General features: G+C 42.6%; 22 protein-coding genes across 32 annotated transcripts in view; 9 read left to right on the top strand and 13 right to left on the bottom strand.

Annotated features, from left to right (window-relative positions):
- The window catches only part of LOC128305125 (transcription factor Ken 2), a 17672-nt gene extending 16208 nt beyond the window's left edge, over nt 1-1464 (top strand). The window contains exons 4-6 of the mRNA XM_053042432.1: nt 1-223; nt 296-557; nt 640-1464. The exon at nt 1-223 is cut by the window's left edge and continues 499 nt beyond it. Coding sequence (XP_052898392.1) covers nt 1-223; nt 296-557; nt 640-1409 — 1255 coding nt within the window. The 3' untranslated portion in view covers nt 1410-1464. The remainder of the gene's footprint in view (nt 224-295; nt 558-639) is intronic.
- A 13180-nt stretch (nt 1465-14644) lies between these two features.
- LOC128305652 (endophilin-A) lies at nt 14645-23033 on the bottom strand. Of its 6 annotated transcripts, XM_053043216.1 has the most exons (12): nt 22843-23033; nt 21982-22050; nt 21802-21904; nt 21688-21750; nt 20196-20329; nt 20052-20118; nt 19288-19388; nt 18972-19075; nt 18802-18899; nt 16124-16216; nt 15190-15314; nt 14645-15116 (listed from the first exon to the last, which is right to left on the bottom strand). In XM_053043216.1, the coding sequence occupies exons 1-12, from the start codon at nt 22885-22887 to the stop codon at nt 14991-14993; spliced, it is 1128 nt and encodes a 375-aa protein (XP_052899176.1). In that variant the 5' UTR covers nt 22888-23033; the 3' UTR covers nt 14645-14990. The 6 variants fall into 6 exon arrangements, with proteins under 6 accessions (XP_052899176.1, XP_052899175.1, XP_052899174.1 ...); XM_053043215.1 differs by having other exon boundaries at nt 19288-19373; nt 21688-21904; XM_053043214.1 differs by having other exon boundaries at nt 21688-21904.
- Nucleotides 23034-29067: 6034 nt separating this feature from the next.
- LOC128301597 (GSK3-beta interaction protein) lies at nt 29068-29478 on the top strand. Its single transcript, XM_053038165.1, has one exon. It carries the CDS (start codon nt 29068-29070, stop codon nt 29470-29472), a length of 405 nt encoding a protein of 134 aa, XP_052894125.1. The 3' UTR covers nt 29473-29478.
- Nucleotides 29465-31928, bottom strand: LOC128301596 (ATP-dependent RNA helicase Ddx1). Its single transcript, XM_053038164.1, has 2 exons — nt 31787-31928; nt 29465-31720 (listed from the first exon to the last, which is right to left on the bottom strand). Exons 1-2 carry the CDS (start codon nt 31800-31802, stop codon nt 29550-29552), a joined length of 2187 nt encoding a protein of 728 aa, XP_052894124.1. The 5' UTR covers nt 31803-31928; the 3' UTR covers nt 29465-29549.
- Nucleotides 31929-32083: 155 nt separating this feature from the next.
- On the top strand, nt 32084-38382 carry LOC128301915 (zinc finger protein 287-like). Its single transcript, XM_053038585.1, has 3 exons — nt 32084-33746; nt 38117-38227; nt 38300-38382. The coding sequence occupies exon 1, from the start codon at nt 32084-32086 to the stop codon at nt 33608-33610; it is 1527 nt and encodes a 508-aa protein (XP_052894545.1). The 3' UTR covers nt 33611-33746; nt 38117-38227; nt 38300-38382.
- LOC128301917 (alpha-tocopherol transfer protein-like) lies at nt 33856-34971 on the bottom strand. Its single transcript, XM_053038589.1, has 3 exons — nt 34670-34971; nt 34215-34590; nt 33856-34122 (listed from the first exon to the last, which is right to left on the bottom strand). Exons 1-3 carry the CDS (start codon nt 34969-34971, stop codon nt 33856-33858), a joined length of 945 nt encoding a protein of 314 aa, XP_052894549.1.
- On the bottom strand, nt 35379-37371 carry LOC128301916 (alpha-tocopherol transfer protein-like). Of its 2 annotated transcripts, none has more exons than XM_053038588.1 (4): nt 37286-37371; nt 36315-36659; nt 35999-36238; nt 35379-35924 (listed from the first exon to the last, which is right to left on the bottom strand). In XM_053038588.1, the coding sequence occupies exons 2-4, from the start codon at nt 36614-36616 to the stop codon at nt 35540-35542; spliced, it is 927 nt and encodes a 308-aa protein (XP_052894548.1). In that variant the 5' UTR covers nt 36617-36659; nt 37286-37371; the 3' UTR covers nt 35379-35539. The 2 variants fall into 2 exon arrangements, with proteins under 2 accessions (XP_052894548.1, XP_052894547.1); XM_053038587.1 differs by lacking the exon at nt 37286-37371 and adding an exon at nt 37095-37228.
- Nucleotides 38383-39280: 898 nt separating the features above from the next.
- LOC128301870 (uncharacterized) lies at nt 39281-71057 on the bottom strand. The gene is made up of 7 exons (XM_053038528.1): nt 70453-71057; nt 68884-69099; nt 43505-43625; nt 43234-43427; nt 43011-43124; nt 41960-42142; nt 39281-41890 (listed from the first exon to the last, which is right to left on the bottom strand). Exons 1-7 carry the CDS (start codon nt 70731-70733, stop codon nt 39856-39858), a joined length of 3144 nt encoding a protein of 1047 aa, XP_052894488.1. The 5' UTR covers nt 70734-71057; the 3' UTR covers nt 39281-39855.
- Nucleotides 71058-77533: 6476 nt separating this feature from the next.
- On the top strand, nt 77534-78948 carry LOC128303020 (uncharacterized). Its single transcript, XM_053039873.1, has 4 exons — nt 77534-77633; nt 77697-77846; nt 77908-78180; nt 78263-78948. The coding sequence occupies exons 1-4, from the start codon at nt 77534-77536 to the stop codon at nt 78946-78948; spliced, it is 1209 nt and encodes a 402-aa protein (XP_052895833.1).
- A 718-nt stretch (nt 78949-79666) lies between these two features.
- LOC128304265 (oligoribonuclease, mitochondrial) lies at nt 79667-80646 on the bottom strand. Of its 2 annotated transcripts, XM_053041426.1 has the most exons (3): nt 80549-80645; nt 79858-80468; nt 79667-79786 (listed from the first exon to the last, which is right to left on the bottom strand). In XM_053041426.1, the coding sequence occupies exon 2, from the start codon at nt 80449-80451 to the stop codon at nt 79873-79875; it is 579 nt and encodes a 192-aa protein (XP_052897386.1). In that variant the 5' UTR covers nt 80452-80468; nt 80549-80645; the 3' UTR covers nt 79667-79786; nt 79858-79872. The 2 variants fall into 2 exon arrangements, with proteins under 2 accessions (XP_052897386.1, XP_052897384.1); XM_053041424.1 differs by having other exon boundaries at nt 79858-80646.
- A 2408-nt stretch (nt 80647-83054) lies between these two features.
- LOC128305074 (uncharacterized) lies at nt 83055-84095 on the top strand. Its single transcript, XM_053042363.1, has 3 exons — nt 83055-83157; nt 83239-83987; nt 84057-84095. The coding sequence occupies exons 1-3, from the start codon at nt 83055-83057 to the stop codon at nt 84093-84095; spliced, it is 891 nt and encodes a 296-aa protein (XP_052898323.1).
- Nucleotides 84096-84471: 376 nt separating this feature from the next.
- On the top strand, nt 84472-86495 carry LOC128303449 (proteasomal ubiquitin receptor ADRM1 homolog). Of its 3 annotated transcripts, none has more exons than XM_053040402.1 (3): nt 84472-84610; nt 84858-85409; nt 85496-86495. In XM_053040402.1, the coding sequence occupies exons 2-3, from the start codon at nt 84862-84864 to the stop codon at nt 86310-86312; spliced, it is 1365 nt and encodes a 454-aa protein (XP_052896362.1). In that variant the 5' UTR covers nt 84472-84610; nt 84858-84861; the 3' UTR covers nt 86313-86495. The 3 variants fall into 3 exon arrangements, with proteins under 3 accessions (XP_052896362.1, XP_052896360.1, XP_052896359.1); XM_053040400.1 differs by having other exon boundaries at nt 84538-84704; nt 84830-85409; XM_053040399.1 differs by having other exon boundaries at nt 84538-84704.
- A 135-nt stretch (nt 86496-86630) lies between these two features.
- On the bottom strand, nt 86631-87980 carry LOC128303450 (uncharacterized). Its single transcript, XM_053040403.1, has 2 exons — nt 87104-87980; nt 86631-87041 (listed from the first exon to the last, which is right to left on the bottom strand). The coding sequence occupies exons 1-2, from the start codon at nt 87833-87835 to the stop codon at nt 86697-86699; spliced, it is 1077 nt and encodes a 358-aa protein (XP_052896363.1). The 5' UTR covers nt 87836-87980; the 3' UTR covers nt 86631-86696.
- LOC128303451 (vacuolar ATPase assembly integral membrane protein VMA21 homolog) lies at nt 87911-88551 on the bottom strand. The gene is made up of 2 exons (XM_053040404.1): nt 88288-88551; nt 87911-88195 (listed from the first exon to the last, which is right to left on the bottom strand). The coding sequence occupies exons 1-2, from the start codon at nt 88327-88329 to the stop codon at nt 87911-87913; spliced, it is 327 nt and encodes a 108-aa protein (XP_052896364.1). The 5' UTR covers nt 88330-88551.
- Nucleotides 88552-88740: 189 nt separating this feature from the next.
- Nucleotides 88741-90141, top strand: LOC128301344 (F-box/WD repeat-containing protein 4). Its single transcript, XM_053037772.1, has 2 exons — nt 88741-89630; nt 89724-90141. The coding sequence occupies exons 1-2, from the start codon at nt 88807-88809 to the stop codon at nt 90139-90141; spliced, it is 1242 nt and encodes a 413-aa protein (XP_052893732.1). The 5' UTR covers nt 88741-88806.
- A 20-nt stretch (nt 90142-90161) lies between these two features.
- On the bottom strand, nt 90162-91464 carry LOC128301345 (vacuolar protein-sorting-associated protein 36). Its single transcript, XM_053037773.1, has 2 exons — nt 91326-91464; nt 90162-91262 (listed from the first exon to the last, which is right to left on the bottom strand). Exons 1-2 carry the CDS (start codon nt 91419-91421, stop codon nt 90162-90164), a joined length of 1197 nt encoding a protein of 398 aa, XP_052893733.1. The 5' UTR covers nt 91422-91464.
- Nucleotides 91465-91748: 284 nt separating this feature from the next.
- On the bottom strand, nt 91749-93591 carry LOC128303328 (caspase Dronc-like). The gene is made up of 4 exons (XM_053040253.1): nt 93356-93591; nt 92755-93288; nt 92476-92696; nt 91749-92399 (listed from the first exon to the last, which is right to left on the bottom strand). Exons 1-4 carry the CDS (start codon nt 93485-93487, stop codon nt 92033-92035), a joined length of 1254 nt encoding a protein of 417 aa, XP_052896213.1. The 5' UTR covers nt 93488-93591; the 3' UTR covers nt 91749-92032.
- A 395-nt stretch (nt 93592-93986) lies between these two features.
- Nucleotides 93987-95835, bottom strand: LOC128304144 (caspase Dronc-like). Its single transcript, XM_053041287.1, has 4 exons — nt 95656-95835; nt 95022-95582; nt 94730-94953; nt 93987-94651 (listed from the first exon to the last, which is right to left on the bottom strand). The coding sequence occupies exons 1-4, from the start codon at nt 95785-95787 to the stop codon at nt 94276-94278; spliced, it is 1293 nt and encodes a 430-aa protein (XP_052897247.1). The 5' UTR covers nt 95788-95835; the 3' UTR covers nt 93987-94275.
- A 411-nt stretch (nt 95836-96246) lies between these two features.
- LOC128304452 (putative autophagy-related protein 11) lies at nt 96247-97943 on the top strand. Its single transcript, XM_053041643.1, has 6 exons — nt 96247-96422; nt 96505-96634; nt 96697-96875; nt 96956-97329; nt 97428-97619; nt 97703-97943. Exons 1-6 carry the CDS (start codon nt 96270-96272, stop codon nt 97854-97856), a joined length of 1182 nt encoding a protein of 393 aa, XP_052897603.1. The 5' UTR covers nt 96247-96269; the 3' UTR covers nt 97857-97943.
- Nucleotides 97944-98154: 211 nt separating this feature from the next.
- Nucleotides 98155-99242, bottom strand: LOC128304117 (tRNA (guanine-N(7)-)-methyltransferase). 2 transcript variants are annotated; one of them, XM_053041251.1, is made up of 2 exons: nt 99199-99242; nt 98155-99100 (listed from the first exon to the last, which is right to left on the bottom strand). In XM_053041251.1, exon 2 carries the CDS (start codon nt 99064-99066, stop codon nt 98350-98352), a length of 717 nt encoding a protein of 238 aa, XP_052897211.1. In that variant the 5' UTR covers nt 99067-99100; nt 99199-99242; the 3' UTR covers nt 98155-98349. The 2 variants fall into 2 exon arrangements, with proteins under 2 accessions (XP_052897211.1, XP_052897212.1); XM_053041252.1 differs by having other exon boundaries at nt 98155-99092; nt 99199-99228.
- A 429-nt stretch (nt 99243-99671) lies between these two features.
- On the bottom strand, nt 99672-104246 carry LOC128303360 (condensin-2 complex subunit D3). The gene is made up of 7 exons (XM_053040291.1): nt 102139-104246; nt 101899-102049; nt 101416-101827; nt 101131-101317; nt 100774-101062; nt 100300-100713; nt 99672-100218 (listed from the first exon to the last, which is right to left on the bottom strand). Exons 1-7 carry the CDS (start codon nt 104244-104246, stop codon nt 99880-99882), a joined length of 3900 nt encoding a protein of 1299 aa, XP_052896251.1. The 3' UTR covers nt 99672-99879.
- Nucleotides 104247-104607: 361 nt separating this feature from the next.
- LOC128304142 (protein MIX23) lies at nt 104608-106027 on the top strand. Its single transcript, XM_053041286.1, has 3 exons — nt 104608-104773; nt 104896-105168; nt 105241-106027. The coding sequence occupies exons 1-3, from the start codon at nt 104732-104734 to the stop codon at nt 105346-105348; spliced, it is 423 nt and encodes a 140-aa protein (XP_052897246.1). The 5' UTR covers nt 104608-104731; the 3' UTR covers nt 105349-106027.
- Nucleotides 106028-136993: the final 30966 nt, after the last annotated feature.

Genomic DNA, 136993 nt, shown 5'->3' on the forward strand with positions numbered 1-136993 from the left:
GCTGGACGTGGAGGATCGCGACATGCTGGACGAGGAGGCGCGTGCCGAGGCAACCAGCCGAACGCCCAACAGTGCCGGTGGCAGTGAGACGCGACGCAGCCGGAGGCGTAGCTCGTCCGATCCCGTCAATCTGTCCATCGTGAAGCAACAGCAGCAACATCAGGATGGTGATTCGGACGATGCCAATATCGACGTCGAAACGATAGGCAACGCACCGACGAAGGTAAGGGTCGAAGAGTCTGCCATTGCCATACCCTCAGTACCGAAGCTAACGTTTCCTTTGCTCCACATCTAGAATTTGCTACCCACACGATATTTGGACCCGTTTCGCACCAAGCGGAAAGCGTACTACATACAGTCCGATGCCGAATCATTGAAACCGCTCGAGCACGAGCTGCTTCACGGTTCGCCGGACAACTATGTCGTGACACCGCACCGGAAGCGACGGCCCGGATTTCACAACTCGCCGGCACAGAATCCACCGTTCGTGCCAAGCTATTTGGAGGACCTGCGGACACGCAAGTGCTTCCTCTCTGCACCACCGACGTACCTGCCAGGTAAGGGCATGGCCACCGCTCAATATCGTTGGGCTATGGCCGAAACAACCTCTGTTTCAACTTGATGTTTGCCTTCCACTAGATGCGAGACCTGGGTCACCTGGTACACCCCGTCCCACCGACATTGCGGCGCTCGGTACTAACCATTCGTCCAGCAATAACAACAACAACAACAACACCAGCAGTAACAACAACAACCGGATACGTCCGCCCAGCGCGGACAACAAGCTTGCGGTCGCACCGTTCGTGTATCCCTGGCCGTCAGCTGCCCTTGCTGCATTGCCCGGTGGTCCGGCGGATCTGCTGGCGGTGCCGTATCTGCATGCGGCCAGTGCCAACACCGATACCAGCCCCGCCGAACTGATACAGCAGATGAAGAACTTCGAAAACAGCCAGGCGGAAGCGGTGCTGAGTGCACGCTCGGGCGGCAGTGGAGCATGTGGTGGCAGCGGGGGCAGTGCTGCCAGCAGTTTAGCTGGGTCCGGGTCTGGCTCTACTGCGAGCGGAGGTGGTGGAGGAGGTTTAGGCAGTGGTAACACACCGGTGCGCGAATATCGGTGCGAGTACTGCGGCAAGCAGTTCGGCATGTCCTGGAACCTGAAGACCCACCTGCGTGTCCATACCGGTGAAAAGCCGTTCGCCTGCCGGTTGTGTGTGGCAATGTTTAAGCAGAAAGCACACCTGCTAAAGCATCTCTGCTCGGTGCATCGGAACATCATCAACTCACCGGAGGCGGGCGGCCGGTACACCTGCTGCTTCTGTACGCTTTACTTCGAAACGCTGCAGGAGCTGGTGCGCCATCTGTCGGGGCATCACAACAACTTGCTGCTCAGCAAAAACCTTCACGAATGATACGCGATGCCACCGGTGGTGATGGCACTGTCCGGTGCTGATCGTCCCAACGTTCGTCATACGATCGACCGGGCTCCGATCGGGTACGAGCAGAGCTATCTGAGGCGTTACTTTCAACGTCACCATCGGTTCGAGCTGTACGCGTCACTGTAATAACCCGGTCGTTGATCGTTTTTTTTTATTGGTTACGTTGAGCCTGCAATCTTCGCCGGGTAAAGGTAATCGTATCGAAGCAATAGCTTTAGACAAGCACAGGAGGCGAAGTATCAAAACAGGGAGAAGATAGCAACACAACCATGCATCTCTTTCTAATATTTAAAACAAACACTAGGATCGACACTAGGATCGACACTAGGCTGACTTACTGGAGATAGAAACCAACACAACAAATACTCCGTCAATTCATTCCACTAAAGATAGCAATAGTGTTAGTGAAGCGAGGTAGTAGTAGTACTAGTAGTAGTAGCGGAAGTGATCTTATTACGCACGCACGGATGGATGCGGACACCGTCATAAATGTGTTTACGAATTTTGCCTTGATTTTCCTCAGGAAGATTGAACACTTCAAAACTCGCAAACCGTTTGTTAGCCCCGCCGTACTGTGAAGAGTCGACGGGTGTTAGGAGTCCGCAAATTCGGAGCGATGTCGTAAAGGTATACTCCTCTTCCAGATTAATACCCATTTTCGTCCGTATTTTCGACCGTCGTTATCATCGTTTTGTGATCGCAGAGACAAACAAACAAAGCAGCTATACTTAAGCGTAAGAAGACCCCACCATATGGGATAATGTGAGGGCGCACCGTTGGTAACTTGGTGGCTTGGTTGCTCCGTGGGAAATATTCTTACCGTTTTGCTGTTACTGGGATACTAGTGTATACGCTTGTGGAGTGTGCTTGATTGAAAAAGGGCAGTCAACGCAATGAAGTAGTTAGTAGAACCAGTTCCGAGAACTACGATCGTTGGAACGTAAAACATATGCAAAACTGTACATCTCATGTGCTACGTGCCAACTGTTTCTTCCATCGCCTATTGTCGCATCAACAAATATCGCAACTACCCTATGCTACATTCTCGTCCGTAACGTGTTTTTGCTGCAACTGTCCCGCCGAAACGGAGGCCAGGTAACTCTCTCCTCTGCTTCGATACTATCTGCTTCCCTTTGTGTTGTTTTATCCGCAGATTGATAGGGTTTTGCTTCACTCATTGCAATCAGAGTGAACCTTGGGTTATTTATTTTGCTTGCAGCGTTACTCAAGTTTGTCGAAGTAAACAAATAGCTTTGCATGTTGCTCCACAAAGGAAGCTAGCCAAATTTAGGGCGATAAGCTTAAAACTGCTTGCAGAAACATAGCTGTTTCTGTGGAAGTTCTTACAGCAGTTTTTATACGGTAACACACTGTTGGCGGCATATAAAGCAAGTACACACACACCTTAACGGCCACTAGTTCTCTGCGAGCCAGAGCAGTTTACTTATCCAAAACGTACATTAAAAACAAAATACTTAACCATAGTTCTTATATGGAAGGACTTCTTATAGGAAGCATTTCTAGGGTTTGAATGTGCTTCCGTGCTAAAAGAGAATGAGAAAGAGAGAGAGAGAGCAGGTCTCATAGAAAAACTTTACATATTGGCACAGTTCACTTCAGCAATACTCATCCAACTTGTATTGTGCGCTTTTTATCGGTTGCGCTTGTTTCAGGGGTTTAGTACACTCTAGCGATCTGATTATCTCTAGCGATTATGATTTGCCGGAATGATTTTGCTGTTTTTCAGCAACCAAAACTGATTGTTTGACCTCTAATTGACAACATAATCGACCACTACTCCTGGTGGTGTTTGACATATCTGACGGCAAATCGCAGATCGGTGAATGGGCACAAACAATTCACTATTCAAATTAATTGCCACCTACTTTGATGAATCCAGTTAAAAAAGAAACCGTTCGGCTAGGGATCTACCGCAACTAATCGCTACTTCACTGACGTTCAGGAGTGTCAAACTTCTTTGACAGTATAGAGGCGTTTTTAAGAAAACGGTTTTTAGACACAAACAAAATTACATAACAATCTTCTCCTATAACAAGTTTTGCGTTAACGAACTTTAGAAACGTGTAGAGTGTACTATGCCCTTAATTTAATGGTAGTTTTCCACCCTTTTGAAATTGCAACCTCTCTAATCGGTCGGAACGTTCGAATGATGCCATTTTGTATCGAATGTGAAATGGAATCCCCCTGTGTCTCATACTTTGCTAATACTCCTAATACATTACACGAACGGTGATTAGTGAAAAAAAAAACAAATAACTGCAAAAGAAAAAAAAACACAATTTCAACAATTTTAAAGTAAAAATGAAAACACACACACACACACGAGAACTGGAACTCAAAGTTTCCGGTAAAACTGTGAAAAGTATATTAGTAGTACGGACTAGTAGCACCATTATGCTGTTTAAAATTGACATAAAATGACAAAGAAGAAAAAAAAAAGAAAACAAACAAACGCGACAACAAAAAAACATACTTAAGTGTACGCATATTTTATAAATATACTAACAAACCACAACACCATGTGTGTGTGTGTTTGGTATCGTATGCGTGTGTGTGTGTGTGTGTGTGATCTGCGATGGGCCGACTATTCGATGGATGGAGAGGGATTTGTTATTTAGTAAACAGATGGTACAAATTATAAGTATAGGGCAAAGTAGTGGCGCTAAATGGCTAGCAAATCTGGCAAATGAAAGGCAAAACAAAAACATGGCAGCATCATGGTGGCGTCGCTAAAGGCGAAACGATATGATATTTAGCATTAAACATAATTCACCATTTGGCGTTCGTTTTGCGTTTTTTGTTGCAGATAATGCGCAAAAAAAACATATGCAAACGCGCCGCAATCGTTTTCGGGCCAATGTGCCGTTTTAGACATTTCAGACACCTTCTTTCATTCCGTAAATGATGTTACAACGTAAATAACAGCAAAGAGCGGCGCGAAAAAAAAAAGACGAACGAAAAGACATGTTTATTGCTAGATTGGTACAAAGGCAAAACAAACCAACCGGCACAGATTATTACATACAAGCTCGTTCTCGTTATTGTTTTATTATTTTTTTTCCTGTTCTGTTAGCACATTGTTAGAAAAAAAAACTAAAACGCACGCAATATAAGATCAAAAACATCGGTGTCGAGAAGCGTCTCCTCAAGAACACGGGAGATGGGAGATTAAAAAAAAGGACCCTGACCTGTATTAGCGTCAGTCAGTCTCAAGATGGCCCTATTTTAGCCGCTTCAAAGAGAAGGACGAGGAAGGATGTTTTCCACAAATGTGCTCCAAGTGCTGTACACAGTACACAGGTGTAATATAGTAGTATATAGTTGATAGTTCACCCATTAGGTCTCTTTTTCCTCATCCATTTTTCTTCCCCCAACCGCACTCTTCGGCCGAGTTCGTGGTAAATGTAAATAGGCAATAAAAACTTGTCGAATAATCATGCATTCAGCAATGGTTCAAGCCGTTCCCTTTACACCCTTTTCTTAACGTTACGTTCGCACAACAGCACAGCAACGCACTGTAGGGCTCTATCGTAAGGACAATAATTTATAAACAAAAAAGTTAAATAACAAAGCAAAAAACGGAGAAGAAACCGCGTACGATGATCCGGCAGGCCCCTGGACGTGGCGGACGCTTAGACGGTGGTAATGGAGGAGAAACTAAGCTTAAATGCCAAAAATATCATGCAAATATAATGTTTACAAACCCCGATTCACAGGATGTGTATTTATAACGTTTAGTTTTGCAAACTACCGCGGCCCCTCCCAGAACAGGATACACACGGGTGCCACATTGATAAAAGCGTTGTAGCATTGCGGAATTCCAACCGTGTCACAAGCAACATACACACATACACTCCTGTTTTCTTGGCGCTTCCAAGACATATTGCGCGGAGCTTAGGTTGATTTTGTGCTAAAAATGGGTGGGAAGCTGCAAAGGATGATAAGTATTAGTAGGCTCCGCTCATCATTCCGTAAGCGCGCACACAGAGAGTGGTGGTGTGTGCACGTGTTGTTGCAGGCACAGCAACCGAAGAAACCGACACGTTACCGCTAGATAGAAACACCGTGTTCGCATGGAAACCATGGAAACCATGGAAACGTAAAGACATCTCCTTAGCCAGAAGCAAAAAGACACTTCGAAAGCGGTGTAGCGTTTAACTCTAGGTGTTAATAATCCTTCCCCCTATAGAGCACTCTCGTCGTCGTCGCTCGCAATCGAGCCTCGTGTTAAAATGCAAAACAAAAAAAAAAACAAACAAACCATACCCGATTATACTCGTAAAGAGTCGTGTTCAGTTTTTTTAGCGTTTTAGTGGAATGTAAAAAAAAATCGGCAGTAATAAGGCTTCCGGCCGCGTTTAGCGTAATAATGGTATAAGTAGAGCCATTCTGTTTTATATATATAGTAATGCCCTGCACCCCCCTGTTAGCCTGTAAGCGTAGCACAGATCGTTCAAACGTTGTCCGGCAGCATACCCCCGCTTCTTTGCCTTTTCGTCCATTCGTGTTTCTTCTTCCCGCCTTCCGCACTCTCCCCCGAAACCCCACAACACACCCAATTCCTCTGCCGGCAGCACTAATGATTTACCGTAAGATCCTTGTAATACAGCGGCATACACACCATTTTGTTCATAGTAGACGTAGTAGTAAACTCCGGTGTACATATAGCAAATCGTTTTGTTGAACATACAAGAGAATGCGCCGTGAATGTGTAGAAATGTATTATTTAATAAATGCTTTATGAAACAGTAAAAAAAAAATATACAGAAAATGGCCACGTTAAACACGGTTTGTTGTTTTGTTGTTTTTTTTTTGTGAAAATGTCACCGGACGACCCACCCCGCGTAAAGTCCTTTGAGGTCGCCCACATGGACTGAGGAGGGTCCATGGAGGCGTTGGAAGAACCAAATTGAAATGGAGTGATAACGTTGATGCGTTCGCCAGCAAGGCAGCCATATTGGACTGGCTTCTTTTTCGTCTTGATCGCCACGACAACCTCAACAGGACCTGGTCTGTTGATAACGCTGTTTTTAAGCAGTCACTAACCAAAGGATTGTAGCGTTACATGAAATGAGCGTTACATGATCCAAGTGTGTGTCAAGCGCACAACTCAGAAGGATCAACGGAGCTAGCGAAAACGTAATTCGTTTCGTCCTAACAGGCGTCGGAAATTTGTTCCCGAACAAACGTTCTCTACCATCTGAACCATCAAGCGAGTAAGACGAACATTTCATTTCCGCAGCAATCTGAAATTCGCATCATCGTTCCTGCGTACGAATTGCGCCCCTGAATTGTTCCCACAACTGCTGACTTCAAGTGTTTACTATTTTTAAGTGTTTATCATTTGAAAGTGTTTATTATTTTTTCATGAAAAAATGAAATGAAAAAATGAAAGATGAAAAGAACACAGATGCTTCTTCCGATCGGTATCAAACCATGCAAAGTGCGGTGCTCGATTATTTCCGTCCAACCTCGTCCTCCTCGGCGACAGAAAACCAAGTGGATTATTGACGGAAATGCGTCGTATGGGCGGAGAGCAATGGTTACATATGGTTACGTGCATTACCTAGCACGGTACGATCAATAATCACGGCTATGTCTTCTGCATCAGCTGATGATCAGGCAAAAGAAGAAGATAAAATCATGGAGACACCGCAGATTGAATTATCAGTAGTGCCGCTACGAGAGAAAAGCACGTCAGCGCTAGAAAAGCGAATAGACGAATTATCACAGCGGCTGGATGAACTTCTTTATCCTCCAGATCGAGTGAGAGAGAGATGGGGCTGGCGATCTTATAGCTTACCACGCGGTCGCCGCTGAGGTATGTCCACGGCGCGTGGATGGATATGTTTTTTTCACTCACGTTTGGGAAATAAGACCGAAAAATGCGAGAGAATACATCCAAATAATAGCAACGCCACGTGCATTTTTTTCTCGAAAAGCACTTGCCGACACACTCTCGAACAAAATAGTGTGTTTTTCTCTCCCCACTAGTAGCTCTCTCGGGCTCCAACGCCATCACTAACCGTTCCACCGTACAGCAGCACACCTCCCCCGTTACGATCTGTCCAACGACCGGCTGAACCAACGCACAAACACAATCGATCGTGTACATGTCACGGATAATATTACATGCGCCTGATTTCTGATTGATACCGGCACTGGCTAATTTCCGTGTGTCCTCCTAATCCAAAAGAAAGGATTCGCAGAAAGCTATTCGCAGCAAACACCGCTCAAATCGCAACCTACGGCAGTAAAAACCTTAAAGTCGATGTCGGCCTTGGGCTACCTTTTCTTTGGCCATTCAGCACACCAATCTTGGGTGGCAGAATCTTCTGAAGCACTATGATTTGCTTGTTGATGTGAAAGGGAGTAAGTTGATCGACAGCGCAAAACGCAAAATGTACTTACATTTGAACGACAACACTACGGCATCAGCACCAACTATTACGCCACTTCAGGACCATTCGCAGTTCATTCAACTTATGAATGAAGACAGAGATATCACCACTAATAAGCACTTAACACAGAACAACGAATGCATCGGATAAGAATCAAATCACCACACGATTTGCAGCTGATTGAAGCTGTTGGATCTTGTGTGTTTATAAAACTATATTCACTACACAACTATTTAGAAGAACAATTTAACAAGAACGATGCACACGACCTGACGGCTAGGCTGCTAGGCGAGAACAACGCACTCTCCCTAAAGCAGGCACGCATCCCTAGGAGACCGATCATTGATCGTGTCCCGTAGGAGCGGCACTCGCTGCTTCGGGTCCAGAGGCAGGCAACCTCGATTGTCGTATGTCGTACAGAAGCGAAAGCAGAATTCATTCACCTTATGAAACTTGGTGTATGTCAACCGTCAAAAAGCTGTTAGGCTAGCCCATTGCGTATGGTAAAGAAACCACACGGTAAGTGCAGGCCATGTGTCTCTTTTATCGATCTTCAGCGCGCGTCCCATCAAACCCCCGTGGCTCAGGAGGACATACCAAAAACAGCCATCATAACCCTAATTCGAGTTTAAGTTCCTGATTTTCGGACTCAGAACAGCCGCTCAAACATTGCAGAGACACTTGCGCATGCCACCGTAGGCGATTTGGATTTTGTGTTCCCATACGTAGACGATTTATGCAAAGCATCGGAAAATGTGGCACAACACAATCAATACCTTCGCATGATGTTTGAACGATTAAGAGGCAATAAACTAGCTAGCTAACCCAGGTAAATGCCAAATCGGACAGAAAAGTGTAGTTTCACGGGCATCGTATCACTCCAGAAGACATTCGACCCAAGCCGGATAAAGTAGAAGCAGTCATGAATTTTCCAAAACCCCACCTCGCAAAAGAACTGAAACGATTTCTCGGCACGATCAATTTTTAAAGGCGATTTATTCCTCATGCGATCGTCAATGCGAGTAAACGTTACGGACAATGATCATCGGTAATATAAAAAACCGATTGCACGATCGGTAATACGATCGGTAATATAAAAAAAAACGATTGCACACCTCTGACATGGAGCGCGGCTACAATACTGGCATTCGAAAGGTGCAAAGAAAGCCGCCTTTCTTGCGCATCACCATCACCGAACGCGCAAATAGAACTGGAGGTCGTTGCAACCAATCTCCCAATCAGTTTTAACATTTAATCAAACCACCGTCAAGGGACCACAGCCCTTTGCCTTCTTCTCAAAAAAAGCATTCCGCAAATCTCACTCAAGTTAGTACATACGATCGAGAATTATGACGCGATTTATGAGGCAATCCGACCCTTTAAAGACATATTGGAAGCACGTGAATTCACAGTATTATACACAGATCACTAACCTTTAACTACAGCATTCTTGCCGAAACCAGAACGATCAACGCAGCAGCGACGCCTAACCTTCATAAGTGAATACACCACCGACATACGCCACATTGCCGGAGAAAGTAATAAAATGGCCGACATGCTCAGCAGAATAGAAGCAGTCGAAGCTAATATCGATTTTGAAAAACTGGCAAACGAACCACAACTAGATGACGATGTTAAGACGAATATCTACTTAGTTCGCGTACTGATAGTTCACTGAAATTAAAAGCACTTAACATACCGCACTACGCGACTGAACTGTACTGCGTTGTATCCACTAGCAGAGAGTTAGGCATTTCGTTCCAGAATCGTTTCGATAACAGATTATTATAGCCAAAACACATAACACATCGTATCCTGATATACACGAGCCACTAAATACATGGTATTCGCAACGTTTTGTTTCGTTTTTTGTCCCGCAATAAGAAAGGATTGGAAGCAGCGCGGAACAACCTACTTAGCCCGCCAAAAACCAAAAGTAAACTGACATAAGCGCACTCCGGTGCAGCCTATAGACACGCCAGAACGCAGATTCCGACACAAACACAGGGATATTATAAGCAGGTGAAAGAACGCAACAACAGGTGACAGATCCCATTATGATGAGATCCATGCTCACTCATATCACCCGAAGACAATCCCCCACATACGAATGCCATCAAAGTAGTTCAATGTTTCAAGAACCGTTTATTGAGTAGCTTCAATCTTCAATACATTCATCTCTTGCTCTCGCTCTCGCTCTCTCCATCGACGATTCTCCTGCACATTCCGTGTTGTGTAATCTACATGTAATATTCGCACACACACACACCTCTCTTCCAAACGCTCCATTTTGTGTGATCTTTCTGCCGCACGGTAAAACACAACACTGAAGTAAAGGTAATATTTATACTTCAATTTGATGAATCTTTTCGTATATGCACACCCACAAACACGACCCATTTGTGTGTGTCCTTTTTTTTGCATGCCTGCAGCTCATTGGCCGCTGCTTTATATATTTTTACGATTCAAATATAATGTAATGTAATTATTTACGAGTGTTATAACCATCCGTTTTTTGTGTTTCTTTTTTGTCCCGCCCCATCCGACCTTTCCTAACATTCTATCTGCGTCCTCCCATATATTTGCGCTATCTGCCAGCTAAAAGTAGTACCACCCTATCTTTTCTGCTTCCCTTTTTTTCTGTTGCTTCTAATTCTACCGTTTAATTCCACTTAAAGTTGTAAACCTTAAAGATTGTAGTTGTTTTTCGACACATCACGCCATAATTATCTTCATTCACATGTTTCTCCATTTATATTTTACTTTAACAACTATGTATTGTCCTTTAAGATGATATTTCAAAGTATTTTAGTATTGTTTGTTGACTTTCATTCGTTTCGATCGAGCTCGTGCGATCGATCGGAATTTTGAAAACTGCTCCAACCGTGTGCTCAATCTTTGCCCTCCTAATGGGAAAAAGATGGATTGGAGCAAACCGAATCGGTTCGTGAAGGTTGAGAAAACAGTTCGTAAAAGCAATGCAAACCAATTCTATGTTAAATAAACAATAGTAAAAACAAAATATTACATGGAAAGGATTGGAATAATTCAACATCGCTATACTGGAAGGCATATAAAACAAAAGGGGAATTGTAGAGATACTTTTTTCCCTTGCGCACTACACGTGTACGCATGTTCCTAGCGTAACGAAGCACCTATGCAGGGTTTCTCCGCTAAAGTAGAAGCATTCACAAACTTTAACCGAAAGCTTTAATGTGAAACTAACACACTGATACACCCTGTGTTGCAGTGAAGCCATTACTAATGTGTTTAGTCGCTATTGTTTCGATAGTGGGTTGATTCATTTGTAATTTGAAGGTGCTTGATTTGTGTCCTACGGAAACGGTTACCATTGCGCTTCTACATTTACTTCTGTACCGATCAGTTCAACGTAATTGCACTGCATAATTCCGCATCGTTATTTTTCTACCGTACTTTCACATTCGTTGGCTACGCGTAACGAAATATTTGCATTAGTGTGAAATGTTGTTTTGTGCATGAATTGTGTATTATGTTGGTTATTTTTTTTTTTGGGTCTGTTTTGCGCGATCCTATTCACATCCGCTATACGGTGTAAGTGGGGTTTTAATAATGTACTTATGCAAAGTGTCGGACGCACAAGACATAAGGGGCGGTATGCATCTCTTCGGTGCGTGTGAGTGTGCTGTTATTCATGAATCCATATTAAATGTGATTCCACATTTGAAATTCCCAGTGCTATTATGTACACAATTTTATCGTGTCTTTTTTGTTTGCTGCTTTTGCTGGTCTTTGCACATTTAGTGTGAGTAAAGAAGATCAGATTAACATGTCTTGGATTGCGGGAAACGAGTGTAATAATGGATAGTTTTATCATCACCATCATCATCATCATCTTGTGCAGTGTTCGTCTTCCTAAGGAACATCCAAAGTAAAGGGTGGAAAGTTCACACAAGAACCACGATTAACAACGATTACGAAGCTTATAAAGCTAGAAGGATATGAGAAAAGAGTCTTAGTTTTAGGTTGTCCCTTTGAAACACGCACAGTAACAGTAGTGTGTCGCGAATAAGAATTGATAACCCTACCTATATCTGCACCACGTTGCCCATTCAGCAAGATAACATTTGACTTCATTCTGATCTTCGTAAGCGTTTGGACATGTAGAGTTTTTGTTGTTTTGTAAATACATATATGTATATATATATATATAGTTCTGCTATAGTTCCCATCACATCGTCCACCATCACGCCGCAACAATATAGCCGATGGGCACTTGCAATTTTCCGTCGAATCGACGCACGTACCTTTGCATGATGCGGGGAGCCATCATGTCATTACAACTGGTGGTTATCGTTAATAGACTCTATTTCGCGCTTTCGAAGGGTAAATATCTTTGGTTGTATATACTTTAATGTCAATATCATTGCACTAATATTAGTTCAAGAGGATTCATAGGCTTTGATAGTTCGGTGTACGTTAGTAAATAAATGTCTAAGAACTTTCGGGCACTAGTCACTTCTTTATGCTTGTTCTGTTTTTCTTCACACTTCGTTCCTGTTTCTTTCTTCATTTCCCTACATTTGCTGTTCAGTTAGCAATAACAGCTTTACCAGTGTTTCCAATCAGAGATTTAATTTTCGAATGAAATTATAAAATAAACAAGAATAAACGAGTATGGAAAAACATTTGAATTAAATGATATTTTAAGCAAACGAGAAGAAATAACGTGCAACCAAATTTAATTAAAAGAAAAAAAATAGATAATGTGATAATTCTCTGCTCCTTCAATTTAATGTTGAAGGAGCAGAGAATTATCACATTATCAAATTTGATAATTCTGTTGAATAGCAGTTGAAGAGTGAACCCCTGCCCAACTCGGGAATATTATTTCGGACGGTTCATCTTTTGCATTAATTATCGAAAAATGAAAGTAATGAATGAATTAATTATCGAGAAGAAAAAAAAAACAAACTTAAAACAACATAAATGCAGATTGTTTAAACATTGTTCACTTTATCGTAACTAATGACTCTGAGTTATTATGCTAAAGTAGGACTCTAAAAGTAACATACAAATCGCTTCTCGCTCTGTACAAATAATACTCTAAGCCGGTATCACGTTAACTTATGCATTTCTTATTGTTATAACACTAGAGCAACGTATTGGCATCAGTGAAAACGGAGTACGGCTTCAGTGGCACACAACAACGAAAATATGTTAAAACCGATATATTCGTGTGCCAAAATTGCAAAAATAATACAGACACGCAACGTTCGTTCTGCACCAGCATGTAAGCGAAGCTCGTGCACACGTCCATAAAACTGTGAGGAGGGCGGAATTCAGAAAGTAACGTTAGTGGTTTTAACGGAAAAGCATGAAACCACGCCATACAATGAGTTTCCCCATGCTAAAATTGTTGGACATTGAGCAATGGTATTTTGTAGTACCAACCACAAAGCCACTTACTGCCAAAAGGCTCTAATTGAACTGAACGGATGTAAAAAATCCTAACCAAGCACATAAACTAACTAGATATGTGTATATACTTCTTACATACTTGCTTCATATCAACAGAACAATATTGATGCAATCGTGGTTGCACCCGCCGTTCTATTAGCCGTTCAATAGCATAATTAAAGTTAGCATTGGATATAAACTAAAACAGTAACATTCAACCAAACAAACAACCAAATGTTTGCATTGACTTCTATTGCTTACTCATCAGATATCGGTATAGAATGCTTGCCTTCCATCTGTTCTTCCTGTATCTAACGGCCGAACAGTAAGCTTTCTACCGTGCTGTTTTCATTTTCTCACGACTTGCTAATAAGAGAGCTCTCATAACCGTAGTGTCTGTAGCGGTAAAACAATGTAACATATTACTTCACTCGAAATACTTAAAACTCAGCAAAACATATACTCAACATGATGGATGCTTCTAACGCGGTGCTGGTGATGTTTAAAATATCAACGATGCGCTCTTTGAACGATTCCTCGAACGGCAATACTAAAGCAATTATAACACGGCAACATGCTAATACGGCAGAAACCATGTAACAAACATAACTTTGTCTTAATAATCTCATAACATTCCCATTCCTTTCTCTCTTTCTATATGGCAAACATGGATGTTTCTACTATAATTACAGCAACATCCTACCAACCTGAACCTCAATCACGTCCTAACCCATTGGCTTTAATTCGATGAACGTACATAGGTTAATCTTTTTTGCTGAACTACCTTTTGCCAATGTGATACCGAACACGTCTTCTACTGCACTAAAACGGTGAATTCGGTAATGAAATTAAAATTCTGTGTACTCGTACGACAACAGTTGCGTGTTCGTTTGCATTTAAAATTTATGGTTTGCTAAATAAAACGTTCGCCTCAATATAAAACTTTACTACGAACTTCGTAATTGAGTGGGTATAACGTTTCCTTGGTGAGACAAGTAAAATGCGCACTTATTTGCCCAACACATAATGACCGTAACGTTCAATCATCGCTGACTTACGTTACGTTAAATGTTATGTGAATGTTTCAAGATATAATGGTTAGACAAACCAAACATCGATTTTTCGCTGTTCCTTACTGTTAATCTCATGTGATTCGATTTAGACGGGCCGGCGGAAGTGAGGAACGGTTTTGTTTTGTGTTGTTTTGTTTCTTTTCTTCGTCCTATCAGTGATGCCATTGCAAGTAAACTAGTTTCATAGGTTGAAGACTAAAATTGCTGGAGGAGACTTAAGGTTAATATAGATTATAATGAATGTTTTAGTTTTCCACTAGCCGATTTGGACGATTTGGCGCTAGCTATTCAGATGAGTTTGTGTATGTGGTTCAACAATCCCAGGTTGTTCGATGGATTGAAAAACAGTGCTTTGATTTTGTCCTTTTTTACCTTTCTGCTATTCCTGCTAACGCAGCACACATTTAACTGCTGAGTAAATATACTGCTACCAGTTCACATGCGAGCCAACTTTCCCAACATTGTCTCGGTCGATTTTGTTCCATCGCCGGCGCGAGTGCGCCCGGCACCGTGTTTTGCTTCTTTTAATTAATATTTGTTTGCGATTTTTCTGTTGTCGTAAATTTAACATACTATTGTTTGAGTAATAACCTTATGTATGCTTCGCTTGGTTTGTTGACTTAATTGCTGGGCAGTGGTACGGTCACCTGTACGTACGACTGAGGGAAATAGCCGTTTCTTCCATTCAAACTGCCCTCAAACCAATTCTCATCGACGCGCTGAATGAGAGTAATGACATCATTTTCCTACAAAGTATAACAAATACAAATCATGATCAGTTTATTCACAGACAAGAGGGTAAGAAATGGAAAGGCTTACCTTGAAACCCAACTCTCCAGGGTTTTCTGGCTCAAAATCATACAGTGCTGTGCAGCACGGTTGTGTAGGTTTCGTTGGCATTGGCGTTCTTGCAGGAGAGCGCATCGGAGATGGCAATGGGGATGCTAATAAACGTAACAATATACATGAAAACGATGGATTAAGTATTGGTTCGTTATGGAAACTGGATCTGCTTTGTACAAACTACTATTAGCCTAGGTTATATATATCGTAGCGGCATGTACTGGTGCATAATCCTTCTAGGATTTTGGTTTGGCTATTTATGCAACTGATTTGCATTTTCTTGGTTTTTAGTACGTTAATTTCATTAAGCTTCGACTGGTAGTATACTAAACCAAACAGATGCGATAAGCTAACAGAGCATTTGTCCGTATTCTAATTTTCTGATATACACATATACTTAGACAATGAAGGTATGAAACGTATGAAACAACGAAAACTACGAAACAAATGGTTTCAAATTTCAATAATTAACAAACCTAAAACAAACTAAAAATGGACGATTCATGCAGTCTTAAAGCGAATATTGCTAACAATATTTTAACCGAATTTTAAATTCATCACATGAACAGCGAACTAAAGTTTATTGTAGAACACAATACAAAAGCACAATAATTGCTAACTAACTAATGATTGAACAAAACATACTAAAAGAACAACAACAAGCAGGCGTTCCATACAGATTAAATAAACAATAAATGCATTGATTCACACTTGTAAACACAGGCTACAAAACCATATCTTTCACGACAAAACAGTGGGACTTTGAGAAAGAGATTCTTGATTGTTCTGATTGTTTGTTTGGTTTTTTTTTCATTCCACATGTACAGGATACGTGGTGTTATTTTGATTAAAGTATGCCAAATTATAATGTTACTTATGAGTTCCAAAAGAGATGATTCATTCTTTTTACCATTAGTAGAACGCGCCTGTGCTTGCCCATTGCCCAACAGTTCCAGATGTGTCGGTTTATTGACCGGCGAACTGAGATGTGATGATGAACCGCCTAGCGATAAGTAAGTCGTACAAATAGCAAAAACACATTTAAGAAGAAAAAACAAAACAATGACGACAGTGATTGTGATTGTTTCCAAATCAGAGAGAAAGAGAAAGAGAGAGAGAGAACGGGAGAGAAGAGAAAGAGAGAAATGTAGAAAGAGAAAGAGATATATAGGAAGATATATAAACAATCATTCAGAAAGACACACATGTTCATACCATTGCTCGACAAATAGTAGACAAAGAGTACTTCGTATCGACAGTAAGTATATCATGTATAAAAGGAAATCTGCGGGTGAAAACTCGGGACAGAATAAAAAGGGGGGAAATGACAAAATTGAAACAAGCAAAAGTTGAAACAAACGATAAACTTTAAATGTTTGCATCAAAGATTCGTTGTCACGAAACGTCATAGTATGAACGAGAATATTGCAATCTCCGACTTGCACTCGGGACACAATTCAATCTGTTAGGATTTAAGGACAAAAGCCAGCCAAAATCCATACGTACATTGTATTACCATCAGTAGCAAATTTCGTAAATTTGTTTTTCTTTTTTTTTAATTTTATGACAACTTCCCGGTTAGGACACATCGGTGTACAGAAAAAGAACATTAATTTAACGTGATGGTTTTCAACATAAACGCCCATTGTAGGCCATATGTAAGTCAAATCATTAATTACCAATTATTGAAGTGCCGAATAAAAGGATGAGATACAATGCTACGAGAAGTATTATGCAATCAAAATTGAACATACACAAACTACACCACATAACTGGTACCTCCTTGAAAACGGAACTGATTAGCTAGCCAAAACAGCTAGAAAATTATTCAAAAAAAAAAAAAAAACAATTCGTAGCCCTTATTATAACCGTGACAAAAGTTTGCAAACTGCCAATGTACCAATAAAAAATGATAAGTGTGAAGTTGGTGATGAAACATGTGAAGCAGAGGATTGCGCAAAGACCTCGAAGATCCTCGTCAGAGTCGATAATGACAAGAGTAGCTAGCTTACAGTACTATAAATGCATTTTACTATAAATGTGAAGCAAATTCCCATCACCAGCATGAACGTCAACAGATAGGTGGCACGGTTCAGGACAGGAAGAGTCCACTATCGCTTACTAATATGTTCACTTTCCGTAACATTGGGCGCGTTTTCACACACATTTGCATCCGTACGAATTAGATGTAGATATTACTTTGTACAAATTCGTTCCTACTTCATGCCCTCTAGTAGTTACACTAAGTACATCGCACGTGCAATGCATATTAACAAAGGTCTGTAATATTTTCTTATCTAGTGAGTACGTTTGTGCATGTGATTCTTTTTTATGGATGTAACCGTCCGCCTGTGTTCTTGTACACTACAAAGATGAAAGATGGATATTAAATAAATTGTACTAATATCACCATTAAACCATACATAATTGCACCAAAGCACTTATAAAAAGACTTTTATAGTACATAATTTAAGATAATAGTAAATAACCAGTGAATAATGCAAGTCTGTTAACAAATCATGGTTTCATAGATTTTAAGATCTATGTTGTAGATATACGGCCTATCCATTCTCTTGGAAATCAAAATTTTATCCTCTGTTATAAAAATCTTACAATATAAGAAATAATATAAACTATAAGCTTCAGTCATGTTATCGTATAGTGTTGAGAAATGTTTCATTAATATTAATTGCTTGTTGTTGTATAATTTGATTGTATTTTCTTATTTGATTTATTTGAATGTATCTATTGCTGATATATCATAAAAAATAGGGCAAACACAACGAGTTAACTCACATAGATTGACAATTTTAGTGAAATACTCATTACTAAAGAGAATGTTAACCAACTATGACCGACTAGTCACTCGATATATAGTATACTAAATCAATCAGTAGTATACTATAATTTTAATAAATCAAATAAATAAAAAAACACTTGTTTAAGTAAAAGAAGAGAAAACTGCATTATTCACTGGCAAAAATCGAATAGTAAATAAAACCTTAATCATAAAATATAAAACAAAAACATTAATAAATGAAATATAACAAAACAAATCACCTGACCAAGGTACACTGAAGTTGTTGTTGTTAGCAAACATGGCGGTGCTATTGGTAGTAGCGGTACTGTACATCGTACTGTTACTGCTCTTATTATTATACCAACTGTTGGTCCCGCTGTTGGTGGCTGCAGTAATCTTGCCCGGTTTAGACCCTGCACCAAAACCACTGTTACCGTTTCCGGCAAATTCCCCACTATTCGGTTGATCCCATGCGTTCAACCAGCTGTCTACGGACGTTCCACCGTAAGACGGCGGGCGCATGTCAGACCCATCGGCACTACTAATACTACCAATGCCGCTCGTGTCGCCTGTTCTGCCACCTACACCGCTAAATGCACTCGAGGTGCCACCGCTCCGTGACGACGCAAGGCTCTGCTGGGAGCCGTACAATCGGTTGCGGTTAAAGTGGCTACTATTGTTGTTGTGGTTGGAAGAGTGGTTTTTGTTATTGGACAGATTTTGCTGGGAGCTGTACATGTGGTGATGGGAATTGTTCAACCTATTGGGATTAAGGAAATGGGGCCCACCGTTCATTCCATCCTGCGAACCGAGCATTTCGATGTTCAGATCGGCAAGCGTCTTGGGGACGAATTCGGACTTTGGCCTTGCTGCGGCTTCTTCACGTCTGTGGAAAACAGAACACAAATTTTCAATTGCTATAGCTGTTTACGGATTATTAACACGATGGTGAACTTACTTTTCATTTAGTGTTTCCACCAATACCTTCAGTATTTCAGAACATTGAGAATGATAATCGAGCATTCCCTCAGCGAATGTTACCAGCTGCGAGACTTGCTCAACCTAGCAAATAGGCGTCGGATGTTGAATAAACCGAAAAAAACCAGTACCACACGTCCAAAAATCCACCACAAGAAAGGAATGCAGCATGCGACAAAAAACCCAACGGTAAATAATGATTTCATTACTATAACATTGCACGTTTTGTAAAAATTTAATATAAACACACCACCATTGAAACATTCCACTCCTTGCTTCAAATTTAATCAACTTACATCATTCTCCAACAGATTGTACATTCCAACCTGTGCGAGCTGTAGCGATTCGGCAAATTTCTCCTCAGCGCTCCTAATTTCATCATCTGTAATTTGAGATCCTTTTATTAGCAACACAGAATTCATCGTTTTAAGTTGAACCACACGGTTATAAAGTGTAAGGCAGAAACAAAAACAACAAACAAGTACAGCATCGAGGACAATTACAAACCATAACGGGTTGTTAAGCATTGGAATTTGAAACATAACACGTATTTAAGGATCAATTTGTATGCGAGGGAGGATAAAGATGATAGTACGTGTGTGCATTTGCCAGGAATCGATACAGTATCATTTGCATTACATCAGACGACATGAAAATAAAGAGAAAACAATAAAAGAAAATCAAAATAACTAATTTTAAACAAAAATAAATAATATAACATTACAAATTCGCCCAAACCTCAAACATAAACCATTATCAATAAAACTTCATTTTGAGAAAATTCCCACCCTATTCAATCGTTTTTTTTTAAATGACTTTGTGCTTGTAATTACCGCAAGCTTCAAAATAATGACTACGAAAATTTAAAAACAAACAAACTTGCTAAGGTTTCGTCGACAATTTGGGTAGGCTTAATAAGGAAAATGGAATAACAACGTATAGAGGAAACTACTTATTTTTCGAATCAATTTAAAAATGAGTTTTTTGAGTTCAGTTCGGAAATTCGGATAAAATGCTATTACAGTCGAATAACACGCAGCACATTGATGGTTTTACATACCTTTGGCTTGTCGCCTTTTCTTGCAATCGAAATCAAGACGTCTGCCTTGGAGTTTTTTACGATGGTGCTGAAGAAGGGTATGGCAGAACGTTAGATTAGTGTTGATTGTAGAATTTATCGTCGCAACGGCAAACACACACTTACCATCACTTCCTTCAGATCCTTCGTCTGTAGCTGATGGAGCGGTTCGAGGAAGTTTTGTTTGATGTTATCATCAAGCGAGTATTTCACGTCAGCCATCTGCTTGAGCGAATCGCCCATTTCAACCAACGCCGACGCTGCATAGGTTGGAAAACAGGCGAGAAGATCACGTAGCCATTTCGTTGCAAGTGTTTTGCCATGGCATCAAGGAACAAGATCGCATTAATCAATTGCACCGGATATGCACATGGGCGGTCGTGTGTGATTGTTGTGAGATGAGCAGAAGAACCGCACGCCGTGTATCGACAATCGATCAATTGAAGAGTTGTACAGGAATGAAGAAACAAACAAATAGAAGAAATATTAGTTTATCAGAACGCAACACATGTGCCACAACTACATTCAATGGGATAGAAGTGTATGCTAATGTTTTTTTTACTATCTATTTATATTTATATTCAGTGACATCACGTTTGCAATAAGTTTTTTGTTATTATTAAAATTACAGTATATATACAAAAATCAAAGCTCAATAAGGAAATTGTGCTAGGCAGCATTGGCATACATCATATACGGAAGGAAGTCAGCGTTATTTGCTAATGTGTTGCTTAAAGGGTCATAAGTTTAGAGTAAATTCACCGTCTCGTTTTCCTTTTTATAACAAACAAATTATTTCAAATGTGTGGGCGTTTACTGTAGTTTGTACAATTAGCCATAGAGATTTATTCATTTAAGATTTAATACTAGCCGTGAAGTATACGCTAAAATGGTTTAATAAACAATTCCATACAACATTGATTGGGTGTGCATTAAGTACGGTTTGCAAAAGAATAAATAGAGAGATAGAGATAGATAGAGATAGAGGACACATATCTAACTTTGCTTTTGTTTTTGTAATAAATTTTAGACTTTATTAAATTTAAATACGTTTGAACATACTTAAATTTTCTTAAGCAAACAACAAAATCAAATACAGAGATTAAAAAAGTAAATTGAAATTCAATTGTATTGGAGGAAACATACATAAATCTACTCTAATCTCCCTTAAGTCTTGTTTTAAAGAGTTTTGAAGAATAGCAAGCAAAGACAGGAGTAAATAAAATGAAATTGGCATACTCCTTTTCACTTCAGACGGACTAAACGTGTATGGAAGTGTGCATCAGTGTGGCACTTCCCGTAGCTTTTACAAACTGTAAACTTTAATTGTTATATAGTCCAGTCTTGAACCTCAATCAATGATACTTGTACGAGAAAATAATGAATTTGTGTGTAGATATGTGAATGTCTGTGTGTTTAAATTAATATCGTAAAGCACATATTTGCCATTGAATGAACGACTTTTAATGGGTCTGTGATGTATGAATGCAAACAAATGCAACCAAAATTAAAACAAAAACACATTCAACAACAATCTTTGCTTTTTTTCTTATACATTAAGATGTGCAATGTAAAAGATAAACAAATGTAAAACACGCACCGTATGCGGTCCACTTACCGAAAATACTGTCCTCACCCAGCTTTTTACCATACGTCAGCATACAGTCAGCCAGTATACCTTCTGGTTGTGGATAAGTATTACTTTTAGCCTGACCTGATAATTTAGAAATACCTTTGACCGCTGCCATCTTCGCTCTAGCTGTCGGGTTCGGTTGCAAGTACTCTTTGGTCTTGGCTTGCAACTCTTCGACTAGCTCGACCGTGACGTCCGTTTTCTGTATCCAAAAATATTACAAGATATTGCATTAAAATGCGTTTTTGCTAAGCTCCTTCGAAGCGATGATCAACTTACGCGCTCCATCTCCATGAAATCCAGATCCAGTTTGGTGCCTTCAGCACCTCCCATCTTTTCAGTGACATACTGAAATACGGTAAAAGAATTAGCGTGCAAATAATTGGAAGCAAATATCTGTATCGTTTGTTTGTTTGATTAGTTTGTTTGATTAATTAGCATTGAATAAACTAAGGAGAAAAAAAAATCTAACACGCCTCAGGAGTAAAACACCAGGCGTCTCCTTTTTTTGCGCGATGCAGAGCATCGTTAATTTGTGTATCTGTAATGTTTTATATTTTTATATCTTTTAAGTTTTTGCTTAACTATATTTAGAAAACATAAATAATTCGAACACGGTAAACGAATATTTAAGTTATTTTTTTTTGTTATTTGAACCTAACCCTTGTACATGCAAATATTATTTTTAAACGTTTTACATGTAAATTCCACTTCAACATTCCCATGTAAAACGACTAATGGGAAGGCGTTACATTGCTCTGAACAGGTACGTATATGCACCATCTTCAAAACTTGGTCGTGACCTACATTTTACTTTGAACTTGTCCTAGTACATAACACACAATGTAAATTGAAGTACTGTTCAACCATTCTATTCCGCACATCTCGAACATTAAGTTAAACTGAATAGGAGACAAAACTTCAGCAGTGTATTACACACCTTTTTTACACAACAAGTTTGCACTTTTACGTGCGATAAAATGTGCACTTAGAAAACATGACCAATAATTATGCTGTAAGGCATATTCGTTTGACGAACAATTCCATATAACGCTTAATGTTTTTAGCACGCTTTAGTTACAAGTGTATGATGTTAAATATCCTTAATCTATAATGCTGCTCAACCCCAAAACACGTTACCTGATTTGCTTTATTAATTTGCTTTTTTAGGCCCGCAAATGCCATGTTTTCGCCTTTGGAGAAAATGGTGGAAGATTTTTATTTTCCCGTTAGTGTCTCAAAATGTATCTCTTTCTCTCCCCTGCTAGCACAGCAGCAACTTCTCAGCAACGAATATGTGCACACTCACGCGCGCACACACACACACACACACACACACAGATAGACACTGGCCTTTCCTTTTTATGCCCCCTTTTGCGTATGTCAAGATGAAACTCAACAATACTTCAGGATTTAGAACGTGATTGTTACACTGGGAACTATTTTCTTACTACACGGTTAATTATTATACAACACACTTCACTATGCACTGGAATTATTCACGGACACATTCACCTAAATATCACTTAAATTGGGGCTTTTTCAGTGCACTCGGGCATTAACGATGATTTTGTTAACCTTTTCGTGTTCTATCGAAAAATGGCCAATTTTGCAGGTAAATTTTCCATTTTCCAATAAGGTCGCCCGCACCACCACAAGTTGATAATCCGAGAACGACCCAGAGCAATTACCAGTCCCCGTCCAGACGATGACGGGTAGCGTGCACATTTGTTGGGCGATGAGTAGAGCATGAGCATGAAAAGAGAAAGAAAAGAGGAAAACAATGTATTAAATACGATTCTGGTAAATCGAACTGTGAAAAACACTCCAAAAGGTATGATTTCCACTATATTCCTACAGCACTAATTGCGCACTTCCAACCAAAAAGTACCATGTGACGGACATTGGGGAGCCATGCCCCGAATTGAAAAAAAAAACTCTGAAGCTTGCACCTAAATTTGGGACTTTTTCCTTACTTTGAAACACCACTATCGGGAGGGATGCAACGGCAACAAATCGACCGTATTAGGCTCGACCCTCCAGAAGATTCTCGATTCTTTGAACTGCGTTAAGACAGAGCAGTGCCTATAGCTGGGACAGAGCTGTTAATCGCTTAAGAAATGATATCACACACGCGGTTGCTGAAGCGAGTTCAAGCAAAAGTTCACACGAGACGTGACCGAGACGCGTTCGAAAGGACTGCGTGTGTCAAGAAACTTCACCAGACCACTACCATACCAGTAAGTTTTGCAGCAGGCAGTTAACGCCACCTTCGATTGAGGTTACTCGGCAGAGCTTTCCGACGACTCGGGGAAAAACTGAGAACACTGCTCGTGTACAGTAAAGCTCAACATTCTCTCCCAGCAAGAGCGCCTGTCACCGCGGTTTACTACAGTACGCTGTTGGTGTTGGAAGCGAACGACTCACTGTAGAAGTGTGCGTGGTATGCGCTCATTATGCTCGTTTGGTTGTGTTCAATAGTTAGCAGGATTTGCAGCATGAATCAAACAGGCGTTGGAAAGCGTGAAAAGCTTTTGCTTCGCCATACACATTTGCCAAACGTCAAGTCAAAACTTGCCTGCTGGGTGGGGTGGTGGGTGATGGAATAACAATTTAATTTATTTGTGTTTATAAAAGGTTGCATGCGGATTCGTATTGCGTCCAAAAGTAACTTTTTAAGCGACAAAGTCAGTGAAAAAAGAAATGAACTACTCAAACTCTCATTGGACCGTGGGAAGAAGGATAAAGGAATAATAAATATAAATGTTACATGTATTATTCACCACGAAAAAAACACATTCCTTGAAGAAGCTTTCCTACTTGTTTGTTTGGGGAAAGCAGATATCAAAGATTGCCAAGCATTATTGTTGTATTACACTAAATAAACAACACGCATTGTAACCTACACCATAAAATCACGTGATGATGGATCAAGCTCTTTTCTACGCGTATTGTATGAATCGGAAAATTCATTCATTCACGTCTATTCAAATCATTTTTGGGAGCGTACGCATACCTTCGTATATTCTCTCTGCTGGTGCACCTTAAAAACCAACCTCCAACGAGACCAACTCCTGAGAGAAAGCAGCTTACGGGCACATAAAGAGCCAGTTACTTTTCCTAGAGCTAGAGCTACCGCTTACATGTTTTATGGGTAACGCTACTAATAGATGGACAGTCCAAACAGTCAATTTACTATCACACCCACAGCAATGGGTTCCAATTCGCACAGTACGGGCAAAGCTTTGAAACACGCGGTTTCGTCACCAGTTTCGTCATTCACTGGAGGAGAACCTTCCTATCGTACGCTTGCGCTCTTTCACGTCATAGAGCAATACCGTGGCCGTATTATAGTCTGCCAGTGTAGAATTGCATCGCCACACCAGCTCGCTCATATGTTGTTTTCGAATCTTATCTGTTAGAAACAGAGATCAGCAGAATTCCGTTTTATCTATGTGTAATGGAAAAAGATATTAATACAATAAACAAATCATGTATAAAACACATATCAAACCAACGAAAAATATGTTCAGCTCAGTAAATTCAGTTGAGGAAAATAAGGTAATCGATTCAAGAAGTCGTGGGTTTCATGCTTTTCAAAGGCCCGCCTTCAATGCGTAAGAATTGGTCGCTTGGCCGTTTATGGTCGTTCTAGACACTGAAATGTAGACTTTGCGTCGCCCACAGTATTTTTTATCGCTGCTCTAGACACAAACTGCAGACTATTGGCGTACTACTGCTTCTGGTCGGTACCAAAAAACCTTCTTCAACCTTCGGTCGCCATCGGCGGAAAGGGATGTGTTTGTGCGCTGCTGATAATCGTCATGCAAGAAGTTTAATTCATATTTACCCAGAAAGCGAAACATCTGCGTAACTATGGGGGCATAAGGGGTAGATATTTGTTTGGTCCAAATTTCCCTTATCAAAAATGAGCGAAACTTTGCTTGAATTGTCAGAACAGTACGCACAGCAACGTACACACAACAGCCTTGCGGTTCGATGAACCATGAAATCACAAGCGCCGAAAAGGTTACTATCATTGTTCATGTGGAACATTCATTACATTTTAGAATGTGGTACAGCTCGGCAGAACCCTCTTATACGTAGCTATTGAATTGGTTTGCCAGACACAGTCGAATCCGTGCATGCGGCTCCAATAATGATGATGATGGCTGGAGTTCAAGAGCACGGCAGGCATTTATGTTGTTGTTTGTTCTATAGTGGAATCCACTGCTTGATTTTTTGCGTACAGTGCCACACTTTGTTGTTGTACGAATGTTTTGGAAGGTTTATTTCCAAATCTATCAGAATCGATAATCGTCTAATCCCATCCGGATATTTTCTCCCGGATGCAGGACAACTCTCAAGGAAAGTATAACGGCAGGCCGAAACCACCGATATTATGGTGTCTCAAAGAAGATGTCTTTATATCCTTCCATCTTTGGACTGTAATTTGAAAAAAAAATATGTAGAACAAATTCAGTAGAAAAAAATCCTACAACCTCGGAAAATGCTGACTTACGGGAAGATATCACCCCATAAGATCCTTAATGGGATAAATCCCGAACGACGCAACGATCAATTCTTTTTGGGTGGCTTCACTCACTTTAATTACTTTAACTTTGTACCCTTTGTAGGAAAGTAATTCTGAATAATAATTACATGCAACTACGTTATAGATTCAATAAAATTTTTTTTCATAATTCATTGTTTGATTCAAGTTCATGAGTCAAGCTCGACGAAAGTGTATTAAACATACCTTAACTCCTGGAAGTGCAGATTAAATAATGAAAAGGTAAAATCCACAGAATATTCTTTTTCGGTAATTTTAAACACATACGGACGATTATAGTAACAAACAATATTTAACTAAAACCAACAAATGTACATCCTGTAGTAAAAATATTACAAGCAATACCAACTGGAAGACTGGATGTTGTGTGAGAGAAAATAACACTTGGACAATAAAATTACTAAGTTGCTGAGAATTGAAATTCACTGCTGTCGCTAATAGATACTTCCCTGGCCAAGGTTAAAAAGGCGACACATTGGAGGAAATCATGAAAGAAAAAAATGTATTCGATCGCAATACAAATAAACAAAACTCAATTTTTTTTTAAAGTCTATGTTATTAACAATGTTATCCTTTTCGTCCAAACAACGAACGAAGATAAATATCGTGGATCTATTTTCGAGTCGAAATAACGCCGCAAAACAACAACAAAATAGGAATTATACTGCTTTCCTTTCTTTTGCTGGACCATTACAAGTCAAATTTCATGATATTGTGTGTTTCGCCTTCGCGTATTTTCACTTATCTTATCTACGGCTGTGGCCATTCTTGACTGTCTTACTTATGCGCGTTTAAACACTGAATGCGTTTGGCTTTAGATACTACATCTATTACAAGCTAAAGCCTTCTTGTAATGATTTTTAAAAAGTTAACTATCGGCATCGGCACAGGGAGATATGTCTTATCGCCGTGTTTTAGAACGGTGCCACACAAAAACGACAGCGCTAGTTAAACCGTCCTACAAAGCGCCATAAAGTGTGTAAAACGCTCGAAACTACTCAATGATCCAGCATCGTGTCCGTGTGTACGCGTACGCGAAATCGGCCTCATTCCCACCGACAGGCATTAGCATTGACCTTGGGAAGTATGTGCGCAGAGACGGTTCACGGTTCGTGCGAGGTGCCAAACCGTACAAGAGAATGTGTTGTGTTGTGCAGTTCTCTCGTCTTTGCTATGCGTGTGCAGCAGCAACATCTCCCGAGCACAGCGCCGCATCATGGCCAATCGATGCACATTATAGTCGCCCCCAAACCTGTCTATTACCGCAGCGCACAGCTTCCGTCATTCGCGCGCCGCAAATTTCACCTAACCGTTTCCCCACATCCATTCCCTTTCGGTGGGGCCCATCCATAGCGGCCGTGTGTTTGAACAAACGATAAAAATAGTGTCATCCGCTTCCTTGCGTTGTCGCACGCCTACTCCACCCAGTACGGCGTTGGTTCGCTCCCCGCAGTTCACATCATTGCCAATTTTCCATCACCATCTACTTGGAGGTTATCATTCGTTTGCATTGGCCGGGACCACAGAACCTGTGTCGAAATCTCGTTCGCTTTTATTTATGTTCGAGAGATTGATAGACACCGCATCGGACGCCGCTCATTGAAAACCACTCGACATAAATTCGCGTCCGTTTTGCGCTTCTCTCCCACGTTTAACCTTCTTCACCCATCCAATTTTGGAAAATAAATGGGAAACAAAAAAAAACGCACGGAAACGATCGATATTTTCTCCATTACTCGATGTTCCGACTATGTTATGTTTGCTGCGAACAGCACACAAATAGTATCGACTGGGAGGAAGCATCCCAGGGCAAGATAAATACAATCCTTATCAATGGTAAAGCTGGAGGCTTCCTTATCACTGTTGGTTAATGTTTTGCAGAGCCGATGTACATTTTTGCCTCGCTTCGTTTGCTTACTAGATCAAAAAGCGCTTCTTCTGCAAATAATCGATACGTCAGCCGCTCAGAAAACAAGCCAAGCAAACCAAGCTTAGCATGCAATCCTTCTTGTACAGACATTAAAACTACAAACTTACACTTTGTCGCGTATCGCGCTGTTGGTCCTTGGCAGGAGGTCTGCTTACAAACTGGCAATTGAAGTGCTGTCTTCCACAAAAGGACGATTCTTGCTCACAACGGCAAACGGACCATTAACCAGACTGGATTAAAGCATTTGCTTTCATATGTACGCCACTAGTGAAACAGACAACGCAGTGAAAAATACGCACGGCTCGCGAACTTTCGCACAGCACAACAAATAACACCACACTGGAGGTCGCTCGCCTTTTAACGGCTACGCGTATAATATGCACACGGCAACACTCGGGACCGACGATCCAAACCAAATTGGTACCACTTTTAATGCTTTGGAAGCTAACCTTGTTGCGAAAATGCAGAATTCGGTATATTCGCGAACGTTAGCTGAAATCGACGTTGATGCCCTTCTTCTTCCGTAGGCGTATGGATTATTATATCCTCCTATGATGGATAGGCTGTTCCGTGTGTGGTTGTGGTTGTGTGCTCTGGCGTGTCATCTGTTTGACAACTGTCACCGCAAATGCCAACAAGGCAACTGGTTTATCATGTAAAGTTCCATACTTGGCTGCATAATTTTTCGCTCTCTTTCCCGGTCGCAGGGTCTGTTGTCTTTCAGCTGTGGTAAATGAACTGTGGTAAATTTTATCAAAACAAACAAACTGTGGAGAACGCAGAGGGTACGGCAAATTCATCATTTTCTTTTCATCGCTTGAAGTGCAGAACAGACTTAAAAGAACACATTTTCCTTCTAGCAATGGACAACTCGGTAACTAAATATTACAAATACTGTGATGATAATATTATCGACTGGACACAGGAAGCCGAAGCAGTGATAAAGGACATTGCACAGCACGTTGAAGACATATCGCTTTCCAACAAACTACCGCCAGCACGCACCGAATCGTACATTAACATTACGACGTTGGATGGCAATCCGATGTGTGTGAAGCTTAATGCCGAAGGGTTACAAATTGTGGGCAATGTCCATGATGATAAAACTCAGGAAAGTTCTTCAAACACCCGCTACGAAACACCCTACGCTCTACTATCGGATGTTTGTCCGGCATATGTTCATTCCTTCGGGAGTTCGCTCGTAAATGCTTTAAGTAAACTTGAGCAACAACTTGACCAAGAACACAACATGTCGGATGTTGAATAAATTGTAATTTACGATGTATTACTTATGCATAGCTCGCTAACATACATGAATGATCGTTAAAATGTATACGGTACAACCTAAACGGCTAATCGCTTAAGATACAGCGTTTGAGCCTCTCGCTCCAAACGGGCTAACTCACGTACGACCGGGCCAAGCTGCTCCACATGATCCTTGTAACCGGTTCCAGTGTTCTTGCGTTTTTCACCATACACCACCTTACCGTCGAACTCGTTCAGCGGAACCTTCATGTCTTTTTCAATCTGAGGAATGGTCACCGTCAGATGGTCCTCGATTTCGGCCAGATACATTTTCTCATCGTACCACATGCAACAACCCTTCACGTCGGTTAGCGCAGTGTTCCAACAGTTTTTGCCACGCGACGAACACCAATTCCCGTGGTACCAAACCTTTTCCGGCACAGAAGCAACGAGCGAAAAAGCCAATCCCATACGATCAGCGCGACCAACGCGGCCGATACGGTGCACATAGTTAGATTTTTCATCTGGCAGCGTCACGTTTATAATAAACGGCAACCCGGTGATATCCAGACCTCGGGCCGCCACATCCGTGCAGATGAGGAATTTCACCTCCTTGTTCTTAAACTTCTCCAAATTGGACTTTCGTTCCTTTGGATTTCGGTCACCATGTAGGCATACGCAAGAGTACTTCTGGCCACCCATTTGCCGTAGATAGCGTTCCATATTATCGCAGTCCAGTTTTGTACGGCAAAAAATGATGGCGCGATCCATGTTATGCTCGTCGATCGCTTTCAGTGTGTAATCTCCCTTTAGCATTTTCACTGCTTCCGAAAGTGTTTCTGCGGTATTCGATCCTGGGCGCACATTGTCCCGCGCATGCACACTATCGGTTTGGATGTGCGTACGCATCGACTGCCAGCTTGTGTCTTTCTGGGGATCGACCATGCACACCACGTGATGTACGGTATCCGGAACTGCGTCTTCACCCTTCAGATCGACCCAGGTCGGGAAATGCATCAATCTTTCGGCCATCTTTTTCACCTCGAACGAGTGCAGCGTGGCACTGCAAACGACCATCTGTAGCCGACGCCCGTCGGACGTTATCTTCGGGATCTGTTTGTGCAAGCGATCGATCATTTCGGTGTAGCCTTGCTTTAGCAATCCATCCGCTTCATCTAGGACGAAAAATCTGCATGCATTCAACAGGACGTAGCCACCTCCAATAAGATCCTCCAGTCTGCCGGGTGTTGCTACAATGATGTCCACGCCACGCTGCAGCACCTCCATCTGCTCGCGCACATTTACACCACCAATAAGCAACAGTTCGCGTACTTCCGGATCTTTCAGATGCTTCTTAAATTTACGAATCTGGTTAAACGTTTGCTCGGCCAACTCGCGCGAAGGTTCGATAACGATCGCTTGCGGTGCGTTCGGTTTTGGTTTGGCGGCTTCCCCTTCGGCACTGCCCGAGGGGCCAGTGTTGGGATTTTCAGACATATTCTCTTTCACTACGTTGCAAACTGGTGTGTACCCGGCCGGCAAAGGGTATTTGAAATCGGTTTGCCCAAAGTTGAATGCTATTTCCGCGTTCTTCAGCACAACGGCCGGGAAATAAGAGTTATTCCTCGCGTCTGTCTCGTTCAGCGTGAACGCTGTACCAAGACTTACGCCGTTTTTTGAAAAACCTATTTCTCTACCGTCCAGATCGAGCATACATCCTATGACATCTTGCTTGCCGAAGGCTTCTCCGTACACGTCGAACTGCTTGCAGTTCGATTTTCTACCCGTTCCGCCAAACCCGTACCCGAAACGATCGGTGCCCAGATCGAGGCTGGCCAGCTCCGTCGACCACCCGACACGACACAGACCTTCATCCGTCACGGTCGCTTCGTAATAGTATTTACCACGGCCGTGTACACCGGTAGTACAACGCGATCCGTGCCATTCCTTCATCTCACGCGACTGGCAGCGCAAACCATCCGGTGTGATGGCCATTGCCTGACCACGGTCGGTGTATGAAAATGTCCACGGTTGTCCCTTGTGGGATGTTGCTCTTCCTGTCTTACCCTCCTTAATGTCACGCAACGTTTCCCACACGATTTGCAGAATAGGCAAACAAAAGGCGCCGGTTTTGCCGCTACCCGTTTCAGCAGCCATCAGTACGTCGCCTCCGCCTAGAATCAGCGGTATTGCTTCGGCCTGCACGTCGGTCGGCAGCATCCATTCCATTTCGTCGATAGCTTGAGCTATCTCCGGCATTACACCAAACTCTGTGTGATAAAACGAGATTTTAGGAGAAATCGAAACCAATGCACAAACTTCCAAACTGTACCAACCTTCGAACGCCGTCATGGTACCAAGCGTAGCACTTTACAAAACTTATTCAATATTCCGAAATGATTCACGTACAAAACACCGGATGGCAATGCAAATTGTAGTTTTTCTTCGCATTAAAATTTCCCAAAAAGAGGTTGTTCAAATGTGTTCTGTGCCGTATTTGAGAAGAACGCTTCAACAAGCTCAACTGTCAAAGTTGCCAATTGTCGTGATTTCGACAGAACCATGCAGTACATTGTTTTGGTTTCGTGTTTTCATTCGTATTCGACGCTCGCAAGTTACCGCCGTTTAGCAAGATGGTAGAAATAACGCTAGAAAATCTAGAAATAAGGTTTGATTTTGTTTGTCGGTTCTGCCTTTCGGACGCTGATTGTTTCCCGGTGTTTCTTCCCGATGGAAATATCAACAACCAGTTGCAAAAAGCATTCGAAATCATTGCATCGAAAGTGGACGAGAACGATGGACTGCCCAACAACATCTGTGGTGTGTGCTTGCAGAGTATAGAAGATTTTGTGGAGTTCGAAGCTAATTGCAGCAAGTCATATGAAATTCTGATGAAAATTCTTCATGACACACCGGAATTTGTATCTGGCAAGACAGCGAGTTTGGATTGTGAGTCGGAAAGTCAGATCAAGAGTGAACACGACGATCAAATTGTGATAGAAGACTTTGAATCATCGGAGTACATCTACAATGATGGTGGAGAAATTCCGGCTTTGCTAATCCCAGGCGATGATCCTGCTGTTGCACGGGAGGTTGATGACCAGGAGCACCTCGATAAAGATGGTGATGGGTATGAAAACTTAACCACTCCTACAGGTGAAAGCACTATCATACAGGTGGAAAATACTGCTGATAAAACCGAAAATGAAGAATCGCACACCGACTTTATGGATCTGTCGCCGCCCGCAAATGACATGTACATCAAAGCCTGCAACGCTCCAGTGATGGATTATTGCTACCGTAAAAATCGAAAGATACCGATAGTCCAGTGCATGTTCTGTGATAAAACATACCGTGGCCGTAATACGCTGCGAAAGCATCTAAAGATACATTTCCATATCAAAAACTATTCCTGTTCGTTCTGCGAACGGACCTACTCCGATCGTACCTCACTGCGCATACACGAGTCGCGCCATTCGAACACAAAATCATTCAAATGTGATCATTGCGATCGGTGCTACTACAGCAAAGCAGAACTGCAACAGCATTGCATGGTGAAGCACGCAACCCGGAAGCATATTTGTGAGGTTTGCAACAAACCATTTCCCTCCCGGACCATTCTGCAAGACCACGCACGAGTACATGTATCGGAACGGCCATTTGTTTGCAGCACATGTGGTAAAAGCTTCAAGCGGAACCGTAATCTTGTTCGACATTACCAAAACCACGAGAGAGGCAAAAACATCACAGCGGAGAAAGAACCGATAGATGCAGGAAAAATAGTTACCACTTGCCAGTACTGTAACGATGAATTCGGAAAACCATCCACGCTGCTAGAACATCTCACGCAGAAACACCCGGATGAGTATGAACAGAGTCGGGGAGAGGCACGGAGTTGTTCGATTTGTAGGACCACATTTAACGATATGGAAAAGTTCCTACTGCATCAGGAAAAATATGTCTTGTTGATGGTCACTGCAGAAGGCTACCAATGCGGCAAATGTGGCAAACAGTTGCGGTATCGATCGTTTGCAGAAAAGCATATTCAGTCGCATATTACGGAACGTAACTTTCAGTGTGATGTTGCTGATTGTTTGAAAAGGTACAAGCTTAAGGTACATTTAACACGCCACAAGCGGTTAGCACACTCCGGAGAATAGGCCGAACAGGGTTGGCACTAATGATAGCAATCCAAATGGATTCGGTGGATTAGGACATGAAAATACCGTGGGGGAAAAAATCTGGACTAAACACTGGTCTAGTCTAGGCATGCTTGTATACAGCTTCGGAAAGAAGGTAAGTAGAACTACAACACACATTTACTTTATCATAAATTGTTAATTGTTTACCTTTGTAAAAATTGGTCGTTCTCGTTTCGTAATCTGTCGGTTTTCATGTCCACGATCTAGTCGAAATCAAGCTTCCGAAAGCTGCCTTCAACTCCGAAAGCATTACTGGTAGTTCCATTTTTTCCCCCTGCCCTTGGTGACGTACAAGGTTGTGCGTTCATTAGCGCCATATCGATCAGGTAGCTGCGGTTATCTAGGAGTTTATTTTCCCATTGTTTAGCTATGGTATCAATCGATTCCAAGTCTCCGCCATACTCCTTGGGAAGTACACTGGGTGGGAAATGATCATGCAGAGACTTCAGATCACGTCCATGTGTGTAAATCTACAGTAAAATGGAATGGAACGAACGCAACATTAGTATAGGTTTTTGAGTAAAATCAATTTTTCAAATCGTCTTTAATTGGCATCACTTACCCTCTTATGCTGATTCTTTTCCGACAACAATCCGTTGAAGATGTTCAATGCGGTTTGTGCCCCGGGGGGCGGATTAAGTATGTGTATCCCTTGCATTCGCAGCGGCGAAGCGTCCTGATTCAGTATGGCCACCTTCTTCAGAAGCTCCACCTCGAAGTGCATTAAATGGCTGGCAGTTACTCCCTTGAGATCGATTATGATCACCATTCCGCAGATCACCATTTGGTCGTCCTCGCGCATCACTATATCGTTGATCATTGTGCCCACCTTCATGATGTCCGCAAACGTGCAGCTGCTCACCTGGAAGCACCCTACACGTATAAGAAATAGTTTGGGATCCGTCGGCTTCTCCGTTTTGGGCAGCGGTATTCCCACGCTGAAAACGTGATAATAATATGTTAGTAGAGGGCAACTCAACTCTTCCACCAAAGCTGACTCTTTTTTGAACCGCTTACCCCATGCGTATGATTTTGAGCACATCGGCATCGTGTGGGTCACGGTTTTGGATCACCTCCGGAAGGTCGGAACGAATTTGATAAAAAAGTAAAACCTTCTTTTTCACCTTTTCCAAACTAAATTTGCAACCACGCAGGAAAGCAATCAAAAACTGATCGTCGATAAGAGCCGTGTGAAGGTCCAGTTCGGCAAGCCACGATCGGATCACCTTCAAATGGCTTTCCACCTGGGTTGCATCTTCGTTGAGCTGGTGCTTCGCAACCTCTGCTAGTGGTGGAGAAATCGGACGTATGTGTGCCATCGCTTGGGTTGGATGTTTAGACGTCTGGAGTACTACACAATCTCAGTAACAGTGCCGTAGGTCAGTCAGACTCGAAGTAGCAACTGTCCTAACTCTCCTCCAATGATGAGCCGTTTACTGAAGAATGTCCTAATCTATTGATAAACCATGGCTACCGAGCCAGATAGTAGTTATCAGTGACATTATCCGATTGATCCTGCAGAATTGATCAATCTAAATAGACCATTGTGTGTTTTTTATACGATGATAGGCATTAGTAGGCATTAATTCTTTTGGTATTGCCTTTAGCCCCACCACAACCGGATTCATTCTATGTTTGGGAACTTTCGATTCGATTGGAACGTACCGCAGTGATATGAATCAGGTCCTACTCTGTATGTACTTACAGCTTTGTTTTTATTCGTCAATTCATTGGACAGTTTAAGTGGTATTCAATTTATCGCACACTAACCATTGCATTCATCGTCTCTCCCAAGTGTATATGAATTCAGTCGACCCCCTCCTCCTGGCTTATTAGAGCTGGCTATACTCTATGCTATCCCAGTAATGCTTTAGCTTTCCGCTTATTCTAATCAAACTCGAGCGTACGGAACGATCCATCCACACCGAACAGTGTGCTGGCATTTTTCGGTTTGCCTGGCCGTTTTCGCTCATCGTTCCGATATTTGGCATCTTCGGCGAAAAACGTACGATGGGCAACCAAAGTCTTCCGCCAATCCTCAATTATATCATTTAACCGCCCACCGCTACCACCGTACTCCTCTGGCAAATACTTCTTGGGCACCACCTTGTGAAGGGCTTCGAATGACTCGTGCACCTGTATGCGCTCTTGAATCTTTTTGCTTAAAAATCCATGAAACAGCTTGAAGAGAGCGTCAAACCCGGAGGACGGGTTGATGAAGTGGATGCCTTTGGTGCGTATCGGGAAGGCTTCAATGACGGAGGTCATTTTCCTGTAGCAAGATAAAAAAATATTATTTTAAGTTATCATCATCAATCGATTGCTGTTTGATCGGCAATTGCTTACTTGATGAACGTGGGATTGAATTGTGATAGTGTGGCGAACGTGAGGCCCCTTAAATCGACCAGCACCATATGTCCGGCGATGATGGAGGAGTCGTCATCTACCAGCAACAGATCGGTGATCATATAGCACACCTTCATGACGTCCACGATCGAATACTTGCTGGCATCGTACGCACCCATGCGCACCAGCATGAACCGAGGCCCGTCACTCTCGAGCGTATGGGGAAGGGGAAGATTGACACTAAAAACGAAAAAAAAGAGTCTTATCATCAACTGCTATCGAACGCTGTCCGCTTTGGGCTCGGTTCGATTGCTACCCGAACGACATGTAGTTCTGCAGCGACTCATTGGCGGGATCACGATTGTCGAAAAACTCCGGTATCGCTGTCTTCACCGTGTAGTAGTTGTCCAGCTTTTCTTTCGTCTTTTCCAAGCTGTACTTGCAACCACGCAGGAAGTTCACCAAAAATTGATCGTCCGTGCGCGAGTTTAGGTGCGGTTGCTTGAGTAACCATGCTTTCAGCGTCGCCAAGTCCTCGGGGATGCGGTTGGGCACTTCGTTCAGCTCATCGCGCGCCTTTTCAGCCAGTTCCGGTACCAGCGATCTTAAGTTAGCCATCGTTCGTACAGCACGCACGCGGTGTCCTTGTTGCGTCAAATGACTGTTGGGGAAAAAAAGGTTGACTTTATTTTTTGTTTTTCCGTGAAAATGCTGTTGTAAATCGGTCGAGCGCTGGTAAGACTAATCCTCTATCACCGGCAATGATGGCTACGTCGATGTGTGATAGTTTATCGGTGTTGGCAGTGGGTAATTTTTGCCATGTCCATGTGGTGCTTGGCAGGTGCATGCGATAAGAGCCGGTGACGCGATAAATAGCACCAAAGCAAGATATCACTTATCATTTATCAGGCACCACCTTTGCTTCATTTTCTAGGGCACCATGGAAGCGCGTACGCTGATCCGTGTTACCGCTCGAATAATGTACACACTGCTGATTTATTCAAGTTTCGCCTGGCCGCTGTTTGCTGGACAAGACATTTGTCATCCCTTTTCGAAGCGGAACTATTACTTCATCTCACTGTGACGAAATACTTACACTTGTTGCAGGTATAACTACGGTTAATTGATGTAACTCGAACCGATCAGCTAAATGTGTGTTTTACGGTTCAATTTTTCTCCCGATGATAACACGTTCGGCTACTGCTGTGGTTTGTGCGGAACTGATTACGGTACGGTACGCGTGTGTTACCCAAGCGCAACCCCAAATCATCCGCTGGATGCACTCACCCATCGATGGCAAGAGCGGTTGGTTGCCGAAGTTATCTATCGTCTTGTCACACGGCCGCCGTGACGCTGCACACACAAACCCTTTCTCACAACGGTGCGACGGTGAGTTTGTGGTACGCATTAAATGGGGGCTGATTTGTTGAAGTTTGAACACCACGCCGGCCAACAGCTGGCAAGGCATCGCGCGCCGGGTGTGCGTAGAGGAAAAACAAAACCCCGCACAATCGCGGGAACCCTCGGTAGCAGACCATACAATGCTCGATAAGAAAACATGTCGTCATACACTACACACGTACGCTAAACACTATGTTCCAGATGAGTGATTTTTCCCATGTTCTGATCAGAATGGTCATTTAATGTTTTTAGCTGTGTATTACATTTTGGGTTCTTTGAAGCTAATGTGTACACCACTGTTCGATGTTGATAGTGATTTTACAAACATATCACCACAAATAGTAATGGGTCTCTATCTTTCCGGGTTTCTATCGGTGTCCCTTCCTTTCCGATGGGTCTACCTCTATCTACCCGAGCTTCTATCAGAATCGAATTTGATTGTGTTGTTACCATTACTTAATTGTTAGTTCTCAGTCCTAGGGTTAATTAATGGAGGTGCTGTTATTCGTAAACTACTTATTAGGCATTTGTTTGCAAACTGTTTTGTTAATTTTAAATATCAACACAGATCATTTGAAGGTATCATTAGACGTTTCTAAACTTCTACGATCTTTCAGCATTCATACAATTATCTAGACGTCCGCTTTTGGCAACACAAAATTGGGAAGGTTTAGATAATTAATTTACATGCTTTTTTTTAATTCAATTCTTCCGTAGCTGGATAGTCACACACCGACGCTGCTTTAGGACTACACCGCGATGGACTGGTTGGGCGACGATTGAAGATCAAGTGATCAATTATAAGAACTGCCCAGGTCCGAAAAAATGGTTGGTAATTATCTTGAAGAGGACATTCAAAACGGAAAATCCACTCATGATACAATTTTCCACATCCGACAGATTCTGGAGAAAGCAACGGAGCGGCAGTATCACTTATCACCATCATATCATCAAGGATTTCAAAGCCGTATATGATAATCAAGGTAATACATTTACTTAGCACTAGTTTGAAATTCTGCTGAAGCTTAACAAGCTCGTAAAACGAACAAATATCAATTTCTCAAAGTCCTTTGTCCATATCGAAGATAGACTATGTATGAGATATAGACTAATTTAAGCTTCTTTTTACTCGACCGCTAGAGAGCATCATCCGGGTTAATTGGAGCTCGTCTACCAGGAAGGTAATCATCAGCGAACTGCTCGGCAGAAGGCATAGAGGCGCACAGCGTACTCGTTGACTGGATCAAGTGAAACTAATGCAGCCAGGAGAGGACGTGTACATGCTTTTTGATCGAGTTTACTGGATTCGGATTCTGATCAGCACGACATAATGTGAGCGAATCAAGTAGAAGGAATAATATAAGAATGTTAATAACCATTTTTTCAATCCCTTTTGCTATTGCCAAGATAGAATATGCTTAGCTCCTAAGATAGTATAAGTCTGCACCGTCCTTTCTCTCTTCTTGGAGGTTGCTCCCCTTCAACTGCGCCTCCAACGCATATTTCTCCCTAAGTAACGATCCACAAGGTGACCATCGTATGTCACTTCGTGAGTGGCATATTAGCCGGTTAAGCACAGGCTCCTAACACATTCAACTCTGTGTGCTTATTGGACCTAATGCCGGGTTATTCTGTAGCGTCGGAATGTTTACCAAGATGAACTAGCAAAAAGGCGATACGCACAATAATCGTGGTTGTTCAGAAATTAATTTAAAGTACAATTAAGTGATATAGTTGCGACCGCTAGAGGTGATCGTGAAACGATCAGCACTGCAAAACTCCGAGTTCAGAAGTAGCTAGAACCAGAAGTAGCTTTGCCCTCGCTAACTCTCTTGTGACATTGAGATCATTTACAGATAACAAAATTATAGCTAGTTAGGTTAAGTTAAGTTACCATAATTGTATATCTTACTTAAGATTTTATAGACTTTTATTGAAAACATATTAATTACAATCTTGTTCTAGAGTAATCTTGTTTTGAGAAAACCATAAAAACAAAATACTTATGCTACCTTTCTGTTCCGGTATATCAAATTGAGTTCTTGTTTTTATTACTTTTGCATACCCAAATCCTTAATGTAAAGAAAATAGCGCATTTGTTTTGCGAAAGAACTAACCCCATATCGTGGAAGTGAAATTGTTCATATGTTGTCAAACGTAGAAAGCCCAGGCCTGTAACAATTGCCGGGTTCACGTTCATTTCATTTCATCGTTCAAGCACAAAACGACGATTGCATGCTTGTAACGCATTCATTAAGCTTCTTATGAGTAATCAAAAAAGTCAGTTGCTTGCGGCGGCTATCACTAGTGGGACATAAAAACGATTTTTAAAAGAATAAATAGTATATTGCACGACAGTGTCTATTAAAACGAACCAAAAAATATTGAGCAGCATAGTTTGAGTACGATTCATCAAACCGGCAAGAGCGTTACCTTGCCCGGTTCGTAATCCTTTGCTAATACAATCCAGACGGTAAGTCTGTTACTTTGGAGCCACCGATGTTCGTTTGGCTGCGGCTTGCTTCGCGCACCATTCCAGTGCCAATGGCGAAGGTCGGCTGGTGGTGTGTGGTGCCGGTGTTTGGCCGCAGCTTGAAATTGTTGTTCCCGGTCAGCTTGCTCGGGATGGCACCGTTGGCCGGATTAGGCGGCCCGGTGGCAGCGGCCATACGTGATTTAGCGTACGCGTTCGCTTTATTTAGTCGCTGTTCATTCGTCATGACGATGTCGATCATGGAATCGACCCCGTACGCGCCCATTCGATCTAAATTCTTGGTCACCTTCTTCGCCTCGAGGGCGGCAGTTATGTCCGGCTTTGGATACTTGCCGGCACTGTTCATGTCGGTCATGAAGAACACACCGTTAAACTGCTGTGGCGTTGCAGCCTGCGCAATATGTTGCTCGCGCTCGAGCGACTGTGCTCTGAGCAGGCGCGATTCTTTGTCGCGCGCGTCCATTATGACGTTCAGTATGGCTCGGTTCGAATCTTTCGCCGAAGGATGTCGGCCGCGCGATTGATGCAGGGCCGTTACCGACGCAGTGACTGCTTCCGCCGTTGAGTGGATCACATCCGGCCCTGGAATAATGCCCGCATGCACTTCCGGCGGAACTTCCATGGCCGAGGGCGTAGCGGTGATATCGAAGTACCGGCTCGTACCATTCTCCTCACCGAAAGGATGCTTCCCCTTGCCGACACCCGTGTCCTCATCGTCATCAAAAAAGTCCACCTTCGTTTCGTTATTGACCACCATCAAATCGTATCCCGAACCTTCGCCGTCGGACGGGTTCGAGATCAAATGGGCCAACGATCGCGATTTGCGGGGCGGTTGGGGCAACAGGTTTACCGGTACTATTTCATGCTCATTCGAGATTTCCAAACTGTAAAGCGCCTGCTCGGGTATGCCATCCACCTGCTGGAACAGGATCTCGTTCTGGTCGGAAATTTCGCGCTCCGCATCGTTGACAATATTCTGCAGCTCCTCGATCACATCCTCGATCGTTGCGTTCGTATCATCCTCACCGTTGCCGTTTAGCTCATGCATTGGGACGGTACTTTCCTGCGTTAGCGATATGCTAAACTTGTGCGAACCCGCACTGGAACCACCGTTCTTCGCTGGGTACAGACGTGGCGGTTCCGGCGTCGACGATTGTCCGGTCTCCGAGCTGCTAATACCCTCATCGTCATTCTCCGACGTGTTGTTTCGTTTGGCCTGTGGCGGTACCTGGCGCGGCAAAGCCACCGGTCGCTTTTCCAGACTGGAAGTGTTCGAGCTTTCGTGAGCTTTCGAACCACCGCTACCATTACTGCCGGTGCCCTTCAGACGCAGCACCTCCCGCTGCAGCTCCGCACAGCGTTCCTGCAGCCGTCGCTCCATCGTCGTCAAGACGGTTTTTTCCTCGTGCAGTATTTGTACTCGACGCTCCAGGATGACCAAACGGCTGCGCACCTGTTCGGCGGAACGGGCCTGCAGTTGCAACTGCTCGATATCGATCCGTATCGCATCCCAGCGTTTCACCTCGAGCCGAAGCCGCTCCAGCCATGGCGAGGTCGACGAGATGGTTTTACACATCTGGGACGGATCCAGCCCGGCCTGGTACAGTTCCGCCTGCAGGTACAACCGTGTCTGCACGTTTTCCGAACTCTCGAGAAACGTGTTGATGAAGCGCATCCCGATCGCTTGCAGCTCACCGGAACCACCGCCACTGTTCAGCATCCCGACCAGCAGCCGAAATCGTACCGGTTCGGCACAGCGCAGGCGAAGCGTCGACAGTGCCTCCGACACGGCCGTATGTCCGTGCAGCTGCAAGCGCTGCGTTCCGTCGCCCAGCGCTGACTTGTCGCAGGCAATGGTGAGCAGCTGCAGGGCGACGATGCGGGAGCGTATCCCCGTACCGGTTGCTGCGGCGGCCAGCGGAAGCAATCCGATCGGCGTTGTGCCGAGCCGCGTACCAGCCTCGGGACTTCTCGTGCAGCAGATGCTTAAACATTGTCTGGAATAGGGACGGAAAGTTCGAATTACAACTTTGATTTGGACACCGCCTTAGCAATCCACCACTCACAAGCACGCCAACTCATCCAGCAGAGCACGCCGCTGATACGATTGATTATTTCGTGCCATGCCGCCGGGTGGCATCGTGGTGGTGCCGCTCATCGGTGCACTTTGGCTGAGCTGAACCGCTCGTAAAACTTCCAACAGCAGGCTGACACCATCCAGCGGGCTCGATACAAACTCCTGCACAAAGCTGTGAAATATTGTAAAAGAGTGTGGAGAAATTAGTTACAATCGGAATCGAACGATTGTAGGGGGGTTTGGGATACGGAGGCAGCCACAGGAAGTGGTGTTAAACCGCTCGTTAAAGTGTAAAGTGACCACTTCGTAGACATTTTGCGTCACCCTTAGGCCAGTGAGAAAAGCTGTGACACCGCGCACTTATTGCGATAACTTATCGGTTCGACAATAAACCTCAACATGCTGCAATTTTAAGCCTCCCCATTGCCGGGAAAAAGCGGTTTCCTCACGCAGCACAGAGAGCACAATATACCACCTTTAGTTGGGGCTTTTCGGCGCCCGACACACCGCCGATGAAACCGATGGATTATTTTTTGTGAGCAATTGAGGTCAACATTAGGCGAGATTGCTAAACTTTTTTCGAAACCCACCGTCGTATTGCAACGATGACGGAAGCTCATCACTAACCCGGGGACCCATCGCGGAAACAGCGGCTTTGAGAATCTTTTCTCTTTCATTCCGGATCGCGATGGAAAATTGGTGGTATGTGCTCTGTCTGTATGCGCCCTCGACTTTCTGCCTCTTTGTATACCCTCTTTTAAGGGTGTCTGTCGGGTGCGTGTGTGTTTGACTTAAGTATGGAAGCACTTCGATTTTACCGGGTGCAAGAAATTAGGGTTAATGCGCTCTTCGGTTAGTACCTTCCCTTCGATGAAGCTGCTAGATATGTTTTAGAGTATTGCGAACGCTTTCAAAACGGCATAATGGTTGGTCGTTTTTGTGCGAGGGGAGGGAGGGAATTGGGCATCGTGGGGGGGTTGAGAAACATTGGAGATCTTGGACGGTGGGGCGAGAAACCCCAAATGTCTACCGGAACATACCTTGGAAACGATGCCCGTAGATCTGCGCGCAGTTTGGTGAGCAGATCCGTCACGGAACCAAACTGACGCAGAGACATTTCTGCATCCATTTCTGGCGGTGCCGGTATTGGGGAACTGAAGAAAGAGAAGCAAACGGAAGAAAGTGTGGGGGCGCACAAAAGGTTAATGCCAATCTGATTGATCATCTTCCGGGTACCTACACAACTGGTGTGTTTTCCCTTACCGGTAGTCCGAGTTTTTGTGTGGTAAGGTTTGCGACCGTACATTATCGTTCGATTTGTCCTGTTTCGCCGCATCCTCATTGACGGTGGTGTCGTAGATGGACTTGAAGTTCCCATTCGAACCCCGGCGACCGTACTTCTTGAGCGAAATTACATAGTCCTCTGGGTTGAACACTGGCGGTCGCTGGTTTTCCTGCTAATGGTTTTGAGATAGTTCCGTATGAGAAGCCCCAGTGCAAGAACGAATTGACGATCCACACCGCACCAACGTACCTTGACATTTGCATTCCATCCCAGCGATGCGTCGTTCGTATCCGGTGGTCCGATCTGCGTCCCGCCCGGTGGACTTTTCCCAGCGCTTGGCGCCATCTGGTACAAGCAGTAGGATAGGTCACTATTTATAAAGAGACACCAAGTAAGCAGAGAAAAAAAAAACCGTCAAATATTAGAGATAAATAGAAATAAATACATACATGGCTACATAAATTGCTACCCGAGAAGCGTAAGAGAAAGTGAAAATTTGACCAATTTTCGTGTGGTGTCTTTGTCGTGCTTTTGCATTATGGTTCGATTTCAAAACCATTATAACTTCAGATTCAAATTGATAGGTTATGCTCGGTGTGACACTGATCTGCAAAAATTATCCTTTATTTCGGATGTTTGAATTGTTGGCTTCTTTTTAGATATCCAGCACATAAGATGAATGTCTTCTCGACGTATATTAACAACTACAGACAGTCACCGACTTGCACTATTATAGCACGGACCGCTATAATGCGGGAAAGATTCGCGTTTTCAGCGTGTGTCAAATGTTAGTGTAACATCATTTATACTTCAGAGTTGCAGAGTCGACATCATGTTCTGTCCTTTTTATTCTGCAGTTCAGGTGACTTATTGAAAGAAAACGTTAGCAAGAGTTAGACACAAATGTTTTATATAATAAATTAAGGCATTTTCAGCCAATTACACCTGAACTTTTTTGCTATAAACTAACTCAGTGGTCAAATTTCCTGAACCCGTGAATCTCAGGGACTCACTTAGGTCGAGTGTGTAGGTCTATAAGCGCATTAATCAGACGAACGAATGAGGTTCCAATTAATCCAACACAACCAATCAAGCGACCACCACCGTGTGATCCCTCCATTTAACATCCGACATAATATTTGCTACCGCGCTCCCGGAAGAAACGTTCACCTGACGGGCGATTGCTTCCGTGCTGCTGTGTGTGACATCCTCGTTCTACCACTGTGTTCGCGCTCGTTAGTGGAATTACAAACAGAAGCCCATATCTGCGCCGCCAAATGATGTAAGTAGGTTTGTTAACACGACCATAAACAAAACCGAAAGCATTAACCATAAATCATCGCCGCACACTGTTTGTTTGTGGCGGTTGTGCGGTCGTAGTTAAAACAAACCCGAAAAAAAACCGAATCATTCATTGTGTATGTGCGCCGTCAATGTGAACCGATCAAGATTTCCTTTTGCGCGCACTCCATTCCAACCAACCATCATAAACTTAATTTGTCAAGATGCAATTGAAAGTTTCGTTTTATTTGTAATAATGTAATGAAGCTACTGTGCTGCTGTAGTTTGCTGGTTACAACAAAAAAAAATAAAACTTTGGTATCTGAGAAAACGGGAAGAAAGATGTGGCGCAGGTTCTTTTATGATCGGCTAAAGAAATCATTCCTACCGGTACGTTAATCGTACTTAGGTCGGCTTTAGTGGCTCGTTTTCCGTATTGCAGTGCGTTTTATGAGCTCCGTTCATTTAAACTTCACTTTCACGTCCAAACCATTCTCGAAACATTTGACGCACAATGTTGACTAATGACGTTATGAAACGAGCGTTTTTCAGGGATACTCCATAAATGGAACCTTTGTTTGAACGATCCATTCAACGAACAAATGTCAACAAACACAAAATATTCGGTTTGAAATAAGTTTCAAATATTTCCCTAAAACCTTATAATATTCATTTGTTTTGTACATGTTTTTCAGCTTATTCCCGAAAGTAAGTAATGTTTTATAGCAACTGTTAGGATTTTATAGCTGCTTTACTTAGCACAGACTTCCGAGATGGTGCATTGTCGTTTATACTTTAATGTTACAGAGTCGAGGAATCCTTTGATTACTCTTTTAACGTTTCAACTCACTCACTCTCTGTGTCGACTAACGACTCATTCTTTAGCGTTTGAACTCACTCACTCTTCAAGGGGTTCGAATCACTTAATAAGAGAGTGAGTAAAACTCCCAAAAAAGTTAATTTAAAGCACTTAGCTGAAGTAATTAGTTATGGTACATTTGGATTCCGAGTCCAAGTGTTTATTTTATTTTATTTAATACGCATTATTTGATTCTAAAGCAATTAGAATGCCATCAACTAATTTAGCGAAATTATATGGCAGCCAAAAAAAAGCAATGGCACCAATAAAAGCGTGAGCTTTTACTGAGTACAACATTAGAAGTAATTTATTGTTAATATTATATGTACAACAAAACACACACTTCTTTTAACCATTTAAAGGTAAGTTCGCAAAACTGCAAAACTAAAATCCTATCCCATATTTTAAGCGATCAAATTCTACCTATTTCTTTCGCCCAGTTAATGGCAAATTTATTGTAATTTTGTGTGAGTTCACACATAACACAATTGTTGTGCTGTCTGCCGTACACCCCGTGCAAACTATCGGCAAACAGCGACACCGACAAACATGCGGCCACCAGCTTCTTAAGTCATGTAGTTGTGGCAAAGTAATCTTCCTCCGGCTGCTCTTCCTTGTTTGTTTGGCAGAGAATCTTTCTGTTTTTCTCCGCGCTACACAAAGTACACCTGCAACGGCACCAGGCATGATGCCAATACGGGAGATGCATTGTGGATTTGGTTGGGGGGGCTAGAGTGTTACCGATGCTAGAAAAGCAAACACATTTTTTCCACACTATTGTTTTACCACACCGAACGATTTGCGGTATGTCTGAATTGGCAGTTATAAATGCGCTACGAAACTATGTGCGGCCCCGTTTGTTTTCCTGCTTGTGTGCGGTGTTTTTTTTCTGCCAGGAAGAATGACAAACAATAGGGTAGGCAGTAATGTTCGATAGCATTTCACTATTTGCCTCACCGAAGGTGCAAAGGTCCGTATAACGTTTTCCGAACCGAACCGGCGGGTTAAGCAAATGGAGATGTTTCTCGCTTTAATGTAAATCTTTTTTTTTAATATTGATGTAAATTTTCATGAACATTTATGTTGTTTATCTTTCAGCTTTTCCTTCCAAATCCGCGCTGTGAGGCTTTAAAAATGCTTAGAATGCGCTGGAAAAGCGCACCGAAGCGAGGGAGAAATGTGCTTCCTTTAAATTATAACAATCAGTTGTAGGTCAGAAGAAACCCATAAATATACATGATTTTATTTCATTTTTCAAAACTAAAACTCATCTTTCACCGAGCAAAGAGGAAAAACGAAAAGTTCTTGCTCATCCACCAATCTATGCTAACCCCCCCCCGAAAGAGAGAGAGGGACGTGGTGATGGTGGTATCGTAAATCATGATGCTATCGGTTTGCCCGGCCAGTTCCAATACCATCGCCAAGAATGCTTCAAACCCGCCAGAAGAAGCCACGAGTTTTCCCCCGCGTTCTTTCGCCCCGAATGCAACCGCGAATGGGAAGGGAAGCGCGATTCGTTCATTATGCGAGTCTCAGTGTGCCGTTCAACTCTCATTTCCGCTGGCTGACGCCGACCCGTGTGGAAGCGCTCTGGAACGAATGGCCAAGCAGCAGCCGCTGTGTAGCGGCCATAAATTTCCTCTCGAAAACCGAACGGGACTTTGGGTGCCCGAATCCGATACGCGCGCGGGCCGTTGTGCGCTATTCGCGGAGCGATGCCACCGCGTGCGTATAGATAGAAGAACCGTCGATCGCGGTCACGTGATTTGGATGGAACCGGGCAGGGGTTTTTGGTTTTTAGTTCAACCGTTTTAATTAGACAGGGAAAGGCACCGGGTTCCAGGTGCGCGGGAAGAGTAAATGGTTCGTCCATATTCTTCACCCGTTCGGTGTGCTGTTTTGCGTACACTCGCATGGTCGGAGATATAAACTTCACCGTACCAAGATGTATCGCTCGGGAGACAACTGATCGATTCGGTGCGAATCGTTGCTGTGGCCAGGTTGGGAGCTCCAGAGCCACAACCACCAGCGTTGATTACAATGCGTCCCCCTTCCTCCGGCCAGTAACCACAAATCAAACCCATTGCAATCGTCACTGTCTCGAGGAGCTTTCATTGAGTGAGACAATAACCATTACCATCGCAACTGCTACTATTAACCGCTTTATGCCACCAACAAACAATCTCACCGAAAGGTGTTTCAAAATTAGTTCTAATATCTGCGTGCACCTGCGAACCAAATGCACACCCACCGGAGGGGTGGGGTTACCTCGCTATTGCGCGCTCGTTGTGCCCAATTATGGCAGCTTAAATTGAAGTAATGGTTCCAAAATACTATGGGAACTCGCTCGAACGAATGTTTCAGCATGGTCGGGCAATTACTGCTGCTAGTCATTGTTTAAGGTTTCGTTCTACACACAACAACCATCAAACAAAGGTAGATGATCTCCGGTAGAAGTTGAATTCTGGCGCGTTAACAAACAGTAACTGACGGTGCTATAATTTTAGTTGCTCTTGCACGGCCACCGTTTTGTGGTCTGATCTTCAATCTTGATGCGTATCTTGATGAATGATTGTTTTGAACAAATTTGAATCACTTTATTAGACTTTCTCCTCTGCCTGCTTATGTAACATTCTTTTTTTTACGAATTCCCTTTTGTACCCAACGGTATTGATGGCGGATGTCATTTGCTATAAACACTTGCTTTTTATAGTAAACTGTGCACTCACACTTTGCGGATAGCAGCACGGGAAACGGAAATGAATTCACCACACATTTTGCGATAGTAATCAACATTCTGTCCACTTTGCATGCCATAATACGGTGGCCCATGGCGATGAGTCTGCGACATGTTGGACAGCACCGACCGACCGAAATCTGCACTTGCAGATCAAAAGAGACCACCCACCGTGCCGATCACCAAGGAACTAAACACAAACACATATGGGCCACGTTGTGCGCGGTTTTTTTGGCGCATAAATCATCTTATTGCGGGAGGGAGTGACCACACATCACTCCCAAACATCATTATCGATCCGTTCATAGCACGATCATTATCTTAACGCATCTCTCAGCCTCAGTGCATGCAGACTTTACACCCCCAACAACATATTGCGCGATTATACAAGCGCTTTTTCTTTGGTTACCCCTTTTTGGATTCACTTTATTCTCGAGGATATGGCCAGCAAGGCAAGTAGAAATCGAACAGAGACCCCTCCTCGGTGGTGTGGGTAACCATTACAACGAACATTATGCCGCACCAATGCTACGACCATACGAACAGTGAACATTCAACCGAAAGACGCCGTGAACTAGTTTTCACGTAAACGGTGCAATATAATTGATCGTCGATCAATTTGAATGACGACGATTTCCATCGTTGAAGGTTGTCGTGGAAAATGCGTCCAAAACACCCCGCTATTTTGGGGGTTAGGGACGGACGGTAGCGGTGTGCGTTTGTGCAACGATGCGACGCAAAGAGCTGTATTGAGAAATTGTGCTGGCCTTACAAAAGAAAAGCTAGAAAATGTACAATAGAAGTTCTGAGCCCGGCTTGCGGCACGCAACTAATTTTTAATGGGCGATGAAAGAAGGCTGAACCCAGGCGAGCTGGCAAGGTTTTTTCCATCGTTTTCTGTCGCTTGTCCACGTTCTGCTGCAGGGTTTTTAGGTCGTTACAGGGTTTTCGGGGATTGAATTGACAAGTTCAGCGAGATGTTGTTTTATTCGGGCATAAAATTGACTTGTTCAGCAAGTTATTGAATTCTACAGAAGATGGCGTTGACATGGACGGTAGAAGTATAGAGCAATCGTCGAATGATGTTGCTGGCAACACTGCTCCTGACAAAGTGCCCAGCGAATAGCAACGCAGCTACTGTCAAATCCATAGCAATCGCGTTGCCAGCAACATTCTACCGTCACTCAATAGTTCTGCCGAACTTGTCAACGCCATCTTCGGTGCATTTTAATAACTTGCTGAAAAAAATAACATCTCACTGAACTTGTCAATAATAATCCCCGAAAACCTTGTAACAGTTAAAAGGGGATTTCGATGTAGAATTTAGTTTAGCTATAATTTTAGCAAAATTCAAGGGATGCGCATAAACACAACACCTCAGTAATTTGGGGGGCTTAGTTTTCTCTCTCTCTCAACACGCACGCATGCCAAAAAATAGATTTACGCAATCGGTACATTTTCAAATATCAAACGTGTAAGGCGTAATATGTGCAATCGTGCAGGGGGAGAAAATTGAACCGGGCCAAATTAATTGATAACCGCAAGGAATGTGTTTGATAATCCGAAAAAATAATTAATTTTTGCCTTTCTCTTTGCTGGGAGATGATAATGTTTTTGTTGAAAACTACGCCCATCCCACCGACGGGGGACCGGTGGGTAGGAAAGATACGGCAAACGGGAGACAGACGACGCTGGCACGCTGAGGAGGATGAAAAAGCAGGAGTCGAGGTAGAAAAAAACAAAATCAACTCTCGATCGCTTCATGATCCAAACGCGCACCACACGCTGGCTAATTCCCCCATTCGATTAGCTTTGGAATTGCATTAGTGAGGTGAAATTTTCGCTTCGATTTCGGCCGTAATTGCGATTATGAATATTGGATTGGCCGTGCGTACGTTTATGGCAACCAATCATCACCACCAGCACCACCGTTGCACGTGGAAGCGTAATCTGTGCTCGAATGATTTCGGAGCGCTACTGGCAACACGGCCGATGATCCTGCTATCAAATCGCATCGAAATGGCGGGCACTGGTAATTGGGGGAATTTGATTGTAATCGACAGTACACTACACGAGTGCGAAACGTTACGCGGCGCACACTTTAATTGGATTACTATATTTAAACAAAGCGCACAGCAGCAGCAGCACAAGTAAGGAAATGCATTTTTCGTAATGCACTTCCGAGATCACACGTCGCTATGGTGATGTAATTTTTCACCTGAATTACAGACTCTGTTGTATCTTCATACACCCTTGATGCATAATATTTTAGATTTAAGATTCGTTCTATACAATGTGGTGATACTGAAGGTCCTTTAAGATCTCTAAGTTTACTTTAGTTTAAATTTGGTTGGTTGGTTCAACTATTAAAGCTATAGGAATTTGACGATTTTTAGAGCTCAAGTTGAGTTGGGATTTCTTGAGATGCAGAGGTTTTGTTTTAAAGCAGGGTTCTCCAAACAGCTTCTGTGTAAATGGCCTCCAACTTCGGCAGTTTCAACCAAAGCAGTCCGTAGACTGACAAGTTTGAAGACCGCTGTTCTAAACGAATTGAGGCCGCTGTTCTAAAGCATTGAGGGATTTTTTTTCTACAGAAAAATCTTGAAGATAAGTTGTCTACCTCAACGATATTGCAACCGAATTTCCACATATCTGTAATATTTGTTTAGGAGCTTGGAAACCTTGGATCAGAATCCATTTAATCTTCCCCAAAACTGGGTTCTTAAACATAAAATGCAACATTTGAATATGTTCGCCAAAAATTCTACATTTGGACCACTAATTTGAAAGGAAAAAGTAAAACAGAAATCAAAAACGACAAACAATCATTCTCCCGTTGACCTTTTGACCTATGCTATAATTTAAGCACACACGTAAGCACCAGTTTAACTTCCGTTTTGCATAAAACAATAGCTAATATTCTCCTCATCATATGTGGCACGAATTTCCGCACACGAAAACGAAGCTGGTTTGAAATCGCTCTCTCGGGGTAAAACACTCCCTCCCCAGTGATCTTAATGAAGCTCTTGACGCAAGGGACGCTTATAATGAGCACCTTACTGTGCGCGCACCCCTCTTTTTTAACATGCTAACACACCGGCAGACTTAACGAATGTGCAACGGCAGCAGCAGCACCAGCACACCATGCAGCAACGCCATTGTCCGCTAGAACCGTTACCGTTGATTATGAATCTAATAATTACACCAAGGGGTACGGGGTTTCCATGGGTGACTCTGGTGGACTTTTAAGAGTATGCAGGGGATTCTCCTCAATCTGAGCCCCGGTTTAGCATAACTAAAAGCTCTCTTTCTCTTTCCCTAGAGCGATGCTATCTTGTCATCAGAGTACCAACAACAATAGAGGCATCGTGATCAAGCGATCAAGCGAATGATGAAGTTAACACGTTTTTTATGAGCGAAATGGAATTTATGTATGCCTGCTGCACGTGTAATTGAGATCGTAAACTGGTGGTGACGTTAATTTGGTTATTAAAATTAAAGTTATAATCCTGTCATTTGAGCCGGCATTGCTGTAAAGGAACCAGATTTAAAGTTGGTTTAACAATTAACACAGTTCAATTGTACGTTAGTTTTGTAAATAGTTCATTCCTCAAACAGAAAGCTAAAATAGAAAGACGAAAATTTCGCATGGTGCAATTAAGTCTTTTTACACTTGCGCATCAATGTCCTTAGTTGTAGGGGTCTATTCTCTTAAAAAAAACCCACCCGGACAATTATTGGTGGAGAAAGTTCCAACGTGTCTATTTTACTTTAACGACACTAATGGAACCTCTCTCCCCATTGCTTGCTTTTATTTGTGCTGCCAAACACCCATCCTCTAATTGCACGCATTGGGCCACGTTTCGGAGCAATTGCTCTGAAGCTTTGCTGCACCGAGATAGATCTCACGTACAGCATCGTGTACTCGCACCAAATAATTTAGCATAAACGTTAGCGATTATCTTGACAGCAAAACCAACTGTTCCGCCGAATGATGCACCGAGCCGGGGACCTCGGGTAGGCTCGCAAATGTACCGAGCCAAACGTGAAAATAAGCGCGCGATGCTAGCGAAAACATAAACCGAAGAACCGAAAGCTAATTGATCGGCGGTGATGGGGAACGTTCGCGGCCAAGTTCATGGGAGAGCGTTTTGTTTTTTTCGCTGTCGCATCTGTCAATGTAAATCTGTATAAAAAAACGAGACAAACCCGGATGGTTGACATCAGAACAACGTAACAATACACGTGCATGTATGTGCGTCTAGCGCTAGGCGACCGACACAACGATCGCGAGAAAATTAATCGAACCCAGCGCGCAAAAGGAACTTGTTTTTGGGTTGCTCTCCTCAGCAAAGCATTATGTTTGGATGGCCTCGTTCGGGCAGACGTACCTACCCGGTTTTCTTGTTTTATTTTCCGTCGGATGATGGCCGAGAATGCTTTGCCGATTGGCATTTGCCTTCAGATCGAGCCTACTTGGCCCGCCCGTCCGTTCAGTTGGGTGCACACGCTGTGTGTGCCCGAGAGCATAAGTGGAGCAAATTCCCCGGCCTGTCCGGACACCAGCGATACCGGTTGTGCGGAGAAGCAGCAGGTTCTTTGGAGTGGAAGGTGATTGTTTCGGTTTTATTTTTAATCCCAACGCACGCGCGCATGCTTCGATCATGCAGTTGTGGTTGGGCCAGATCTAGCCCAATCGTCTCGATCTTCCCGATCCGCGCATCAATAACTGGGAGGGAAATTAAAAGCTGTAAACGAACTTTTCGTCCTTCGGTGAACGGCATCGCTTGTAAAGCAATAAAAACACACACACATACAATACGCCAACCAGCATTCAGACGGGGCGACCATTTTTGCCTAATGCTTGTTCACGGCGCAACATAACATACGACGCGACATACTTCCGTGTAAGCGCGAACGCAACAAAACACAACATCTCCACCAACGGCAGCATTAAGAACCGTTAGGTCTTCAGCGAAACCAGCGCGCTCTTGTCCGGGTGCTGGGCCTGGTGACCGGTTCGGAATTGTTAGGAATTTCTTTCGCTCTCGTACTCCACAGCAGGGAAAGGTGACGGGATACACATGGTCCACATGGCTAGGCATCGACGGCAAAAGAAAAAAAAGCAGAACGTTCAAGACTCAAGATCGCACAAGACAGTGAACTTTTTCGCTCACAGCTTCCTCGAATGTCCCGTTGTGCCGATCGTTAATTGGTCGCCAATTTCATTCTGCGCGCGCGAGCACACACACAGCGAAATGCTGCAAATTATACAATACAGCATGCCTGCATTGAGGTCCATTTCATAAAGTAATGTTGCAACATTGAAATAGAATTAACATAATACTTATTCCATAGACTCGATCTTCGATTGTCTATGGGATTTCACTGTGCCTTTTGATAAATTAAAGAATTAAAGTAAAAATTAAAGTAAATATAACATAATATGTATAAAGGACAGAGTTGTCCATTCTCACTACTACAGGGGCATCCAAAATTGTAGAACTAGTTAAGGTTCGGATTGATAGGATTTTTTTCTAAATATCATTAGATATTAAATCCTTCCTTAATATTGTACAAAATTGTTGAAAGAAATTTTATAGAATTAGCACTCAAAAATGTCAAACTGACAGGACACCACTTCGAAAGAATAATGGCGAAGAAGAAGTGTTAGATTTTTTATAATTTGTTGTCTCGTTTTTATTTGCAATGTCCTCTTCCTGCAGCTATTCTGTTATACTAATCACTAGCGGAAGTGTCTACGAATTGCTATAAAGGATATTCTGAATATAATCCACTGTAGCGGTGTTGACTACCCGGGTTAAACAACTGTGACATGGCTTTGACGAAGGAGATTCGAGTTTGACTGATATTCGAGAAAATTGAAGAGAATTAAAATCGAAGTAGGTGTAAAGTCCTGCAGAGCACTGTACCTTCATCATTATTCCAGAGCAAAGATCTTTAAATGACCGGATGACGTTATATGAGTCATCGCCTTCCAAAGAAATAACAGAAAGCTCGACAGCTAGCTCAAGAACGAGACAGATATAAATTATCACGAAACGTCAATCAACGATGGGGGCCCGCTGCAGCAGCCAAAGCAGGAAACCGGAAACCATAACTGCAGCAACATGCATAAATTAATACACACACACGCGCGCGTCAACCGTTAGATCGACCGTCCCAAGAATAACTGATCGTCGGACGACGATCATGCGTTACGACGTGAGGTACATTTAAATTGCTTCTCACTGCTGTCTCCCGGGTGCTGACAAAAGCGTGTCGAGAAAGACAAAGCGATTCGGAGGGCATGGGGGGGTTGGGTCAGTGCATACGGTTACTTTAATAACGCACATTACAATTTCCCGCACTGTAGGTATAACATTGTGTGCCGTAACCGTTAGAACACATGCTGCTGAACTGAAAGTTGCCCGACGTGGCAATCAGGCCTCCTCTCTATTATATGTGGCAGCTCCGAGATAAGTGTATCGTCGTTTGGAAGATGCTGTTGGGTGTGAATTTTGTAATATATTTGTTTGCACTCAGCATTAAAACACACTAATCATCCACCATTGCACGAAGTCGTGTATTACCTGCCCATTAAGAAATCTCTATACATTGGAGAATTTACATTTAGCTCCAAATCGGTAGCGGTGGTAAGATTTTTCTGTCGCTGTTTCTTCATGTTGCGATACGATGGCAAATTTTCATACCCGCGACGGATTTCACTTTGCGAAGCTCCCTTTCATATTACCACTGCACAGTTCCGCTTCGTTTAGTGCGTATCGATGCGCGCATTAGTGAAACTTTTCCACACGATTGTTTCTATCGATTTCGTGTTCCGTTCCAAAATTAACACGCATCAACAAATGCTCGACCAGCTTGTTTTGCCGTACGCACAAGCAATCATTCACCCACGAACAACGCACAAGGGGAAACGCGGGCGTACTCCTTCGTTGCGCACAACCTCCACTCTACGCCCTTGAATGATCGATCGCTGTAAATGCACTAATCACTAATCGACATTCTAGTAGCCGATGCCAGCGAACACGTGTCACCACAACGGTAGCCTGGGGGATTTAAAAAAAACGGTGCCGCTAAATCCTGCGCAAGGTACGAGCACCACATGTTATCCTATTCGAAACCAAGAGTGAACTGAACTCTTCACATCAGCTGCCGTGGCATCGAACGCGCAGAGACGGAACAACGGAATGCATCCGACAGATCAGTTAACACACGCTGGCGGAACCTGCGCGCCGCGTATCGATCTTCGCCGCGCTGTGCAGCTACCAATTTCTCTAATCAACTCACCTTTTCAACGCACACTGTGAGGCGGCAAACACCACCGTGGGGCTTCTCAATATCTGATAAACATACCGCACACCCCGGGTATGGCACCTGGGAATGGACGAAAAATTGTGGAAAATCGATGCCGGATGAGCGGGTGGAACGGCTCGGAACGGAAGCGAGCCTCAATCGTGGAATATTGTTTTTTGAAAGTCTGAATACACACCGCAGGATCATTGACCACGTGCTTAGACAGTTAATGAGGTGCAGCGCGCAACAGCAACAGTTTGGGTGGTAATTTTCACTAGTTTCGTTAAATAATATGCGAGTAAAGCGAGTGTGATGTTCATCAAACACATAATCTTTAATGTAGCATTACCGATTAACTTCGCTTACTTTTACTATTTATTAAAACCCGCATCATATCCTTTCTTCGATGTGGATTTTAGTTCGTCTAAACACTTCAACATATAGACCTCACGTATTCGCGGACGTATATTTTATTGAGTTTAGGAAATTTTACAGCAACGATCTCGTTTAAAAGTACACTCCAATTGAGCAGCGAGCATCCTCCATGAGTGGCATGCTCCAAATAAGAAACCACAAAATATAATAACAGGATCTTTCGCTCGACTGTAGTAACCCCACGAGTGCCGCCATTATGCATATGCAAAACAATAAAATATGATGCCACTCCCGTTGCAACATTCATTGAACCCTCTCATTATCATGCATTAATAGCCTTGCACAAACACGCGTACACAAAAAAAAAAGTAAAACGATAAATTGCGTCCAATGTTAATGAACGCACCACCAGCCTGCCCGAGGGCACATGCATCCACCCCCACCATGCCGATGAAGACATCCACCCCCATCGACAACTCCAAAATGAACAGAGTCAGTGACGCACACATCTCCGTTGCCATGCACTTCATGAGATGAGCTTCTTTTTTGTGTATCAAAATCATCCCCCCCCCGTCAGCCTTTTCGTCTGCCAAACGTACCAACGAAGAGAGGGAAACAAAAGCCAAACGCGTTAAGCCGAAACACATTATCGCCGCTTTTCTCGCCTGGAAGCTGGCGGTGGCCCACCTACGATCGGCGGGGTTCATCATGCCGCTGGGTGTACAATTGTAATAAAATTGCAAGGAAAAAAAACCCCGAAACAGAAAAAGGAAAAACTATTCGCAATTCGCTTCTAATAAGGTCTTTTCGATGGAACAGCCCCCATTAGCGAACGATCAACGGTCGAACGGAGAGAGAGGAGGGAGCGAGATTATCGGGAAAACGAAACCTTTTTTTTTCGGACTGTTTCGGATAGCTCGCTTTCGGATTTATGAGTGAGCTTTTTATCATTTTTTGGTGTGCGTGACCTTCATGCATTAGCGACGAAACGGCGCACAGTTTGAGCCATATTAAATAATGCATCTCTGTGGATGGGTTTTTTTTTTGTTGCAGAAATGCTTTCATCACGCCACTTTCCCGGGTTATGATCGTTTCAGGCGGCATGTGCACGAGGAGGCAAGGTAATGAAACTACATTCTGTTGCGATGGTTATATTCCTGGATTGGTTGCCAGTGACGCAAGCAACAACAAAAAAAAATAGTAGATTGCACTAACAAGCATACAATGTGGCAAGTTGCGCGAAGATTAGATAGGGAAACGGTTAAGTGGAATTTAACCATTAAGATTTAATAATTAAGCCTCCCGATTGCTAAAATTTCGACTGTGATGTGTGATTTGTTTTAGTAATTATAGAACTATGTTCAGCCAGTAATGGTCAGTACGATCTAGCGCTATTTATTCTAGCTTTGTGAGATAAATACTTCCTTTTTAGAGAGATATTTTTTGATCCTTCAAAACATACACGAGAGATGCCATACTAGCAGAAAAGGTAGGACAAAGTGAAGAGTAATTGAACCTAAGACTCCTTTAAGAAATCTCGCTGCATTACCTCAACGTCGTAGGTGATTATCGTACAGGATCTCGAAACACAACTGATCAAACATTGATCAGATTTTTTTCAACATTCTATAGATCTTGCAGGAAATGACAAAGCAGCAGGAGCACTCTGGTCACTTCAGACAGAAAACTCTCAAGATATTTTGCCCATTGCATCCACCGGGGTTTGTCTACTTCCACTGCAAACTGATGCTAGAGAGACTGAAGTCGTCCAAAATTCGACGCTGTTAGTTTCAGAATTCAATGAAGATCTCGTCATATGCTGATGACTTATAAATCATTGCTCTTAAGAAGGATACAGCGTGTATCGTGCAACGGGCGAAAACCCTGGAGAGATAAACGAGGTGTAACTCAGGATGAAGAATTTCTCAACTGGAAGATATCACCATCAGCTGTTTAGATAGCTTCCTCAGTAGTCATCCAATACTTTATCTATCATAATAGGAGGTTAAGATTTAATATCTCAACTTGTTGAGGTCCATAGCTGATCATGTCATTAGAACGACACCGGCCTTACCCAGTCAGTAATTTTCATCAAAGGTCACCCAATTCTACAGAGAGAGCATGTGATAGATGCAAACGATGATGATAATGCACCCACAGAAGACGACACTTTAAGTGGTTCAAGAGCAGACCACCACCGCTAACTGATTTTACTACTGCATGAGTAAATAAATAAGCAAATCGCAGTCGTCACAGTCGTAGCTCGTGGTCAATGGCCAATAAAAAGTGATCTCATTTTTTTGTTGCGTATCGAGTAAACAACACAACATCACACCCCATAACACATCATTAGCCATCATTTTGCACATTGATAGTGTACGCGCACATATCCGGCGGCGGCGGTTTTGTTTTGACTCGTACCGGGTGCTGGTGCTCCGGGATTTTTGTTTTGTTTTTATACGCGAAGCTTTCACCACGAGCCTCCGTGTAAAAAAAGCTTGAAAAATGCAAAGCATGATCTATGCATGACGAATGTTAGCTGAGGGAAAATGGGTTTATGCTCGTTACCCTCACTTGAACCATACTTTTGTTATGAGCACAACTATTGTAGCACATTTGCGAAGGGGGCATTTCGGCGTTGAAGGGAAGGGTGGCGAACACTCTTATTGTGACTAATGAGTAGTCATCTTGCTGCTTGCTTCGATTAGGCACCGCGCCCCGGCGTACCATATGGGGGCATTACTCGGCCGTGCTACTAAGTACGCGAGCTAGTGTTGATAAAACGCATGTTAATTGGATTTTACAATTGTTTCCAGGCAAATTCAATGCAGAAAGGTTTTCACTTTCTATTTTCCCTATACAACGGGGGGGTATTGTACATCGAATAAAAAGTAGCACACAGGAACAACGACAGAGGTGCGATACCGATCCTCGCTGCATATATTTGTCTCGCATATTGCTGCGTACTTATATCTCTTAATGTCAGTATTCCAGCAATTATGTTCACTAGTAGTAAAGCATACCACGGTTTGTTTTTTTTTGTATTAGTGGTGTGTGAAAATCAACACTCGGTCTAAATGAAACCATCTCTGAAGTAACAATATTAAAACCAACTCACACCGATCACGCTGACAAGCCACAACACACTCTAACCTTGGTACACATGGGTACCACAATGAAACAAAAGAAAACACCCGATGGTTCTTCAACCGAAACAACCCCAAACGCAATCTTGAAAAAGGTGCCCCTTTTCGGGTGGCACTCGAACGAAACGAAAGACTTCCTGTGTTGTCTCCCACAAAGCAAAACAAAACAAAAAAAAAACACCCCAAGCCTGCCCCTTAGATTGCGCAAGCGTGAAGAATGTTTCGTATCGTTCGTTCGGAAGGCGCTTCCCGTTTAATCCAGAACTTCCAGAACACTTTGGGTTCGCGTCCGGAGCACGTGTTGCTCAACGTGTATGAACGCGGTCAATGGCAGAGAGGCTCGCGTTCTACCGTTCCCAAGCTGTGTGTGCGCAGGATTTGAATATACTTTTCACACTATTGTTGTTCGGTATTATCGCAATCGGACACACCACACCAGATATTCCCGTCCAGAACTTCCCGCACACCGGGAATGTTCGCGTGAAAACTCTCGGGTTAATGAGCCTCCTTCACATCGTGCAAAAAAAAAAGGTAGTTAACAATTTATGGTCCCACGGTTGATGAAGTTGTCACGGTTCACTGCCGGTTCCTCATCAGTCAGCTGTCCGGGGCAAAGAATCACAGCACAAGAATAGCTGGGCGTCGTAGGAAAGCATCCCCACCGGACAAGTTCTACCGAATCAGCACCAACGCTACCAAGCGCAAGCGGGAGATGGTTGTGCCGTAAAGAGGAGGAGTTGTTTTTCTCACTAATTTCTGTAGCATGAAAATATAACGAGATCATAGCGATATTTTATACCAGAGTCTAAATGAGAAGCGCCGATGCGTAACTGGGTGCCTTTGTTTGCACAACTTCATTTACGCTTATTCTTGTGCTGCAATGAAGAAGCGTAACCTGTCTCCTTGGTGACAAATCATCTCACTCGAACACTTTGCTTACTTTGTTTTTCTGGTAGAGATCCAGTGCCTGCGCAAAGAATATAATCCCAAAACATATATACAGTTTAGCAGCAAATCCAAACAATTTCGATCGTGTAGACATTGGTGAGAAATGAGGCAAATACCTGCGAAGCCAGGTGCCAGTTGAAGTCGATCTTTCTTCTTCCCGCTCTGAAGCGATTTCGAACATAACGGAGCTCAAATACTTCACCTAGATGCGGGGTTCGGTCTTCTCGGTCAAATCTGAAACCGACAAGTAACGCGCCGTTGCTGTTTACTTTTTTCCTGCTGCTGCCTGCTTTTAACTCTCTCATTTCATTTACTTCCTACAAATGCCCCTCACACTTTTGCATCTCTTTTTTTTCTGTTTTCTTGCTTGATGGTTTTATAATCTGCTTTATGGTTTTGTTGTTTTTCGATATTCGTGCAACAACCGGTGAACAACTTTCATAATTCCAATCGATTGATCAAAAAAACACACGAGTGTTACTATCTTACCACAATACGGACTTCGTTCAAGTTTGTTTCAATTTTTAGTAACAATTTGTGTGTAGAAAATAGGACGAGATTCTGTATCAATTAACCGTCTAACAAGCATCCACACTAAATCCAATTGACCGAATGTGGCGTGAATGTGTGGCTAATATGTGCTGAGCTGTGTATTTTATGCTACAGTCGATTAAATTTTTCTTGCCTCATTTGGTAACCGAAACAAATAGCCCGATTTGTCATCCAACGATCGAGGCAAGATGTTATTGATTTCCTAGACCGTTGCACACCGTATCAGACAAACCCGCCACACCAACATCGCAACCAAAACTTTCCCCTTGTGTTGCTCAAACTCGATCCTCATCGAACGCACGATACATAACTGTGTTTCTGATTTGCAGTTTAAATTTTCGGCAAACCCTTTCACTGGTTCACAGGAGCAAAACGAAGTTACGAAGTTGTTGGGCTTGGACGTGTTTTCAGCAGAAACTGGACGCATTGAGCTAGTGTCATAAAAATGAATCCTGTTCTCTCGATCGCCCCTCCCACCGCACAGCCGATCGTGCAAACATAACTGATTAAGCTGCCGGTAGCTGGTGGTAAACCTGGCGTTATCTGTTTGCTAAACTGGGGGTGCCCAGGAAACCGCCAAACGAGCATGTATTAAGTTTGCTGCGGGAAAGTAATTAGCGAACGGTTTTTTCGGCGCATTATTATAAATGGGGCCAGCTCGTAAGAGCTGTTGGCCCGATGGAAGCGCTGCTAGCAGTCACCGGTAACATTACAACCAAATATACTGTCTACTTGTTGTTTTTGCTTGATGGCTTTGCAATTGTACTCGTCGAAATACGCATGACGCTTTTTTTTCATTCCTTTTTCGTCCGGACCTCTCTCCGGTACTTGATGGTAGGTGGACGCTCATGTTCAACATTTGGCTTCCGCTTTTGCCTCTCATTAGCAAGTGGAAAATTTCTAGTCAATGAGGTTTTGAAGCAGAGGAAAAGGGAATTATAATTGTTGGGGCTCCGTAATCGTTGTCCGGTTTTGTCCCTAATGACTGACTTTCGGTGGCTTAAATTTACTCCTCAGATGAGGCAAGACGTTTGCGTCGAGAATTTACCATGAACATGTTTGATAGGCGTACATTACCGACTGCAATATCTGTCCGGTGTTGGATGTCCAAATATTGCCTTAATCTCCCTCTCTCCTACATAGTGACTATAATAAAGTCTGTTTGTTCAAATTCTACGGGTCTTTGCAGTTACGTACAAATCGTGTTCAAGTTCTAAAACACAGAAGTTTATCCGATCGTATGACTAGCGATCTAGTGCTGTGCTTAATGAATCTTTTGTGGAGAGTCATTCGTCTGAAGCTTTAGTGAGGAGTCATTCAATTCAGGAATTCTCCGTGCAGTGGCGGACAAAGCTCATAGGTCATAAATCTTGTATGATTCATGAAATTCTTTGGCAAGTCTTTGAAATAGAGCTAGAGATTCAGATTCATTCAGTTCACGATTCAACCAACACTGTTTGTGCTTCGAAGAAGAAAATAATTTCTCACCCACACTTTGCATGCTCGCAAAAGCCCACAAAATATCCATCAAACACACCTGCTGAATACTCGTCGAATCGGTTCGTGTTCTACTTTAGACTGCAAAGTGCCAATCCATTCCCATTTTCAACCCAATGCCGACGCCCTGGCCAACACGCACATCATCTAAGCACGGCCCACTAATGAACCCCAGACGCATTGCTGCCCACACGCTGGAGAGCAGCAACAACAAAAAATCACCCATTTTGAAGGAAGTTACTCAAACGTATCAATGCGTTCGTGGAAGTGAATTTGAGGAAAAACCTTTAAAGCGGGATCGTGACTACCATCATTTCACAACCGCGCCCGCCACACATTTTGACTACCAACACACCACGATGCGCGCGCTCGAGGGGTTTTCCAAACGGGAGCTTCCAACCGTGTGCTCCATCAAACAATGCCCCAGACGCGTTTGCCGCTTTACTTTCACGGAAGCAGGAAAATTCACGGCACAGTAGCAACAAAAAAAAACTGCAAACATTGCATTACTGGTTTTTTTGTTTTTGCCTTTTCTTTTGTTTCCTCCATTTTTGCTTCCTTTTTGGTTAGGAGCTACATTTTTAGCGCGCCTACCTTCTTTGCATAACCTAAGCAATTAAGATAGTGCAGTAGACGGGGGGAGAGAGGGGAAAGGGAAAGAATAGTTGAACCTAGCTTCAGTACGTACCAAACGTTCGCTTTCGAACGCATCGAACGAATGCAAATACTTACGGTAATGCCGGAAAAAAGCATTGCAACTCTTAAAAAGTGCCCATGGGTGATATATACCTGGTGTAGCAAGAGCTTACCAGAGACACGATCAAACATACACAACGCACGGTTGTGGTGATCGTCTGCACAGAGAGTGAAATAGTCATAAAAAAAGTATTGATTACAGTCTGCTTAGAGCGCGAAGGAAATGCCCCGAGCATATCCGATACAACACTTAAACACGGAAATATTAGCACAGGCTTTGACGTCTTCATCAAGACACTTTCAGTTGCCAATGGGCGACCAAGTAATTTTTGCACCATTTTCCTCCCAAACTTTAACGATGTCGTGTGAAAAATTGTGGCATTGTCCATCAGAAACTCTCGCGGTTTTTTGTTTTTCAAAGTGAAAATTATAAAAGAAATACCTTAAGAAAATTATCGTCCCTTCAGTTCAAGAATAAGATCAGTCAATCTTGTGAAGCTATGATCTAGAATAGAGTGGTCTACTGCGATCGCAACAAGTGAAAATCCATTGGTACCAACTCTAACTCCCTAACTCCCTCTAATTTAAAGAGGGACAGGTAAAATTCGACGTTCACCATTCTCCAAGGAGTTCGACTAAGTTTTTGGATATTCGAGGTATCAATGCTGTTGAACAAAGGGAAGCATCATAAAGAGATCTTTTAGTCTTTAATGTTTAATACTGTTTGTTACTGTTTTACTAGGTTTGAATCACGACACCTCGATTCTGATGAGATTTGACATAGCTTTTGTCAAACGCTGGAATTTTATTTGAAGTTCCAATAAATGACGATTATTATTTTCTTAAAATTATTGCTCATTGAAGTTAATATGATAGGATTTCATGACCTGAAGTATATCACTCCTCCAATAGTTAGCTTTGCCATAACCATCTAGGTCATTATTTTTGGCTTTCATTAGCTTTATTTACTCAGTCAGTTCTGCGTGACTTAGATGAGATTGGATGATCTATCATTGAACTATCACTAAACCATGGGATCGTTTATGATCGAATCAGAACAGTAAAGATAAGTTGAAAATTCCAAATTGAGGAAGAAGCCCTTCACTTTACACCACATGAAAAGATGTCATGAAGATCCAACAACTTGAAGGTCGTTGGAACTATACTGCTTTCAGGCATAATTCCGATTCGCTTCATGAAGAGTAAATCCTCTAAACGCATACATCTGAATAACAACAACACACATGACACTGGATCCATACTGCCAAACAGCCATCGTTCGATTTAACATCAAGGAGAACGGAAATTGCTGCCAGTTGTAAATGAAGTGATAAAAGCTGCTTCATTTATAATAGTTTAAAACTCACCACGGTGCGTGACTTCACTTTAGACGCGGTCTACTAGTCAAAGCAATCGATTATCAAACAGTGGCCGGCATTAAACCTATCACGCCGGGTGCGTTTTGTGGCCATTTTCATTCCGGTTCAGTTAATTTACGAGGCCCGGAAACGTGCACATTGCACCATGACATCTAAATCTTTGGCGGAACACGAAAAACCATCGTCCAGTGCCAGCCGCCAACGAACCCTCGAATCAAAATCAACCTTGTGAGAAATAAAAAACAAACGCAGACGAAAGAAGGGTTCCGAAGTAAGACCGATTGGACAATCGCTTCGAAAATGTGGCATCTTGTCTGTAAGCTATGATTAACACGTTGAAATGACAGCATCGGCAAAATAACATTTGCTTGAAAGCATCCTCTTGTTTGCAATTGTTTCGTTCGTACTGCAGTACAAACATGTCATATGGTCATATTGGGTGGTTTCTTCAGAGCAAACATTTGTTCTTCACGTGTACAGAGGGAATCAGTGACGGAGAGACCAGAGGTAGGCCTTAATGTCTATACTGTTGTTGTATCGTTATTTCGACTTTCTTCGGGTAACAGTATTGTCTTAAGCATTATCTATTTAAATCGTTGCCTGGCTACTTACTACATTAATATTTAAAGCAAACAATTTTTTATCAACCATTCATTTATCTCTAGCCTGGCAAATTTCGCACACAAAAATTCAATTCAATTCTAACATTTTCTTTCCCTACCGGAACCACCATTCGTTTGGAGGACCGTTTCCTTAACAAGGTTCTGAATTATTAAAATTTAATGCCCCTGATTAGTTGTGACGAAGCCGCAGCAGCAGCAGCAGCACCATAAAAAAATATCAAACGCAGTTTTTCATTCACAACCCCCGGCCACAGTAGCGGGGCCGTTTGCTTGAACGAAAAAAAAAACCGCACCAACATTAGAGCAGCGTTTGCCGACGTTATAAAGCGATAATTGAAGATAACAAAAAAAAAAATACGAAGCAAGGCACACACAATTTACATTACAAATTTTTGACCACTTTTCTCTGCCTGCATCCACCGAAATGGCCAATAGAAATAGGAAAATAGACATTCACTAGAGTCTGCGCAAAAATCAAATGAGAGAAAATCTTTGGATAATGAGAATTTTAATGTGAAAAGTAGAAGCCCACGGGGCAGGGACCCGTTGGCACGGGACCAATGTTGACACGAGAGGGAAAATGTTAATTAATAATGACATTAAAAGTTGCTAAATTAGCTTCTGAATTTATAGCGCTGCGAAGCATCGCAAAGCTGGGCTGCTAGTAACTGTGTCGTAAATCATATTCTATTTGAAAATTGTTCCTTTTTAAAGTAGAATAAATGATAATGATAATGAAATGGTGGCACAAAGAACACAATAAAAAAAATAGCAATTTATAACAGTTGTTGTTTAGATTAAATTAATTTAGCAGTACAACATTTGCAAAATACTTCAAAAAGCGAACAACAAACAACAATTGGGTAAAGATAAGAATTACTTAAAAGATGTTACAATTACCTTTTTTCCAACAAGATGTTCGACAGCTTTAAGGATTGTTTAATACCGCTTAGTATTCAAATGTAGTTCAAATTGAACACTAAACGGTATCCATAACAGCGTCGAGCTGGTGCAAAACGTACAATACAATTCGATCCAACTTCCAATAGTATACTCTCGATCACGTCACGTTCCACGATCGCAACCGATATCGATATCGTTTCGCGGAATGATTGTGGTCACTTGCGGGGTTTTGCTTGGGGAGCTTTTGAAACGTTTTTCTTCCCGAACCGACTGCCAGTAACGGTAATCTGGCCTGGCCGCACGAGCTGAAGGAAGGCTAGCCTAGCCGTGACGATTTGGAGCGTATATTTGCTGTTACACTAACCGAGCACACAATAAATGAACAGCAAAACCTCAAAAATCAACCACCGCAAACTTCAATCTCGTATTCGGCACATGGAGAGCCGAAACAGCAACTGTTTTGGTGCCGAGAGTACACTCCGGTTTGAAATCATTTGTGGTGCTCAAGCAAACAGCATATGTTTGAGTTTTTCACCTATGTAAAATTGGCCACATTATTTGGATTTGTTTTTATTCTATACACCATAAAAGTAATATTTTTTACGATGTTTTTTTTTTGCTTGTATTTGCGAACAAATTATTTCATTTTCACATTATTTAAGCGTATTTCACTACACTCTTTTTTGACTTCTTCAAATACCTTTACTATATCAATACACTCTGCTTATTGATACACACAATAATGATGTTTATCATTGTTATTTTCACACGAAACTATTATTTATTAGCATTTACACGAACTAAGCACCATTTCTATGTGATAACCACATTATGCACAATAAAAAACCGTTTATGTTTCATATTCGAACTTCAAATGATTTCAACTTTACATCAAGCGACGAACCCGCAATAACCGTTTCAGCACCCGAAGCGCACACACCTCGTAATGAACAGTTCCGACTATACAGACTGGTGAGCAACCTCCGCCCATCGTCAAGCGACCAAACTAACAAACTAGCTCCGAAGCTCTCCCCAGCGTTACACATCTGCCAGCAGACTGTTGGACCATTTTCCGCCACGAGGTGAGAGAATGGGAGCTCAACTAACGCCGGGTGTGACACAAGGGTGCGGGGTGCGCTTTTCCACATGAAAGCCAACAGCCGAGCCTGCACGTAGCAAAACAACGGGAGAGTAACTTGGGTTTCGGGATGTGAGCAGCAAATTTCCAGATGCTCAACGACTGAGAGAACTGGGAAGCACGAATGATGGTAAACTACTGCTACTAAAATGAGAGCAGCACGTGCAAAGCGTGCTGCATAGCGTGAGGGTGAAAGCTTTACTTGTGCGATGTTATTGAAGTACGCGCGATGAAAAGCTCTCGGTCGAAGAAAAAGCTCAACGCAACAAAAGAGACGAACCTTTTTTTTGTGTTCTGATCAGCTGTCTTACAATAAAATTCCAGCTAAATTCCCTTTTGCTGTACTATGTTATATTTTCCCTTGTTTTTATGTTTTCCATTAATGTTCTTATAAAGTAAACAAACAATGCTTAACTAACTCATTCAGGAGTTGCATTTGTAACATTGCAATTTAATCATGTGAGGCATCATACAATTTGCCTAATTACGACAAGAGTACCACATATGTAGCATAATTTCAAGAAATTCTAATGGATGAAACCATTGTTATTGACATTTTTATTGTTTTTCACTGGAAATGTTGCCATGCATAATGTTTGCGGCTCATGGGTTCAACAAACCCAATTTCTTCCTAACGTCGATCAATGCTGGAGTGCATTTGAAAGGCAAACAATACGTCGGGTATGACCTATTCATGGATCACATTGACATCTTCGTGCAACGGTGTGCTTGTTGGAGAGGGCACAGACGAAAGCAATTAAATGTGATGCTGCGTTAATTAGTGTGATTTGCCTCAGTTCATGTTGCATTTCAGAGCTTGGTTCAAGTGTTTGGTGAATGTCTTGGGTAATTCAACTGCCATCGTAACCTACTGTAGTACTAAGCTTTACACACATCTGGAGCGATAAAAGAACGTACCTTGCTTCATGCCCTAACAAAAATAATTACACTTCCACTTTTATTACAGATTTGAATTAAATTATATCTTGAGTTAACTACAGTATGCGGATGTGGTTGAAATGATATGCGGTAGACGATGTTTTTTCATTATCTTTACTAACATTGTGTCTTATCTTTCTCTGGTTCTGACATGCTTTTAACATCTTATTATACACTTATTTTTGCCATGCATTTTTCTGAACTAAATTATGTCGTAATTTCTTGCGAAATAAATTGCGAATTTAATATTTATCTTACATAAAGTGTTTATCATAACTTAAAGGACACTTGAACAGTTCAATGTAGAGACTTCCAGTTTTTTTTTTTCAAAATTCCAGTTTAAATATCCTTAACAATTCTAAAGCATGTGGGATTTTCTCTGATCTGTTTCACTGCCTCCTCAGAATGAGAATCCTTTGGTTAATTAAATTAACGTCTATTAACGTAACTTGGTTGGTAAATCGCTCACAGTAGTTATCTAAAAGTATAAATATAAAATAATAAATGTTAATATTTCAATATAAAAAACATAAGAAGAATAACATAAATACTTACCGAAACTATTACCACAACCGTTGTGGAATTATGCCAGAATGATAGCACTTACTCTCAATTTAATCAGCTATGCTCTGAGGAGTTTGTCTTTACTTAAATTGATCTGACAGATTTTACACAAAATGTTTCCGAATTCACTGTTACACATCACTTTTGTCTGCCATCTGTTTGCGTTTCTTACCTTTGCCGATCTTGGAATGAAAGCATGATCATTTAACACCAAAAAGAATAATAATTTCTTAACATGACAATAATCAAAGAGAGCAGCGTATTTACAGTAGCAATTGTTATTTTACCTACATCGCCGCGATTAAAACTCGTGGTCGAACATGGTGCGTTCACTTGAAGTGTATGCGGATTGCATAAGTTTAGGCTCAACATTGAGGGGCAGATTTGTCGGAACAGCCAACAAAACCATCAATGGATAATCTGCGCGAGTCTGTTATTTTCATTTCAGAAAGAGAATTCTGTCTGTTGCTTTCATTGTTTTGGAATTTTAATTTGGCACTTGATAGGTAAATTAAAACAAAAAAATAGAATAACATGGGGAAAAAAGTGTTAATGGATAAAGTGGCACGAGCAAAACAAGAACAGTGCCTACAAAGCAACTTAGTAAAATTTAATTTCAGCGCAAAAGAAATATAAACACATGCGAAATAATAAAATCACTCAGTGAGACATACCTTTCACAAAAGGAAAATCGATTTCCGGCAACGTTGTTGAAGTGATCGCGTTCCGATTCTTCTTCGCAGTAGCTGCAGGTGCAGAATGTGTATTGCGAACCGTACATGCTCGACTGATCGTCCAGATCCGTCAGATTGAGGTCGCTATCAAAGTTTTCATCGTACAGACATTTTGGAGGTCTTGAATTTTCTGACTCTGGAAGTCCCAAGCGTGTTCTAAAATGAAAGAGGGTATGTTGCAAAAGGGTCTCAATGGTTTAGTCAAAGTTTCATTAGTTTTAATTACTTTTAGTCTAACTATTTTAATTTAAATTCTTTTCAGCCGATTTAATTTTACATCGTCCAGGCATCATTCCATGATATTCCAAGATACGTTAAAATAATGAAATTCGTTATTTCAAATCGTTAATTCCCTTACAGTTGGTATCAGATATGACAAATCATGTCCTCTCATCAGTAAAAAAATAATGAAGCTCAAAGTAATTTGTTTTACATTTATAATTGCTCACTTACAGGAACATGTTTAGACACAGATTATGCGTGTCCTGTGTTTTTCATCAATCTAAATTATCTTATGCTGTGCTTCCTTCGTTTCAAACTCGTTTGAACTTGTTTGCCCATCGATTTCACCACAGGAAAATGAAAACTTCCTGCTTTGAGCCGCACCGCAAGCAACACGATATTAACTCGTAAAGCAACCACGAAGAAAACAGAGCGAAACATAAGATGATGCTTCAGCAATGATTTAAACAATGTCTTCGCTGGATCAATTCCTGATTTTATTCAACAAATATTGGTTCAATATGTTTCTTTTTTCTTTTGTGTTGTTTCCTGTTCGATCGAGGCAATGCACTTCCTACATGTTCCGCACTTTCTTTCACCGAATGGGTGGTGTTTGATTGCATTTATACGTGAATTTGCATGCTACATCATATTATCGTGGTAAAGGGCGAAACCGGTTTGCCAGCGACCATTGCCTTACCGTCGTCATTCTCCTGCCCATCGAAACTTTTCAATGTTAGTTTAATCTACCATCGACCGTTTGTTCGGTCGATGCCCAATGGAAACCATTTGATGAATGAAGAGCCTTCACTTAAAATATGCAATGAAAAACGTTCCAACATCTTACACGCGGTTCTTTGTGTGCGTTTGTGGCGTATTTTTTTTATTGCCCCTAGACTAACCGTTACGGAAGAAAGTGAAAAACAAAAAACGAATTAAATCTGCAAGAAACTGAAAGTGAGCAATGCATACCAATAATCGAGGGGAAAATTTAAGCAATGCTAACAATTAAACGTTTGAAAGGTGACAATTAATGTGCATTTGTTATTGTTATTAGTCCTTTCAAAACGTAGCTTGTTAGTATTTATCTTATTATTGCGATTTTTAAAGACTTCACCACTGTAACAAACTAAAATTGTTGTGACTAAGACCTTAAAAGCTTTAAAATACTGTTAACTAAATTAGTTTCTTAATAATACTTAGAACTAAAAATCATGTAGCCAATCTTCTTTAAAGTGTGACAAACAGATTTGTTTGACTACAGCAGTGTGATTTACTTTTACTTACTTTTTTCCCTTCTGGTCCACGCTATCAACCACTACGTTCCACGTCCGATGGATCAGGTACAGCAAAAACAGCATGCGGGAACTTTCCGCATTCGGTGACTGTTGCCGATTGTGGCAAGTTTCATGACTATTTGGCTGACTGTTCACATCATCCTCAAAGTAGCATCGCTTGGTGCTAGTGTAGTCCATATGCTCGCGAGGTGTCGTTCGGTAGCGTCCACTACCATTTCTTGTCTGCTGTCTCGGTAGCGTCGAGTCGCTGCTGCTCATAATATTCCCCATCGTTCTATTAGCACAAACCGTGCAACACCAACTGCATGTGCATGTGAGCAGTTTGCGTGTATTATGAGGCTGCCAGATTCGTCAATTAATCAACCATAACACTGCATGCCTAGCTCGCATCGATGCTAATTGGTGGCAATTTGCTTAGCATCGCGCAACTAATTCTGAACGTACGATGCAATTATATCAATCGGTCAATATTTGCACTGAGTAACAGTAACCTAAAGCTTATTATTCCTGCAGGCAACTTTGAACATACTAAGGAACGTAAAAAAAACACAAATTCATCTAACCGAAACCAATTGCGGTTGAGTCACGGCTGGATCTTTTCCGTGGTGAGTGTGCACAACCTAAAATGAACGTAATGAAAACAAAAAGAATAAATGTAAATAATTTATATTTGTGCATGCAATGTTGGGGAAAAGAAAACATATTTAAAATTATTCAATACTTGAGCTTTAATGAACACATGGCCAAACTTGACCGGGTGGCCGGGTCCTATGAGATAATAGTTGGGAGATCTGTTTAACATAACAGCAGGTGTCATTATGTTGTTTAAGAGGCTCAGTGCAGCCTGTAAGTTTCAAAAATTGTTCCAAATTTAAAGAATTCTTTTGAATGTCTACTGCATTAGTGGAACTTCATTCAACTTCATTCTTTGGTACTTCATTTTTGGGTTACACAAAATTTTCCTTTCATCGTACGTAACTAATTTTCTTTAGCATAGAAAAAACTTTAATGCTATCTCCAACGGTTCGACCTTTCTAATGTCCGTCGAACGGAAGAAGTTAGCTAATGTAGATATTGTCATACATTTATTTATAAACATATTCAAAAATCTCGAAAATTTAATGTTGGCTTTAACGAATCTTTCGAAATGAGTCTTTCAATTCAGGAATCGACTCTCAAAAGTTTCAAGAATCCTCATAGCTATAGGGGATCACTACCCTTAGAGGCCCCAAGCCGTGGAGATTGAACTCATGAAAATATTTCCAAAATGTAGAAGAAACTGTTCAATTATTCATTATAATATTGTGAAAATCTCGCTACCCTACCATAATGATGTATCAACTAGCCGTGGGAGGTGATCGAAAACGAATTGGTTCGTCATCGAAATTTACCAAAACCATCATTCTATTCAGGTCAAAACGGTGCTATGCTAACAATTAAATTGCATTGTAGGATGAGAGAGAGAGAGCGAAAAAAAAACCGAAGCGCAACTAGTTAACGTTTGAATGGGGGGTGCGGATGAAACATTCTTTAATGACCCTTCTAATGACAGCTTCACACCCGACGATCAAAACCCGATGGACATCTTTAAACTTTCTCCAAATTACAACCGAGCGCCAACGGGCACGGGGCACAAACCATTTTTTCCGCGGTGTCTTCTGCCACCGATCGGCAAAAATCCTAAAATTATGTTAATGGCACAACAATATCAACAATGATGAAATTAAACTCGTTTTCTACTGCACATCCCTGCTAGGAGAATGTACACGCGGGGCCTTAGCAGCCGTACCGGCTGATGCCGTACGGGCACTGGAAACCCCGAGACGATGGTCATGGCTAGTTGATTACACGTGAATAAGGAGTACGAATTTCTCTTCCGAGATCATATTGGCCATGGTTCACCATTAACATCAAAATAATCGGACTGTAACCGTTGTCTTGATTCGACTTCACTTGCTGTTTCATCATGGAAAATTAAATGCCGGTATCGGGCATCGGCTTCGGAATCCGTCTTTCAGCAGCTAACGCGGGGGGATGTTGCGTTTTACGAAAACGTCACACACAAAATTCAAACCGCTCAGCTTTGTTTTAGAGTTTGATTTAATTAGCTGTTGGATGCTGGAAATGGTTTTTATTTAACAGCAGTTCATGATTGTTGCTTTCAACATTGCGCTCGGGAAACCTCAGTTTTCAGTAGTTTAATAGGCCTAGTTTAACCTGGAATTGTTAATTCACCTATGCAAATCGTTTCGTCCATATGGATGTGTTATTTTGCTTTAACGAGAGCCCGTCCCCGCTTACTAACTTACACTGATCAATTATATCAAGTGTAGCGAAAATAGCAATCATTGCAAATAGCTTAGACATACTGCGCTACTGAGATGCCTTCATTCCTTCGCCTGCTCTCGAACGCGGTTAGTGCGTCACATTAACCCACATAGTGCACTATTTCGAGACAGGTTTGCTGCTGCAGCTAAAGGGAAATGAAAACCATTTATGAGCAGAATGATGACCTACGTTCATGTCGAACGGGGAGTTCCAAGTCTGCCAAGCCCACCCCGTAGCGGCATACTTCCTTGCAAAAATGAGCCACTGCATTGCAATCCTGCTGGATGCTACGTATTACGATCGTTAACAGTGCTTCCACTCAACTGCCCGGTACGCTCTAGTATTATCAGTACAATCAGATGGGACGTACCCCGCGAGATGGAAGCTTAACCTCTTTTTGCACATTCCATAATGGATTGGTTGACGTCGTAACCTTTCGTTGTTGGAGATGGAAAATTGATCGTAATGTGCTATACAACCAGAAGTTTCATTAATGTACAATGCATCCATCATTTTATCACTGTATTTCGGCCAGGCTTCTAATAAGAAATTTATTTATCAAGAGGGAACAGTGCGTAACGTAAGTATAGGATTTAAAAAAAATGTGAACAGATCGATATTACCTGATCAGATTGTGCCGCACATATGTTCATGATCATTAGGCACAGTAGCGTTACATTCGACTATTGAAATTAATATATCACCGTAAAACATGTTCTTTATTCAAAAATGTTTACAGATGAGCTTCAAATTTTCATTTTTATCAAATTAATTGTACCCCATTTTGAACGTCTACGTTGCAAATGTCACAGGTGGGATACATTTTCCAATTCAACATCATCAATTTCATGTTATGTATCTTTTGTCTTCACCGTTACAATCCATCACTCAAAATAACGATACGTTTTCATCGCTAATAAAATATGCAAATTGACAAGAAAACGAATATCTTAACAGACGCCATCCACCAATCCATGAGTATGAGGCTGGGTACAGCGACATTTGGGAAGAAACACGAATAACGGAACATTATCCATGTTGATCCGATGCAAATATGTTGAAAGATCAAACAAACAGACACAGAAAAAAGACATGGAGAAAAATCTGGAACAAACATCACTATTAAGTTTTATAATATGCTTCCAATTGGTATGCATTTTAAAGGGAAAAAAAGACGAAATACATTTATTGATACACTCCGGTTTTCCCTCTATTGACATCATTCATGGGATTCCATTATGTGGATTTGCGTTTTTGGCACCATCATCTGAACACTAGCACGCTAGCGGAAACTGTTATAAATGGTTTGCTTCAGGCAATTTGGACGAAACGCGTTAACAGGTCGCCGCAAAACCACCAAAAAAATAACTGTGACTTCTCATGAATCAATCCTTTTCTAGCAAACATAATTAACTCTTTAATTTATCATTTATGTCTTACCATAATTTACGCACTCGTGATCTTCATTATCTACCCCCTCACCCTGAACTTTATTCCTTGCTTGATGTATTGGAATTTGATGCAAAATTCTTCAAATCGCATCAGCATTCAAGCAGTCATGCTAACATTTCCTCTCCGCACATTGCACTTTCTTATTTACTCTGCGTACGATCACTCACGATCAGTGGTGGAATCACATTCGCTAATAAAAAACAAAACCACGGTCATACGGTGGGTCTATACACTTTCGATTGACACAATTTTTCGCTCCAATATCGTTACACTTCGTATTTTTTGTTGCTAGCGTCTGCCGACACATCGCACGCGAACCATTTGAGGTCACTTCCGCGGAGATCGGTCAGATCGACAGAGTGCAAAATCGTCGTATCGTTGATATCTTGCCCGGAAGCATATGAACCACTTTTCATACGAAGATGACCGTGTTAATGGGTGGATGTTTTTTTAATCTGTGTGTGTGTGTGCTTGTGGGGGGGAGGGTGGTTGTTTTTTTTTTGGTCACAATTTCTCCTTTTTATATCTGGACACTATTTTATTTGGCGGAATTGGCCAACACATGTGATTGCCGATATATAAAACGCATCACAATTACAAATGATTGGCTTTCTTCACATTTTTTTCAAATGTTGCTTAATTTCTCCTTCACAGCGCCACGAACACTCCTTGATAAATATTTCCTGCAGTAATTCTTGTCACCATTAAGTTGTTTACCTTCGTATCAAACACAACTCTTCTCACGTTATTGGTTAAACAGTATTTTAACAAAACAATTTCATAATTTTTTAAACATGCACTTTGCACACAAAATATAGACAGAAGTTCTGTTACCATTGGGCAGAATAGTTGGTCGAACTTATTTACATATCGGCACCCGGTCGGCACCGAACACACTTCTGCAGAGAGATACGAGCAACCCACAACACGCCGCGCTTACGTGCGACCGAGCGAACTATCGCTAAATAACAATCCAAGCAACGCAAGATGCATCAACCGTAGCAACCGACAGCGTTCATGCCATCACAGTGGGCCAAAATGTGGCGATCCCGACAAAAAGCTCCACCAGCTGAACGCGTGGTGTACGAAAGTAGCTTTCAGCTTTGAGTAGTTTAAAGTTACTTAAAGTATGCAACACATGAAACAAGTTAATTAAAAGGTTATATGTTTGTTGGTGTAGAACAGTGTAATATATTTGATGGAACATTGTGTCACATTAATTACCAAATAGTATTAAAAACGAAATAATTAAATCGAATATCTATTATACATGTTTATCACATACAGATATTCTTAAATGGCAACCAATATGTCCTGCAACCTAATCGCAAAAATGCTACCGAAGTACGTAGATCCCATAGTGCCATACCTTCACTTCCCGGGTGTAAACCGGTACGAGAAGTATCAGTGAAAGCCTTTCGCGAACGAAACCTTGTAGCGATTCTGTGTTTTCATTCGAAAGGAAGAGATCACCACGAGCAACATGGAAAACGTAAGAAACGTGTTATGCTACAAAAAAAAAAATTGTAAACCAACATTAGTGTTATATATAAAAGAAGATTAAGTTGATATTAATTGCAATATTCAAGGGCGTTTATAGAGCAGATATGACTCTAGTGGCACTACAAAACCTCACGAGATCTTGGTTTGTATTATCTGGGCGTTTGTGACTTTGTGCATAAAATTTGCCTTGCGTACGTGGGAACAATCCGGATGGAATTTGGTACTGGTCCTATCCGGTAACGAGCATAAAATGTAGCCCAAAGGAGACTAGAGCAATGTAAAGCAATTAAAATAAAACCGCAAAGTAAATACCAATGAAAACGAAACATATTTCGCATCCATTCGACTAGCAGCTTATCTTTCGGATACTTTTACTATTGCTACACCGCAACTAGGAACGCGGAAATCACCCGAGTTGAAAATGAAACCACAACCTGTTTCGTTCCAATGCGCTTCTAATGCACCTTCAAAACATCAACCAAAAACATCGTTGCACCCGAACCTGCTGCATAAATGAAAGTAGATTTATGGCACCAGCCAGCAACGTGCGCTAGAGTTGGCGTTACCGGTTATTTGCCTTCGGTAAGTGATTCTAAACAAAAAAAACAAAACCTCTCGCTGGGTGGACGCACAAGAAGTGGAACACACGCTGCAATCAAAAGTGACAACTATCGGAGACCAGCGGAAGATACTATGTGGATGGGACGTAATAAAAAAAAAACATTGCGGACTATCACACTGAAGGTGACGGTGGTGGATGGCATTGCTGATCGGGGACAAGTTGCTCGTATGCCCGGCCATACGTACGCATCGCCGGCACGATTCCAGTTGCCAGACGATGTAGCCCGCGGGATCGGGATCGGTTCGTAAAATAAGAAAAAAACCCGTCCTGAAATCCAGCTCAAGACCTCATTCAATTCCCACAGGCAGGGCAAATTCATCCGAACGCCATCCGATTGCAACCAGTCTGGATGATAGCAACTGGGTAAATAGGTTATTGCCATCCAGGAAGCGAGTCGCGGGAGTATGGAATATTAATACCGGGCTCATTATAAAGAAGTTTTGTTTTTGGTATGAATCTCTGACGTGGAGTCATTCAAAGCAGAAGTAAACTATCAAAAGATTAATGAATCTTCAAAAAGTAATGCAACTTTATAGATTCATCCTGAAAAGATTTAGGAATTCTTTTGGATTCTTGAATCCTTATAGATTCATGATTTTGGGTTTTTCTTTTATTTCTTTGCTTTTTGAAATATGAGTTTTTATACAGATAAATTAAATATAAATGTGCGTTGATGTTTTTAGAGTTTACATATCATCTTCATCTTCAAATAACGATTTATGATTCTCTGGGAATTCTGAGAATCCCATAGTGTTCTTGAATTTTTGGAATAGAATTTTTGGAATCAAAAACACTGTAATAGGAATTGGTCATGTGCGAATCAACAGCACGCGCCCGATCTTGTTTCAAAAGTCTAGACAGTGACTGAAATGTGACTAATCGGCTATGCTTCACCTACGTCACGGATAGTCAGCTGATCACCGTCCGTTTGGTAACTGCAAGATCGATATCAAAAGACAAAGAACATTTGTTATTCGAATCGTGCGAGCGGTTCCCCGGTGGTTCTATAACTTCCATTGTGTATACACAGATCCTGTTCCCCACATTCAAAAAACAACACTAGAAAGCTTGTTCAGATCAGCAAACAAACGTCGACAGGTTCGATTCTTAATGATTCTATATTCATTCCCCCATGTGAGACACATAAGTCGGTCTATTTTGCGACATGCTTAAAAGTGTTTCGAAATCCAGAATTGGAACAGATCCTTTCAAGATGTGGTCGTTGGTTGTACTATCGTTCTGTCTCTTCAATGCCGTCCGAAGTCGTAAGTAAAATTTGCCAAAAACCATAATCTTCCCTCTTTGTCATAGAGTTCTTCTTGCTCTAGAATGTACGATCAATGTGAAAACTGATCTCACCTTTCCGGAACCCGTGTTTCTGAAGAACGGTAATCTTTGGATACCGAGCAGTGGACAACTTGTTTGGGCAATTGGGGAATCGAATGTTGTAGCATGCCCGAAGAACAACGTCGTCAATAGTGAGTACAAAGCTGCTTAGTCAACTCGATTTTGAGGAAAATTTAACCCATTTCGTTACAGCTTTACTGGACAAAGCTTTGATCACATGTGTTGGTGGCAGCACGTTCCTACTAAACGGCCTTCCCGTCAACGTATCCAGCATTGTTTGCACCAAAGCTGTGACTGGAGATCATCAATCGACCAGCGAAGGATGTGGCAACGGTGGTACGATACGCAACATTGGATTTGATGTATCTGGAATAGGGTTTGTTAAGCATTTTTCTGTGTGTTACAATGCGCAAACTGCGTCTGCCATCTACACGAAACACACCATCAATGGTGATTCGATTTCCGGTAGGCAAACATTCTACGTCCGTTATTTGTTTCGTTTGCCTTTTAATCGATAATTATCATCACACCACACACATTATTTCAGCTAGTATAGTGGAGTCCTATCGTCCATCGTTTAAAGTTACCGGAGTTCCCAGCACTGTTCTGGTGGACACTTCTTACACCATCAAGTCGCAACAAACGCGACTAGCGGAACTGCTGGGTTCTTCAACGCAAGCGGCCAAATTTGTAAACACCGTGTCCTACCTGGCACGAGGACACATGACACCGGATGCAGATGGTATATTCCGTACGTGGCAATGGGATACCTACTTCTACGTCAATGTTGCGCCACAGTGGCAGAAGGTGAACGCCGGTAACTGGTTGATCGTTGAAAAGATCGCTCGAAACATTGCCGATCGGCTACAGAACGATGTAACAGTGTACACCGGAACGTTTGATACCCTAACGCTGCCACACGCAAATGGCACCCAGGTTCCAATCACGCTCAGTGCGAACGGCATTACGGTTCCAAAATGGACATGGAAAGTTATTAAGTCGCCAAGCGCAAATGCCGCAATTGCTTTCGTCACCAGCAACGATCCGTACCGAACATCGATTGCGCCAGGTGAACTCTTGTGTTCGGATATCTGTCGCGAGTATGGCTGGTACAATGATTCGTTCGATACGTTGGCCAAGGGATTCACCTACTGCTGCAGCGTTCAAAGTTTGCTAGCTAAAGTAGACAGTGTTCCGATCGAAGCGATAGCTGCTAATGTACTGCCGTTTTAAGTGAATGAAAAGGGGAAAACTATTTTACTATCCGAGGTTTAAAATTCTGTTGACTAGTGAAGTTTGTTACGTAAACATTATGAAAACTGGACAGGGTAGATGTTCTCTTCTCGGCAATAAATGCTGCTAATTTGAGCCAATCACACCTGCTATATCCCTACTGCTCATTGAGCGCTCGCCACAGAGTACTTGTGGAGCCAATAGCACATCCGAATTCTGGGTACTTATTGTGGCATTGCATATGAGCAGTTGGCAGTGAACATCATTGCGTTCTCTTTTGATGGTATTGACTTTTGAATAAAGGATAAAAGTGGAACGGCATCTATCTTACTTTCTCCAGGGTATCTTAGGTAGTAAGGTCACAGGTTGAACTTCTTTTTTGGAATCCTCTTTGATGAATGACAACTATTTCTTCTATAATTGGGTCAAGTTGACCTAAACCAAGTTGAGAAATTATAAGAAGAACGTGTGGTAGGTAGTATTCCACAACCGTAATATCTCTGTAACTGCTGCAGCTTAGCATAACCTGGCGAATTAATTCTTCTTTTGTAGCACTACAACTTCAAAAGATCTTAGTCTGTCATTACAGACTTTTCTTGGCTGCATTGTTGCTACCTTAGACACCACCCCGCCAGGCGCCACACGCGTAATTTTACTATTGGTTATCTTTTATTTATTATGCATGAGGCACATTCAATTAAAGTAATGAACCTACGTTTTCCATTCCGACTTGTAGCTCTCATTTGTATTCCAGCCAAGCTCATTTGTATGTTTGTGCATTGGTCTCGGAACATATTTTATAGTCATTGTGAAAACATTTTAACCAAGCTGACATTATCTGAAATTTTAAAAAAGTATGCATATTACTCTCTTCATTTGCACCAGATAGTTAAATTGTAAGTAACGCACCACGTTTGCCTTTTTTCATGGATTAGCTTCATCGTCGGATTTAAAAAACGTATCCTTATAATATTTCATTTCTTTAATGCTTTCTTCGATATCAGCTAATGCTCGGTGAGCGCAAATTTTCGGAGGAGTTGCCTTATAGACTTCACCATTCCATCGTTTGCTCAGTTCCTTCACTGTGCTCACATCGATCACACGATAATGAAGATATTCATTCAAAGTTGGCATATATTTCATCAGGAATAACCGATCCATGTAAATGCTGTTTCCGGTCATCGGGCAGCTTCGCTCCGGACAGTACTGCTTAACGAAATCCAGAACTTGTTGTTCTGCTTGCTCTAGCGTGCAGGTCGATTTTTTCACAGCTTCTATCAATCCAGACTTTGCGTGGTGTTCCTTGCACCAACTGTTCATTGTATTCAAAACGGAGTCAGGCTCATTTATGATTAGATTTGGCCCCTTCGCTATAATGTTCAGCTTGCTGTCGGTTACAATGCACGCGATCTCCAAGATACGATCCTTATCCACTTCCAGGCCCGTCATTTCCAAATCCATCCAGACCAGGTTTTGCGATGATAGCTGTGACATTCTACGCATATGAACCTTTGATACAGCTACCAAATTGAAGCACAATTTCTTCAAACTATTTAGATTGCTTAATGAATGTAAGCCGCACAATAGCACAGACATTTACCAGGGTGTTCTATTGATTCTGTACAATAATGTTATGACTAGCCTCCTTTTCCTACGTTCGAGAATTATCAGGATTGAACTATCGCAATTTAAAGACCACCAGCTTGGTTTGTTTGGGGAGAACTAAATTCACGTGGTTCGAACACCTGGTATTGTTTATGTTTACATCTTTCATACGAACTGTGTATATCATCTGTTTCAGGGATCTGAATGACCCAGCTAGCAAATTGCCACCCAACAATAAAATGAATTGTTGCGTGATTATGGCGAGACTCTGCGAGAGTATATATTCATCTAATCTAATATATTAGGAATATTCATCTAATCTTCAAGTCCTCGGACGTTTTATCAAGTTACGTTTCTAACGCGTAATATTTGATCATTGCTTAATACACCGATCTTTGTTTTTATCTGCAATAGCATATTCATCAATTAGTAAATACTAAAAACTAAATACTAAATAGAACCCATATAAGTTCTATATGGTGAATTAAAATAGTATTCACTAATTGTTGAATATGCATACTGCATGAGTAACATTATATTGAATTCCAGTACTCACGTATGACGAAACCCTCTTAGCTACGTTCGGGTGGAAGATGCTCAGAAGGATTTTGGCCCTAATGTATCGAAGCACAACGTATGTGCTAAAATTACGAGCTCTACATGCTTTACGATAATGTCGTACAACGGATTTGACTCGCCAGGTTCCGGTAGGCTAGTTATGTCACGAGAATGACACCGAACGACTCAGCTCGTAAAGTCCTTTCAGGCTGTCCAAATAGACAGAGGCATGGAAGAATGGGAGAAATACCTTTCTTCATCTGTGCGCACAACCTATTTGCGAGCAGCTGGGATTCGGACAGCGATAACGTGATTAAAACGACACTTCAAGCGCGTCTAACTCGATTGCCAGACTTTACTTTAAACAAAGAAACCTGCTGGTTTCGTTTTGGTATTAGTCATCATCATCATCAGAAAACTCCCAGAAGTTCGGTGAGGTGTTTACATCCACAAGTCGGCGGTAGCTCATTCTAGGAAACAACAAATCAGAGAGATCTATCGATGGAGATCTCAACATCGAGATTCTCTCAGTTTCTGGGAGCATAATTATGTTCACGGTAAGTCCCCCCCTCATAGATACTGCATCGGCATTACGTTCCGTTTCAACCCGAGACATAGCTAAAACTTCCTCATTCTTGGCCCGTAGATTTTCTTCCATGGCTTGCAAAGATCGGCTCATCTTTTTCTGTTCGGTTTTATGTTCGACTGCATCGTTTCGCAATGCTGTCAACAGTTGCTCCTGTTTGTTCATTTTCAACGTAAGATTATTCAGCTTTTGTAACAGCGAACCATTCGCATCCGAATTGCTTCCAGTCGCGTTAGCTTCATCCGTTCCATTGAGATACATTTTGATTAGTTGTGCTTCAGTGCAACGTTTCCGGCATTGTGGACAATTTTGGGATCTACAAGAAATTGTTAGCACGGGATGAAAGGATGCATCTTCCAGGGTCGCAATATTAGTTTAAGCTTACTGTTCAAGCCACCGCAACATGCAATGACGATGAAACATGTGGCCACATAGTGTAGTATTTACTTCTTCAGCTGGTAAAAATACTTCAGTGCAGATGGAACATGTTACGTTCATATTAATGGTTGAAAAACACAACTAACAATAAAATAAAATCACACTTCTAACAACTTCCTCAACTTTTAGTCAACTTCGCAAAGCTTTGATGGAGTCAAAATCGACGTTAAACTTGAACTATGCTCAACGACTTTCAAATCGTAATTGTTTATATTTCATTCCAGTAACAATACCCAGGCTCAGGCCCCAGCTGAAATTCAGGCTCGCTTATCGGATTTGAACGATAACAAGCTCTACTTAAAGGATAAAGATACTAGGAACTTTTTAATCTTATCAAGTTAGGAATGACCATATCCAGTAACGGCGTGACCTGTTCCGCGAAGTACTCTGAATCATTCGTGGCCGAACCAAAGACAAAGCAGAATGTCGGTTACACAGATGTGAAAAAAGTGCATAATACTAAAATTCTATTTCTTTTATACTAATTTGATACAATGTACGAACGCGCGACAATTCAAAATTCAGTGTTTCTAATATTTATAATATAATATGGAACCTTCCCCGCGGCTTTCGCAAATAAGTGCTTGTGTCGCGTGAGATGCTTTGGGAGTTCAGGATCGAGGGTGTTACAACACTCTCTCCGGCAGTGTGTTCTTATAGTCATAAATAAAGTAATTGTAAACGTACCCCCGTGCACGCCTTAACCTATATTCTATCATGACGACAGACCTCAACAGTTCTGAATCAAATTGCGATGAATTTGTTAAAATTGCATATTGGATCCGTCCAACGCAAGAGACGGAGACGAACCGTGTCATCTAGTAATCTTTGATAGAATATGTCAGGATTGCTGCATAAAAAGTTAGCATCGATTTGGAGCGCATCCTTACTTAATTTCCGAGTGACAGTATTGGAAATAATGCCGATAGTGAAAGAGAAATCTATCCAGAATGATTTGCAGAACGCATTTGAAATCAACTTACGGCGAAAATCCAGTAGAGCTATTTCAACTCATCTTGTTAGTCCGACAAACCGTACGTAATCCATCTTGTATTATCAATACCATTGCATTTAAAATCCGCATGTTTTCTACACACTTCTAGAGGATACTATGCCCCTTCATGAGCATTTAACCAAGAGTGCATCAACAGAACTAAAACAACAAACAAGTACTATTGAATCTGTCGCAGCGTCTGTGAACAATTCGGAACAACAGGAAGATGCGCAAAACCGTCAGGCAAGAGTTGCAGAATTTCAACTCCAGATACGATCGCTTATATCCAGAATTGTCGCCATGCGCGCGACGAAGATCAATGCCAATGACGACAGAATTACTCAAATAGGATTGTCCTTTTTCGAATCCGATTGCGGTGCTATGAATGTTGGGAAGCTTGTGCAGCTCATGGACAGTGCACGGAAAACCCTATCCTATGAGCGAAAGAAACTTTTGCTAGCTATGAGGCGATTTAAACGCTATCAAATGCAAAATTTGCAGTTAGACGATCAAATGCAAGACGTAAGCCTGGAACAGTATTATGAACTGAAGGCGGAAGTCAATCGTATCGGAGAAAAACTCGAAGAAACGAACAAGCGTATGAACAATTCGAGACAGCTGTTTGAAAACGACGTCGCACGAGCTACACACGTGCGGGAAAAGCTCTTTGATTCACAAAATCAAATTGTGGCCATTAGGCAGCAGGTTTCCGAGGTTCAACAAAATTATTTTTACTTCAAGAGCGCCCTGTGCGGACAACTTCAACGGAAAACGCAACTACGTAAGGAAAACGAACGCCTGAAACAGAATATTCAATTGATAAAGCTAATGCCTTGGTATTGCCAAACTAATGAACAGGTATTGTAGTGGTATACTATCAAATGGTATAATCAAAAGGTATGCTTACCGAAAATCCTTTCGTTTCAGATCGAACTCACCAAATCCTTTATTGAAAAATTCAACTAACAATGAAATGCACCCACAGTTTTCACCTATGTTTGACAAAACGCATGTCACTTAACAGATTCTAACTATTTTTCAATTGTAATATTAAGTGCATGTTGCACTCCGTTCGATTTTGCCGGAAGTTTGAACATGTTGTATTTGTCCCTCCATTGTTTACCTGCGAACAATATAGCAAGAAAATAACGTGCTGTGATTTCATTTCAAGGTAACATAACCTAAAAACCGAAAATTCAACCAACATGGATTATGACTGGGATTATCAACATGGCTTGTTTCTTGTGTAATTTAAAAGCTCTACATTTCTTCAAAATAATTACCTACTTCTCCTTATTGTACATATATTTTCAATGACTTTTTGAACAACGCAACCGAGCGCTGAAGCGTTCAAAACGTTCAAACGTTTCTCTAGCGTTTTGTCAGCTGTCAAACGTTTCACCAAATACGCTCTGTCACGCCACAAAAAAAAGCAACGAATGGTTTCTTTGATCGAATTGCGCCAGCATCCAAGATAAAAGGTTTGTAATTGCAAAATTCCATTCGTCTAGAACTGGTCAAGTGTTCCATTCTATGCAATATACTTCTTCCACGGTGAAGGACGCATAAATCAAGGTTAGTGAAGACGGGGACCGTGTTATTGAAGAAGAGTCTTTTGTTGCACTTTACGGATGATGATGACGAAAGTGCAACCAGCCAGACAGCCAGCTGAAGCAATCATCTTTGTAACATCGACCTAGTTTTGTCCATCTTTTTTTGAACATTTAGCAACATGAGTGGACCAATATTCGGTAGCAGCAGTGCGCTGGGCGGAAGTTCTGGTGGGAACCGACATCTGGTCGAATTTCGCGCTGGCCGTATGAACATGGTAAACAAGATGGTTCATGCGGACAATCGTAAGGGATTGGTGTACGTGTACCAAGCGGAAGATGGCTTAATTCATTTCTGCTGGAAGGATCGTACCTCCGGGACGCTCGAGGACGATCTTATTCTGTTCCCGGACGATTGCGAGTTCAAGAAGCTCGATTACGTAAAGAATGGTCGTGTTTACGTGCTAAAGTTTAAGTCATCCAGCAGGAGGTTGTTTTTCTGGATGCAGGAACCGAAAACAGATCGGGACGATGAGTGGTGTCGTCGAATCAACGAAGTGATCAATAATCCACCGTCGGGCAATAGCATCGGGTCCGGTGGTAGAAGCAGTGGCACTGATAATGGTGACCTGCAATACATGTTAAATAACATGTCGCAACAGCAAATAATGCAGCTGTTCGGTGGTGTCGGGCAGATGGGTGGATTGAGCAGCCTGCTAGGGTCTATGACGTAAGTAGACTTCATCCGTCTGCGTCATGAATTTAGAAGTTGCCAGTTCCTAGCATATTAAAACGTTGTTTTCTTTGCTCCATTAGCCGTTCAAATTCTGGCAATTCAAGCAGTCGTACCAGTGCAGCGACTCCATCAAATCGAACCTTGTCTAGCAGCAACAATGGTAATGGTAGCAGCACTACGACTCCAACAGCAGCATTGAACGCACCATCGACACCTCGCGCACCGAAGAAAACGAGCGGAACTACGAAACCCACTAGTGGATCCGGAAGTGCTACTTCATCTCCGATGAGCACACCCGTGGTACGAACGGCTGGCAACACCAGCAACAATGCCGCCGCTGAAGGAGGGTCCAGAATTTTGCTATCAGACCTGCAGAACTATCTGTCCGGTATTAGTGCGACCGGTGTAGATGGATCCGGCTCGAGGCAGAACATCGATTTAGCTTCCGCCGTTAATTCACAAACGCTGGCCTCGATTATCTCCGACCAAGACAAAGTGGATGCGCTGGTCGCACACCTACCTCAGCTGGAAGGTGATGAGAACAAGAAGGAACAACTGAAAGAAACCATCTCCTCCCCGCAATTTCAGCAGGCCCTTTCCATGTTCTCTAACGCGCTGCAGTCGGGCCAGCTCGGTCCGGTGGTTTCGCAGTTTCAACTCAACGCAGAAGCTGTCGCTGCAGCAAACGCTGGAGATTTGGAGCAATTTGTGAAGGCGCTGGAAAATAGCGAAAAATCGCCCGCTGATACGGCAGCTGCAACAAGCAAGCAATCGACGGGATCTGCTACTGCGGCTGGCACTGCTTCGGAACAACCGAAATCATCAGAAGTCAGCAAGGAGGAGAACGGTCATGGTAAAGCGCAAAAGAAAGATCAGGATGATGAAATGGCCGGATAGAATATGCAGCATTGTTCGAACTGTTCAATACAATCAGCACCACACATCCATACACAGAATTGTAAGAGGCTTTAGTATGAGTATGTGCCTCTTTTTGTCTTTTTCATGTTTTAACCTTTCTGCCTCGGCTATTCCTTATTATAATCACGAATAAAGGGTTACCCAAATGCATTCTACTTTGAAAATGAACTTTCATGCACATCACTCATATGAAGATGTTCTTCCTCCGAACAAAAAGGATTGAGTACGGCTCCGTTATTGTCCATGCCTGACCGGTTGTGTGCTAGTCGTGTTGGTTTTTTGGACGTATCATTTTCATTCTGAAGTCGATACCATATACTTGCAGCTATCTTTTGTTGTGCTCGATTATCTGAGGCGTCCGCTTTATTTATCGTTCTTCATTTCAGTTGGTTCAAGATCATCACAAAGAGGCTTGCCCGGTTCGCTCGTTAGCTCATGCTCTGATAGATTTAACAACTCCACATCAATACCAAGTTTTGCTGGTTGTATCGATTTAATTGCTTCGGGTCCGTTATTCCGCAAATCAGCTAAACTGTTGATAAAATCCGGATTACGGGACAGACTTTGTGAGTAGCTGATGCAGCTTTTATAAAATGGATCCAGCATGATGTCGTGTACGAAAAGATCTTGCAGCGGTAGTAGAAATACGACGTGTTTTGCTGCTTCCTTCTTTGCCGCATCGCTTAACGGGCGCAAATTAAAATCAATCTGTAAATATCGAAACATTATATTATCAAGATTCGGTTCGTTGTTAACTTGTAGGTACATACATTCGCATCGAAGAATTTGACCGGTAGATTGAGGTAATTCCGCACACACGTTTGCAACGATACCGAGCTGTCCTCCACTGTTTGTCCCGCGGTTTTGCTGATGGCGATATGAGCGACCATTATGTCGAAACTTTTTCCCAACTGCACGCCAAACTTGTGTCGCAGCACGTCGTTCACCAATCGGCCGTTGTGTAGAACGCGTCTGTACCGATCATTCCTCAATAGATCGCGCATGTCGTCCGTTACCTTCATCCATTTGATGTCGAAAATATAGATCGAATCGACAGTAGCTATCGATAGTAGGGACGATGCGTTAGAATGTCGCCCATTTTCGATGCATTCCATCGCTATCCCGAGAAGGTGTTGTTTCTTGAGGAATTGCATCGAATCGTGATACTTTGCGTCCGTTTGATGAATGAACACGTAGTTGTTTATCTGTTCCAGTGCATGGTTAAGTTTGTCTAGCGAAAGCTGTTTCGATTTGATAACGCTATCCGATGGGTTTGTGTTCAGCTTCTGCGGTGTTTCATCAGTAGAGGTAATCTGAATATTCCGTACTTCCGAGTTGTAATAAGTTTGCACGCCATAGTTTTTCTTCGTGGTCATATCACGTACATCAGCCAATCGAATAAACGATCGATCGGATGCAACGTGCAACACTTTCCCCATCAAGCATTCTTCCTCCAGCTCGAGTAAAATGGTTTGTCCGATTTCTAAATGTATCTTGTTCATGTTTGCTGCCTAGCACTTCCACAGAATACACTGGAATGATTGCAGTCTTTGGCGTACCTCCCTACAAAACACAGTCTAATCTTCCTTGTGGGCGATCTTATCCCCACGATCCCTGCTGCCGGAATCGGGAGAATCGTTGCTAGCCGCAAAGTAGGCCTTGTATATAAACAGAAACAATGCCACGTGCAGCGCGACTACTGCGCTCACCGCCGAATAGATGTTGCTGGTCACGCTGGACAGCTGCAGCAGCCCATCAAACAGCCAATGTTTGGAGGTGAAGAATGTTAGCACGGGAAGCACAATGATTAAAATGCAGTACGAGAACACGGTCTTGAAGGTACGATACTCGGCACGTTGTTCCTGTAGGTGCGTGCGAAAGGAAGAACAAAGAAAGGAGTTTAACTTAACGCCATCTTTGAAAGGATTTCATGTTTTTCATGTTGCTTTCGTACCGCTTTCGAGATGGTGTTTTTATTCAGCTTGGACTTAGACATCACTCTGTAATGCACACCGACAGGTATTTCCGAGGATTCGGTCTTTTTTCCTTCTTTACGCCAAATACGCCAGTGTTGGATACTAATTTACGAGAAGAAAAGCCGATCGGGCAAAAGTAAAGCTGAAGAACGATTGACAAATAGGTACTCGTGACCAGGAGCTACAGGGCTCGTGCACACTTTCTCTAAACATTTTCACACCGACGAGCCATACTTCTTCTGCCTTTCCATTACAGATGTTGCGATGCGCGATGGAAATTTAGCGTATGCGTAACATCACAATTATTTTATAAAAATATTGCGCAATACAGTAAAATTTGGATCTTTTTGAAAAATAAAATATTCACACAAGTGTGCAATGGATCACATGGGAGATGACAGCTGATTGGCAGTCAAAATAGGCGACCGAAAGAAAAACATAAACATTGCAATGCAATCCCAAAGTTTTCCAACAAAATCTATTTTCATCCGCTCGTAATGCCCAGTGAAAGCGAAACAAATGTAATCACTTGCAACAGCAAACGGCTTTGTGATCTAGACGAATACTCCCTGGAGCATGTGTTTCTGTTTCTGAACGTAGCGGACCTAGATCGATGCGTGCTGGTATGCAAAAAATTTCAACACATTATCCAGCGGTTCGTTTATCCGCGCAAATGTATGCACGCACTGGTGACTGGTTCGGGGCAAGGAGTCGCCCTAAGCCAGTACGCTTTTACGCGCCGGAAACGTATGAAGTTGGACGAAAATTGGCGTTATGGACGGTACGAGGAAAAGGCTTACTTTTTCCATAACGTGATGTACATTTCGCAACTGGCCATCGATCGGGAATGGGTGTACATGACGCATCGAGGCCGGTTGCAAGCACACCGAAGGACCAAAAATCGACAGATGGTGGAAACGAAGTACTCTTGGGCGATCGGTACAGCACGGGACTCCGATGTTACGAGTTTAGTCAAACGGAATGATGTATTTTTCATGGGCCGTATGGATGGGAAGATCATGATCATCGACCACCCCGAAGACAAACCGTATTTACAGACGATTACCAACGATATTATTAAAGCGGTCGATTTCCATTCTGATGTATATGCGGTTACAACGAAAAATGAGTCAACTTACATTCTAAATCGTTCGCCATTAGAAACGAGTCTACTTTCCGCAGACGATGATCTCGCACTGTTACAACATACCTTTGTTTTTCCGCTTGCATATGAAACAATAAAGCTAAATAACACGCAGCTGGCAGCAGGGAAGTTTCATTGCAGCAGAAAGCAAGCACTACAGTTAATAGATCTGCCCAGGTAAGAAACCTGTAAGATGCTGTAGAGGAACTAGGAGATAACTAACACCTGAACAATTTACAAGTTAAACGCCTTTATGTTCTATCGTTGCAGCTGTACAATGATACAATTGAATTCACCTTCGATGGCGGTTTACGATCTGCTATGGATGGACGAACACTGTATACTTTCGGGTAATTTCGATACTACCATGCGTCTAGTCGATACGCGTACCGGTAACGATGAAGCCTGCTGGACAGATCCGTACGACGCATCGGTGTACTGTCTCAGTTACAATGGTACATACGCCGTACACTGTGGCATGAAGTATCACCACCGCGTAAACCTGTACGATATACGAGTGCCAAAGCAATGTGTTCAGATGTATTTTCCCTCGAAAAAGCAACAATACTCACCGGTCTACAGGATAGCGACCGACTGTAGTCAAATGTTCCTTGTTACAGATCATAATTTACGAATACTTAACTTCGATGCTGATTGGGCCGCCATCAAAGATTATGCATCGATTTAGTCCTTATTGCTTTCACACACTCAACAGTGCACGAATCTGTTCGGATAGAACCGTAAACCTTCGATTGATTCGTCGCGGCATAGCTGCCCAAAGCCTTCGGCTGTTAACAATCGCTCACGGGCTAACAACAGCGATATACACTCGAGGCGCGCCAATTCATCCGGGCTCATGGAAACATTCTGCTCGACTAATTCTACGGTGCGTTCCGAAACCAACGCATCGTCGTGCGACTCCAGCTGCAGTACCATTGCTCCGCTCGGAAATTCACGAAGTTTAATAGGCCCCATTAGCAGCCGGCACGCCTCCAGTAAATCTTCTGGCGAAAGCAACTCTAAACCACGGGCCCGATTTACGCGACAGTAGACATCGGCTAGCGACATCATACCGCCTGCTTCGTTGATCGGATCAAGTAGCATCTCGCACAGTTGTCGCGAGAGCTTGAGGAAATATTCCGAATTGCTACGCGTTCCATCCCTCGTGACGGGATCATCAATACCGAGGCTCAATAAATACGACTTAAAACGTACTGTTTCGTCCTCCGATATTTCGCCCTGACGTTCACGTATCTTTGCACTAACCGCATTCGTTATGGCCACCATATCCTTAGCCATTCCCATCAGCTTGCCCAGATCTTTGAACGCAAGGTTAATGTTGGCATCTGTTTGTTTTTGTTTTTCGACCAAATTACGCTCAATGCCTACTATGCCGATGCGCAACTGGCGCTGCTTTCCTGAATCTGTGCTGGGTCCTGCAGCAGCCGACGAGTCTGATGAAACGCTGGATTGAGTCAAATTATCCGACACAGCCCAAATACGTGCGGCCAGCGTAGAATGTAGTGCCTGAACGAACGCTTGCTCCACTCCATTGCGGCCGGATAGTTTCACAAAGGATGAGCAACTGTGATCCATGGGGCCGGGTTTCTTGTCCGGTGCTAATTCGCTCAGACGCAAAATGATGCGTTTCTTTCGCCCGAACAACATTGAGCTAGCTTCCTCCTCATCCACGGACAGAACGTATTTTAACTTCATCTCCAAACAGTTGCCCCCACGTGCTATTTCTCCGTTACGGCCCCACAGTAACCGGTGACTAGTCAACACGATTTCACCATCTTCGTAGTTTGTCTGGAATGGATTAAGCCAAGCATGCAACTCTTTCAGACCGGTTTCCTTTCCATCAATACGTACCTTTTCGTCGCCATCGTAAAGCTTAATGTTACGATCTTTTGCCACAAAGGATTCGCCTTCGAACAGACGTGCCTGACAATATTCAAATCGGTTCATTTTTCCATCCAGAAACTCGATGGATGGATATCTGGAGAAGGTATTGTTTTGCAAATGTTTATGTTGTGCATCCCTTCAGAAACGTCACTCGCACAAGCGCTCAAGCGAAATGTCAAGTTTGTGCAACGTTCCGCAAATTCCAAATGAGTCGTTTTGGTGTGTTGATTTTATTATTTTACAGAATATTACCAAGCCTGAATTTTTGTAGTGTAGACATCCTAAACATCAGCGATATTAGCAGTAGTTTCTGGCTACGCAATTGTAAGTCGATGACTACAGCTGTTGTTTTATGATAAATTTTTTTATTGTAAAAAATAAGTCATTAAGAAATGGCACAGTAACATGCCGATAGGATATCATTCCCTGAACAATAAAGGCACTATGCAATACGCCAGTATTATGTTATGCATATTTCTATAAATGATGCTTACTCCTATGGAGGGTATTGACTCCCGATCGGGAAGATAAACTCACTATCTTCACAACGAACTTAACCCGCCTGAGTTGGAATATCATGATGATTCATCCCTCAGTAGCGCTGGGATAACGGACTGGATATGAGCGGTTAAGAGAGCTCTGGCAGCAGATCAAGTGTTTTTAGCATATATAAATCATAATTCTGTAGCATTCTCGTAATAGCCAGGATTTAAGTACAGTTGTTTGTGAAATCCTCTCTGCTCGGTAGAGGAGGTCTGCATCGCTTCGTGCTTCGTACGATAATTGGCAGCACGTTTGCCAACCAGCTTCATCAGCATTTCGACATCAGTATTATGTGCGTGCTCGGACCAAACTTCGCACATACTTTCGACGAACCATGATCCCGTTTTGGTATCCCGATGTGCGGCAAATCCTGGTACAGTCGCGTAACACACCAGCATGTCACAGTAAGTGGCAATGTTTGATGGTTGTGGTTTCTTCAAATCAACCATACCATCACGCTCCGTGTTCACTAACAATCCATAGTCGGGTTGTTCTCCACTGCAATACGGGAGAATGTAAAGAATACTATAAATAAGATTTACTCATTCATATCAACATATTTTCCACCACTTACCGACACATTGATATGAAAAATAATTTTGGCTTATGGATCAATCTCGGACAGTTAATGGTAGTAAACTCAGCCAAAATATCTTCGACGCGTATTTGCGAATCGTGCAGAAAAACGGAGTCTATGCCTTCTTCGCGTTCGCCGTGGGAGAGAATGTAAAAGGCAAAGCAATCACAGGACAAGTATTGGGATTTCTTCAACTGTTTTAACAATTTTTTCAAATTCTGCAAATATAAATAAATTTAAAACATCTAATTACAAATGAAATACGCTCAAACTTACATTTTTCGTAATGTCTTCGTAATAGAACACAACGAATCCAAGCTGCTGGAATAATGAAATCAAATTCCTTCCATCGATGTTTGCACCGTTCCTTTTAGAATGTGCTTCGTTATAAAAGTTGATCACATTTACAATGAAAGCAACGCCCCGCTTTCGGCTCTTCATTGGATATGCCTGCACTTCCGGATGTGCTTCCATTGGTCCAGTGGAGTGCTTGACAGTGAACAATTTTGGCAGCTTTTCTGTATAAACTTGCAAGATTTGTTTGCAATCGTCAACATCATCAACATCATCATCATCTGGAGAGGGATGTGAATACGCTTTTGGAACCATATTGCAACTCAACGATGGTACACGTTGAGGATTGTGCGTGGAATGCATTAAATGGGCGTTCGAGGAAGGTTTCAGTATAGAATAAGCTATGGGAAACTTCTGCTGACATATGCTCAGCAGCGTTTCGAACGCCGTCGGGCCGCGTTTGGTAATTTTTTCAAACAATTTTTTACGCCGTGTTCTTTCATCTTGAGCCGTACTCTAGTGGGTAAACAACCATGATGTAATGATATTTTACAAAACATGTGCTATAGAATGGAGAACTTACCTCAATGCGAGATGCCATCGTCTTCGAGAGCATATGTTGTTCTATACATGCAGTTCGCAATGCACAATAGCTGGTGTTGTTCACAAGTTCATCCAAATTGGTGATGATAATGTTTCGATCCTTGTCGTCCATCTTGCGGCAGTTTTTCAGGTTTTTATTTTCACGTGTGAAATGTTGCTGTTCTTTACCGGGTCCAACTGTTCCTCAAACGTTATACGCCGGTTTTCCCAAACCATTCGTCGTAATCTTTGCGTATGCTGTGCCTAACTTTGAATGGTTTGATTAGTCACCGTTGAATAGACCCAACTAACCATGTCGGTGGCAGGAGATGTCAAATGTTCGATTTGGTTCCGACGATCGAGATTTTGACTGCTTTCTTGAGATCAAGTCGAAACTCCAATGTGCAGTTTATTTTCGACTCCCCCAGCCCAGCTTTACGTATTTTACCCAGCTCTACGTATTTTTTGGTATTTTGTGAAGGTGCTTAGTTAACTAGGGCATGCTAGAAGATTCACGGGATCGTCGGAGCACTACCAGAATACAATGAAGTAGCTTCAGATCAGCAGGATCAACGCACAATGGCAGCGGAAAGTTATGCGCTGTACGATGAATTAATGTCCTTTTGATACAAAGTAGTTTTATTTCAATGAACGTTACTCGAAGAAATGATAATATGTATTATACTTAAGAATAGGGTAATGACCAATGTAATGTCAATGTAATGCTGTCTTATGATATAGTACGTTTAGTTAAAGTAGTTCTTGGCAGCGCTCGTCAGAAACACTTATTATGAAATATCATTCTCTGAACATGTAAGGCACTAGTAGATAAAAAAAAGTTATGATGAAGAAATAATGCCCCTCCCTATTACGTGGCGCATATTTCTATAAATTATCCATTCAATTTTTTAATTAAAAAAATCACAATTCTACCGGAAACTCATAATAGCCAGGATTTAAGTACAGTTGTTTGAAAAATCCTCTCTGCTCCGTGCAGATAGTTTGCAATGCAGCCGCCTCTGTGCGGTACGTGGCTGCATATTCGCCTACCAGCTTCATCAAGATCTCTACATCCGTGTCGTGTGCGTGTTCGGACCAAATTTTGCACATACTTTCGACAAACCATGATCCCGTGTTGGTATCTCGATGTGCGGCAAATCCTGGTACAGTCGCGTAACACACCAGCATGTCACAGTAAGTAGCAATGTTTGACGGTAATGGTTTCTTCAAGTCAATCATACCGTCACGCTCCGTATTCGTTGATAAACGATACGATCCCAAATCGGATTGAACTCCGCTGAAATACAAGAATTGAATTGAAGTACACTTTAATTTAGCCCGTCTTCGTGGACTATATCCTTTCGTCTCCACTTACCGACAAATAGAAATGAAAAACAATTTCGGTTTACGGATCAATTTGGTACAGTTAACGGTATTGAACTCCGTTAAAAGATCTTCTACGCGTAGGATTGAATTATCGTGCAGGAAAATGTAATCGCTGCCCTTTCGATGATCTCCGTGAGAGAGAATGTAAAAGGCAAAGCAATCGCAGGACAAGTATTCGGAATCCTTCAACTGTACCAACAGTTCTTTTAAATCCTACAAATAGAAACAGAAATGAATCACAAAATAGGATAATACACAGAAACAAATATAATTATGCTTACACCCATCGTAATGTCCTCATAATAGAACACAACGAATCCCAGTTGCTGGAATACCGAAATCAAATTCCTTCCATCGATGTCTGCCCCGTTTCTTTTAGGATGAACATCTTTCACAAAGGTGATCACATTTACAATGAAAGCCACGCCCCGGTTGCGACTCTTCATTGGATATGCCGGTACTTTCGGGTGCGTTTCTGTTGGTCCAGCGGATAGCTTAACAGAGAACGAAGTTGGCAGGATGTCTGGATAAACTTGCAAGACGTGTTTGCTTTCCTCGACCAGCGTGGTTGATGCAAGGTTGCTAATTTTGCCATCTTCTACATCGCCTGGACCGCGATATGAGTACACCTTTGGGGCAACATTGCAGCTGACCGATCGTACTCGTTGAGGATTGTGCGTGGAATGCATTTGATGGTCGTTCGAAGAAGGTTTCAGTATAGAATAAGCTATGGGAAACCTCTGCTGACATATGCTCAGCAATGTATCGAACGCTTTGGGACCACGTTTGGTAATCTTTTCGAACAATTTTTTATGCCGAGTGATTTCATCTTGCGCCATGCTCTAGAAGTAAAACAAACAGAAACCGTATGTAAACAAGGTGGAACAAAGCAGGTGCTACCGATATTTGACTCACCTCAATACGAGACGCCATTATCTGCGAGAGCATATTTCGTTCCATGCATTCAGAACGCAATATGTTATAGTTGGTGTTGTTCACCAGTTTCTCCAAATTGCTGTAAATAATGGCTCGATCCTTGTTGTTCATTTTACGGCAGTATTGCAGACTTTTATTTTCACGTACAAAATGTTATTCTCCAGCGCGTCCTTCGCTAGATGGATGATTAAACTACAAAGGCACTGTGGTAGGCTGGCGGGCCATCATAACCGACCAGAGTTGAGAGATCTAGTTCAGGAGTTCGAAAATGCACTCTGCAGCAGCGGATACATATGAAAGATTGTACATATTACATCAGCAATAACATATTTCCAAATTAGGTTACTCACTACACTTACTAAATACTGTATTTTTCATCAATTCTCCCAAAACGAACGGAATTAATTTGTGTGATTTTTCTTATTTCGAAACCTAAGAGCCACCTTTGCTCTATCGACTGTGGGAACTGTCATATCGCATGACAATTGTCAATCGATAACGGACATTGTTTAAATTTATTGTTTTGGTTGCAGCGTTTTGTTTTGTGCGTGTTCCCGGCCAAGCGTTTAAACATCCAACAAAATCTCACAATAATGAGTAATGCTGCTTTTATAGAAGATTGGAATAGCATTGTTCCGTTCAAAATCAAAGCAATAGATTTGGAAAAACCTACAGAACAGTTTGTGTACAAAGCAATACTTCATTTTTTTAAGCTCATGCACTACAATGTTTCCAGCTACGAAAACGTAAGCAATCGTCATTTTCCGCTATTTATCCTGTTGAATTATAGTGAAAATGTTATCATCCTTTGTTCTCAATCTCTATTAGATGTACAGTGAATCTACTGAAACTATCACGTCGAAGCGGGTGGAACTAGTGGCGAGGATCAACTACATCTATCAGCTATGCTCAGATTCGAAACAAACTTCCTTCTATTATATTGATCTCGTGAAGCCAAGTAAGATCGGTTGTGCATCTTCCGTAGAGCGACATTAATTGCTGGGAATTGTTTACTTACAGCTGGTAAAAAAATAGTACATCTCTTGAAAATACTCTTAAACTACCTGTTCTATATCAACATGGTGAAAGAAAGCGTACAGGAAAAGGCCAACTCTTGTACCGAGGAATATTTTGAGCTGAAAGTCAAACTCAACCAGGAACAAATAATGAAGGAAGAAAACAAAATTCGAGCAAATGATGTAGGAACATTCAACGATTAATGTGTAGCTTATGCTTTGTAGGACAATTTTAATCTCCCAAGTTTTCCTTTTATTAACAGATCAATCGTCACATAGATGACTTAAAAAATCAACTTCCCCAATTGAAGCATCAAATTGACACTCTTCAGCAACGCAAAGACGCACTACAGGAAAGCATCGCTACATTGAAAATGAACGATCAAAATCTGGGAGATAAAATTATCAAACTTAAAGTTGAACACTCGGAGCTAACCGATCAGTTAGTGGTAGATGAAGAGGCCGCTTCAATAAGGAGTACAAAAAATTCCCTTGAAAAGGAAATCGAAACTCTTATTGATACGGAAAAACAGCTTCAGAAAACGTACGAAATTCATGTTGCATCTATCAATGAGATCAGACCATGCAATGCACTTCTGGAAAAATTGCTACAATTTGAATTCGATGATTCGTGCAAGTAAGTTTCACTATGGCATTAAAATTCCCTAGTCAACATGCTGTATAAAATATTTATGTATGTTGTATTGTATATCTAATTGGTTAATTTTATTCTAGAAATTTGCGATGCCAATTGATCGAATTGAACACTTTATACGATAAGTTACAAAAACAGCACACCAGTTTGATGAATGTTTCAGACGGTTTGCAAGACAATTGTAAAGAAATTGAAGCGCTTATTGCAGAGAAAAAACAAGAGCTGGAAATACGAACAAAAGTGTCTGAAAAGAGTGACAGGAAATACGATCAGTGAGTATTATATAAGAAAATTACTATATTGCACTTCGTTTAATTAACGAACTATTTTTTGTGGATATTAACCTTTTTTACAGCAAACTTCTAGAGAAGGAGAAACACCTTAAAGCGTTGCAAGAAACCAACGAAATTTTCGAACAGATGCTGGTGATTCAACGATTAGAAGTGCAGAGAGTTATTGAAATGACTGAAAAATCTTTGGTGATTATCAAACAAAATTTGATTCAATAACATGTTCAGATAGACATTAGATATCCCACTATTTTACACTATTTTGTGTCTTATCCTGCTTATTTGTACGAACTTTTCTTTATTTAAAAATACATATCTGTTGTTTGCATTTACTCGAGTGTTGCTTTCAAAAGATTTCCTTTGGATAACCGTTAATGAGTCGCATGGATTGAATTAGAATATCAAACAAGATCATTAATTTATATGAGATAATATAAATATAAGATATTTAATAAGATAAGAGATTGCCCAGGCATCTATTAACCGGTTTACATTCTTTTCTAGCTTTGAAGGTCTCTACAATGATCAAAATGGGTAGATCAACGCCGACCACTCCCTTATGCTACATGTAATATCTCTAAACTTTAATTTCAAATAATTAATACATTGAATTTTATGTACGCATCTTACGAAGAACTTAATTTGTTTAACAAAACTTTATTTTCCCACTTAAACAATGATCATCGACAATTGAATCGATTGATTCGGTAAATCATAATCTAGAGAAGATGGCCATAAATTTGTCTCCACTCATGCGGGTTACCTTTTGGCCTTCCTCGCTGCTATCCAACAGCTTCGGTGCGAGTATGTCCTCCTGGGCTTCACTGTCTGGCAAACGTGTAAAGCACGGATGCTCCTCGATATGCTTGCACATCCATTCGTGAAGTTCGCGCACATCGGTCACGGTGTAAATTTTCCCACCGGGACGCAACACGTACGCGTACTCGCTCAGCAACGTCGAATTAATGATGCGCCATTTATGTTTCGCCTTTTTAAAGTGAGGATCCGGATAAAGGAAAAACAACTTCTCTAGCTGATGTTTGTGGAAGTAGTTCGGTAAGTACTTCATGGCGTTCGTACGAATGCAAGCAATATTCTCGTACTTTCCTTTGTGTCGTTGGCGCAACGCTTTAATTCGGTCCATCACGTAATCGGACACCTTTACCCGTATCTCCATACCGAGCGCTAACTTGTCCGGGTAAGTTTCACCCAACGTTACCAGAAACCCACCGTACCCACAGCCAATGTCCGCAAATTCAACGCACCGGTGGCCAATGTTGGGATACAGTTCATTCCAGTTGCTCAAGGCTGGCAAAGCAGGATAATCGAAACTATGGTCGGCAATGGGATTCGAGTGGGCACGTTGTCGATAAAATCGCTTCTGCGGTAGTTTCACCTGCTGATCGACGGGCTCTTCCACCGCTTCCATTGTACGATCGTTGGAGTAATGGTTTTCTGTAAAACTAACACATACCAAATTAGGTATCGTTGAACTGTTCGCATACCTTTTATAAAACATATGAGTAAAAGCTAGATTTTGCAAAATAATCCTAAAACTTACGATTTACATACAGAACCGGTATCGCGTGTTTTGTTTCCGTGGTGTTGTTTTGATTACTGTTTGAACGTCAAAAATCTCGTACGGCAGATTACATCTATCAGTTCATTACTTTGTTTGAAAATGTGTCGTTACGAGTTTACAAACTGACGATCACTCCGGGTTGAAGAGTTTTCAGTTTGCCACGTACAAGATCGATTGTTAAAGATTATTGGTCCAGCTACAATCTAGACAGAACACGGAAAGAACTGAAAAACGGTAAACATAGCTTTCTCCAACATTTGTTTGCCAGGCAGTGTCGTGGAGGAGTAAGCACAAAACACCTGAAAAAGAAATAACACCTTCCAATAATCGGGGCATGAAGAGCAATTCAATAATGGTTTTAAACAAACATAATTTACATGCTTAGTTTGATCGTTTTTTATTTGTTCATGATTGATAAACGCATTGGAGTATCAATGTCTAACAATCTTTGGTTGTATGTAAATGCATTTTCGTGAAACGTGGTTTGACATTGATTAACGAGATCATTAGCAGTACATGCGTTAAATGTATAAAAAGAACCAATAGACTATAGAAAGACTGGTTGGTAGCCACCGTCCCTGTGCTTATCCGCTTATGTTATATGCCCGATGGCTGAACTTGGCCCAACAGAGGTGACGACGGCCACAGTGCGATGACAATTTATTCCGCCTCTAAATCCAACAAATCATCCGCGCTTTCATCCTCTTCGTCGCTTTCACATGCACTTTCATCGTCCGATTTGTTTTTACTTTTCGATTTTTTACCTCGCTTTCGCTTGCTTTCAGTTGTACTGTCGATTACCTTCAGCAAGGATCGCCAAAAATTCATCGGTTTCGCAAATTCTACAAGCGTACGAAAGTTGCCTGCAATCGCTAAGGACAGTTCTTCCAACCGTTTATCAACCAGATGCATTTGAGTAGGTGCGATCTTTTGTACATATTTTCTAACTTCCTGCTGGAACAAGCAGTATACTGCTATCATTTTTTCCGCAATCGTTGTCTGGAAAACAGAGGTATGGTATATATTACCAAATTTAGTAAAACAACAACATAGCATATGATAATGGTAAATAATAATTACCACTTCAGTCTCGTGCTGTGTTTGAGCTGCTTTCAAGCGAGATTTTTTCGCTGAGGGTCCTTCGTTGCCGTCTGCATTCGCTGTGTGCGCTGTGTCGTCCTCAGTTGTTCCCGCACCCTTCGACAGTTTGGCCTTATCACGGTTTCGTACACCACACATACATTTAAATACGTATATTAAATCGATGAGCGTACCAACACCCTGGGCACACTCTATGTACGTTCCTTTCGATAACTGTTGGTGGATTTTGTTCACGTTCTTCAACAGTTTCAGTAAACTCATGTCGTCAATGTTGTGCACGAAGAAATCATAAATAGCACAACGCTTCTGCTGCGATGTTTCATCACTGCCGGCCAAATCACAATCCTCGTTGTCAAGATCCGAGGCAGGAAACATGTCGCTTGCTGCGTATTTCTGTAAGATAAAACATTAGTTGTTAAAATATTGGCAATAGTTGAAGTTTGAAAAACTTACCAAGTAGTTATTGAAAACGTAAACGCATTCCAAAAACGATACTTTTAATAACTTCTCATTTTTTGAGTTTACGTAAAGTTGTATGACATAGAATGCCTGGGCCGCAATGTGGTCGTCCTCGTCGATGATTAACTTCAGAATGTTCAATAATACGATGCCGCGCATCTTGACGTAATCTTGCAAGATCAGCTCATTTAGGTTGCTCAGCGCAACACTCCTTACGGCCAAGTAGCGCGAACTAAGCTGTCCGATTACGGTGGTAATGGATGAATCTACCAAAGATGTATGCCTGCCAATTATATAAGACACGATCGTTAATCAACTGCATAAATTCCCATTGGCCTAACACAACCGTACCTTTTGCACAGATCAGCGAAAGCCGTTATGAGCGTGCATAAAATACTGTGGTGGATATTTTTGAACTTTAATATCTTGTTAAAGTCAGCTATTACTGTCGACGCCAACGATCCATCGCGTAGCCCAAACCTCGCCAGCACTATTATCGTAACATTAATTTTACGCGTTTGACTGGTTTGTACCAATACTGTTGGATTTAAAACAAAAATTAATTAGCGATGCTTTTCGCGACATTTCGGCCATCCAACATTTGACAGCGCAAAATTAATAAACGCTAATACTAACACATTTTTTCATCAGCAGCGATACGAGCTAAGTAGTTTAGCAATATACTCAGTATATTACTATCAGACCTAACATTTAAATCGGTCGCTGCTTCAGCGTAAACGAGCAGGCTTATTAAATAGCGCTCATTGGTCACGTGGGCACTGGTATAATGGGAACGGAAGTGTAACAAATATTCCGCACTGCTATCACGTATCCCGGTGATCCATGTGTCATGTACGACACCATCGGCCTTTTCCTTTATCATGCAGCACAGACTGTATATGTCACCGACAAGCGAAATATTTGTGCTTCCGGTGCGCAATAAATCGCTCAGAATTTTAAACAGCTGATTTAATCCAGGACGCGTAAAGTCAGATAACCAGGATTTAATTACGGACAAGATATACTGCAGACAGATTGGTGAGTTGTACTGCAAATGAAATTCAAAGACAAGGCTAATGAGTAAAAACGAATCACAAAACTAAGCGTCAAATAACATACCGTGTCTTGTTGCAGAATATCGTTCATAGTCTTGATGACTAGGTCAGGGTTTTTGGATTTCATTTTGTTTGCGATAATCGCCAGAATAATCCATGCTTCACTGCAATTCACCGTAAAGATGTGGGACTCAATGATGCTAAGGTTTTTGGCCCTACATTTTGAGAAACAAAAACGAAGGGAATTCGAATGTAACTTCACGTAAAGTTTATTTAGTTACATTTGTTCTCGACATACACTTACGTCAGAATAGATTTCTGTATCCAAGAGTCGACGGCTGATTTCAGAACATTTATTTTTCCTATCACCAGTATGGACCGAACGATCATCCACGGGGTGAATACTTTCCTGGACGACGAATCTTCATACCGGCAAATATTATCGAACACATTAGTTTTAAGGCTCTCCATTGCCGATTCCTTCAACTTTTGGTCAACATCGTCGAGGAAGAAGAGCAAACATTTCGACCACAGCTTTATCAGTGGCAAATAGTTTGGATACAGTGCGATCAGCTTGTTTAGCACATTCAGTGTGGTACGACGCATCAGCATTACTGGATCTTTCGCTAGCTTCGAAACGATGTGATCAAATATTGGTTCATCGATGCGACTCCGACTCAACTCCAAAATGCACTCCATACAGGACAGAGCCACGCGTCTTATTGCGGACATCGGTGACTGCATGGCGTCATATATTGTATTCGGCAGGGATGTTAAGATGTCTTCGATCATATCTATACCTGCCACATCGGACGTTAGGGACTTTGGAATGGGGGAAGATTCGCTTACAACCGGTAAGCTGCTAGCACTAGACGTTTCATTCGCAACCGAAGATGAAGGTTGATGACCAAAATTTAGAAAGTTTCTGGAAATCCCTAACTCCAACTCAGCCGTTTGGAAAAGCTCCTCGAAGTCGTTCATCTGCAGGTAGTTTTTTTCATCTTCATCTGCATTGGCGGAGTAGAAAGCGTCTCGAAATATTTGCTTCATAGTTTTGTTACCGCTCTGAAGAATTTTCAACAAGCATTGAAACGCCTTCAGTTTGACCGTGTTGGACTTTTCAATCAGCTTGTTGTGTAGCAACTTAATAAGCTCAATTTCCCGCGGTACGTTCGATATCTCCGACTGAAACAATTCCCAATCTACGCTACAGTCAACCACTGCTAATCTGGCTATCATTTCAACAATATTAATACGTGCACTAGTCTCCGCATGTGTTTCTATCTGCTTGAGATAATCGACGATGGAAACGTTACATTTTCTATACATAACCAGCTCGTAGCGTACAGCTGCATCCAGCAATATAGCATAGTCATCCGGACGAGCGAAAACTTTGGGCGGGTTCGTAAGAACGGCTTTGATGAAATTTAATAACACTTCACTTGTATCTTGAGGATTTTGTTCGAGCAACCGCAGGAAAACATTTTGCACCTGAAAAGCGGACGACACGTTCTTATACTCCGCACTGTAGAAAACGGCCGTCTTGTTCAGGATCATGCGAATGGTCGTCGAGCATTTGTTGTGATCGTCATGCTCTGGCATACAAATTATGCTAAGCGTTTTGAATATGTTTTCCGCCATTTGTTCCGCTTCTGCTCGACCGTGTGCATGCTTAATGCAGTAAATGAGCAGGTTTTTGAACGTTTCAACCAATTGAATTTTTGACGATTCACAGTTTTTCAACGTCATGCATCGGAGCAAGAGTTGCAAATCCTCCAGGATGGATATGTAATCAAGCAGCAGGCGACTAGCCTGGTTGGCACTTTTCATTCGTCCTTGCGATGCATCCACCGAAAGCCTATTGATTAGCTTGAAAACATCTAAGCTTTTCGCAAACACCTGTTCATTGTACACTGTCGTTTGTTTCTGTCCCGGGGTGCTCAATGAAACGATGTACAATCTTGCCGAGCAAATGGCAAGGTTTCGATGGGTCGCTTCTGTTGGATAGAGCTCAGCGAGACAAATTAATGCGTAAATGAAGGTAAGAAAATGATCAATATTCAACTTTTTCGACAAATATTGCCAATTGTCGTACTGATCGTACAGGCCAGGGGTGTTGCGAATGTTTTCCACCTCTCTAATCATGTCCCGCATTAAATCCAGTAACGCTGCATCACGTATCGCTCGTTTTATCATCGGAAGGCTTCGGAGATCCTTGGGTGGCTTTTTTGGAACGCTAGATTCACCGGCTTCCTCATCATCGCTATCGTCACTGGTGTCGCTGTTTGCCGGGGTTGTACTGCTGCCATTTTCACGCTCTTCGCACAAACGATCTATATGGTCGATCGACACTGAAGCATCGAAATAATTTGGCAGCTGGTTAAACAATAAATGTACGTGCGTTGGAGCCATTTTCAAACAAAACAACAAACCGTATAAATTTGAGAAATTATCGGGAAATGAACATAAACAAAACTGCTGTCAATTCAGCGAAAGTTCGAATGCCGTTGCAAATGCGTTCTTCGAAATCCGTTGGTTGCACCTTCGAAACACGTAGCCACCAGCACTCTTTTTTTTTATTACAAATGATTGACACAACCATTGCAATTAATAGCATACTTATCTATTAATTGCATTTTTGCGTGTGCAGTAAAAGTTCTATTAATTTACAATATCTTCTGCCTTTCAATTCTAACCCTCGAATAGTAGAAGCTCCCCTTGAGTATTCGAGCCTTCCCTTTGTCAAACCGGCTGTCAAACGAAGGTGAAAGTTTGATCGGCAATTTGTGTAGCGCATGATTATTTCTGTTATTGTTGTATTATTGATCAATTTTTAACAGAAAACTCACACAAAACCAAAACTGACCAACTCGAACACTCCCCGAGAATCTGTGGAAATGAGTTTCAAGTATGAATGTGCCGACTTCTCGCAGTTCCAGGTAACTAAATCCTTCCGGCCTGCCGTCTTGTGGTAAAGGCATCTGCAATTGCCAAGATTGTGTAATCTCCCTCGTTGCCGGCGGAATTCTTGATCTTTCTTATTCTTCGCTTACACTTGCAGGAGCAGTTGAAAAAGATGCGTGATCTTGATGACAAAATTATCTACGCACTGAACACATCCATACCGACGGAATCGTTCAAAGGTCAGGTGGACGCTGAAGCGAAGTGCCGTGAGTTGCATGGTCAGCTTGAATCAGGCTACGGCCACCGGCAAGACGCGATAAAGAAATGTATTGTCGTGTGCGCCGATACCGTCAAAACGCTGAAAGACAAACGCGAGGACAACAAGGACGACGTGGCGCTGAACAAACAGTTCAAAACGGAACAACGGAAAGTAAGTAGTAACTGATGTTGAGTGGGTAAGGCTGTAGCCAGTGCATTCAGCACAATTTCACCTTTATTTTAGCTTCGATTACTGCAAGCGGAACTAAGCGTGGAGGATATTATTCGGGAACGAACGCAGAAAACGTTCCGTGAACGTTGTAGGCTATTTTTCCGTTTTGATTCACTCTAAAGCACGGGGAGCCTTTCGAGAAGGCTGTACAGCAACGTCACAAATGCAGTGCTAGATTTTCGGAGCAACCGATTCGGAAAGCATAGTAGCATTTATACGCGAGCAGCGCATTTAATGGTAGGGTGTGGTAAAAACTGTGCGTGACTTACTGTCGTGGTGGTTTTACCGATGTTTTACAAAGATTTTAGTAGTTTATCCGGATCGTACGAAGTGATCTTACGGGCGAACCAATATCACTCAACTCAGCAAAAATGTTATAGAGTGTTGTTTACTGTAGTAAAGTGTAACAAGTTGTCGAAATATGCCGAAAGAGCTTACGACGAACTAATTCACCGTTTAGTGATGATCTGGAAAGAACAGTTGCCGCTTTCGATCCGATCCCCGATTTGTGTACAAATTGTGGCTTGTAAGCTACCTTGCACACAAGTTTGGTCGTATTGCATGCAGTATTGTGTCTTGCACGTGTCGCAATGTATACAAAAGTTGACAAATCTCTCAAGGGTTTACGGAGTTTTGAAATGATAAATGAATCCAAAACGATGTTCCTTTATAAACCTAATCGAAATTTTTACAACTTCGAATCTGGGTCGAATAAGTAAATGTAACAATAATTTTCAGGACATTTTCGGCCCCATCAGCACTTTGATTGGTTGTTTATTGTAATTATCATATAAAAATTAGTCCGTATAGTTGTGTTTTTCCTTAAACAATCATAATTCAATCCCTTAGTATTTCTTTCATGTTAGATAAATTCTTTACAATAGTTTAATTTGTTGCGGCGTTCAACATAATTTGTTATGCTGATGCATAATTTGTAGCGGCGCCGGTCTTCACACGAACGGACCGGAACAAAATCCCATCCGGATCAATCCCCCGTACACAGGGCAGACTATCCAGCTACGGGTAAATACAGTCACAGAAAGCAAGAAATGGCAGGCCTACACCTCTTGAGGCTGTTGTGCCGATAAAGAAGAAGTTTAATTTAATACAGAAGGTTTTCGCTTTGTTTCATAATATAGTAAATATTCAAATTATAGCGTTCCGAAACGCCACAACCGAATGTAGAATACCACATGGCAGTATCTCATTTAGACGGTTTCATTTTAGAATGAAAATTAATAACCTACCGTTATTTTAAGACGTACTTGCTCAGTTATGTCAATGATGTTATGTTCAATTGGATTGTTTTATAACACTCCCGGAACCTTGCCATGCTTATGGTGGTGGGACCTGCTAAAAATTATTCACTATGAGCTACCCCAACAACATATAAACGATTTTAAACAAACAATAGCTACCATAATCATCTAAATATTAAACAAACCTTCCAACGCACGCATAAGTTTGTTCAGATTTATCTAATTCACTGAGGTTTATTCAATTCATTTTATTTTTTTATACTGCTTCTTTGTTTACATTGCTGTACACTGCATGTTGATAAATCTGGATACTTTATTGCACAATATAACAAATTATAATCATTCACACTCTAAATATTTGGTTGCAAAATAATCGTTTTTTTTTCACAGAACTCCGATAAATTTCCCATCGATGTGTATCAATCAATTATTAACTTCGGTATGCTAGCTTTATGACGTTTAATATACACTCATACAGCTAGATAACCAAAGAGAACATTGACGAAAATGGTTTTGATAAAAATCAGCGATTGTATGTTGTCTGCCTCCGAGTGTCCGTCAGAGTCGTGCCGCCGTATTGGCAGGGATGCATTGTGGCCGATGGTCTGCATGATCACGATGAGCACTTACCGGCGTGATCGGTGGTCAGTCCGGCAATAACACACTCCCCCTCCCTTTACTTCCGGACGAGGATAAGCGAGTTGGAGGGAGGACGATTGGCGTTCCCGCGCCTGTTGGTGCCAATTTGTATCAATATTTACATTTCAATTTATCGACAAAGCTGCAACGAACTTTTTCCCTTCAGGCTGCCAGTTCAAACAGTGTGTGTCGATATATGCTATTGAACGATAGTGATTGCTGTGTTCCGTTTTCAACACTATTTAGAATGTTTCGTCAAAATTACGCTCCGCTCGAGAATCACCACGAAACGAGAATGCGGTTGCTGATGTAGTACTCGCTACTGTATGCACGAAATTAGTCGACTAGTGTTAATAGTGTTACCGGTTTTCGCATCCGCCTCTCAGGGGTGTCTGGATCGGAACGTGCGATGGACACGTTGCCAAAACCGCCCGCAATCTAACGGCCCCGGTGTTGTCGATGGTTGCGTGTCGGCGGGATTGGATCGCAACAAAAGCATCGTGTGGCAGTACACTTACAACCAACCATACTCGCGCTGTTATTGCTTACCGGAGAGCACCGATAGATATTGAACATCGTCGTCGCACGTCTTATCGCGCTCAACTAACATTACCACCGCCGTGTTGTCTAATCAATATTCCTTCCGACACCCCTCCCCGTCACGCAGATACGATCGGTTTGATTACGCGCTCGCATACTGATGCGGTGTGTACAAAAGTACAACAACTGAAAGCTAAAAAAAAAATACAATGTCAAGCTGATAAAAACCAAGCCCTCCACGTGCTCGATGCGTTTTGTATTTATCACCTGGCCCAACGTATACTTTGAATGATATTCTTTCAGTTTTGTTTCGAAAAAAAAAGCATATCAAAATGGGTAAATCAAAATGTTTGTTGCAGAACCGGAAATAGAGCCGGAACCGAACTGTTAGGGTTTAAACAGTACGGGCGAAGACATTCGCCGTTGGTATGACCTTTCGCATTATTTGTCAGATGAATGAAGGTACTGTGTGGAGCAAATTGATCTTAACCGCTCAGCAATCACACCAATGCAACCTAAAACGAGATCAAGAGAAAACGAGAAACGTATTAAATACATTCGACCGTTATACGAATCCCCCGTGCGAGCCTATTTCCCAGTGGTATTTTGCGTGTGTGTCGTTTAATGTATGTAAATCAAAGATCAACTAAGGGAAGAAAAACAAAACTTGTTCTTCCTTTTGCGGATACACCGATTACATTTCAACTTTAGCAACACAAAGCACACAGGGGGTAAAGCATCCGGGTTTGAGGGATGGAAACGGTTGCCTGCTGCTGCTTGCCGGTGTGAGTAAATCACGAAGATGTAATGAGTTTTTTTTATTCATCAAACAGGCCACAAAAAAACCCACACAAGAAGCATTATTTACACACTATTGCCCCATCGATCTTACGCGCGCTGGGAAGGCTTCGAAACCGGAACGCAACCTGTGAAGAGTACCTGAGTTTGTGTAGTTAATTGTTGTTTCATACCCAGCGGCCGGAAACGGAATGCCGCATATTCTGTTGACTTTTGGTCCAACTTGAGAAGAAAACACATGTGTCTCCACTGGACCGATCGCAGCTGGATCGTTTGTTGGATCGATCGATTTGCTCAATTTCTTTGTGGCTGTCGCGGGCAAACAACACCTTGCCATCACGCCCCAACACCGATCCGCCACCGATGAACCAATGAACACACCGGTCGGATCGATCAAGAAATCGTTCGAAACGGTATGAAGCATGTCGAATGTATTCAGCGCCACACGTCATCACGAAGAGGGGTCAAATTTTTCCCACTTTTTTCCCCTCTTCAATTCCACCTTTAAACTAGACATTTCCCAGCAGCGAAACAGCTCGTAAAACCTTGAAGTCGGACGTGAGAACCATTCCGCACAGCTGACGATCGGAGCCGCATGATGGGTGGTGAGGTTCACGTACACGTTCGGCAAACATACTACACAACCAACGAAGAAAATTCAATCTTTTGGGCCGAAAATTAAAAAGGTTAGTCAGAAAGGAAATGCCTCCCCGAAATTCCACCGCATGTGTGCGTGTGTGTGGGTTGTACTTTCACAAATGGAATGTAATTACCGACACAACACCGTGTGTGTGTGTCTCTGTGGGAAAATGAAACGGTGTCCCGGGAATGTTTCCAACGGGAAGAGCATGGGCATTGGGAAGCGAAATGGTTGACTGCTTTTTAATTGACTGGTTACTCGACTGGCCAGTTCGGTTGGGACGGGGTGGATACTATTCTGAGCATTCGTCACCTCCACACGGTTCCCCACAGATGGCGCCATAGCGCATCGCGTACAATGTGGCACAAACTGGCTGACACACGACACACTTGCACTTGTCCTTGCCTTATACGTGGACTCGGCTGAACGCAAATATGGTTTCCCGGACGGACCCGGGCTCGAGGTGCCGGAAACCGGGCACGGCACACGTTTTATGAGTCAGACAGGTTCGAGGGACAAACGATTCGCGCCAATGAGGCTTACGCACACATGGCCAACGACACGAACACGAGGATGATGATAGTTGATAGTTCCAGGAAGATCCCCGGCCAACTTGCTCGGCAATTAAGATTCAACAGCTGTCGTCATCGTTTACACGGAATCGGCACCATTCCAAGGCGGTCAGTACCTCTCGTCAGTGAGTACTTGAAACATTACTGTTCGGGGGCCTACATTGGGAGTGGGTTAAGATTCCTTCTTGCTTCATGAATCACTTACTCCGCGCGCGAAGTACGTCAGCTTTTGGGAGGAATGATTGGAGAGTGACGAATTCACATCCCATTGCTATAAACCGTACCAATATCGAAGATCCACGTGAAGATATTGTTGCACAATGTAAGATAGGTTGTAAGAAAAAGCACTCAATTAGACACATCAGCGTTAATGACAAAATCCCCCAAAAGTGAGTGGTACGTTGATTATGTCCAGAACGACTAAATGTGTCCCCTTCTCTAACGCAGCCAATCGCGTGACCATCGTCACATAGAGCACCCGTTTCAGTGTTTGGACACCGCCACCACGGACGACAAAACGGCGTGTGATTGATCGAGTGGACTTGAATGTTCTTGGCCGTTTGGGCACGATTCTTCGTCATGGTTTCATTGCTGCCCGAGCGTGCGGTAACGTGACGGGGGCCCTGTGTACACACTGTTACACTCTGTCGATGATCTCCAGCACAGTCCGCGCAGTCGCGTCCTTTTTGTGAGCTAACTCCGCCGGTGCTTAGCCCACGCAGCCTAAGAACGGAGCACCCGTTTCAAGGTACCGTGGGCGCCGACGATCGAAAACTCGCTCCGTTCGCTCCGTTGCACGAATTGAGTGTGCTCGTACACAACTCGTGTAGTTGCTGTTCCTGCAAATCACCGTCTATGGTTACGCTTACGTATGCAGATCACAAGAGCTGTTGGCGATCCTTCTTCGCCATCATTCACCTCCGGCTGTGCAGCTGTGCTAGCCGCGGCGCCCATAAAGTTCGCCGAAGACTCCACGCTCTGTTCATTTATAACGTGTTTGCACTACACGGCTTTTGGCCAAACCCACTCGAGAGACTGCGAAAGCACCGGCATAAAACGGGGTACAAGAAGCGACAACAGGGGAGAGATATATTTATGACCACCTGGGTCGTTTACCACACCACGGTTCAACACAGGTTCAATGGACATTGGACTCGTACCGTGACGCAGTCGGGTTGGTACAACGCGTTTTTTTTTTTGCAGAATTTCTTCATCCTCTCAGATGCAAAAGGATAGCCATGGAGAGAACGCTTAGATAAACACTAGCTCGCGCCATTAACAAATCGAGTTATTGCCAACGTACCAATTGGAATGGTGAGTTTATGTTGCAATAAGCACAAACTAAATGTCTGATATATTTTCATGCTGTAGTTCGCTGTTTTTATTTGCTCCTTTTCTCGGTCTGTTAATCTACCATTCTAGCACCTTTATAACGTTAATACCATCCGGGAAGTACGACACCGTTTCTCACGATCAGCTTAGGCAAGGTAAGTTTCACAATGTCCCAGCAGCTTCAGACAGCTGGAAGCAATAAGTCAAGGCAAAAAGTGTCAGATCATCGTAACGAATCAATCAAATTGCGTTTAGACGTCTAGACGTCCTTCAGTTCCCGACCCACACATCCTGGGAAAATGGTACCTTTAAAAGTCACTCCTCGGTCTAGACCCATTAGTTGCTACCGCGACGAAGAATTCCTAATGGTCTGGACATCGGTGATCGTAGCAGAAATCTAATCCCTTTTTAAGAGGCATCCTGTTGCTCGGTACCTACAGTACCCCAGAAATAAAAGCAGCCACTACCACCAGCAGGGACCTAAGGCAGGTAATAAACCCGAAAACCTCGTAAGAAACCTGCAGAATGTACACCATCATCATGATCACGGCCCGGTACGGAATCAAACCGTTCCAGGAACATTCTCATCCCGGTCGATGGAAATCAAAATTGACTTTGGAAAAAGCGAGAAAATAAAGGATCAGGTACTACTCCTTCGGAGGGTGATCTTGATCGTAAAGGTTTACGCAGCCAGCAGCCAAGGTAGAGAGATCCCTCGTTTTATGATCATGATTCCTGTGAGATTTAATGATGCTCGCTTTTATTCTACCTGTTCGTTTGCTCATTTTTTTTTGTGGCCGCAGTTGTTGCCGAACATCACAAAGTTAATTTTCGGCCCATTTCCCATTTCCATCCTCAAGGATCTGTACCTTATCCGCAACACACAACGACAAAACAACCTGCACCGAACGCAGACGGCCTATGATCGGTACGGTTGAAGACGTTCGTGGGGTCTGCTCTTCCTTTTGTTATATTTTCTCATTGAACAATCCTGCTGGAAACCCCTTTTTAGAAATCCATTAGAACCTGGTGCTACCTTTACCTTACAGCTTCGAGGTTTTTGGAAAGGATGGTTAACATTTTGTCTGGGTCTGTGTGAGCCCCGGGAGGGGTTTTTTTTTTCACCCCCGTTGCCAAGCCATCGTCCATCGTTGACGCATCAACATCCTGTTGCACTTTTGTGTTTTCTGGGAACGAACCGCACTCGGTTGTGTTCACTTCTTTCGCTGCGTTGTTGCCCTGCTTGGCCCGTTCACATATACCGGCCACGGTTTTACGCATTCCATTCACGCAGCGTGCCGGTGCGTGAGTGCAGGTGAAAACAGCGACAATGGAAAGGAGCGAGCTCATTTTTCATGCGCCCCGACCGGTATTATAAGACGCGCCTGCACCGAAATAACGAAAGGTGTGGGACACATTCTGCATTGTGCTGCATGGTGGCCGTCGCTGGCTGCATATTGGTGGTGGTTCGCTAGAATGCAGACCCGGGGGAACGATCGCACTGCAGGGCTCTTGGCATGTGGTGGGACATTCATTTTACGACCAGCTCTATTACTCCCCCGGGAGGGGCAGGAGCTGCGAATGCGAATGTTGGAACAGCGCTAGGTCGATGCTGGCCGCACAGAGTAAAATCATGGCTGCTCAGGTTTCACTCCAACTCATAAAAGATGTATGGAGGACTGTCTCGCATTGACAATGAGGAATCGTAATCGAGACCCGCCAAAACGCACTCGGCACACACACGCACGTACGCACACACATAAAGGCACATCTTGTGCGGCACGTCCCCGGTTACACATTATGCATTCCGGATGAGGACGGATCTGGCTGGCGGGCAGATTTTATTCTACTTTAATATTTTGCATTACGCAAACACCGTTCGGCCGACGGCAGACAAAAAAACCCTTGGGCGACCATGTGGCGTTCTTCACCTCCCCCTCCGGTATGCCCGCCAAAATCCTTCCGCCGAGACGGTTTCGCGGTTTCGGGTGGGCCACATTCATGTTGGGAGCACCCGGGACACAATGAATAGGATGGAACACATTGCGATTGGAATACTAAACCAAACAACCACAACACAAAAACCGATCTCCAATCATGTGACCCCAAGTGGCACTTCTCGCAAAACCGGTGCGATGTTCAAGCACACTAAACACCACCGTACAGAGCGAATGGGTTTTGGGGGTTTGGGGGGTTTGCCGTGTACCAAACAAAACATTAAAAAAACAAGACACCAATTTTCATCAATCATTCGATCGAGCCTGACGACCTTTCGCTGCGGATATCTCTTCCCTTTCGCTTCGTCTAATGGGGAAGATTGAATGGTACCAAAAAGACGGCGTGATCATACGGTGCGCGCTGGCACTGCTCAAGGTGGCGCCGCGCGTGGAAAAGAGCACTGAAAACTTTGTACAACCTTGTTGCGTTTGCTAGTGATGTAGCAGTTTTTGTTTGTTCCACCAGCTCTACCCGATTACTATGCGTCGCTTTTCATGTCCCGACGTCGGCCGGACAATTACCAATTAGGTGGCTTAATAAAGACCTTGCAAGGCTCTCCTCGCTTGGCGCATTATGCGCACCTCCTCAAACACTCCTCATCACCACCGCCGCAAGATGCCGGAGCAGCGGTGGTCGGATCGATTGATTTTCGTCCAGCAAATAGGCAGCGCCATCCTTGAGCTGAATTTTGTTGGTTTGTGTAGCACCACCGGACCCGGTCAGCCATTATAGGGACAAGGCCATTATGAATGGTGTGGAAAATTTGGTAGCAGATCAAGCGAGTGCGTCCAGTTTGAGTTTTTTCGATCGTGAGTTGCAGAGTTTTCGAAAACGATACTATTTCTGGGCTCGGTAACCTTTGGATGTGGATGCTTTGGCAGTCTCTAACTGTACAAAGATCTTGTTGAGGTTTGTTAAAAACCATACTTAAAATACCTCACCTTTGACTAGTCTTGCCCTGCGTGATTGGGTGGTCCGCATGGGATTTTGGACCGGTCCGGTCGAGTGAAGACCGACGTTGCTATCAATACACCACCTGGCTGCTCCAAAAAACACCTCCACAGAAGAGGTTATGTATCATCACTCTTGTTACCAAATAAGGCATGACAGCTGCTTCCAAGCGCGGTCGCTTTGGACCCCTATCTAGTAGGCCATGCTTCACGCTATTGACATTATCTACAAATTCGATTGAATGTTTGAGGCATCTTGACGCAACATCATCTATACGGCCCGAAACCCGAAAAAAAATTATGAAAGTGTCTTCATGAGTGTGTACTGCATGTACCAGCGGTCTTATCATAACCCTGGCACGTTCCTATTTCCGCCCGATAGAACATACATTCGCTACAGGCCTTTTTCGCCTTTGTCGGCAGAAACCGGCCTGCTCCGTACGTGTATCGTTTAAGTGTTTCGATATGGAACTTTTTCGTGCCTTGGATCTTCTCAGCCACGCACACCCAACACAAAACCCACACACTTCGGTTGCGTACCAGGCTTACGCCTACAGAGGAGAACAAAAGCGAAACGTGTGTTGTATACTCACCGTTTTGGCGGGTGCTAATGGAGGATGTACGCCCATGTTGGTTCTTGGGTCCTCCGCGCAGACCTTAACCATCGCCGAAGCGGTCGAGTGAAGTTTGAGTGTAACCACACACAGTTTCGGTTACCAGCTTCCTTCGTGTCCGCTTACCCGCAACGCTTGACCGTGTGTGCCTTCCTGCCATGCTCTGGTGTGCGTTTTGTGCAGATGGTTACGGATGAAGGGGTGGAAATCAACACTTTTGTCGAGTCTTTTGGCCGTTTCGCTCGGCTTCTACCCCTGCCTATCTCTTCCGGCCATGTTTTTTTTTGTTTTTTTGTACACGGTAAGATAGAACAAATAGTTAACGAACGAACGAAAAATCCCCATCTGAGCGGTTGGGTTTTTTTTAAACCCCCTCGGTCCTACTACTATTACTACCTCACCTCCGATACTTTTTTTCCGACCCGCTTGCTGTTTAGCTGATCTAGCCTCTTGACCATCTAATGACGTACGAAGGCAAGCAGTTCTTTTACGCTCATTATTGTTGTATCTTCTCCACCTATACCTTCCTATCCGACTTACGCACCGACCACGCTACCTGGGTGTGAACAACATGTTCTTCCTATTTCAATCTCTATACCTTAAATATTCTACCAAAAAAAAAAACAAATTCCTCTAAAACAACAGGTGCACTGGATTTACGCGCTCTCGTAGTGTTGGTGTAAAAGCACGCGGACTGGTGCGTTCGAAAATGGCGCGCTAATACCTAGATCAAATAGACTCTCACACCACACGCGTCGAAAATGGCCGCAAAGCTGAAGATGATGCAAAATGGTGCTAAGATGACGATCATTCTAATCGAATGGCGAATGGCACGTTACAATACTGTGAAGGTTTTACGAAAAATTTCCCAGTGTCTTTCTGCACTTTCAGCCATGAGAGTTTAGACATTTCTAGAAGATGCTTGAGCCCGCTACCTAATTTCGTGCATTTTTGTACAGGAATATCTAGCATCCTTTACGCGACTACGGTCAAAACTATTATACACCGGGTGGATTTTTGTGTTGTTGTTTTCATACCTTTCCTTTCTTGTTCCTTTATGAACTTCGAAAAGCTCCTACTAACGTACAATTGTCGTCACTTTAACTCAAACGAATAGCTTACTGTACCGGATGAACACACTTTTCTTTTATCTAACCGCGCAAGAGTTCTGGAAATCGGAGCAACGAAAGATATTGCACTCAAGTTCGAATTTTTTTTTCGAAACTTTTCGGAACGCACAGACGCAGCCTTGGAGGTGGCCGATCGTATAAGCAGAAGGCACACTGAACGCCTGATCCGGTCAGGATCAGGCATGCCTCCTGTTCTGTTCTTCACAGCACAAACGGACAGACACTACTACTTCGCATTTGGCCGTGCGATCCAAAGCCAGTCCGGGCACTTGCGCACCTTTCCACAGCCAACAGCAAAATGACTCACACCGCAGCAGATCCGGCCGTTCGGAGCAGCGTGTGTCGCCGACGCTGGCAACCACGCGTGCGGTTTCACGTCTGCCGACCACCTCATCCGTAACCAACCATTGCGTCTTTCGCACCGTCCCGCCAATAATATACCTGGCTCACCTGTACCGGGCCCTGTTGGTGTTTGTGTACGCATTCCTGCCACACATCCATACACACGGCATGACGCTGTACGATCGTAGAGCGTGGTCGTTTTGTAACTTCCCCTTCCTTCCATCGGTGCTGTGCACATCCCATCCTTCACACCTGTTTCCCATTTCGTTCGTCCTCGTCCCGGACTCCGAACAGCCACTGGCACGATGGTACCAGTGCCAGAAGAACGCGATCGAGAAGATGCGGAGGGCGGGTGACCTTAGGAAGAGAGAAGCCGAATACAAACATGTTGGAAAAGGGGAAAAAAACAACCACAGGGCCCCAAAATTCCAATACCATTCGAAGAACGTTTCAGCATGAGCAAGCAGAATCCGACAAAGAACATGTTCGGTTCGAAGATTTGGAAATTGCTATGCACACACCACGTCCCGAAGGAAGGCACAAAAAAAACCTGATCGGACCGCATACCGAATGCCGTGGTAGAAAATCCTGTTTTGTTTTCCTGGGCCTTCTCGCATTGCACCAGCTCCCGGGCACCCGGGACAGCGTTCGGGATGCGATGCTTAGTTAGATCATCATAAATTTTCAAAGCTCGTTTTGCAGCTATCCGCACAACGGCCGCTCTGGCCTTCCTTCCCGCCACGTTCCACTCCAATTGCTGGCGAAAACGTGGAGCTTTTTCGGTTGGCGCGCTTTTGTACAACATTTCGCGGGCATCTTCGTGAAATCCCACCACCCCGCAACTAGGGTAGGGGGATGGGTTTAAGGAGACGTCAACCACATGTCAAGACGGCTCGGCGTATGGGGTGCAGCCATGATGGGTTTGAGTGAAATAGATTGAAGCTGAGCTAGCCGGAGGCAATCCGTTTTTTTTTGTTTCGTATCACAACACTTTTAGCTCGTTTTTTTTTTTTGGTGGTGGTGGTTGGGTTCATGTTTTCCTCGTCTAAATGCCAATACACGGGTTTGCTTCATGGTAATCGGGAGCCAGGTGCGAAAGCGGTGCAAAAGTTTAGCAATACCGTCCCCAAAAAACAAAAAAAAAAACGAACAGAACAACGCCGCACGCTTCTGCTCTAGCGCCGCCATGCTTTTGACGGATCGTATCACTTCACGAACCGGTTCACCAGCATCCATCCACCCTGGCGATCGCAGGAGCTCGTTTTTTTTTTGGGGGGGGGGGGGGGGGGGGGGGTAGGGGGTTTGAGTAGAATAAAACTTAAAGCTTTCTCGTCGAAAACAGCGCTGTGATGTAAATTTAAACGACTTTAGGATGTCTGTTTCGTTTTTTTTTGTTCATGCTGGCTTTATACTGGTTCTGATTTCTGGCTTCCCTGCCCCAGGAGATAACCGGTTATTTGGTGTATCGACAACGTTCGATCGAAGGGGGAAAGCTTCGACAAAATCGACCAAATATGCTGTAGCGTCCAGCGTTTCATCCTCCTATCATCTCCACTCACACTCACACACACACCCAACCGTACAGGTTTCCTGGCACGGTTGTGTTAGTACGTTGGAAGGAGCGATCGTGCAAAATTCCTGCGCTTGTCGTACACGGCCGTTCGTTCGGCGGGCATCGTTCGAGATCATGGCAAAGCGAATTGGTGGGTAACGTCATTTTTAAATTTAACGTATAATGAATGCATGGTTGTGTATTTTTAACGTATTTTACGAGTTGCGATCCAAACCCATCTAACTATCGTCAAATAAACCCGAAAGGGAAAATGTAGGATAGTCGTGAAGTCACGAACCGATCAACACGCCTAATTTGAGTTCAAATCCCAATTCGGTCATACTTTAATGTACGACGAATGGAGAACAATCTAAGGACAAATCAAAACGGATAGCGGCTTTTACAGCGAAATAACAAAAAGATTTGCTGTCAATAATCAACATGCTTTCCTGATGAAGTTGATGAAAGTTTGTGAAATATTTTCTACAAGACACTTTTATTTTTCAATTCAATATTCTTCACTCTTGGGACTGTACTGAAAAGTTAATAAATAAATGGAAAAAGACTATAAAGCTTTGAGCCATTTATGCACCATCCATTCTTAATTTCCTTACTTTAACGATGGTTTGGATTGTATTGATATACTCGCGAGACTTCTGTGCCTTTTTTCTTAGTTTAAAATACCTTAGTTTACATTTAATCGATATAAAGGGAATTAGTCCATGCAATCTTTCGTTTAAGTATTGAAAATTCTCTACCTTCTCTGAAGGTACCTTCAGGAGTATTGGAACTCTAGTTTGTAGTAATTGAAATTGTAGCGATATTGTAGAAGTTATGCGAAGAATTGAGCAATTAAATCTTTAAATTTCCAATGAATGTCTTCTTAAAGATAAGTTCATAACGGTGTCATCATTTACAGGGATGTTTGCACTTAAGAATCGGTCAGTTGTATATGGAAGCTACTAGTGATCTTGAGTAATACAGATCGCATAAACACCGTCCCTTGACAAATGATAAACGATCCTATGGTCCGATTCGTATGGTGCTCATTCTGCGCGCGATTAGGAATCTCATGAGTGTTCGTTTTTCTCCCTTTTTTTTACAAACATCGCATAAAAGACCCAAACGATAAACTCCTTCATTAGGCAAATAATCGCACATCCTGTTATAGGAAAGCTCATTTATCACTACGCTTTTCGTTCGGCCCCAAACAACGAACGTCGCAGGGCCTCCTGCCATATATGCAGGCAAGCCCCACGACAACCAGAACATGGCACGCAACCAGCCTGGCTGTGGCCGATACTGTCCTCATTAGATAAAGCTCCCTATTCGAGTGCTACGGCTATAGCGCTCGGAAGATAGAAGGTATAACGCTCGGCTATGACCAGCCTCTACCCGAAGGAGGGTGGACTTGCGTGCATAAATTATTCCACCGTATGGCGTCCGATCGAGTGTCATTTTACGATCAACCTTCCCGGCCATTACGGGACTGCACGTGTAACCGAATGCCCGCTGTCGTGGTGGGTTTTCCATTCAGGAGAATTTAATCAAACTACACCCAGCTTTCAAATCGGCTGAGCCCTATCTAACTTGTCGGGATTTATGTTTGACTGGCTAGGGAGTTTTACTGAACCGTACTGAGCCGGTCTGAAACTGTTCGACGTACAATACGGGCGCGTACAAATGTGCATCATAAGCTACACGCTGAGCCGTAACATGACGTCTATGGAGGTTAAATGCAGAGCCGAGTGACAAATCTATGTACATGAAGTGCACCGGTGGAACCATTTGCGATAGATTACTCCGGATTCGGTTTCAACAAATGGTGCTCATCAGCGGTAATGCTATCCAGGGGGAGATCCATTCGTTTGTTCGCTATCGAAGAAAGTGCAATAAATTATAGTAAGCAAACTATTTACACAAATTGTTTGCCTTGCTGCCTAATCCTGCGCTCCGTTCCAAACAGAACACGTTGGTCGATCATAACAGCAGCAATAAAACAAAGGCTTTCGTTCGTTTTGTTCGTTTTCTGCTAAGATGCATCACAGCATCACTATATTTGGACCAGTTTTGTCGATTTTCCCCCCCAACACCAAAGTGGATTCCAGTTTTGGAAGCATATTCTGAGATATTCACTTCGCTAATAAAGCGTGATAAAGATAGCCGATGGGCGAAAGAGTAGGAAGGGAAAAGGCACATAATCATACTAATCGTCAACAATCATTATTAAACGAAAATAACCAATGGAATGAAACGAAAGAAGAAACAAAATAATGATAATTCGATTCCAACTCTTCCAACCGGCCGCTTGTTCCTTTGCGCCTTTCGTGACCTCTCCTGTGAATAATTGGTCTCTCTCTCGTTCTAGCACACATACACACACAAATGTGGATGCCGGTTTTCCCGTTACCGAGGCTCCTTTTAGTTCTACACCCTAAGATACACTCCATTCCAGCGGATGGTGGCCAAAGTTCTTTGCAATAGCCACGTACGATCGAGAAAAGGGCCTCACCGAATAGCCTCACGGTCAGGGCCAAATCCTTGGCCTTTTTTGGGATGTAAAAAGGGGTAGAGGCTGTACGGGATTGGGGGCACTTCCCAAATGGGGTCTTCTCTCCGGGTGCACACCTTTCGTGGACAGTGCGGACACGGTTTCATTATATAATTTATCATCATCCGCACCCCGTTGCGCACGGTGGAACAAGTTTTCTTTTTGGGGTGGAGCGGTGGAGAAGAAGGTGCTCAAGCCGTTTTCGAGCGAGACCGAACTGGGGCCGATTATGGCCTGCGGCAGTTCTGCACGACGGATCCGGGACCGTGTCCCGTGTGCCGGCCGGCAAATAAATGAGGAAAATTTCACCACCGCTTCCCGGGCGGGTTGAGATCAGCGCTGGCGCAACTTTTGGGGAACCGTTTGCGGGAGACACGTTCATGATTGGGCCGCGCGCTTTCGATCGCGCGGTTCGCAAAGAGGGAACGAACAAAAGGTAAAGAAAACACAGAAACACCTCCTAGTGGATTTCGAAAATTAAACGTGTTGGGGGGATGTTGTGGGTTTTTTTTTGCGGTGGTTTTATTTTTCGGTATTCTTCGCAGGCCTTTTGCTTTGCTCTCCAGACAACCACTTTTATTCGCGAATCCGGTTGTGATCGAATATTAATACCTTTCCGCCTTTCGGAATCGGTTCACCCTTTGCTACAATCAACGGGAGGGATGGAAAAATCGTGAGACTTTCCTCCTGATCTCGTACCGGGTTGCGACCCGAACCGGTGTTGGTACATCATAATTTTGGGCCCGGGGATCACTAAAACATATCGATCGATTCGGGCAGAAAAGCTATGAGAATTCGATAAAGGAAGTACAGTAAAAAATTGTTTATCGTTCCTCTATCCAGTTCGAACTAAATGTGTTTCTTATATGTGCCCCATCGCCGCATCCCGTTGTGATATAATCGTTAAATTCAAATGACATTTTTTGTCTATTTTTGTAAGATATAAAAATAAAACAGAAACTTCCCCACGTTTCACTTGCTTAGAAAGGTAAGGAAGCCCTGTGCGAGAACGTTTGAACTATGGTCTAGTGACGTAGATTTGGAAAAATATTGAAGATCCTAGTTTTTTAACCCAAATATTGAAAGAAGAATAGTTTAATTAAAAAAAATTCGAATGTTTAAATTTTTAAATAGTTTATATTATTTGAATAAACGCTCCTTACATTATAAACCCATATAGAAAATTGTTCCAAGAAGTCCAACATTTTCATGAATTCTTGTTTTAGAAGATCTCACATTTTTTTGCAACTTCTCGCTCTTAACATATTGTTAAAGATGAATTTTAACAGTTGTTATCCACATATTGTAAATGTGTTTGTGATGGTAATGTTCAAAATGCAGTTTTTTTTCTCAAATATGCCGAATCAGAAAGGATTCTTTCACTATCGCACACAGTTGTCAAAGATTCAAGAATATTGGTATCTCATAATGACTATTGTGATTACTTGTTTGGTGCCATTTAAATATCTCAGGGACATTACCATGATTATTGTGAAAGAACTAAAAACGTTTATTTATTTCGTCCTATACGGGATGTCCGCTCATACCGCTGAGCTGAACCACTGTGCGTTGGCACGGAAAGCGCTTTTCTTCATTTATGCTGTATCCCAAATTTTCTTCCCATTCTTGAATGTTTAGACTTTCTTTATAAGGGTTGTAAATATTTATTGGACAAACCCCGCAGCAGTAGAACTTTTAACGGCCGATCACGAACCGATCGGCCCCGGTAGGTAGCATTCCGTACGCGACACATCTTCACCTCTCGGTGATGCTGGGCAGTGGTTCAGGCAAGACAAGACAAACATCCCACGACGAACGATTCTTTGGGTTTGAGCGTGTGTGTGTACGGAAACACCAACCCGACCAGAAGAATCGGGGAGGGAAACAGGCATGAAGGGTTCGAAAAAGGGTAAGGAAAATAAAATAAAACCTCCGGCCAGCCATAAACACAAAACAACACGGGACTCGGGAGGAAAAAAAGCCCCTCTTCGCAAAAGGCCAAAAATAACACGTACCAGGTTCGGGAAGTGTAATCTCGATCGATGGCCCAGTGGTCCACGGGAAGAAGCAAAAGAAGCAATCACCAGGCAAACGATTTTCCTTGCGGTAGCACTGCGCGACCCGATGACCTGTTCGTCGCTTGTCGTCTTTCTCATCGTTGCTGTCACTGATTTTGGTTTCGTGTCTGTTTTTTTTTTGCGCTTGGTGTTTAAATTTTCATTTCACAACGTTTTTTTTTGGTCCTCTTCCCGGAACGTTTGCAGAATGTCCGCACGACGCTTACGATTGTCGTTCGATAAAATATGTAGCGCACAAATTTACAATTTTCGAATTTTTCCTTTACACGAGATGGCACCGAGTGGCAAAGATCGCTACACGGTTTGGTAGAAAAATAAACAGACGCCCGAAAATGGCCAGTGTTCGTCGACCGTTTCGATACGAGGAAAGGAACGCAAGAATAACAAGCCCACCTTGCCAAAACATGAACATCCTTTTAGTGCGGGCTGCATAATTCCAAAAATAAACGAAATGCAACAAAATGGTTGCACCCGGTGGACGGTGGACGGTGGGAAAAAAAAGTACAGGATAACAGGCAGAGCGCATTTCCCATTTGTGCCGCCCGGCCGGTCGCAACCGCGCACCAGATCGCAACAGGAAGGGCCAAAAGCATTAACAGCCAAACAAGAAGAGGAAAAACACACCAAATCACAAAGCCTTTTTCGTACAATTTGGCACGAAATGTGGCCGCGGCATTATGTTTTGAAGGAGAATAAATTTTCCCGTTCCCGTGCCTGCCCAACCTTCGCCTTTTCTTCGTCCTGTGTCCGTTCGATTGTCGTGTCCGTTATCCGGCCGTATCGCGCGGATGCATTCGTGCACCCGAGGAAAGGATGATTTTGCGAGATGCCGTTTGGGTCTGGTTTAATGTTTTGTTTTATTTTTTCTCTCTTCTGGTATTCCTTTTTTGCGCCATTAAGGATGGTTTCACTTCTTTTCGTCTTGTACGCACTTGAGACTGAAGAATGGCTGTTCGCCTACGTCGCTTACAATTACAGCCCGTACGGAATCGGAACAGGAATCGAATGGCTATGAATTTATGAATTAATAAAATGTTTCGTCCTGTCTGTGTTCAATTTTTTTTCAGGTGTATGTAATGTGAATGTAAATTAAAAGAATCAATTTGTGCTCACCATTTTTATGGCTGGATAGGACACCAACATTTGATTTAACAGTTTAAAATGTTGAAAATCAATACGCTAACATGGTGAAGTAGTAATTATAGACCATTTTTATAATTGCCATGTAGTATACAGTTATTATTTTAATGTCTTTGATTTTAATGCTGTCAGTTTGTCTTTTAATGGCAAGAAAATATATTTTTATTACAACACTATTACTATCCGACGATTTAAGGGATGTAATTTTGATGTATAATGTCCCCCAACTTTAAAATTTGATTTCGGAATTAACGGAGTATCCAAACGGAGCATTAACACTTCAAAGAATTTTTTAAGAACATAAAACAATGTTGTTTTTAATTTGCATAGTGTCCAACTCCCTAAAGTGTATTTTTATTGGTGGTTACTTTAGGAACAATTTCCTAGAATTTTATTATGGATTAATGGTTTTATAGAGTTTAATTTAATTAACTGCACAAATTAATACCATCATTCTCGTCAGAATGGTTAGAATGGTAATTTTAGTGTTAAACGTTTGTATTTAAACTATATCACTTGGGGAGACAAGCTTAATCGATTTTTAATATCCAAATACTACTCAGAGTAACTGGTTTAACGAAGAAAACAAATGGAAATGGACAAAGAAAAACTCTTCCCAGCAAACTCTCAAGCCTCTTTCATGTTGGTCCCATTCGTGAGATAACATTTATTGTGTGTAATAAATCATTTACACAATGAAAATGGGATGGAAATTTTATAAACTTTCGTAAGATCGATCGAAAAGAAAAATATATTCCTACCTCTTTCCCCGAAGCGTTACGTGGCCAAACCCTCAATCAGTGTCTTTTATTAGACATGATCAATTCTCTACGTAATTATTCTTTCAGCATTTTATCAAAACGAGATTTGCTTTTCAATTTTATTTCCCATTCAATGGGAAAAGGTGTGCACAACGGCAAGGGAAAACAAAATGTTAAAGAGGAAAAACAACACGCGAACGACACACAGGGGACAGGAAAAAGATAATTCCTCCCTCCCCTTGTGAAACTATTCTGACAGCTTTTTGACAAAGTCGTTACCATAATCGTTTCAGTTTTCCTTACGTCTACCAACCGCTCCCATCCCGATCATGGAGGTGGGAAGGGGATTAGGGGAAAGCCCAAGCAGGCAGGGCGGGAAAGAGAGACCGAAATCATAAATAAATGGTCCATCCGTTTACCTGTATGATCATTTGCGGCTTCGATCGCGATCGATCGAACAGTTTCGTGGCTGTTGTCTAGGTGGCGGTTGAATGAACTGTTACGTAGCTTTTCGACGGAAAGTCAACCCATTGTTTCTTCTTTTTTTCGGACAGGTTCCCCGCTCGCCTCGTTTCTTCCATTCTGTTAGTGCCTTCCACGCCTATCCTCCCACGGGCAGCGGCGGGCAGGACTACACCTTCGTACCGTGCTTAAGCGTTTATTGCTTCCCGCGCGTCGTTCACCAGTCGAATTCACGAGGTTCCGAACGAAAACTTTCCAACGTGTCAGGTTCCACTGCTGGCAACAGAGGACGACAGCATCCAACGAGATGTGGCAGCGCTGGAGGGCTGAGGGCAAAATTTTCCTTAAAGAGATAATTTTTTTTATTCATGTGCACACCCATGCGCCCATTAAATTGAACGGCGATCTGTTGTTTTTCTTTGTTTTTGTTTCCCCCGCGTTCTCTTGTTCATTTTGAATATCCATTCTTTCCACGACTGGTTTTTTTTCGTAATGTAGCAGCAGCCAAGCTGGAGAAGGTATCTCTTATCGTGCTCTCTAACCTTTGCGGCCGAGTTGGCAATACAAACCAAACCGGGAGAGAAACAGCAACCAGCGGACAGGCGACGAACCGGCCAAGAAAAAATGGATTTGCATGGAATTTGGAAGTTAACATTTTTGCATTTTCCTGCTGCATTCTCCGCTTATCGTTGGTTTGTTTGCCGTTGCTGTTGCTTTTTTCTGCTCTTTCTCGGTTTGTTTCTGGCCACCTTCATCTTATCTGTCACATTACTCGATACTGAGCGTTTGGCGAATAAATGGCTTTTGGCTTTACAGTTTTATGGTGTGCCGCTGCAGGCTGCATGTATCGATCTGCAGTTCAGGTTGAGCATGAGTGTTTCATGAACTTACAAGTAAACGAATTTAATGCCTCTTTTTAAGCCAATTGTAAATAATGGCAGAGATATAATGCAACTTTAAAGGTGCAATTTTGATTTCTCCTTCTTTAAAATATGCAACTAAATGAAATACAAACCATGGAGTATTTAGAACGACATATTTAGAACGTTTTTATAGTTGATCTAAGGCATGACATTTATTTTAAATTCTTTCAAGAATTCAAATAAACTTGAACCGAACGAAACAACTTAAGTTCTCCAACTCCAATGTCTCCAAAATCTTTTCTATGTAAAGATCAAGTCAATTGAAAAAAACTCTTCTGCAGTGTAATCTGGATTGCTATTTTAATTAATGATGTAATGAAAAAAGCAAATCGTACACGGTGAGCTAATCAGATCATTTAGCATGGTACATTTGAAGGAAGAAGGCAACCCAATCGAGCGAATCATGCTGCAATGGAATCCATTTCAATACTCCTTACTACAGCAAACGCCCCGATCGCAATCGTAGAAAATAGGTTCTATTTTTATGCCGTCACTTTGACAGATTTATCATTGTTTGATCTTCACCTCCTTCATCGCATCGGCACAGTAACTCGTGTGTAGCTTAGGGATAAGGGCCCCGTCTGTTTGTGCAGTTCGGTACAAGCCAAATGGTCGAATTTCGCATCAACCAGTGGTGGCACCGATTTTAGAGGTTGCTCTTAATGAATGATGTTCATTTCTTGCGCATTCTTTCCATCCTTGATCTTGACTCGCTTGGTGCAAAAAAAACCCCGAGATGCTGCTTACTCATCGTGCCGAAATCGGACCTGCCTTAGCCAAGCATACCAAGAACCTATATCTTTATGGTTTCTTGATGGCCTCACTGTAGTTATGCGCCTTTATGCCGACGCAAATTCATCTAATGGCATGGAATTTTTCTCTCCCCTCATACCCACCCGGTGTACCACGAAAAAGGTCCCGAAAAACATCATTCTCACTTTAGCAGGGAATCGTTTGAAGATGTTGTTGGTTGCGGTTTTATTCGCTTTCACATTCACGTTGGGCTAGAGAGAAGAAAAAAAAACACCTAGTATGTTCATTCATTTGCAAGCGCAGCACAGCGCCCAGATGATGTTCTGATTATATTTTCCTTACCTTGTCTGATGGTTTTTTTTACCTTGTCAAGCTTAGCTTAGTTAGGTTTGTTCCATCTTTCGTCCACTCATGGGCTTTATTTGCTGGCCATGCTTTTTTTTTGTACCTTTCCCTTCACGAACGGCCACAAACATTCAACGCTGTTTATTCTAGCAGCGATAGTGCTGGGTAGTACCTTTACTACTCAACGCCGTTCGCCGTTCGTTGCACATCACGAAATCTGCGACTCATTGGGCTCGGAAGTTTCTGTAATGTGTGTCCGATTATGTTCGTTTGATGGTCAGCTCAAACCATCTATAAAAGCGTTACGAGCATTGCCGAACCGATCCATCCCAGATGATGATGGGCGTCGGGTTCGTAGACTTGAGTTTGTGAGACGGCACTGCATTCGTAAAACAGAGCCATTTTGTTGGTTAATAATATAAACGCTAATTTGCGTATGCTCATTCATTTTAATCGATCGTTAAGATCCTTTACCAGCGGTTTAGCACAGCGACTTTAAAGCTCTTGAGTAACGCCAAATAGCTCTTGGCTCTTTTAATACCTTGAGATGTTAATTGTTCGTTAGCAATAATTATTCTTTATTAATATGCTAACTTATTTACATCTTTGTTATGAGATAAAAAGTTCAAAGTTATTGTAATTTTCGCAGATAAAAATAAAAAAAAAATCCATTACGTGCTGCACAGCGAACTCTTGCAGCAGTATGTTCCAATAAATTCTGTTGACGCTTTATCAAATTTTTTATTCACCGCAACACCGTCTCGCTTCACTTTTGTTAGTGTTTCAAAATGGGAATCCTGCGAAAGGGGGCGAAACTACACAAAGGGCAATTGAACACAAATTGAGCACCATTAAGTGGCGGAACGCGCGTTCCCTTTTCGGTTCATCAGCTTAAATGAGCCAGGTTTACAGAAGAATGGCAAAAAGGGCAAAGAAAAAAAAAGTCGACCCCAAAGCGCCTTCCATTTCGCAACAATGTTGCTCACAAGACACCTTCCGTGCTTCATCAAAACCATTGCGAACCTTCTGCACGATCAGATTGTGTCGTTTTATGGCGACGTGAAGCGGTCGGCAAAATCCTTTTCCAGTCGAGTGGCGGCTCTAGAGAATTCTCGCCGGGCTTTTAGTCCGGGATGTGTGAGTTCATCAGTGGCCGACGAATGGGGAACAGAAATGCAGCTTCCTCGCGTGGTTATGACAGCTATGACGTACGATCATTCGGTGTTTGAGGTTTTGGGCTAATTGTATGAAGTGATGGAGCAACGAGAAATCTTCGTTCCAGTCTCGAGAAATAACAAATCTTTGAATACAAAAATGCGGTAAGATGGCGTCGGTGGACTGTGCGCAAGACTGTGTTTACTAATGCGCCGGAATCTTGCGAATTCTAGTGGAGTTTCTTCGCGCAGGAATTATACACACACACACACACACTGATCAACGTTTGCGCTCTTTGCGGCACACACCACTTGGCCTTTTTTTTGCGCTCTTTATCTCAAACGCCCTCAGTGTTCTTTTCTTGCAAAACGAACGAAACCACTGAACGCACAAATTTGCAAAGATGCAAAGAAGAAGCAACCACACACACACACACAGACACACACATGCGCGCGCTTCATTTTGCGAAAGAATTTTGCCACAAACAACGGCTAAAAGTGTCCGCTTGTGAAGATGAAACCGTGTGGTGGTCCTCTTTGGTGGCTGGGAGCGCGGCAGGCAGGGGCTGATGAGAGTTGAAAAGCTGAAACTCCCCTGCCGAAACTGGAAATGACATGCCAAAAAATGTATGGTCCCACTCCACAGTCGCCCCTGCTGGAATCAACCAGAAGGCAGGATCGTCGAAACGGCTTCTCAGGATCAATGACCGATCTTTGGTGATGGTGTGGTTAGCTAGGGGTTGTTTTTTTCGATGTTGTTGAAAGTTCTTTTACTCGCTATCCCGCTTGCACCCGCTTGGGCCCGATCAGTGAATGCAAAGAGGGCTGCCCAAGAGGGATGCTGTCAGGAAACGTCAAGCGTAAACAAAGCTCCCCACACAACGAACCAAAACCAAAATCACACAACGCCTGCGGTTATGGCCGCGGCTACATGTGGAATCTACTGCAAAAGCGAACGAAAAAGAAAGGTTAAGTGAGCGGTCGCAAACATCGCGAGCACAAAAGAGAGTGCAATAGAGCACGGTTGTGAAAACATTGCAAAACTTATATTTTTGTGGCGAAGCGGAATTTTGGGGACAATCCCAAACTGCCCAAAAGGAAGCAAACAAAAGCGCACCACCGAGTGCAGCGTTACGCCGCTTTGGGGGGACTTCGAGGGGGCAACAAACAACGAACCTGCAGTGCAAAAACCACAGCAACAGATCCTACCAGCGCGAGAATGGTAGGGAAAAGGAAATAGCGCAAAAATTAAGCGCAAACTGTCACATGCGTTCGGTGGAGCACCGTTGGAGCACCGTTTCGTGCGGTGTTTCTTCTCCTGCAGCGGAGCTTAATATTGTTAACTGTCATTTTAAATAGTAATAAAGCAACAAAAACCGTTCGCGGACAGGGCTGCCGGATGTTGGCTGTAAAAACAAAAGAGCGTTTGACTACCAGAAATTATATTGATTATCGTAAACTTTATGGCGCCGTTTCGAATGTGCGACTAAAATTGGCGAGCTTTTGTTTTGTTGTGCATTTTTTAAACCTGAAGCACGATCGTGTTTTGTGTTGTTGAAATAATGGAGTCACCCGGTAGGTAAAACCAGCTGTTTGCAGGTCCACCCAGCCCATGCATATAACATACATATAAAATATTAAATACAATATGCAATACAATACATATAATATGCAAATACATAAGATACATATAATATATTACATTCTGCTAACAAAAAAGTAGAAAATAGGCTTTAAATCGAATTATTTCTATGCTAAGTTTATTACAAACGCCATTAAAAAAAGACGGACAAAGCAAAACTTAATCCTAGATCACGCTTCGGACAATCGAACGAAACAAGGTTGACGTAATTCGAAACCCTATTAGATCACCCAACCGTTCTAATCCGTCAACACAAACCTGTTGAAAGGTACGGACGAAACCGGCTGCAAAGTTCGTACCCAAAAGACCAAACCCCAAAAAATGTTGGGTGATCGTGTCCGCAACGATGACGATTTTCTAGATGAGGCCACTACGAGCGTGCGCGCGCGTGTTCTGTGACGATATCTAATGTAAATTAAAAGCAGCTCCACATAAGCTGGTAAACGTGTCGTAGGCGTCGTCGGCATATTTTTTTGTCGTTTTGAATGTCAACGAGATCGATGGACGATCAACGATCGACGGGAGAGCAGTCGGAATGGGTTAAGGCTAATAGTACGAAAGCAAGAATAATACAGCGAACACCTACCTGCGGGGAAATGGCCGCACCGAAGAACGCTTGACGTGTGTTGCCTGGTTTTTAACGACCCTGCTCCAATGCTTTGGGCAATCCGGCGTGTTAGCACGCTAATGACCGATTGCAATGGCGAGCCCGTTTTTTTGTGTGGACGAAGCACCCTAAAGACCAACCGTAAACCGCACCTCAATTCGCATCCGTCTGCTTCCTGCAGCAATGGCCGGGAGAGAGTTCCATAGCCGGGTGGCGCCTCTTAAGTGACAGCAAATTAAAATGGACAAAGTTTTGAAAACGAAACAAAAAAAAACGCGCCAATTTAATTGTACCACCCAGCGTTGAGCGTAAAGTAGCCAATTTTGCTACCAAATCAAGGACACTGGTTTGTTTTTACAACGCCCACCTTTTAACGAGTAATATGTTGTAATAGTAAAGCGTAGTTCCTTTCAACAGCACGCAGATTGGTTTTAATAACTGCTCAACATATCCAACTGTTGCACATGTGTGCTTAACAAACATAACAAATCAAACGGCTGTAAGCGACAATAAAACAGACACCGATATTCCAATGCCCGAAACCTGCTCGCACTCGCTCAAACCAGTTACCCCGTTGGTAGTTTAATTAATGCAAATTTCTCAGACCATAGTTAAGCGTCTGCGACATGTTTTTTTTTGGGGGGCATATTTTTAAAGCGTTACACCATCCCATGAGGCTGCAGACAGTGGCTAAAAAACAAATCTGGCTTAAATTCGATCTTTGATTGACGCTCGCAAATGGGCAAACAGGAGTCTGGCATGGAATGGAAAGAGTTTTTTTTGCAAGCTTTTTAATTATGCACCAATGCGAAAAAGTTTGATGGTTGGGCACTGAAAGTGCAATGCTATAAACAAAGATTAATAGTTTTAATTTCCTGCACCTTTTAACACATAACTGCACTCCGTGAGGTGATGAACAATAAATGATAGAATAAAAGGTAGCTATAATTACAACGTTGACAATTTAATCCCATTCGCAAAATGTAAGAGTTTGCTTTTTATTGCATCGAATTCACACTCATAAGCTTCCTTCGAGGTAACACCGACTGCATTTACTCGTTGCGCCATATTAACGGGGTCGGTCGTTGACACCATTGGGGGTTTTTTATGGTTGCTTACGTGCCATGGGTTTGCAGTTGTGTACATGTGCACTACTGCCCACGGCATCCTTCGATGGAAGATTTGTTGCTTAATAAATTGGTAATAAAACTTTAACACAAACCGTACAATTGTCTCGGATGGCACACGAGAGTAAAATAAGTTAGGGAAATGATGATTTGATGATCATTTTTATGGAGCTTATAACCAGTGTCATTTTGTGATTTGGCATTACTAGCGAACAGCTGTCAAAGAGACATCAAATTTTATTGCTTTATGTCATGTTTATGTAATGATACTGTAACAAGTGATTTGAATTAAATGTGTTAGAAGATGTATTCAAATTTGGATAATAACAACATTTTCCTTTAGTGAAAATTATATAAACAGTCACTTGCCCCATAGATGCACTCCACTCCAGCCTTTGCCAACCCATGTAGTAAAACTTCATTTAAAGATCAATGCGAGTTATGCAAGAGATTTCTTACGAGAAACATAAACAATTAATGTTTGGTAAATCAGTTTCAAGAATCCTTTAAGATTCAATGATCGTGATCGATGAGAGATCCAACCAAGATTCATGAGATTCGATTCTTTAATTGAACCACTCCTCGCTACAGATTCATACGAATTCACACATACTTCTCAAAAGGTCCGCACAACAACATAACACTATCAATTATCTAAAGGAAACAGGACTAAACTTACTGTAACTTAAAAAGCCATTAGCGTTTCATCGTTATTTGTTGTTAAAAATGATTAAAAGGTGTTTATTAAGCTTTAAAAACTTCATCTAGCCATCCATCGAATACCGGGAAAATGTGAACCTTCGCGAAGTTTCCCACCAGCCAGCAGTTGTGGTGGGTAAAATAAAATCCATAAAATCCCATCCAGGGCACGGTACCGTTCGCGCGCACTGTGTGACAGCAATTATTGAAGTGTGTGAAGTGCGTGGCAAAACAATTTAATTAACATTCACCGTGCGGCTGGAATTGCACCCGAAACGAAGGGACAAGAATGTGTATACTAGGGACGAATCTCTACCAAACTCTCCATATTCTTTCACCCGCCAGCCGGTTGACAATGGTGGGCCGGAATGGAAGCGCAAGAATCGCAATCACGTGAGCGGTATTTTAAATTTTAATCAACTGCATCGACTACGGTCACAATTTACGATGGTCGTGCTAAAATTTATGTGTACCAGCGAACGGGCTGTATGTTCTGCACTTCCCGGTCACTAAGTGCGACGACGATGAACATTTTCGCAATGTTGCGTCCTGAGGGCGTGGAGAATATCTGTGCGTTTTTTTTATTCCCATCGTACGGTCTGCGCAACGCACTCTTGTCCTGTTAGTCACGCACACGGATGGTTGACATACACTGCACCGACACGGCATGTATTGGGCATGCCCAGTGCGCTGCTCCGTTCGTATAGTTTAACGATCGATAGAGTGGAAGATTAAAATAATTTGTCTCCCAACAGGCACGGTTTAGTGATGAATGCTTCATGAAGTTGCAAATGTTTTAATTATAAAAATAATGATGAATAGTGTGAGGTACTAAATAAAACCATTATATCAAAGTTATAATAAAGCAATCAAACAAATCACAGCACACTCATGCTGGTTGAGTTTGATTCAGATTCAAGAATGACTTTGAATGAATCATGGTTCTTCGAAAGTTTTGAAAATCTTCGAAGAAACTTCAAGAACAATTACTAATTTTCCAAAGTTAATAAATATTTTGAGAGTTGATTCATGATTCAGATGTATCTTTGCTGAAAAATAATTGCCATTTTACAGGATGGCTGCTTATAATATGCTATAACTTGCTCTAGTTCACATGAAATAACTAGGATTTTTTTACCTTTTCTTGGGTTCTAATTAAAGTACGTAACGCATATCCTTATAAACTTTAAAAAATGCTCTATTTGTTTAAACGATCTATGTTCCCCCAAAAAGGATCGTAATTCGAGCAACTTTCAAACGCAAATTCCCAAGTTAATTGGGCATTTGAAACACAAATACTATAGCAACATTATCGTCCGTTACGGGAGTTTGTTAATTGCACGCATCGAACTGGAATGCACCATGAAAATAAAAGGAAACCACCAGCAAACAACTTCATTCAGGTGCCGAAAGGCACTTGGCGTTAAATTGGGACCAAACGGCAAATCTGACATTGACCGTACCCGTATAAGGAAATCCCCTTTCGTGTAGCTGTTCGGACCCAATTTACATACAATTCGACCCTCGCCCCGGGACAGATCCGGTACCGGTGAAGGTGGTGGTAGGTGCGGTAGGGAAATAAGCAAAAAAAAGCATCATCTACGGACCGCACATAGCTGCAGATAAGTTCCGCATTATCCTCTTACGAATATACACCTTTTGGCCGGCGGACGCTCATTTTTTCTTCCCTCCATTTCATTGCCTTTTAATTTTGCCCACATTCCAAAGGCCTATCGGGCCGACCGCTAGCGCACAGATGTTGTTCAATTAATCTCTACCCCGGCAATGCGGCAACCCTGTAACGCACTTAATGTACGCACGAACGCGCTTGCCTAGCGCTACCGACGCATTGCGCCAACCAATCGCGCTTATAAACGCCATCGTTAACGCCGAGAGCGATCTGCCACTTTTCCGTCTAGCTGTGTGTGTTTGTGCGTCCATCGTTGATCAGCTTCTTCATCGAGGACCTTGAAATCTACGAGTCCGTGGGGTTTCTTCCTGCCAGGCTTTGAACTAACCAGGGCCATGGTCAAGGCGCCGCGTGTTCGCAATAAACTCCATCTATCGTCGCTTCTGCCTTTGCCTACGATAGAAGCGGTGTGTCTGTGGGTATGTGTTTTTGAGCGTGTTTTGGCAAGACTTTATCCGAACTCCAGCAGGGGCTAGGCACGAAACGTATCTTTCCTATAGTCGTACGATCCGCGGCGAGGCGCAGATCGCCCGAAGCGGTTGAAGATAATAAAAGAAAATAATCGTACACATAATGAACAAATCGTTAACCTTTTCATCAACGCCTACGATCGCCGGCTTTCAATGCGGATTTTAACGTCAGTCGAGGCGAAGTGCTGGACTAGTCATTCCAGCCATTCTCGCCACCAACAGCATCCATCGCTAGCCCCTTCGTGGGACGGAGTAGTGGATCGGACCTGGGAGAAACCCCACCACCCGTTGAAGAATCGTTTCTGTCGTCAATTCAATTCGTGCCTACGCACACACGGAAAAACGCCTTGATTTCTTTTGTCTGGCCAACAAACGAACAGCGAACCGCGGATGTGACCCTTGGGGCGGTTCGGAATGACGGTTGGGACGGATTGGATGGGCTAGCTCTATTGGCTATCCGAAGCGTGGGGTCACACCGGTTTCCGCGGGTCATACGTCAACGTGGCGTGATGGATGCTGCCAGGCTAGATACTCTTACCGGGTTGCTTGTGACGTGAAGAAAAGAGCGAGAGAGAGAGAGAGAGAGAGTGAGAGAGAGAGAGAGATAGAGAGAGAGAGAGAGAGAGAGAGAGAGAGAGAGAGAGAAGAAATTTATGTGCAAATGCTAGAGCCAATGAATGATGGTCATGTTCTAGCTGGCATTCAAGTCTTTTGTTTGGTTTTGCATAATTTCTGCTTTCGAGTACTAATTCTACCTTTTTAGTGCTCTTTCACCGCATCTTTAAACTGCCCTTTTTGGAATATTTAAGTAGTAAAAGTACTACATTTACCGGAAGTATTCAACATCTTGTCATACATTGTCCATTCCCTTCTTAAAACACCTCTATTCCCAACTACATGCGTTCGGTTGTTCTAGTTCTGCAATAAAACAATAATCCTGCACAAGATAGCTGGCAAAGGAAAAGAAACCATCAAGTGCGTCCAACGATTTCACGGACATTCATCTTCCATTATACATATCTCGAAGGAAAATGATTAATGCCCGCCCGCATTAGAAGCCCACCATTATTATGTACCGACCCGAACCGAAGCTACAGAACACGCCAAAACCGAACACTGGGGATGGTGCACGCAGAGCAGGATTGACCCAACCCGAACACGTGTAACGAGTGGGATCTTAAGGAATGCAGAGCGTTTGCTTTAAGTTGACGTCTTGAGTGGATCAACGGGACGTCTCTAGCGTTCAATGTTGGCGCGATGCGATGGGATGCTTCGTGATCTTTGACTGCTCGCAGGGAAAACGTTCCTCGCTGCTTCGCCTCCCGCATTGGGAAAAGAAGCGTCCGAGGGTGTCGCACGGTGTAGAAGACAACAACAGCTTAGCGTGGTGTAGGAGGTTAGTGGAATGTTTCAACCCGGGAAGAATCCAATCGGAGGCCCCCATACCGTTCCGTGGGGTTTATTTATAACTCTTTTACCAAACTACAGTAAACCGGTAAAAGCAAGGAAAGCCATCTTGCTTTCTCACCCACAAGCACACACAAATACACACTGAAGGACCACCCCGCCCGCGATGTTTTCTTATTATTGCGGCTGTCAAAAAGGCGAACGGGTTCGAAAAGTCACCGAAATGCCGTTTCATGGGCCTCCGGTACTGTTTGCGCCCTCCGAAATGAATTCAATTTAATGACGGAATGGAACGAATATATCTTACGCTCTTACGAACTAACCGTGTATAGTGCCGGCCAGTGAATGGCGGATCGAATTACGAATTACGATCGAATTAGCTGAGCAGCGCTGTTGCGGAATCGATATCCTTTCCGCACGATCATTTCACAGTCGTGTTGAAGGGAAAGGTAAGAGTCCATATTAAAAACGATTTAGATTTGTGAATCATTTACAATTTACAATTTCCCATGTTACCATTTCTGCGTTGTCCAATGACACCGTTATCGTTTTTCTCCAAACGATCTCTCCATTGACAGATCTGACCAAATATCTTTCCAATATAATCGATCGCATCCGCCCAACGGGGTATAAGAAACCTTCCATATCAAGTCATTTCCGCGTCCCAAAACTCGAGGTAAAGCTGCTGCAGAAGTAACACAAACGATGGTTTGCAGCGGTGGAGAGTCTTTGCAAAATTCCAACCAACGTATGCACGCAAGAAGAACAGAGCCGCACGAATGGCACCAGGATCCTTCTTCCCGGGTTTGCCCGCGAGGAAGCACCCCAAAATCGTTTATCTGGCGAGGTGAAACATAATAAATAACACACATTAAGCTGCTCGCATCCGGTTGGCAGGAAGATGGAGCTTTTTCTCCTGTGCCTTTTCTTTTCGTTACCTGATGGTACCGGTTTTCTGAAAACCTGCCTCCCTCCTCCATCTGCTTGTTAATGCTGCAGCCCTTTTGGTTGGTTTGCTGTCCCCCAAAAAAAAAACAAAACGAACCCTGCATCAAAATGGCGGAAAAAGTTAAAATTTTTGCCATGAAAGTGGATCCGCGAAACTGTGGTGCGATAGTGAAACATGATAGCATTTTCTTTCTTCAACCGTACCGCTTACCGCCGTTCCCTTGCCATGCCTCAATATCCTACTGGATAGCGGCGCAAAACGTGCAGCCGATGATGCAGCCGAAAGTGGCGATGTTGTTTTGTGCTGTTATTTCGGAAGGGAGACGACGCTACCCGAGCGAGGCCCACCCCGAAAATGATCATTCCCCAAAAAATAATCTCCACATACCGGTTCGAAAATACGATCACGACAGCGTGGGATCGGGGCTGCTTATTATGCTTGGTTGGCCGGGTCGCTTAGCAACAGAACAAACCGTCGATTGCTGCGCTTGCATTACGCGCAAGCGAGCACCTCGTGCCTGGGATCGTTGTCATCGAACTTGAACCAAAACCATCTTCCCGTTTTGGGATGGTAGCAAAAAAAAAAAACATTTTGACCCCTTTTTACCCGATACCTACGCGCTCGTTCGGTTATCGGTGAAT

This window comes from Anopheles moucheti, chromosome 3 (genome assembly GCF_943734755.1).
Source record: "Anopheles moucheti chromosome 3, idAnoMoucSN_F20_07, whole genome shotgun sequence".
Taxonomy (NCBI): Eukaryota; Metazoa; Arthropoda; class Insecta; order Diptera; family Culicidae; genus Anopheles; species Anopheles moucheti.

What these genes read in the sequence shown, in the direction of transcription:
- LOC128305652 (XM_053043213.1), bottom strand. Translation starts at nt 22,887, where the DNA reads ATGGCATTTGCGGGCCTAAAAAAGCAAATTAATAAAGCAAATCAG. An exon ending in AGGATCTGAAGGAAGTGATG is followed by an intron (nt 20,119 to 20,195) that starts GTAAGTGTGTGT and finishes ACCCTTCTTCAG; the next exon opens with CACCATCGTAAAAAACTCCA. An exon ending in CTGGAGAGTTGGGTTTCAAG is followed by an intron (nt 15,117 to 15,189) that starts GTAAGCCTTTCC and finishes TATACTTTGTAG; the next exon opens with GAAAATGATGTCATTACTCT.
- LOC128301597 (XM_053038165.1), top strand. Translation starts at nt 29,068, where the DNA reads ATGGACAACTCGGTAACTAAATATTACAAATACTGTGATGATAATATT.
- LOC128301915 (XM_053038585.1), top strand. Translation starts at nt 32,084, where the DNA reads ATGGTAGAAATAACGCTAGAAAATCTAGAAATAAGGTTTGATTTTGTT.
- LOC128301917 (XM_053038589.1), bottom strand. Translation starts at nt 34,971, where the DNA reads ATGGCACACATACGTCCGATTTCTCCACCACTAGCAGAGGTTGCGAAG. An exon ending in CTCAAAATCATACGCATGGG is followed by an intron (nt 34,591 to 34,669) that starts GTAAGCGGTTCA and finishes TCACGTTTTCAG; the next exon opens with CGTGGGAATACCGCTGCCCA. An exon ending in AAAAGAATCAGCATAAGAGG is followed by an intron (nt 34,123 to 34,214) that starts GTAAGTGATGCC and finishes ATTTTACTGTAG; the next exon opens with ATTTACACACATGGACGTGA.
- LOC128301916 (XM_053038588.1), bottom strand. Translation starts at nt 36,616, where the DNA reads ATGGCTAACTTAAGATCGCTGGTACCGGAACTGGCTGAAAAGGCGCGC. An exon ending in CAGAACTACATGTCGTTCGG is followed by an intron (nt 36,239 to 36,314) that starts GTAGCAATCGAA and finishes TTTCGTTTTTAG; the next exon opens with TGTCAATCTTCCCCTTCCCC. An exon ending in TTCAATCCCACGTTCATCAA is followed by an intron (nt 35,925 to 35,998) that starts GTAAGCAATTGC and finishes ATCTTGCTACAG; the next exon opens with GAAAATGACCTCCGTCATTG.
- LOC128301870 (XM_053038528.1), bottom strand. Translation starts at nt 70,733, where the DNA reads ATGGGGAATATTATGAGCAGCAGCGACTCGACGCTACCGAGACAGCAG. An exon ending in GATGGAATGCAAATGTCAAG is followed by an intron (nt 43,428 to 43,504) that starts GTACGTTGGTGC and finishes CAAAACCATTAG; the next exon opens with CAGGAAAACCAGCGACCGCC. An exon ending in CTGGATGAGTTGGCGTGCTT is followed by an intron (nt 41,891 to 41,959) that starts GTGAGTGGTGGA and finishes TCCCTATTCCAG; the next exon opens with ACAATGTTTAAGCATCTGCT.
- LOC128303020 (XM_053039873.1), top strand. Translation starts at nt 77,534, where the DNA reads ATGCTTAAAAGTGTTTCGAAATCCAGAATTGGAACAGATCCTTTCAAG. An exon ending in CTTCAATGCCGTCCGAAGTC is followed by an intron (nt 77,634 to 77,696) that starts GTAAGTAAAATT and finishes TTCTTGCTCTAG; the next exon opens with AATGTACGATCAATGTGAAA. An exon ending in CAATGGTGATTCGATTTCCG is followed by an intron (nt 78,181 to 78,262) that starts GTAGGCAAACAT and finishes ACATTATTTCAG; the next exon opens with CTAGTATAGTGGAGTCCTAT.
- LOC128304265 (XM_053041424.1), bottom strand. Translation starts at nt 80,544, where the DNA reads ATGTCTGTGCTATTGTGCGGCTTACATTCATTAAGCAATCTAAATAGT.
- LOC128305074 (XM_053042363.1), top strand. Translation starts at nt 83,055, where the DNA reads ATGCCGATAGTGAAAGAGAAATCTATCCAGAATGATTTGCAGAACGCA. An exon ending in TATTTCAACTCATCTTGTTA is followed by an intron (nt 83,158 to 83,238) that starts GTCCGACAAACC and finishes ACACACTTCTAG; the next exon opens with AGGATACTATGCCCCTTCAT. An exon ending in ATTGCCAAACTAATGAACAG is followed by an intron (nt 83,988 to 84,056) that starts GTATTGTAGTGG and finishes CTTTCGTTTCAG; the next exon opens with ATCGAACTCACCAAATCCTT.
- LOC128303449 (XM_053040402.1), top strand. Translation starts at nt 84,862, where the DNA reads ATGAGTGGACCAATATTCGGTAGCAGCAGTGCGCTGGGCGGAAGTTCT. An exon ending in AGCCTGCTAGGGTCTATGAC is followed by an intron (nt 85,410 to 85,495) that starts GTAAGTAGACTT and finishes TTGCTCCATTAG; the next exon opens with CCGTTCAAATTCTGGCAATT.
- LOC128303450 (XM_053040403.1), bottom strand. Translation starts at nt 87,835, where the DNA reads ATGAACAAGATACATTTAGAAATCGGACAAACCATTTTACTCGAGCTG. An exon ending in TCAAATTCTTCGATGCGAAT is followed by an intron (nt 87,042 to 87,103) that starts GTATGTACCTAC and finishes CGATATTTACAG; the next exon opens with ATTGATTTTAATTTGCGCCC.
- LOC128303451 (XM_053040404.1), bottom strand. Translation starts at nt 88,329, where the DNA reads ATGTCTAAGTCCAAGCTGAATAAAAACACCATCTCGAAAGCG. An exon ending in AAAACACCATCTCGAAAGCG is followed by an intron (nt 88,196 to 88,287) that starts GTACGAAAGCAA and finishes ACGCACCTACAG; the next exon opens with GAACAACGTGCCGAGTATCG.
- LOC128301344 (XM_053037772.1), top strand. Translation starts at nt 88,807, where the DNA reads ATGCCCAGTGAAAGCGAAACAAATGTAATCACTTGCAACAGCAAACGG. An exon ending in CAGTTAATAGATCTGCCCAG is followed by an intron (nt 89,631 to 89,723) that starts GTAAGAAACCTG and finishes CTATCGTTGCAG; the next exon opens with CTGTACAATGATACAATTGA.
- LOC128301345 (XM_053037773.1), bottom strand. Translation starts at nt 91,421, where the DNA reads ATGAACCGATTTGAATATTGTCAGGCACGTCTGTTCGAAGGCGAATCC. An exon ending in TTTACGATGGCGACGAAAAG is followed by an intron (nt 91,263 to 91,325) that starts GTACGTATTGAT and finishes AATCCATTCCAG; the next exon opens with ACAAACTACGAAGATGGTGA.
- LOC128303328 (XM_053040253.1), bottom strand. Translation starts at nt 93,487, where the DNA reads ATGGACGACAAGGATCGAAACATTATCATCACCAATTTGGATGAACTT. An exon ending in CGATGGCATCTCGCATTGAG is followed by an intron (nt 93,289 to 93,355) that starts GTAAGTTCTCCA and finishes TTTACCCACTAG; the next exon opens with AGTACGGCTCAAGATGAAAG. An exon ending in TTTTTCATATCAATGTGTCG is followed by an intron (nt 92,400 to 92,475) that starts GTAAGTGGTGGA and finishes CCCGTATTGCAG; the next exon opens with TGGAGAACAACCCGACTATG.
- LOC128304144 (XM_053041287.1), bottom strand. Translation starts at nt 95,787, where the DNA reads ATGAACAACAAGGATCGAGCCATTATTTACAGCAATTTGGAGAAACTG. An exon ending in TAATGGCGTCTCGTATTGAG is followed by an intron (nt 95,583 to 95,655) that starts GTGAGTCAAATA and finishes TTTTACTTCTAG; the next exon opens with AGCATGGCGCAAGATGAAAT. An exon ending in ATGAGGACATTACGATGGGT is followed by an intron (nt 94,954 to 95,021) that starts GTAAGCATAATT and finishes TTCTATTTGTAG; the next exon opens with GATTTAAAAGAACTGTTGGT.
- LOC128304452 (XM_053041643.1), top strand. Translation starts at nt 96,270, where the DNA reads ATGAGTAATGCTGCTTTTATAGAAGATTGGAATAGCATTGTTCCGTTC. An exon ending in ACAAAATTCGAGCAAATGAT is followed by an intron (nt 96,876 to 96,955) that starts GTAGGAACATTC and finishes TTTTATTAACAG; the next exon opens with ATCAATCGTCACATAGATGA. An exon ending in AGTGACAGGAAATACGATCA is followed by an intron (nt 97,620 to 97,702) that starts GTGAGTATTATA and finishes CCTTTTTTACAG; the next exon opens with CAAACTTCTAGAGAAGGAGA.
- LOC128304117 (XM_053041251.1), bottom strand. Translation starts at nt 99,066, where the DNA reads ATGGAAGCGGTGGAAGAGCCCGTCGATCAGCAGGTGAAACTACCGCAG.
- LOC128303360 (XM_053040291.1), bottom strand. Translation starts at nt 104,246, where the DNA reads ATGGCTCCAACGCACGTACATTTATTGTTTAACCAGCTGCCAAATTAT. An exon ending in ATACAGAAATCTATTCTGAC is followed by an intron (nt 102,050 to 102,138) that starts GTAAGTGTATGT and finishes CTCAAAATGTAG; the next exon opens with GGCCAAAAACCTTAGCATCA. An exon ending in CACAGCACGAGACTGAAGTG is followed by an intron (nt 100,219 to 100,299) that starts GTAATTATTATT and finishes TCTGTTTTCCAG; the next exon opens with ACAACGATTGCGGAAAAAAT.
- LOC128304142 (XM_053041286.1), top strand. Translation starts at nt 104,732, where the DNA reads ATGAGTTTCAAGTATGAATGTGCCGACTTCTCGCAGTTCCAG. An exon ending in CCGACTTCTCGCAGTTCCAG is followed by an intron (nt 104,774 to 104,895) that starts GTAACTAAATCC and finishes TTACACTTGCAG; the next exon opens with GAGCAGTTGAAAAAGATGCG. An exon ending in TCAAAACGGAACAACGGAAA is followed by an intron (nt 105,169 to 105,240) that starts GTAAGTAGTAAC and finishes CCTTTATTTTAG; the next exon opens with CTTCGATTACTGCAAGCGGA.